General features: G+C 40.0%; 1 protein-coding gene across 3 annotated transcripts; it reads right to left on the bottom strand.

Moving 5' to 3' along the window:
- Positions 1–14,052: 14,052 nt before the first annotated feature.
- Atp2b1 (ATPase plasma membrane Ca2+ transporting 1) lies at positions 14,053–115,811 on the bottom strand. Of its 3 annotated transcripts, none has more exons than XM_041669416.1 (22): positions 115,381–115,811; positions 65,374–65,802; positions 55,489–55,686; positions 49,291–49,545; positions 49,074–49,199; positions 45,387–45,527; positions 42,824–42,862; positions 41,924–42,085; positions 40,514–40,728; positions 37,975–38,217; positions 36,471–36,712; positions 33,414–33,651; positions 27,604–27,783; positions 26,916–27,003; positions 26,434–26,540; positions 22,979–23,170; positions 22,546–22,759; positions 21,945–22,156; positions 20,617–20,724; positions 18,738–18,920; positions 18,274–18,360; positions 14,053–15,663 (listed from the first exon to the last, which is right to left on the bottom strand). In XM_041669416.1, exons 2-22 carry the CDS (start codon positions 65,579–65,581, stop codon positions 15,352–15,354), a joined length of 3,750 nt encoding a protein of 1,249 aa, XP_041525350.1. In that variant the 5' UTR covers positions 65,582–65,802; positions 115,381–115,811; the 3' UTR covers positions 14,053–15,351. The 3 variants fall into 3 exon arrangements, with proteins under 3 accessions (XP_041525350.1, XP_041525357.1, XP_041525360.1); XM_041669426.1 differs by having other exon boundaries at positions 15,505–15,663; positions 18,209–18,360; XM_041669423.1 differs by lacking the exon at positions 18,274–18,360.
- Positions 115,812–144,179: the final 28,368 nt, after the last annotated feature.

A 144,179-nucleotide genomic window follows, 5' to 3' on the forward strand; every position in this document is an offset into this window, starting at 1 on the left:
CATACACACACACACAGAGAGAGAGAGAGAGAGAGAGAGAGAGAGAGAGAGAGAGAGAGAGTCAAAAAAACAGACTTAAAGCATGTAGTTAAATGGAATCAAAAGGGCAAAAGGCTGAGTGTAGTGATCTAAATAGAAAATGTGAGGTAAGGAACTTGATATATTTGAGCTTCTTCTTTGAGGAACTGTTACAGAAGGAGTAAAAACGGTGTGATCATAAGTAGGGGGAATGAGTTCGAGGAAATATTGATGTGGGCTTGTCCAGGGAATAAGCCATTACGAGGGCTGGTGTCTTAGGAGAGCAGATAACTGATGGAATATCCTTGACTAGGTGACAGAGCTTGTGCTGTGTGTGGTAGTGGGAGCTTGTCTCATGCCTCCAACTCCATCAAGAAGGCAGGGTGTATGGATGTAGATGCTGCTGGCATGTTCAACTGAGGTGAGGACCAGCTGAAACTCCTTTTGACGGAGCCAGTTTGGTTTGGTGGAGTAGGAAGGATGGAAGGCCTTGGCGGGTCGTGAGAGGGCATAGTAGATGTTTAAGAACTGAGAAGGTATAAGAACCTTACTGAACATGAGAGCGGGCGACGCGTGGCATCATGAGGTTACCGAGGGTCCTTGCGAAGCAAGGTCAACGACTGACGATGGTTTCCCCATCTACCGTCAAGATCCGTGTCGGCGAGACAGATCTGTTTCACAGGGTACAGTGAACTGAGAAATATAAATATAAATAATATAAATATAGGAGCATGTAATAACTATTAAAGCTGAGCAGGGGGGGCCGTTGAGGGTACACCAGGGGTTGGTGGGGGGCAATGGAAAGCTGTGGTACTATAGAATTGAATGTTCTGGTGAATGTCCTACGCAAGGGTTAATTTTTTACGAACGAGAACAACCCTGCTCCCTCGGAAACAGCTTTAGGAACACGCCCATCAAATCCAGCCTCTGTTCCCTGGAGCTGGGAGATGGCCTAGTGAAGAGCTAAGTCTGAAGTGAGGAGAAAGAAAGTGATACTTCCCCCACCAATAACGGTCACCATTACTAGACAAGGTAGTAACTAAAGTCTTTGCAAATGCAATAATGAGATGCGTGGATTTGGGCTGTTGATAGAGCTCGGTTGTGGGATACTTGTCTGGCATGCCCAAAGCCCTGGGAACAATTCCCAGCATGACAGGGTCTCCAGTAATCTTTTTCATTTCTGGCATTGGAGAAAGCTTCCAGAATCATAACAAGGCACAATATTTAGTTTACTAGTGTCTTAATTTCGTCCCATGTAGGGTGTTACAGATTCCTTTTGCCCAACATTTGTTTAGAAGTTGATAAATGTTACCACACCCAACTAAGAGAATAAAGAGATGCAGTCTTCACTATTGAGGAACAATAGAGGAAGTATCCCAGCTAGGCTGAACGTGACCGAGTGGGCCAGGGCTAGAGTGTGTTAGAGCCAAAATGAGGTAGGCTTGTTTTCTGGAAGCAAGAGAGAGAATACACGTCTGTTCACACCAGCTTGGCCTGTGTAGGGTCAATAGGAGAAGGAGAAGGAATAGAGTTGGAACTGAAACTCTTAACGCTCAGGCAGAAAAACGTGGAATCAGCCCAAGTGAGATGATTCAGTGGGTAAAGGTGCTTGTTGTCAAACCTGACGATCCGAGTTTGATCCCCAGGAAGGAAAGAACTGACTCCCCAACTTGTCCTCTGACCCACCCCCGACACGCGCACTGAGATAGGCATGCCCCCTGCTCCCTCCCTCTTACACAAATAAAAGAGAAGACAATGGAATCAGTCTTTATTTAAATTATGCATGTGCTACAAATGTGTTGTATAACATGGTGATTAGAACTTTAAGCTTTGGAGTTCAGGCTGAAATGTAAATCCTGCATCCTTGACCTTGTGGTCCTTCTTCGTCATTTGTCCCCACGGAAAGTACCTAATGCTCCGTTCTGTGAGACCAGCCTGCAGGTGACAAGGGACCGGAACAGAGTTATTCTAAAACTGCCTCTTCTCCTCGTGGCTTTGATCACCTGCGTGGCTTTGAAACTCCCACTGGAGTGGAATTCAGCAACTGTGCACTGCCCCTGAAATGTGAAGTTTTGACTTCTATTGAATTTCAATTAATCCAGAAAGTATGGACAATCCAATACTTGGTTCGGTTGCAGGTAACCCATTTTTCAAAGCATGTTTAGAACAAGTTTTGTTCTGTATCTGCCTTTTCAACTGTTAATTTTATGATATTGAAATAACCAAGTAACATATTTTCAATGAAAGTTTAAAATCTGAATTGAGATCACCTGAAGTGTACAGTAAACACCATATTTTGAACACTTCATTTGTAAATAAGTGTACTTAAAATAATCTCACTGATAAAATTTCTGGAGTTTGATTTTTTTTTTATAACTTTTTTTTTATTGAGAAAAGGAGAAAAAAAAACAAGTTTCCACCTCCTCCCAGCCTCCCATTTCCCTCCCCCTCTTCCCACCCTTCTCCCCCTCCTCCCACCCTTCCCCCCTCCCCCCACTCCTCTCCCCCTCCCTCTCCAGTCCAAAGAGCAGTCAGGGTTCCCTGCCCTGTGGAAAGTCCTAGGTCCTCCCCCCTCCGTCCATTTCTAGGAAGGTGAACATCCAAACTGGCTAGGCTCCCACAAAGCCAGCACATTACGTAGGTTCAAAACCCCGTGCCATTGTCCTTGGCTTCTCATCAGCCCTCATTGTTCGCCATGCTCAGAGAGTCCAGTTTTATCTCATGCTTTTTCAGTCACAGTCCAGATTTTTAGCGGCGGTGGTAAGATGGTATTCTGTCACGCAGATTGGTCTTGAGCACACTATGCACCTGAAGATAACCTTGGATTCTTGACCCTCCTACACCCATCTCCCGAGACCTGAAATTCCAGGCGTGCCATGCTACCCAGCTTGGATTGCGTGCTATATATTTTCAAAATTCTGAGTCAAGACATACTATTCCAGTGAGTCTTGTGTTTTCAGTTTTAAAATGAGACTTCTCAGATGCTCCAGTGATGTGCCTGCCGTGTGTGTCACAATTCACAGATAACTTGGATCCAGACCACCCATCTCAGGCCTGGCTCTCACGCCAGCTGCCTTCTCCTGCCTGAATTCAGTGGCAGCTGGCTGGAAAGAGGAAGAGAGGCGATGGAAAGGGACAAACTTGCTTCTTCCCCCGGCAGGAAGCTGCGGCCCAGGCAGGCTGGACTTTCTGGAGAGGTTTAAAAGGGAGGCATAGCAGCAGCTCAGACAAACCGTTCAAAGACAGCCTCCGTGAGGGGATGTTTGATTTTCAAGACTTAAGGGTCGTGAGAAAGGGTCTGTTCATGTCACCCCGCCTCCTTGGTGACACGAAGCAGGGTGGGCACTAATCAAAACACCCTGATCTCCTTAACAAGTAGGGCCGTGTTGACTCCTGCTCCACCTGGCAGTTCCAAAGGAGGCCAAAGGTGTCACGAAGAACAGCTAAGAAGACATCTGTAAATCAGACACTAACCAAGACATTAGCAAAGATAAACACGCAGAAATAAAAGTTGGCTTCCCCACCTCACACATTGTGTTATAGTAATGCGCTCCCCCACAACTCTGATTGGAAAAAAAAAAAAAAAGAAAGAAAAGCAAGCCAGCCAAATATTTACATGCAGAATCAGCCCTGGCAGCAAATTCAAAGATGACCACTAAGGCCTGCAGAAGTTGCTTCTGTGTCGGAGGCTTTGAGACTCTGGGCCTCAGTTAACCTTTCCAAATGGGAGCCGACAGCCTCGGATGGAAAATATGGGGAGACTGAAATGTTTCTGAAGAATGTTTGCCTACAAAGCAAACAGTCCGAATAAAAATATTGAATCGGATGCGGCCTCCACGTTCCATGACGCTGACCACACAGCAAAACGCACTGTACAGTGGAAGGAGCTCGCAAAACAAGTTGCCTTTAACCAAATTACATGAAATGAGTTGTGTTGGACTAAGACAGGGAAACTCTTTTCCAGTGAGTTTAGGTCTTGATATGGTGTTCCCTAGCTGACATTAAAGGCATAACTTCACAGATAGTATCTGCATGCAAGCCTTCCTGTCATTTCTGGAGCCAAAGCCATGCCTGCGAAAATATTTACTAAATGTACTTTTCACTTTGAAGGGGGAACTCTCTTTTGGCAGCCACGCTATTTTCTTGTGGTGCAAAATAGTACATGACACATCCTTCAGATTCAATAATTCGTTACGATGGAGGCAGAAGGAAAAGTGACCTTAGGGAATTCATAGGCTCATTAAGAATTGTAGGAGGAGGCATCAGAACGCTACAAAACAACACCCACGAGTGTTAAATGTTGGAAGCACACAGCTACAAGGTAGCGTTTCATTGTCAGTTCCCAAAGCTTTTGTTAGCCAGCAAGGATTCTCGTCGGAATGCTGGTAGGTGTCTCTAAGAAGTTCAACGCTATGTCTCTGAGACTCTAGTCCATCAGAGAGGCCTTTCGCATCAGCTAGTTGACAACACTTTTTAAAAATAGTGACTCACACACTTAATCTCAGTACTCAGGAGGCAGAGACAGGCAGATCTCTGAGTTCGAGGCCAGCGACGCCTATGGAGTGAGTTCCCGGACAGCCAGGGCTACACAGAGCAACCCTGTCTCACAAAACCAAAAACCAAAGTGGCTTTATTTTTAGTTTTTACACAAGGATGTATGAACATATCTGTCCCCAACCCCACACCCTTCCTTTCCTCCCCCTCTCCCTCCTGTCCTTAGTTCACCTAGCAGTTTCATGTCTACCTCTCACTCTCTCTCTCTCTCTCTCTCTCTCTCTCTCTCTCTCTCTCACACACACACACGCATGCACACACACATGCATGCACACGTGCGCACACTCCATACACACAGTTTTTATGGGTTTATTTTTGTTGTTGTTTTGGGACGGGGTCTACTGATCCTCCTGCCTCCACCTCCCAACTCTGTAACGACAAGGCAAGCAACTTCTTCAAGCCCTGTAATTCACTCTAACGGATGTCCACCACACTGCAGCATTCTGTCTTCATAGGGAAATCTGAGACCCTTTGTGCCTCTGGTACAATTTATCATAGCCAAATAAGTGGCATAGTCTTTAAACAGGGCTGAAAGCCTTCTTAGAGCGCTATGAAGGAAGGCACTCAACGTAGCCACGTTCACCTTAGAGAGGTTTCAGCAGTTAGTGTTGAGCCAACAGCCAGGTCCTCAGTCACATCCTTGGGCTCCAGCTTTGGGCTGAAAGCAGGTGGGCCTGTTTGCCCATAGTCACTCCGGACCCCGTGCGATTGACCGGAGCAAGCTTCTTGGCTAGACATTCATGGACTGAAACTGATATGCTTGGGAAGTCCCTAGATCTACCTGTTCAGATACAAAGGGGCTCCTTGTCCTCCCTCAATTTTCTGCTTGCCACACAGTGGAATCCCATTTCTCCCAGACTCAAAATGCCTGTCAGGCTGCAGACACAGAACACACATTGGGGGAGTGAGAGCCAGGGAATGAAGAAACCTGGAAACGTAACCATTCAAGCAAGAACGATTTGACGGGGAGGGTGTGTTCATAGACACGCGGAGATGGCAGAACCACTTTGGCAAACTGGATCCGTGAGGGTGGGAACAAGGAAGTGAGGATGGAGTTTGGGACCTGGGGACGTGTGAAGCTGCTTTTGTCTATCTGAAAAGTGCCATGATGGACCAGCTGATGGGATTTTCTTAGGGCAGCAAGGTTGAGCAAGCTGAAGAGGCCTACCAGGCTGTAAGAAACGAGTGCGTATAGACTCCAGATGTTAGAAATGAGCAGACTGGAAGGACTCGCTGTGGGACCCAGAACAGAGAGAGCACAGTCAATGCTTGTAGCACACCATAGCTGCTTTGGAGACAAGCGAGGACCAGGTCCCCAGTGCAAGTGCTGCGGCTATTTCAGCTCCAAACTGAATGGACAGATGTAACCGAAAAAATTTTAAGACTAAAGTGCCTTTGAAACTGCCCTCAGAGGCAGAAAGAAAAATTCATTTTTTTTTTCTGGGCTGGAATAAATATTTTTAAAAACATATTTTAATTAAGTGTGTAGTTGTTATATTTTGATCCTATGTAGTGTTTACTAGCAATCATGAACTCTAATATTTACCTAGCAAGTGATAAACGCTATTGTGCTTTCAGTAATGGGAAATGATGTAGGAGCCAACTTCAGAAATGGTAGATCGCTTTAGACTACATCTTTAAGATTTATTGCTTACTATTTTAAATGTGTGTGTGTGTGTGTGTGTGTGCATGAGAGAGAGAGAGAGAGAGAGAGAGAGAGAGAGCGAGCGAGCACGCAGGGGTCCAAAAAGGCCAGAGGTGTTAGACCTCTCTGGAGCTGCAGTTACAGGTGGTCACGCTGTCTGAGTGCTAGAAATCAAAACCCGGGTCTCCTGGAAAAGCCTCACATGCTCAGAACTGCCGAGTCATCTCTTCAGCCCAAATGCAGCTTTAAACATGGACCTGGATTTTTAGAAGCAAGGAAGTGCTTTGGTTTTCATGTAATCAACCGATTTTAAAGTTACTTGTATTTGAGAGATTTTAAACTTGCTATTAGTATATTTCCATCCAAAACAGATTTTGGGTTAGTTTATAAGCTCTGTTAAGTGAAAACACCTAAGTTTCATAACCTATGTTTCTTCCTCTTCCTCTGTACATTTTTTAAAGAGCACTAGAGATGCTTCCATTTCTCCCCCCCCCCACTTCTTTTTAAAGACATCTTAAATGAGCAAACTGAATTTCTGGCACTAAACATCAATCTTGGGGGTAGGGAGGTTGAGTTCACCATTCTGGGCTCGTTCCTACATTCCGGGCTGCCATTCTCAGAGTCTCTGAGTTCTCAAACTTTTGCTGCACGTTTGAATCATTTGGGAATTTAAAACAAAGTTGCCAATGGTTGGGTCACACTGTTGACCATTGGAGGTGGAGTTAGTATCAACACTTAAATGCTCCTTCCAGTTATTCACTTATAACAAAGCTTAGGGATACTGACGTACTTTATCATCGTTATGAGAATAAAGACTCGACCAGGGACAAGGTAATTAAACAAAGGCAACTGACCTGACACATCAGAGCATCTAGGGGTACTCAGCTACGTGATAAATGCTAAGACCTGCTTGGGTCACTGCACATTCGTTGGATCTCCACTTGCCAGATATTGCAACAGGTAAGCTACTCCATTAAGAAAAAAAGATTTCTGTTGTTGACCGAGTACACACCTAAGGTGGAAATGGAAGCAAGTACTATTATTTCTCTGATGCATCTCCTTGGTAGTCTTCCTAAGACTGCATTTATGGCTTGGATGGCATTTGCAAATCCTTTGCATCTCAAACTCTTTAAATCCAGGGAGGCAGGAATAGCTTCATACAGGGCTCTGTTACTGCTGAACTCATAGACCACAGCACCATTCTGCACTCTCCGTAAAATCATTAGGGCATTGACAAGTCTCCGACTTCCTGTGACCTTCAAAGAGCAGGGGCTGGACGACTGTGTTCCAGCTGAGTAAACTGGGGACTCAAACCGCTGTCAGAGCGAGGAGAGTCAAGACCAGAAGCAGGTCTGTAGAGTTCCAGGTAAATGCTCTTCTCACATAATGCTGCCTCTTCCTACCCCTCGCATCCAGAGCCTCAGCATCTTTCCCCAGAAGGCTGATTCTCCCCCAATGATGCTTCTCCTTTGAGTGATGCTGGGGACTAAATCCATGGGGTTACAAAAGAGCTCGACTACTGGACACTTTCCCAGTCTTTGTTTTTCTGGAAGGGTCTTGTTATGTTTGTCAGGCTAGTTGAGAATTTATCAATCTCCTGTCTCAGACTCTCAGGCGAGTGCTAGCACACCTAGTGAAAACACTCCCTTGGGACCATTTGCCCTTTGCAGTTGTTGTATGAAGGACGGAGGCAGGGTGGTAGATGCACTGCAAAGAGATACGAAGTGCAAAAGGGCACAGTAAAGGATGGAGTTTAGAGAAGAGTTCAGGGGTGCCAGAACTCATGAACAACAAATTGTTCCCAGCAAAGAAAGGGCTAGGTAACAGCTGAGGGCTTGGAGGTAAGGGCAAGTCAAAGCTTCTTGGGCGATGGGAGTCGTCACTTAACTATTTCTTGAAAAGGGAATTTGGGAAAACTCATGATAATGGTAAATTTTGGGAGACAGGGTAGGACTTGAGATATAAGGGATAAGGACAATAACTGGAAATAGAGATATTAACAAAAAGGACTGGAAACTAATGAAGAGGTAAAAGAACCAGCAGCTGATAACATTTCAATTAATCATTATCTATTGGATTCAATGCATATAACATGATGGAATATTTAACAAGGTGGTCTTTAATTATTGGGTTAATCAGCAGCCTGGTATATAGGGTTTACAAAAAACCAGGCAAAGGTTTGTTTGCAGATCTTTCTTGCTTGTGCCTTTTAGTTTTCTCCAGAAAAGCAGTTGTTTCAGTAAAGTAGCAAATCTTAATGTGGTTTAATGCAGACAGATGTAAAATCTTGCTTTGGACTGAAGCCTAACAACACAGTAAGAATGAGCAGCAGATGCTGAAATGTGAAGACCACAGCCTGACAGCAAGATGCTACAGGCTTTCAGGGAATAACGCAGTGTGGAGTCAGCCAATGAGGGCTTGACTCTTGGTTGAAGGAATATAGAAAGATCTAGGATACCTGCAATGAGAAATGGACCTGAAAATAATAGAAGACAAAAGGTTGGCTCGAGCATCAGTCAGAAAACAAGCTGAGTTTATTTTCATTTCTATCGAGACCATGACTGTGCTGTAAAGAGGTACGAAGTTGAAGGTAGTTCAGGTATAGAAACCATAGTTATGGAAATCAAGAAGTCAATGACAGGACAGGATGAGGGAGCCAACTCAAATACATTGTAAAGACGAAGTCAACAATGTTTAGTAGGCAAAGGTGAGAGACACAGATGGCAGCCATGCCATAGCTAAATATGACCAGCAGGGGCAAAGGGGTTTCCTACCAAGCTAAACAAAGGGTGGGTTGGAGGACACACCACGACATTAGACTTGAGATCTGAGAATGACCATCTTCGTTACTATAATAAAAACCACTGACTATGATGGTCATCCATAGGGAAACATTCATTCAGGCTGAAGCAAATGAGGAAGAGGTGAGATGCTTGAAAAAAAAATATGGTACCAGTCTTGGGCAGGACAAATGTAAATTAGCCCAGATACAGACATATGCAGCTGTAAGGAGGTAGAGAGCACCAAACTGGAAGAGCAGATCTGTTACGGTAATCTTCTAACTAGTTTCTGAGCATCCAACGACATCCATCAACAGTCATGATCCTTCCAAATCCAGCATGCTTCTCCTCTGCCCAGTGCCTTCTGGTTTCTCTCAGACAGAGAGCCAAAGTTCTCAACAAGCTTGTTAATACTAAAGGCAAGTTAAGTGGTCCCCTACTACCTAAGTTTCAAAAACACTCTCCCACTGGCCCACCCGTTCCAGCTACACTGACCACATCATTTTGGTCCTCTAACTTGACAAGCACCAAGCTACTAGAGACTCTGGAAGGCTCTTCCTGCTAAATGTAGTAGGTGGCTCTCCCTTTTTGTCTTTGCTCCACTGTTACTCATCTGTGATGACCTCTGTGACCCCCTCCCCATATGATCTGATTTAGGTTAGAGACAAAAAGGTATGAATTCTTTCTCATGGGGGTTGTCAAATGCCTGGAGATCAGGAGATTATGGACAACAAAACATCAAGCAGATAGCTAATTTAACAGGAAGGCAGGCAGGGACTAATTCCCAGGCAGTGATCGGAGATGATGGCAGGATCGGACTCCTCAGAATTGGAGTGGTTGTGCTGTCTGAAGGCCCCTGCCCTCACAGGAGCGAAGTTGTATCCCCAAGGCGACAGCAGAAAGATGAAACATGAAAGACCCTCCGACACACTTTGAATTCACCTCGGAGCAGGCTTATGATGAAAAGGATCTTAACTTGAATTTTGAATGCCATATTCTCCAGATCTTAGTGCCCCCCCTTCAATGTCTTCACCCTCTAGCTATTCATTAAGATATGCCCAACGGCTGGTGATTTGAAAAGCAGTCTTATTTAAAACAAAACAACAAAAAAACCTCTTCACATACTTCATCTTCACGAAGGTATCTCGATGACCACGGACGCCAGCAAGCAGCTTCTCATTTTTATAAAGCAAAGGGATGGAGTACTGACAGACTGCATCAGCACAGATGGAACCAAGACGGCAGTCAAAAAGGACTGCCATTTACTTAAACTCGTATCGAAAGAATCTAATGTGCAACAGTGTCACTTCCCTTGGAGAAATATTGAAGCAGTAAGAATTTCAACAAGGAAAATACCATTGAAGCACACAATAACTCAGGGAGGATGAGGGGTGGATGGGATCAAATAGAGTTGGGAGATTTTCAGAGTACGTAAGACAGGGCAACAGAAGCGTGAACAGCGTGAAAGCAGAGCAGAGCCTTCTAGACTGTAGGTCTAGTTTCTCTGCCAACAAACCACCCCAAGTTTATGAACTTCAGAGAAAAGTGCGTTTATCTCATTAATGTGACAGATTTCACCCCACATTAGTGTGAGTGGTGGCCTGTGAAGGCTCTCTATGAAACTTATAGAACACCTACCTTAAAAATCCTAACCTGAGTATGGTGTGAACACCATTGTCTTGTCTTCCCTGACCCTTTAGCTAGGGACAGCCTGTGAGGAAAGTCTAGGTTACTTACATCCTAAGCAGTGACTCCCTGCCTCAGCCTTTGAGTCTTGTCTAGGGAGGGATCTTGGGAGCATCAGTGAAGGCAGCTGAAGACTGAAGCATAGTTTCCCTGATACTGATTCTGGCTGGGGTTCTCTAAAGTTGTCTCTAGTGTGAATCCTAGTTCTACCACATGATCCAAAGCACGAGATCGAAACTTCCCAAGCCTCAGTTTTTCTATGTGTACAATGAGAATTCACAGGGTTATCATTTCCATAACCCACACAAAATGCTTGGCATATTGGAATGCTGCATTTTTACTAACTTATGAGTCAATAACTATTGGTAATATGGAAGCATGACCTTTAAGCCTTGATGTCAACAAGCAGCTTTGTCCTAAGCTGACCCCAAACCCAGATGTGCACGTTAATGACTTAAGTAGTATTCACAGGGCAGTGCCGTAAAGGAAACTGTGCCAGGCACCGACACTGTGTAAACACACATTAGCTTTACGCCCCCATTCCGGAGCCATTAATGTTCTGTTCGATAATGACCATTTGAACTTAGAGAAAACAGATTAAACCAGCCTGCGTGCACAATATTTGATTATAAGTTTTTTATACAAATATGGAAAATGGAAAATAAGTAATTCTCATTGTAAAAGCATATAGTAAACAGACTGAGAGCTTACAGGGAAAAGCTGCTAATCTGTTGAAAAATAAATGATTTGGATGAAGGTAATTTCCTTGTTGACTCTGGATGGGTGCAGTCTACCTGCACAAACAGACTTATCCATGCGTAAGAATGGAAAGAGGCGAAGGTTGCTATGCAGTCGGGGCAGAAGAGCTCTAAAGCATCCCAGCTTGCAGAGACAAACAGCTATACGAAACTGAGTTCCTGCCGGCTGCTGGCAGAGGCAGGTGGATCTCGCCAGCCTGGTCTAAGGTGTGAGTTCCAGGACAGCTAGGACTACACAGAGAAAACCTGTCTTGAAAAAGAAAGAAAGAAATAGGAAGGAAGGAAGGAGGGAGGGAGGGAGGGAAGGAAGGGAAAGAAAGAAACCCGAGTTCTCTGAAGCTTTGGGGGAAAATACTAAGAAATGAAGGCTAAAGAAACTCCCCTTTCACTTTATAAATAGAACGTAATTAAATACTTAGTTCTGACGCTTCCCAATCTGAGAAGATGGAAAATATCTTTCATGTTGTGTATTACTTATATTTAATGATTTAATAATCTCTATCAAAATACAGCATCCATAATTACTTCACTAGTTCACCATTTGCCTGTGAACTTATGGTAATAACTTATATAAAAATCATTTCGTACAAATTTCACTGTTATGAATTTTTCATCACAGAGTTAAGGTAGCTTATTGAAAAGCCAGGACTGTTTAATGAGCTTTCTTAATAATACGGAACACAAATTTGTTCTAAACCAAAACAATGTCCTCCCTGGACTGCAGAGATGATGCTGCATTGAACGCTGACACTGTGGGCAGGAGTGAGGGCACTGTACACATTTTACTTCCAGAGGCGATACCACGTACACGAGAACACTGAGTCACTGCATCGGTCGTTAACATTCCAAGTATATTGTAGAATTTTCACTATGTAGATTAAAAAAAAATCTCAAGTAGAAAAAAAGGAGTGCCAAAATATGATGTTCAAATCATTCCATTATTCAAAAAGTTCAGTCCCCATTCAGAAACAGATAAACAGTATATTTATTAAATGAGTTAAGACAAATAAACTTTACAAATAGACAAATAATAAAAGGCTCAGTGGCTAAAAGAGATGGTAAGCATCATCAAAGGAAATCAACACCATCATGGTAGTATCTCAGTTGGCTTACACGTGGAAATGAAATTTTCAAAGAGCAATTTCACAGAAAGGAAGCCAGGTTTTTTTTTTCTTATAAACAAATCACCATTTCTCGGTTCAAAACTGATATCTGTTATGAAAATGACCATATCACATATTTTGTAAGATGACAAGGAGTAACTCGGCTTCAAAGTGCGGCAAGTCTATCTATTTACAACCACAAAAACGGCAATGATGAGGAGAAAAGGATTTTTAAAAAATATACAAAGATTAAAAACATTTGGGATGCAAAATTAAACAAGTTCTTTTTCTCTTCTGTTAGAGGATAAAAGATAAAATGTGAATTACAGATGTTGATTTTGCTATACACTCTATATAATGGGATCCAAGATCTTTAACAGCTTGCTTGTATTTCTTTTTCTTTACTTACATAATGTTCTGGAAATTTCTGGTAGAAATTACAGTGTCTCAATGTCTTGCTATTACTTCATGTATGCCCTAAGTAAGACCCGTTTATGGACTGGAGGTGGTGTAAAAAGCCATTGCCTTGAGTTGAAAAATGAAGACCGGAAAAGCTTGACACAAACCCTCCAAAGCACATGCATGTCTGGATCGTTTGGTAATTACATTCCTAGTTAAGCATAACCAAAATAAAAAAGAAAACTGAAAACATTTCCCTTTTCTCTATTCCCTATGCCTTGCAGGCTTCTTCAGTGGATAGGGTCAATTTTTAGAGTTGAAAGGGTTCTTCAAGAGGAGTCTAGTCCCCCACCCTCTTTCAGGGTGAGTAATTCCCCAAGATCATGCAGCACATTAATGGCAAAATCAAGACTAGGAGGCCATTCTGGACTCCTGGTCTAAATATGCTTCCCAGCATATATCATGCTACCTCTTTTTACAGTATGAATAACTACAACACCTGATGAATAAATGTACAATGATAAATGCGACAGAGCCAATGTTTCTAAGACTTGCAGAGGATTACTGCAGGCAACTGATGGAGAGAAAAGATTCCTCCCACCCACCAAAAAAAAAAAAAAAATCAAGCACCGTCAACCATGTTTCTCTGCTGGGTCAGCATTCTTGGATGTAGTAGTCCTCGTAAACTTTATCAGCCTGAGGATTGTTTATCTGGTGAAATCTGCGCCCTGAAACAATACCAGTTTCTAAAGGGTGAAGACAAGGGGCAAACAAAGGAAGAAGGTAGACAGGGAAGAAGCAGAGAGCCCAGAAATTCAGTTGATCAGGGATGGGCATTTCAACACATGGTTAATCATCAATCTACAACTATCATGTTTAGAAGCTTACCCCATGTTTTCATGTATTATCTCCTTTTATCTCATCTGTTATTTGGCCACTTAATAAACACAAATGTATCAGAGACAATGGTGGTCATTACTCTTTATAAAATGGTGATACTATTTTAGATAAAACTAAGTTCTATGAAGAATATGTTAGGTTGCAAACTGCGCTGTCTCACCCTGACTCGATGAGGTGACCAGTAAAGAATTCAAACAGAACTTCGTGGGGCTGTTGCCAGCTTGAAATTTATTCCAATTGTGGTGAAAGGGAACAGACCGGTGCATCACCTATGCAGAACTAAGGATAGGAGCTGAGCTGTCTTAAAACCATCGCTGTGTATTTAGTTAATAAAAGGGCATATTTGTTTATGTTTACAAACAAGTTTCAAAAACAAAAAGGAAAACATGTATGCTTCTACCTATTAACCTTTTTCAAAATGCCAACAGCCCTCTATGCTGTATGCAGGTCTCTAAGGAGTTATTAGAAAAATCAATATAGTTCACTCACAGTTCACCAAGACATCACTGAACTAACATATTTAGACAAAAATAAAAAGGACTAAAGGTTCTCTTGTAGTTTTATAGTTTAATTTGATTTGCCTGAAATAACAAAAGCATTTCAAGCATCTTTCATTGTGTATTTGATGTCCTGCAATAAACAATCTACTAAATTCTGAACAAAAGGTTATTAGCAAGTTTTCAAAAAATTTAAAAATTAAACAGTTCTTTCAAAACCATTAAGTAGTAAATGTATTTAAGAAACTAATTAGGACAGATGCCATAACTTCATTAGAACACCACTGCTCATGTTTTTTTTTGTTTTTTGTCTTGTTTTGTTTTCTTTTTTTGTTTTTTGTTTTTTAAACAAAGCATTAGTGTTATCTATTTGGCTATTAGTATTAGCAATTTATCTACAATATTTAACAAGATAAATTGTAGGCAAAAATTTAGTACAGTTTCAATAGAAACACCCCTTTTTTATTTCCTGAAAATACAGCAGTATTTGAAGGACTAATTTTTCTCTGCATTAGTTATAAGGAAGCTTCCCATCTATGAAGAACAAAAAAAGTATCTACAAACCTTGTAAACAGATCTGTATCATTTATAAACATAAATAATCCAAATTATTAACAGCCAACAGCAGAAATTAAAGTATTCATTCAATGATCCAGGGCTCTCTGTCTCGTCCAGCTTCACTCCTCCCTCTCTCCCATCAAGGACACTGAGATAAACCACAGCTCTGCTAATACACCGTCAGGACCATTCTGGGTACCAATGATGATCCACAGGTCACTTATGCCGTTGTTTATCTGTCAGTTCATTTCTCCCACCCCCCAAAAAGCACCCTCAGTCCGGCAGAAAGCTTTGCTTTTTTTTTTTAAAAAAATAAATCTACATTCGTACAAGTGTGTCTTCTGTTGAAGTCCAAAGACAAGACTACTATCTTGTCCGTCACAATATGTGAAAAGACTCAGTTTCAATTTGTTTCTTTACAATGCAGCTAGTGTGTTAACATTCAGCTTACAATCAGAGTGACGTTTCCAAACTATGTAGTGGGCTTCCTGGGGATGAAGAGGTAGCAGACTTGTTCATTTCTATTGTAAGGTGAATTCCGCTGTCAACAGCATTGTTATTTTTGTTAGGAGAGGGTGGAGGGCTGGAGTTGCGTTTTGTAGGAGCATCATCTTCAGCATCAGTGTCATCAATAAGGGGGATGTGAGGCTCTGAATCTTCTATCCTAAACTCAGGGTGTGTCATAAAGTTGTGGATTGAACTTCTTGATTCTGGCTTTTCTAACCCTTCATATAAAGAACTACGAAATGCATTCACCACTCGAATCTGTGAACAGCAGAAAACACAGAAAAGATGTCAGAACACCAGTGGCTTTACTACAGCAATGGTTCACTTATGAGTTTGAATCCACAAACAGCTAGGTATGAGTGAATCATATTTGCATGTAATGCAGTGGAACTTGCAATACACTGTAAAAAAATGAATATTTTAGTAGGACACTACAGAACAACAAAACCACATACTCTAAAAGGTATACATTCAAAGGAAAACTAACAAAATCTTAATTGTCACTGGCTAAAAATTTAATAGCCATTGTGTAGGATGTTTTTTCCCTAAGACGACAAAAACAAAAAAACAAAATGAGAACTTAGCCATACACAAGCTTAGTTGAAATATCTTTAAATCAAAAAGAACGTATTTCTCAAAACAACTCAAATAAGCTAAACAAAGTCAAGCACAAAGGGTTACTATTTATCATGCTAGGAATCAGGGTGTCACCAACTATGAAAAAGCCAAGCAAATATAAGCTGAATGCCACAATGAACTCACACCTGCCCCACTACTTCTTTAATTAAAAGTTAAGAAAAAAGACAAACCCACATATGTATCTATAAAATGCTACTATAAACAGCTATAAATATTCGAGTATATGCCATTTTTTTCTACATAAGTGTTAGTGGATTTCTGTATGAGAGATTATATCTTGATCACTAGAGTTTGCTAGAAAGAACAGATTACAAACACACACACACACACACACACACACACACACACACACACACTCCATCTCTGGGACTCTGAAAAATTCTCCAAGGGAGAGACATAAAGTTCCAAAGTTTTCTATTAACTATTTAGACTCATGAACTAGCAATTCACCTTTCTTTTTGGGTGTCTGCTGTATACAAGGAACTAGGTTAAAGGACATTGTAGTGCTGACAATTCGGTTCAACAAACAAGTGTCATTCAGAAATTTTTTTAGAGATAAAAATCTGTTCAGTTGAGCACTTATATTAGTTAAAATATATTTTGATTTTGATAACATAAAAATGTTCACTTTTGTGTCAATTCTAGTAATTTTAAGAATGAAGTTACCATTTACTAATAAAGTTAAAAGAAGTTAAGTGACACCAACATTCGAGAAGAAAACAGCCATCACTAAAATTATCTCAACAGTAAAATAATTATTAAGGCATATTATTGTATATTTTAAAAGTGTATGTTTAGGGTCATATGTTCCTTAAGTGACCCTATCCTTCCTCCTGTTTGTCTCTCCGGACTTAGTAACCCCATCTGTAAGCTGTGTTAGTAGTCTAAATGAGCAGTTCTCAACCTTTGGGCTGCAACATCTTTGGAGGTGGGGGGCAGTGTTGCATATAAGATACTCTGCATATCAGATATTTACATCACAATTCATAACAGTAGCAAAATTGCAGTTATAAAGTAGAAATAAAAAGTAATTTTATGGTTGGGGGATCACCACAATATGAGGAACTGTATTAAAGGGTAACAACATTAGGAAGGTTGAGAACCACTGATCTAAATTAACTTGGGCCTTTACACAGAAAATAAAGAGATAAAAATGAGTTTTAGTTTTCCACTGACTAGATGATGAGGAACTGTAATCAAATGGAATTCTCAACAGTGTGGTCCCTACACCTCACGGGGCTGTTGCGCTATTAGCATATACACTATCACCCAGGACGCGCAGACACTAACGTGCACAAACTGGGGATCCTGGGAAAAGACAGATCCCAGACAGTCTATGTTTCCAACAACTTTGAAGCCTGATGCTGAGAAGCCGGGCCATGCCAACACATGGAACCAAGTGTGTCCTGCCCATACCATCATGTGACTTTATTATGCTACTTTATAATTCTGCTTTATTCATGCACTTCTCTTTCAATTTGACAGGCCAAAATTTTGTTTGTAGCAGAAGAATAGTATCTATGATGCATTTTTCAGCTGAACTGATGTACATACAAACGGGAAAAGCCCAAGAAATCAATCAATATAAACAGCATAGCTTATTCAAGGGCCCCTTCTTATAAAAACACACAGAACAGGCAGACAAAGCTCAAGTCAGGAAAGCAAGCAACTGGCTGTTTACACGAACTTCATTTCATGCTACTAAGTTACCTTCTCAACAGAACAATATCAAAGCTGAAATGCCAAATTCATTCTTTAGCGTTATAAATGTAATTTTCCAGTTCTCTTAGCTCAGTCTCAAATCACATGCTTCTGGGAACCATGCAGTATGCATATACTTAAAGGCATATACTCAAAAATTTATAGTAGTTTCGTAAGTGCTTATCTACAATTTTTATTTCCCATCTGAATTATAAGTTAGCACAGAGACAAGCTCCCAGATTTCAGGTCTAATCTTTGGCTGTAATTGTTCCGCCTCTTATCCAACCCTCTAAGAAACCAAACAACAACAATGGCAACACTTGAGGTCTCAATCCACTTTACGAAAAGAAAGCTTTATGAAAAGCCTGAACAATGAATTTAAACATTAAGGAGAAAATGAGAAACGTTAGGTGTGTGAAGTAGGAAATGTTAATTTCATGCACTTAGGAACACACACTCACACCCCACAGTAGTAGAAGCAGTAGAAGAGGAAAACACTACATGTGTAGGGGTAGAAATATTTGTTACATCATGATGCTGGCTGGCGATGGAGGGTTGTCGCCTTAGAGCCCCCTGAATGGAAGTTCCACTCTGGAAAGCATTCACTACATCCATCTGCAAGGAATCAGAGATTGTGACAGCGTGCTCAGCAAGAGAGAGAGAACAAGAGAAAGGACCGTTCCATCTACCAACATTTAAAATGTAAAGAAAAAGGCACTTTTACAGAGCAGATAAATAGGCAAGAGTAGCATTTTGAGATGAAAGGGGAAAATAAAAGCTAGGGAAAAAAAGCTTGGGGCATATAAGAGACATTCTTTCATAATCAGTTAAAGTTTCGCTCAGTTCAGCCATCAGTAGTATTTTTCAAAAGAATAAATTGTGTAGGTTGGGAAGGCTAGAAAGGCAGTTACAAAGCACAGGTGGTCTGGACTGCTCCCCAGATAAAAATCATTACTCCCTTCTGCTTTCCTACCTCTCTACCAGACCCATACCTGTGTTTGGATTCTGTTCAGACCTCTAAACCACAAGATCTGGCCACGCCGTAATTCCCTTTCGGCATGATCAATCTCTTCAACATCCTCTGCTAATTCCTCCTCGGGTATTTCTTCCTTTTGTGTTCCATGACCAGCTTCTTTTAGGAATTTTAAACGGCTAGTTGGAATTGTTGAAATAAGCTATAACACAGGGGAAAGAACTCAAGGTATTAAAAACTGCAGGAGTATCCACTTTCTTTTTTTTTTTTTTTTAACCAATGAAGCAATGTCTTGCTGGTGACTTTCTCAGAACAAAAATTATTCAGTTATAAAAAAGGCAAGTTTACAAAACAAAATGTTTTCTGAATAGAAGTGAAGATGGTATTTCTCATATTTTAATGTAGACGTTCATGATGCTAAATTGTACAACCATGTTTTACTGTGTCTACATGTATACAGTCTCCACCTGAACGCATATTAATTACATTTACTTCAAATAAGATGACATGGCATGTGGTCTTACTGGGTACAAACCAAGCTTGTAATCCATTATTACTATAATAATTCACAAGTAAAAGAATATGAGAATTCAGAAAATCCTTAAGGTCATAAAAACAGTTAACTATTTTTATAAAATTTAGCTATCTAAATTGAGTCAACACTGATTGGTAACAGCAATACATAGCAATAAATGCCTCCAGAAACAAGAACACTATCAGAAACATCAACAGTACAGATTAGCATTTGAGTGTTAACAGGTAATACCTATGAAGTAGAGTTTACCAAGGGGAAAGCAAGCTGCCTTCAGACCAGAATAGCCCGGAGAACTTCTACTCCTGCCATCTACGTTCACAGGGGTAAAACAGGATCAGCTTTGTGAAGTGATTTGCACATGAAATGGTTAAGATTCCAGGTCTCTGAGGCACTAAGTCAGGGTTTATTTTATTTTTAGAATCACACACTTAAAATGAACAGACAAAATCAACGTAAGTCTGCTGCTGCTGGCTGTGTGTGTGCAGCACTGAGATTTTCTTCTTGAAATTAGGCAGATTTTTTAGGTTGTAGACTTGTGCTCTGCCTATCAGAGAACACTGAAATAATCAGAAAGAAATGTGGACCAACAAGGATCACCAAGAAAGAGTTTTAAGGTAACAAAAGCAACTTAGAACCCAGAAGAACACAACTAAGAAAAAAGATAAAACCTGAGTTTGGCTGGATCTGCAGAACGACAGTGAATGAGCTCACACACGTCATACACGGGAACACACCACCCTGTGTTCGCAGACATGCCAGCACTGACTCTCCAGCAGCTGGTCTGACACTAGTGACAACAGCCTGAAGGTGAGCATCACTCATCTTTAAGAGAAGAAGTGTGCAACTAACTGCAAGAAAAACGGCGATCAGTACAGTTGAGGTGGATCATGCTTTTCTGGCATCTTAATTTACAGACAACTGTTAAAGACGATTCCAAGGCCTTAAAAAAACCATTTTGTGGCTCTGTTTTTCAGACACCCGTGATTTTAAGAAACTGTTTACTATGTAAGACTTAAAATTTCTCTCAGGCTTTTAAAAATATTAAATTCTATACCAAAGTAATGAAGTATGTTTATTCTGAAAATACATAATCAGGTGGAAAAGACCCAGGCATTACCATCCTACCCAGTCATCTATGTGCCGTGTCTGCAACTGCCAACAACTTGCTCTAAAACATAGAAACGAGTGAAAGACCAATGAGCACAAGAACCACTTCAGAACAGCTACTGAGGAAAGGGACAAATCCCATGTAATTCACAATTCCCTTCTGTGACTCAAGTGGTAACTAGAATAAGTAATAGAAATAGCTGAAAGATTAAAAAAGAATTAATTTAGGTTTTAACAAAAACAGTGAGATTTTTACCTGGCCCCAGAGTAAGGTCCCCATTCCCAGGAATATTGACCACAGCCACTGTTCTATTGAAAGTTCTGAGCAGCTGAATGGTTTCCCACCAAACTGCACAATTATTATCTGGAGAAATAATCAAAAGTAAATTCATTTAAATGACAACTAAAACAAAATCTCTGCTCCCAAATTTAAATATATATATATATTATATTTATTAAAATCACATGACCAAAAGAATACCTGTATGTTCTTTCCTATAATCTCAAATAACTACATTTTTTGGTATGCTTTCATGAAAGGTAGTATGTTTTGTGGGAAGTACCACATGTCACAGTGACATATATGGACAGAATATGCCACCTTGTTTTTCTCTTCTACACAGCAGCCACTCCTCGTTGACATCTGGATGTTAAGACAACTATGTATGTATGCTCTGTAATAGAAGAAAAGCAACCTGGCAAGGCTATGAAGTGTGCACTATCTCTCTGGTCTGTTCAACAGGGAGAGGGAAGTCCAATGGCATCCGTACATAAAGTTCACACTACGGTGCTCGCAATCCCTTCCTGACCTGCAGTGTCCTACAACAGTACACCTGGGAGTAGTGCGTCAACAAAACATTCACTTTTGTCTGAGTCTGACAACTCTCTCTGATATAAGGGAAGTAGCTGTGAAATACTGAAATTAAAAGAAATTTTGGTGCGTAATAGTTGTTACATTTTTATACTTTAAGAAGCATTATAAATTTCATGCTTTGCATTTATTTGTTAATTTCGTTGCTTTTTAATGTCAAGAATGTTTGTCTATTTTTCCAGATAGAGTCATCACTGATTTGCTAGGATGCTAGCATTATAACTGATATTATATATATTGGTTATATCATAAACCATATTGGAGCTATTTCATAATCAGGTCTGGATTTTCATAAAGAAATGAACTGAAATAGTTTTTCTTTTGTAAACCAAGAAAACAGGGAATAGAAAAATGTTCAATGTTTCTAGCTTTGTTTTTTTTTAATTGAAAGACTTTTTTGGTGTAATGAGGTGTGAAAGGAAGGCATTAAAAGTACTAGGGAAAACCAATAATTATGTGACTGGCTGATTTGGTCTCATTAAAAGTAATTCTTTACTTTATATTCGAAAGTAATGAAGGTGTCTGTGAAGGCAGCTGTGGGAGTGACTTCTGAGAAGGTTGGGTCAAGCTGCCATAGTCTCCAGACCATACACTAAATCAACATGAAGCTGGGCAGACATCAGTCATTACATGGAAGCTCCCTCCCAGCTTGGGCTATCTGCTAAGTAGGGATATGTCTCATATAGCCTAAACTATCTTTTCTACTTACTCACCTGTACCACAAAGGTGCCTAAAACAATCGTGCAGAAGATGGCGTTATTAAAGATTCCTTCAAACACATTTCTTTCACCATGAATTTTCCGTGCATTTATTTCATTGAAAAGCTGCATCAGCACAAAGGTATTGAACACAATAGTGTAATGTTCCGAGGGGGGAGCGTGCAGAGGGGCATTCCTTCCACTGTCAATATCAAAAAACTTCTCTCCTGAAATGAAACGTCACCATTTTGTAATTATCACTGAAATAACACAATGTGTTTCATGAAGTGCATGATAACAAAGCTTGGCCAGCCTTGGTCTGGACTGGATTATCTGGTGCTGTTTTTGTTCTACAGATAAGGAAAGGGAAACCCCCGGCACCATGGAGACATGTCAAGATCACACATCTAAGAGTGGTGGAGCCTGGATAAAAGTCAAGACTCTCTACTTCCCCACCAACCTCATCAACCTCCCCAGACGGAGTGGGCACCAAGAAAAGCAAGTAAAAACTTAACATAAAATCAGGAATAGAATTGATGTTTGTGAAAATTCTGCCACACTAAGGCATGCTGAGTGATAGTAATATGCAACAGAAACAGCTGAACTGAACTCTTACCAGCAAATAAGAGTGTAAAAACCACCACGAGCTGATAAAATGCATGACCCAAAATATTCTTCATCATTGTCCGTGAGATGAGAGGCTTATTTCTGCCATAAGGCTTCCGGAGCAGGAGTGACTCAGTGGGTGGTTCCGTTGCCAGGGCCAGGGAAGCCAGTGTGTCCATGATGAGGTTGACCCACAGCATCTGCACCGCCTTAAGAGGTGAGTCCTAGAAAAGACAGGCTTCCTAATAGACATTCACAACTGTTGAGGAAGGCAGCGACTTTCAGGAAGCCTTTAGGATTACAAAGACTTAAGGAACAAAACAGATTACATTTTATGTTAATTAACCTACAATATAAAGCTTCATCTTATTTAAATACTTAAAGACTTTAAAAGGGTAGATCATATAATTTTTGCGTTAAAATAAATATTAACAGTCACCTACTTGAGTAATACAAGCGCCCGTGAAAGCAACAATCACTGCTACTACATTAACAGTAAGCTGGAACTGAAGGAATTTTGAGATGCTGTCATAGACATTTCGTCCCCACATAACTGCTTTAACAATGCTTGTAAAGTTGTCATCTGTGAGAATAATATCAGATGCTTCTTTAGCCACATCAGTTCCAGCAATGCCCTGTTAAAAAAGTCTGTGAATTAGACTAAATGTTTAAAATATAATTTGTACATATGCAAATGTGCACCATTATACTTAATAAAAAATAATTACATTTATGCTAAAAGACGATAATACTGTAATCTTAGGATGCCACTGACAAAGACATCCGGGCTTAGTCGACACCATACATAAAGAATGAAGCATGAAAAGCAAAATGCAAGTAGTGTTGCAAACAAAGGGACGTCTCTTCCCAAGTCATACAGAAGGTGTATTAAACACACTAACAGAAAAGACAGGACTTGAACTTGGGAGGGAGGCATGCTGGAGGAATTAGAGAAGCAGGAAGGGTGGATATGATTATACACCGTACATATGTATCAATTCTCAAATTTAAAACATTAAAAAATTTTTGAGAATATTAAAAGTGATTAAACGTGAAAGAAAGAACTGTTTGAAAGAAAACTATAGGAACTGGAAGTAGATGATGAATGGCGAACAGCTCAGGAGACTGAGGAATTTGCTTAAGCCAGCAGCAGGGAGCAAGGAAAGCAGGGAAGACTTTTCTCCCCATTATAAAGTTCCTATGAGGCTCAGGCCCTGTAGCTTCAGGGAACATTTAGAAACAGACATGAAATGAGAGGCGCTCTTGAAGACCTGAAGACACTGAAGAAGCAATGAGAAGCCTCAGACTAGCAACACTGTCAGCAGTAGAATGGGCAGATGAACAGACTGTGGGTTAATAAAAACAAGTTAATTGTACCTACAAACATCATAGATAATCTTCGGAACAAAAGATGGACGCAATACATGTGATTTTGTATAAAGTTTAAAACAGGCAGAAGCAATGAGCTCCAGGAGTCACAGGTAATATCTATCTCTTGTACTGTCCAGGACAAGGTAAGCAGATCCTCAGAGCTCTCTCAAATTCATACATCCAGGCAAGCTGTCACTTCCACTCCAATGCCAGGTTACAGCAGGTCAAGAGGTGGGGCAGAGGGATTGCTATGGTAAAACTGACCACCAACTGACTCTGAGTCACTGCAAAGGGACTCTGGGAATGAGTGTGTGCCAAGTATGTTAAAACATGGAAAACATTAAGTGAATAACAAAAAAGGAGTTCATGTGGCTCAGGATGGACCAGCACTGACAGTCACAACAAAGACTGGGCTAATCTAAGTGATGACGGGGTACTACGGAGGAGTGGTGGGCAGGGGGAACGTGAATGCACATGGAGCAAATGCGGTGCTGTGCCTGTGCACCTGCTGTCTGCTAAGTGTGGAGCCCTCACCTTCCTTGAGGAAAAGCCAGGAGTCAATGCTTTGTATGCTGACTAAGTTCCGGAATCAAATGGTTCATATATGTGGGGGAAAAGAGCTAAAATAGTCGTTTCCTTTTGGAGTCAGAAACTAAGGTGAAAGAAATGGCACATGGTAGGAGCATTTGATACCAAACTTTTTTAAAAAGGGGAAATGGAGCTGTACTCAAAATATTCAATTATAAGCAAGTATGATTTAAATTTTTAGTCCCCGAACTAAACTCCAGCCATTCTTAGAGGCTGCAAATGCAAATCTCTTTCTTTGTTTAAATTCTTAGGAACTTAAGAGACAGCTTAAAAGGGAAGTGGGTATTCAAAGAAAACTTAATTCTACAGACAAATACGTTTGGGAACTTGGGATCAAAATAGACATCAGCTTTTAGTGAGTTCCTCAGTGTGACTACCTGCACACACGTATCTAAACTGACTCGTACTTTATCAGATATCAAGTTTTAGCAAAAATGGTTACATGACCAAATCATCCAAGGACTTACTCCTTCTCTTTACTTTTGAAGCAAATTTAAGTTGTGTAAACCCCACTACCAACATATCCTGTGTACTGTATTTTTTTCGTATTGGTTAAGTTTTGCTAACTTGAACACCTGTCTTATACCCAGGTTTTGAGGAAAAAGATCATATGTTCTATGAAACTAGTTTTGCCATCCTAGTTAGCTGTCAGGGTCACAGTAGGTACAACAACTGGTGATCGTAACGCTCCTGAATTGGAATGATGCTGTGTGCTTAAGAGCACAAGGCAGAGTCCGTAAGCACTGCTTAGCCCACAACTGGAACTTATCACAAGTTTTCAACATTTCATGTCAATCCATCTGTCTAGATATAGGGTAGGGTGAGAGTCCTTGTAACCTTTGCAATCTTTGCTTTTACTTGAGGGCAAATTTATATATTTCTTCTTACTATCTCTTTTAATTAGACCCTACCATGACCCTTCTTGTAAATCTCTATTTTAGCAACAGAATACTGGAGAACAATTACACCAGCACACACCAGTGCACAGAAACATCTTCATACCATGAATCCTTAGTGTCAGGCTTTATGTCAGAATTCAATGTCTCTTGTACTTTAGATAAGGAGGCAAATTTAGCACCTCTTAAGAAAATTAGCATTTCTACAATGGCCATGGACAGTCACATTAAGGCTAACAATTAGCTCTCCAGAAGAGATTTTTTTGTAGCCCAATGTACAACTTTCCAGCCCAATGCAAAAAATAAAGACTGGGCTGTATATTAAACAAAAATATTCAGATACTTAGTTTTTCTTGTTAAATTCTGTTTTTGACAATTAGGAAGGATTATGGACTATTAATTTCTAAAAATAAGACGAAGAGTAAAGAAAACACTTCAGTTAAAGAACAAGCAACTCCCCACCCCCCCAAGCAACTCTCTTGTATGTGAAATTTAGATTGAAAAAAAAATATGTAAAGGCATCAAAATACGAGGGCAAACTGTGGAGGGTAAAGGACTAGCAAGAGGGGGAGGAGAAAGTAAGAGGGCAACGGTTATGTGTGAATATGAGCAAAGCGCGTTATATGCACGTGTGAGCATGTCATAATGAAACACGTTATTTTGTACACACAGGAGACTGTATGACTATATAAAATGATGGCATCCAAATGTTCTTTAAAAGCTGTGAGGTCACCACTGCTACAAGTTTGCTTAAGAAGGTGGCTGTAGATGAGCTGATGAATGTTTAAATATTCCTCAGTGCACAAAGCAAATGTATATTGTTAACAGTTGTCCAAAGAAATCATCTTCTAGCTAGTCTTCACAGTATCTCATAAAGCTAGCATAGAAAACCATTGTGTTTATAAACTCACTTAGGCTTATCCTATATCTCTTAAACTAATTTTGAGGAACATGGTTTAAAATCAGCAGTAATTTTGGCAGCAAACAAGCAGACAACCCAGCTAGCAAACTGTATACAAGTATTTGAGTAAGTAGGCACCTACCATGGCAAATCCAACATCTGCTTTCTTTAGTGCAGGGCCATCATTTGTACCATCGCCAGTTACAGCTACGACTTGGCGTTGCTCTGAGACAGTGCTGTCAATTATACCTTAAAGAGAAGCAAATATCAGTGCTCTAAAACCCTTTCAGCGAATAGGTGATTCTGTGGAATAGCCTCACTAGTCCATTTCAGAGACTCAAAGCTAAAAATACATTTAAACAAACATAAAAATATACACTGCTTAGCTATGAAGCAAAGATCAATTCTAGAAGCTAAGGCTATATTAGGAGTACTAATTACTGAAGGTGAGTACTAATCATTGAAGGCGAACATAACTTTCCCAAGATATCAGAAGAAAATATATCAACATTTTACTACAAAATGCTATTTGCGATTCAACTTAATAATCAGGGTTTGTTTTAGCTTAAGAAAGCAGAACACGTTTCTGTGCTGAGAACCGTGAGAGTCACACAATTTACTCACCTTTAACCAGTGTGTGTTTGTCGGTGGGAGATGATCTTGCGAGTACTCGAAGCTTTGGCCAAATCTTGTCTATCCTTTCTTGTTCAATCTATAAATTTTTATCAAGGTTAAAATGTGCCAAAACTCGTCTTATAATTCTCAATTAGCTAGCTGCCATGTTACCAGTGGTTCTTTACTCATGGTCCAAAGAGGAATAGAAACTCCTTGGAACGTCTCAGAATTGCAATTCTTGGGCAGGGCCTTAGGTCAAACAAATACTATTCTTGATTGGGGCGTCAAAAAAAAAATCTGTTTTAACAGGCTGACTTGGTGGCTCTGGTTCATGTACAAGAAGTTGAGGCCAAATCTTGAAAAATTCCCCCACTACCTATGAAAAGGCATGAGAATTCTGAGGAAGACGGCCTCCTAACTTCCACTTCACGTCCGCTCTGGCTGCCCACCTTGCTACTCTCGGCAGTCCTGTGTGTACCAAGTAGTCTACACCTAACTCCTTTCATAAAGCATTCCTGCCACATGTAAGCCATTTCAGAACCACTGCTCCTGTCTCCTAGACTGCAAGACGGCTTTGCTTCTGAACAGCATTACTGATGTAGAGAGCCTAACAAAGAATGTAGATTCAGTATGTACTGGTTGAAGAAATTACTAAATACACTAAACATATCAATTTAAAACTTGGAAAAATTCTTACCTCTCCTTTTTCATTTCGTATTCTTCGGTTAAAATCTTTACCTTCTAAGCAAAGGAAATCTTCCCCTGGGTGTAAAATACCACATTTGGTAGCAATAGCCCGAGCAGTATTAATATTGTCACCAGTGACCATGCGCACAGTAATTCCAGCTCTCTGACATTTCTTTATTGCCTCAGGTACCTGGATGACACAAGAAAAAAATTATTAGGACAGAAAATTATTATTTCCAAAGAAAAGCATTGAACAAATATGATCTCACAAACTCACAACTGACAACTTTATCTCAAGATGCCCAAACTTTCTTCACTCCCTGTCAATAATGTCTTCTCTTCTATTACTGCCAGCCATTTTCAGCTGCCAACCTCACTCTGTATACTAACTTCTCAATGCTATTAAAAGCTTCTTTCCTGGAAACCATCAGGCGATTCTTATGTGGTAGTTTTTCAATGACTCAGGCTTACTGTCTAGTGGATACCTGAGTAGGACATTTAGTTACAGATGGCTCACTTATTTTCCTTTCTTCTAATCCAGTGAGTCTCAACCTGAGGGTCAATATCAGATATCCTGCCTATCAGATATTTGTATTACAATTCACAGTAGTAGCAAAGTTGAAGTTATGAAGCAGCAACAAAAATAATTCTATGGTTGGGGTTGTATAATATTTCCTACATCAGGTTGAAAGCCACTGTTCTAGTTCTCTTTTTTTAAAAATATTTATTTATTTATTACGTATACAATATTCTGTCTGTGTGTATGCCTGCAGGCCAGAAGAGGGCATTACAGAAGAGACCCCATTACAGATGGTTGTGAGCCACCATGTGATTGCTGGGAATTGAACTCAGGACCTTTGGAAGAGCAGGCAATGCTCTTAACCTCTGAGCCATCTCTCCAGCCCTGTTCTAGTTCTTTTATCTACTTCCCAACCATTTCTGAGCTAATGACTTTAAAATCCACACCCTTCTTCACACTCTGAGAGCTTTATCCCAGGTTCTGTCTACAAAGTGGGCATCACAATTTGGTGTATAGTATGCTTTCTAAACTAACCTGGGAGTCGACTCTAATTCTCTTTTCATTTCCTCCCGATGCTTCCATTAAGGACCAACACGTCATTACAGATTCTCTCTCAAACTTCTCCTGAGTCAGGTAGATCCCTAGGGCTTACTGAAACAGCTTTAACTGCAGTCCCTATCTCTCTGTTACTTCTTTAAAAGTCTTGTCGACTGTATGGTAGAATTCTTTTTACCATAGCAACACATGTTAAAAATACGCACGACTCCTCAGCGGTTACACACAAAGCACAGGGCTCTCGGTACTGAAGAGAACAGATGGCCTCAGGAGAGGTTTTCTAGATTTACTAAAACTTTCCTCTACTACATACAGACCGACGCGGCAGCGTGTGCTTCTGCTACTGTAGTTGCTTAAAAAATTCTTTTCTGTCTTCTAGTCAGAAAATCCACACAGATCCTACTAGAGCAGAGGCTGTGAATTTAAATGGCTTCGGGGCCACGCAGCCAGCAGCGATGAGGAAAATATGCCAATAATGACACACCCAAGAACAAAAGCTTAATCAAAGTGTTACTCAGAGCTTGTCTGGTTTGTTTTTTATGGAAGAATGAAGAGAGTCGAATGCTGACAATTCAAGAGAAAGGAGAAACTCTTTTGTGTGTATAATCTCTCAATGTATACCACCTCACATACATACACATGCAGAGGAGGGAGCTGCCTACCTGTGACTACTCCAAGTCCAGTTTAGACATCCCTTTGTTGCAGCTACCTACCTAAACAAACTTGGCCTTCATCTTACCATTAAATATCGCTATTAGTGGCTACCCCATCATATTACAGATACTTGTTTTTTCATGTCCTCAGCAAGTCTGTTTCTAAGGCAGGACCTTTACTTTATCTTAAAATCACCAAAGCAATTTCTTTCATTAATTTACACATTTAAGTACCTGGTAAATAAACAGAGCTTAGTATTTACCGTGCTTCTGAATTAAATGCTTCTGGAGAAACAGTTATCACAGGGATGCTTTTCAAGGGTGGCACAAATAGCACGGTATCTGATAGTCTTGGAACACATAAATAATTATGAACAGCTTAAATATGTATCTAAGTTTACAGGTTTATATTGTTATTTTTTTTTTTGTCATGCTGCCAACTCTTAGTTATCTGCATCACTGGAGGGGAGTCATTTCCACACTCACTGTAGCTAATGTTTACTGGGTGCCAGGTACCATATGAGGTCCAGTGATGCTTAGGTTATCGATTTTTTGTCAAGACCTGATCTATAAAATTCTGATCAATTGTCTATATAATGTACCTCTTGATATCTCATACAAGCTCAAGACACATTTTAGCTCAAACATCTAAGCAAAATCTCTGACTGGAAACTCATCTACGATCATTTAGACAGTACAGAGATTGGGACTGATTTAAAACTGTGTAGGAGTATTATTTATGAAGGGCAGATTGGATGTTGGTTACCATGGCTTAGTTTAAAAGGTAGGGGAATTGCAAGGAGTAGACCAGTCAGTATTTAATTACAATGAGCTAAGAAGAATAGCTTTTCTAAAGTTCTAGGTACGTAAATGTAGGCACAAACAGCAGGCAAATGTTGGTCTGGCACCACAGGCTGCGAGGTGGGCATAATGGGGGATGAGTAGCAGTGACTATGGAGCTATCATGACTGACTGCCATGACATCTGCATAACTCTCGGTAAGCAAAGGAAGAACCATTAGACCACACTTTAAATTGGGATGATTCAGGAATTATATCTTAAGTAGGTTGATTAATAATGATAAATTCGTATTTGTTTTCTGCCTATTACACAGAAAGCATTTCTAACTTGCACCTTAAAAACTGCCTCCATTTTTACAAGCTGGGTATTAAAGCAAGGTGACATGTCTTGTACAAGTTCCCAGGCAGCTACAGGAAACCTGATTTGTTCTGTAGCTTCCATCAGGACTCATGATTCAGAACTGCACCAGTCAGACATCAGGGAAGCTGGTTCAAACTTCCTCACTGCATCTGCTCCACACACCCATCTTATTTCATGAAGAAAGGCCAATTAGTATATTTTAAAGAAAGCTCTCCCCCAGCTAAAATGCCAGAATATAAAGGACTTAAGAAAACTTGAGTTTCTCTAATAGACAGTAGTTACAGCTATCCTAAGTATTCCATTAGATAAGATTTAAGCTGCAAGTCAACGCACAGAACTCTGAATGATTTTCCTATCAGCAAAGATTGACAATCATCATTGACCTGGATGCCAGATAAGCCTGTGAAACTGCAAAACTGCAAAACCCCAAACTGAGATCTCTCAAGCTACTGTGTTGTTTTACTCTATGACATGGAAATATCCTCTATCATTCATCAAGTTAAGCAAGGTAGAGACTGGCTCCTCCTGCTTTGTAAGGTTTCTATTGGCTCTCAGCTTCTACCAGTTTCTATGATTGTATTTTCCCCAGGATCTCTTTTTGTCTCATAAACAATTTCTCCAGCCTATTTTCTCCAGTACTATTTTGTGGCTTATAGGTCCAAATGCCTACTTGACACACACAGGACATCTCATACACTTCCACAGGGTCAAAACCCAGAATACGCAAACCTAACATACCCATTCATCCTTACTAGTCTACCTAATCAAGCCATCTTTCATTTTACATTCCCTGTCAAAACTGCAGTTCAAATATTGCTGGAGACTGGTGTAAAAATTTCACTGGGTGTTCTGCTTCTATTTCTCTCTTTCTAGTCTTAAAAATCGTATTTTAGCATACAAAGAATGATACAATACTGGCATTGTAGAAAATCTCAGAGGCCTTACGGTCTAGTTAAGCCACGGATAATCTCATCTCCTGCTTCTTTATATTCATCAGCACACTGGCTTCCTTTCCATTTTCATACAGCTCAATACAGTTTTCTCCCCTGCAGCCCCCTGCACTGTTTGCTGTCTGTCTGTGTAATGGCAGTTCTTGGTTATTGATCTGACTACCTCTGAATGAACTAAAGCCCAAGCAGCTGGGTCACAGTGAGGGATATTTTCTTAACTGAATCATTCAAAGTGGGAAAACCCTCTTTTCAGGTGAGGAGATCTACCTCTAATCGGCCACACCTTCTGCTGGTAGTCTACCTAAAGAACACAGAAGAAGGAAGCTTGTTCCCATTGCTGCTTGCTCCCCCTCTTACCAGCAAGTCCATTCCTTCACTGGCATTAGAGCCTACTTCAGGATGCTGGTGCGTACTGACTCCTAGCCCCGTGAACTGAACAACTACTACTATACCATTCTACTGGTAGACAGCCATTGTTGGACTAGCTGGACCACAGCCTGCGTGTAAGCAGTCTAATGAATGTCCTTTCTATATACATATAGATTCATTCTGTAAGTTTTGTTCCCCTAGAGAACCCTGACTAATACAGCCTGGAAAGCTCTTGTGGCTATTTATATGCCTGGCTCCTAGTGACCCACCATATTTCATTTCAGCTCGAATTCTTAATATAGTCTTCCTCAATTACCTTATTTTATTACCCCATGCAGATCCTTTACAACCCTGATGCTCTCACAAGAGGTCTATTTAATGTTAAACTTCCATTTTCATCCTCATAGCTGTCCCCCATGTAAAATATAAGGGTTATGAGAGCAGGGACCATCAGTATTCTCCACAAAGCCTTTCCTCTCCAGTGGCATACTGTCCAGGTATCCATCCTTGTACTACTGGGGTATTTTCTTCCAGAATATACATTATCTCATGATTTTGCTCACTGAAGTCAGTATTTCCTGTTTTCAGAAGGTTGTCCAGTATTAACGGTTGGATAAATGACTTGATAATGTATTGAACCAAAGTATTTTTTGCTTTGCTCCTTCTTTGCTTAGATGTACTATGTTCCCAAGGCTCCCTGCCCTAACTTCTTTAGCTCATATCCCCTGAGACTCAAGACAATTAATCAACCTTTAAGTTTTATTTAAACCCTGTAGTGGGAAATACAGTTTAATGATCTTTTAAACTTTTGTTTTAGAGTTAGAGCTGGGATTTGAATATACTGTCTATTGTTCATAGACCATATATCTCAATATTTTCCTCTGTCAAATCAGAGTAATTAATAATATAACCACCTGGTAAGCACTAAATGAAGTTATATGTGAACTTCGCAGAAAAAAACAATAAAAAAGATGCTACTGCTTTAGATTAGGCTGATAACCCCTTGGTCTCCAATTATACAATATGCTGGCAACGTACTAACATCAAATACTATATCCACTATTACCCAAAATACTGACTTCTTTGAAGCCAGGGATCAGATATCTAAACTCTTTCTGACGTTAGTATATAGAACAGTGTCTGGAATACACTTCAAAACCAAAAGTCAGTAAGCACACAAAAATTTCAATTAATTTAAATGGCAAAATCTAGTGTTTCCTACTATCAGACGTGGCAGATATTTAAATTTAAATAAAGTCAAAAATCCTGTTTTCCAGTTGTACTTGTCACACCTCAAGAACACAATAGATACACACAGCCAGTATCACAGGCATTTCTGCCTTCACCAAGAGGTCCCAGTCCACAGAATAAAACCTAACTGTGCTAGGTTATTGTGCTATAACCATACAGGATACCGCGGCAGCTGTTTCACTGATAGCAGCAGGGTACTGTATGCTATTTTATTATTGCTACATTATGGTTCCACTCATCTTCGGTTCACAGAATAAAGATCACGGAACATCAGGAGTGGTACTGGAAGACTGGTTATGGCTAATGTCTAGATCTACTATAGCACAGGATCCCACACATGTAGAAGAGGAGAGTTCACCACCTCAGGCCTCACGGGATCTTCAATCCCCACAACAGCAATGCAAGTAAGGCCAGTGACGACATCATTCTCATTATCCCATTCTGGTTCTGGTTCTCCAGCTGGAAAATCTCTGAACGCAAGGCATATGGTTCTCAGGCCTTCTGATGCCATTGGCTCAATCACAGTTTTTACAATATCATCACGGTCCCTGGGCCGGAATACTTTTGCCTCACCATTAGCACTCAAGATTTTGAAACACCTACAAGGGAACAATGGATGCAAATATCAATAATTAACAAAAGTAAGAGGTGATATCATTTAAGAGAACTGCAAGGGCAAGGGAGCTCATGGGATCTGACATCAGGAAATGAGGGAATCTTACACGGTGCATTTTACAGACTAGTTTACTCTCCCCTTGACTAAATAGTTCTCACCTGTATGGCTCTTATTTATGGTTCTTAACCAGTTACCATGGACAGTCTCTAGGTTTTCTTTTTTGGGAAATGCTGTTTTAAAAACGTTTTCACAAAGATTCTCAAGTGGTTACATAAAATATTTTCTCCTTTTAAATAAACAGGGTAAGTTCAAATTAACCCCTTACCTGTGAGATTATTTCATCACCTATATTGTTTTAACCACAAAAGAAAAAAAGAATCTTTTTGTTAAAATATCAAAATAGGCATTTTATGAGAGAAAGATTACATCACATAGTTTAATTTTTAGTGAAACTAACTCCAAGACTCCCCCTAGTACGTAGTGAAGTCACATCTTCTATATTCCTCTTTTTGTGATGTCCTTCTATATGTTTCCATGGAAGTGTCTTGGTTCTCTCTCTCTCTCTTTCTTTTGAGACAAAATTTCTCTGTGTTTGTATAGCTGTCCTGGAACTCGCTCTGCAGACCAGGTGACCTTGAACTCAGAGATCCGCCTGCCTCCGCCTCCCTGAGTGCTAGGATTAAATGTGTGCACCACCACTGTCCAGCCACGGAAGTGTCTTTTAAATCTCCACCGTTCTGTTTTCTAAGGCTTTCGTCAGTGCTGAAGTGTCTTAACCTTGGTGCGCAAGACTGAATGCTGCCTGCTCACTGCCTGTGTAGTTGGCATTAACATTACCCCAACTGTTTTAGGTAACTTGAAAATTTCACGTGAACACTGGCTTCTTCATCCCCAAAGCATTGTCACCTCCTAATTGCCACGTTTCTTTTCTCTCTGTGGTACTGAGGAATGAGTGTTCATTCCTTTGTATCCACGTCCCTTCTTTCCCGTGGCTCTCATCTCCCAGTCTGAGCTCCTATGTGACAGCAACAGCCGTTTCATCCATCCCCGGCACCAGTCGCTCCTTTCATCCTGACCTCGAATCAGTTCCTGATTCAGGAATGGCTTCCAGTCACAGCCTTCTTGTTTCTGTCTTTTAAACGAGGTTTCATTATGTAGTCCATGACTTTCAAATGCTAGGGGATACACATCTAGACACATGCACCACCACATCTAGCGTTTAGACACAGCGCTTTGATGACAAATGCTCTAATGGTATTACCTGGTTTCTCAATTCTCACCTAATCATTCTAACACTCAAGTCTTTAAGCAGAATATAAACATAACTGAGTTACTGTGCACTTACTACACAACAAGCTCTATGGGAGGAATTTGCTGGCTTGGCATTGCTTAGCTGCTGGTTGCCAGTCCCTTTTCTAATGGAGAATGGAAAGTAAGGAGAAAAAAATTCTGACTCAGATTTCAAAGCTAATTAGTTGCAAGGAAAGAGTCAATGTTTGATTGACTTTGATTAAAAAAAAAAAAAAAACCTCTCCTTTGCCAATACCGTATCTGTTACCAAGTAAACCAGGTCTACAACAGGTTCCTACCCTGTCACACTGAATGAAATTACATAACTGTGCTAGAGATGAAAGATGATTGTAATCTAGGTCTCACAACACCTTCTCACTTCCTGCTTAGCTATACAAGAAGATGTTTTCCAGCACACTGCATCCTGTCCCCTTGAAGTTCTCAATTCATACCCACACCCATTTTAAATGCAATCTCTCCTCTAAAAGCTCAAAGAAGCCTAGGTTAGATCCAAGAAGGAATTGTGGCAAATGCCTATAGTCCCAGCATTTGGGAGATGGGGGTACAGGGGTATAGCCTGAGCTACATGAAATTCTTTATTAAAACAAAAACTAAAACAAAACAGTAAAATAACTTCTATCAGCTTACCAAAAGCTGCTTTTAAAAATTTACTTAACCTCTTAAGGCTATTAAGACTATAATGTGTCAAGCGTACATTAAAATACATTAAATTATAAACCATATACAAGTAAATCAACAATAGAAACATTCAAAATGCTTTAATAGTAACTCCAATTTTCCAAAATTGCTTTTACGTTTTTTGATAGTTCTCTATTAGAATAAAAAATAATTTTAATAGCTGTAATAACATAGCTAATAGGAAATTATGTTTCTATATGGAATGTTAACTTTGAAACTAGGGAACTATAAAGGACAGTAAGAAACAAAGATTACATATAAAATAGAAATATAAATTTCCCTTGGATACAAATGGGGACTTTCTATTTATATCAATAGAAAATTGGGCAGTAGTGGTGCATTCCTTTAAACCTAGCACACAGGAGGCAGAGGCAGGAGGATCTCTGAGTTCAAGGCCAATCTAGTCTACAAAGCTAGTTTCAAGGCAGCCAGGACTACACAGAGAAACCCTGTCTCAAAAAACAAATAAATAAATCCCAAGCCAACCAAATAAAAAACAAAAGATTTTTCAAGATTATATAAAATATTGGAATCAATATCTATTAAAAAAAACTCAAAGCAATGAAGCTGACCTTATTTAAACTACCACACTAAATGTAATAAGCTTATTTTCCCTAGAGCAAAATGCTGAGAAATTAGAAGCTACAGAGTTGAGAGGCAAAACACAGCAGGCAGATCTCTGGACACCAGAAAGTATGCAATAGTTGTGATGTTATCAAATGTACGATGCTCACAAAGGAAAGAAACAACCTCACAGTGGGATTTCATGCCCAATAGTCAGTCAGATTATTCATCTAAGCACTTCACACTTACTTTTTCAGCATTATCTCAGAAGCACCCTTGCTGAAGATCCGGAAACTTCCATCTGAATTTTTCAGGACTGTACTCATGGACTTCCTAACAGAATTGAAGGTATAGACTTTGTACAGGGCTTCTTCTGGTATTTCATTTCTAACATCTTGATAATCCCGCTTTAAATCCAGGAGAAATCCCAACAAGGCACATTCTGTTTTATTACCCACATGACGAGGTAATCCACCCTCTTTCTCTGGTGGCTGTAAAAGAGTAAGGGTTAGAAGCTATCATTACTTTGCTTCCCTATTAAACATTTAACTTAAAATGTAAAACAGAATATAGCTTCTGAAACAAAATGATGTAGAAAATATCTTCTGAGAATTTCAAAGAAGGACAGATGTAAGGTAGAAAGGAGTCTGGGGAAGGGTACAGTACAGCCAGTTGCTAATCAAGTGAACTTCTGTCAAGCTTTCCAGCTACAATGGCTGTGGCTTTAGTAGCTATATAAACAGGAGACTTATGACTTATAATTAAATGACATAAGATGTATCTATCTTATAGTTAATTCTTCACACACAATAGGACTTAATTTTAACTCCTTTTCTCTTTTTGTTTTCATTGAGTATCTATATATTAAGTAATTCAAAACCAAACCCTTATTTGTAAGTATAGAAAGTAAAAACTCAGGCATTTTGCTAGTAAATGGCAAGATCCAGACTCTCCTAACTTCCTCGTAGACCCATTCATGTTCTCATTAAGCAACTTGCAATATAATTTCTGCCCAAAGATTTAAGAAATTGCTACACAATAAAAAGTGAAACACACGTTATACTTTCTGTTTAAATTTTGAAGCTTGCAAAGTTGAGAATACCTTAAGAAAGTTCTCACAGAATCTATGATTACTTTATGAGCCTTTAAAAGGTCTAAAGACAACTTTATGGGTAGGAACTACTGAGAAATAAAACAGTGGAACAAGCTTATATGAAGGACGCTACTGACAGTAGGTTCAAGGATTTCTTTAAATTGACACTGGGTGCTCTATTATGAGAAAGGCAAGCAGGTCCTTTACAAAACGAACGTAGTAACAGTAATTTAGTATTATGAATTTAGTATTAGTGTGTGGGCTGGGAATAAAATGGGGGCAGGACACTGACTTAACAGACACAGGTCCTTTGTTCTATACCTGCCACTGCAAATTAACAATAAACATGAGACTGTAGCCTGGTGTTCTGACTGTAAAGCATCAAAGTTTCTGAATACCAGAAATTAAAGATAAAAAGATATACAAGTGTGGGCTAGCAGATGGCTTAGGGGTCATGACACTTGTACACGCCCAGAAACATAAGTTTGACTCCTGGAACACAAGTAAACTTAGAAGGAGAGACCACTTCCACCTCTGACCTCCACAGGTGCCCACACAATACCAGGCACACAGACACAGTAATAATAAAGAAGTAACAGATCATATATTAATCATATCATAAACAATAATCCTCATGCATATAAATTAAAGAAATCTTACCAATATCTTTGACGTATAAGCACAATTCACAGAAATTCCTGTTACTAAATAGGACAAAATATTTGGTGGAATGGCTTCTGGCTCAGGAACCTTTTTATAATGCTTTTCATTTATATAAGCTTGGACGACTGTCATTCTGTTCATTGTCAATGTCCCCGTTTTATCTGAACAAATAGCTGTCGCGTTCCCCATGGTTTCACAAGCATCCAGATGCCTCACTAGGTTATTATCCTTCATCATTTTCTATAGTGACAAAAACCAAACCAAAACAAAACCAACAATGTAAAACAGTTAAACTACACAGAAAGACAATCACTTCATTACATTACAATGATAAAATCAATTAATACAAACACAGCTTAAAAATATCAGCTTAACACTGGAAGGATTTTACATATTTGACCTACTCAAATAAGCCAAAGAGAACACTACCAGCATTTAATGGTTTCAACCATGGTACTGATGCATTACATAATCCAAAAGCGATCTCAGCATCTATATTTAGGTGCTACATGCTTGAGATACGCTAGTGAAATGTCTTACTTTCACAACCGTCACCTGTAGGTATAGTAGTAATTAAAGTAAAGCAAGACAAAGGACCAAGTCTCATTAAGTACAAGATAAAGACTCCTCAGCAATTTCCAACAACAACATAGCTTTAGTCAGAGAAAATGAAAACTTTGTGATGGTGGTTGCTTCCTCCCCCTTTACAGGCTGAGTTAACATTCAAAGACATGACCGAGTCATTTGCATCCAATCCAAATGCTAGAAATTTTCATCCTTAGAATCAAAGTGCATGTCACTGCTTTCATTTGTAACCAAGGGGGACAGTTTCAAAGATGCCAAGACTTTTCACAATAGCTGAAAAAGATATTTGAATTAAAGTCACACACACACACACACACACACACACACGATTACAAGAATTCATTTCCAATGCTTCTCCACCCATAACTAAAATCAAAGGAGAATATACAAAACCCCAGTTTTTGAGTAAGCATAGAAAAGAGAAATGTATACTTCCAAAGTTACTTATTATCTGGATACAAGAAACTGAAAGTATAAAATCTGCAGTAGAGGAAATAGGTTGAATTTTAGGAAACTGACAAGATATAGAAAGACCACAGCACCGTGAAAAAACAGAAGGTGATCATATTAGGCCCAAACAGACATTTAACACAAGCTGAAAGGACTTTAGGCAAAATGGTCTCACTCTTCTATTGAAGGAACACAAATCAGCTTACCTGTATCTTTCTGATGAACTGAAAAATTAACATCATTAATGACTATACAAAATGAACTAATGACAATACTGGTAAAGTGGGTGGTTTGTCAAATCAGTATTTATTCTAATTGTTTTAAAGCACCAGAAAAGTACAAATAGATGGTTAAACTGTGTTCTGTAAATATCTTATCATATTATAATTTTTTAACTATATAAATTGTGTTAAATGCCTGAAAGGAAAATAAAGAGTGGGGACCCGCAAGGTGGCTTAGTGGGCGAAAGCTGCTTATAGCCAGGCAGTGGTGGCGCACGACTTTAATCCCAGCATTCGGAAAGCAGAGGTAGGCAGATCTCTGAGTCTGAGGACAGCCTGGTCTACAAGAGCTAGTTCCAGGACAAGCTCAAAGCTACAGAGAAACCCTGTCTTGAAAAACAAACCTCCAACCAAACAAAAAAAGCGGCTTGTTATCGAGCCTAGTGACCTAAGTTGGATCTCAGGGTCCCACAAGGCAGAAGGAAAGAATCCACTCCAGCCAGCTGTACTCTGACTTCTACATGCACACAAATGCACAGACACAGTAAATTAAGAAAAAATTCAAACAGTAAGCAAGACACATTCTTATGACTGGCCATTTGTAAAACATTTGGAATACTGAAGGAAAAATGTAAGCACAGAAGTTGACTGGTTAGATTTTTCCCCATCAGAAATGTTATTAGCCAAATAACTTCATGAATTACAAGAGCAGCATTCTTGTGTTAAGTGTAACCCGTAAAGCTGAAATGGAAGAAAAGAGGTAGAAGGAATACTCAGAAACCAGCAGGGTAGACTGGAGCAGAGGGAGAGTGAGGCAGATGAGCACTGACAGGGACAAGAGCGAGGGCCAGAACGAGCAGGACTTTGCAGCTACAGGAAGGGAGTCAGAGGGTTTACACGTACATCTATGTGAACTGTTCTTGGAAATAAAACCCTGCCCACAAGTGGGAAGACTACGCTGTAGGAACAGAAAAGTAGAAACATGTGGCCTCAGGAACTGGTCTCAAGTAAAATGCCCTCGCTCTTGTGCAGTATTCTAACCTGCACATATCCTGGCCTTGATTTTACGGATGGGAAGGTGGGGAGGGTAAGACCCCACCAAGCTGCTGCTCTTCACGAAGTGAGCAGGTTGCTGTACACAGAAATAGTGAAATCACTACCTGCACTTTTATGGATATGGAAACCCTCCACTTTCCAGACCAGAAAAGGATTTACCGGGTATGCATTTTCTAAACCAGCCAAGGCTTTAAACATCATGTCTACCAACTATTCCCACGAACCTTGACTGAATAAGCCAGTGAGATTGTGACTGCCAGTGGAAGGCCTTCGGGCACAGCAACTACTAGAACGGTAACTCCAATAATGAAGAACTTCACAAAGTACTGTATGTAGATTGGTGTGCACTCAGCAAGCCACGGTCTCTTCTGGACCCAGAAGGTATCGATCACAAAATATAATACTAGGATGATAACTGTGATGGCAGACATCAGCAGACCTTTAAAGACAGAAAAGTGGCAATTGTTTAAAAAGTGCAGACACTACCCACTGCCAACTGTATTAGCACTGTAAGGCTATTTTATAACTCGGTAAGTTATGTCTATTTTAATTTTTCTGGGAAACTGTTATCTCCAATTTGTACTTCATTTATCATATCTGACCCCTGTCAGATTTAAGTTTTGCTTCTAGGTATAATCCTGACTCCAGAGACTAAGAGAGGAGCTTCTGTGGTTCTTTGACAACTGTGTCTTGTCTTCGAAAGGCCCAGGTAAAGCAAGAAGCAAATACAAGAGAATACCAACAGATCAGCGTAGGCTAGCACTTGCAATGCTCAACATTCTGAAAGATACATGAAGGCCGGTCAACTTAAGAGTCTCAAAATTAAGTTAACTACGTTTAAAAGTATACACATAAAAGTATACTACCTGGATCATTTCCTAATTTACTTTTAATCTATCTTCACTGATGCATTAACTCAGAAAAATAAACTTTTTTTTTTTTTGAGACAGGGTTTCTCTGTGGCTTTGGAGCCTGTCCTGGAACTCGCTCTGTAGACCAGGCTGGTCTCGAACTCACAGAGATCCGCCTGCCTCTGCCTCCCGAGTATTGGGATTAAAGGCGTGCGCCACCATCGCCCAGCCAGAAAAATAAACTTTAACTATATACTACAAAACATTTGCCCTTCTGTTATTTAGCCTCTTAAAAATGAATATTAAAACATAAAGCAGGTCTAAATATCTGGGTCTAATACCCTAGTAGTAAATGTTTACAAAAATATATTTTTTTTCATAGCCAATCAACAGAAGGCTGAGCACAATGTGTGCCAAGAAACTGTTAAAGTTTGATAATTTGTACAAAATCACTTCCCTGATAGTCCCTTTTCATTACTGACCCTAAAAGTTTAAAGACGATTACAAGGCCTTGTAAATTAAGCAAATTCAGGCACTAATTTTAACTTAATCACTGACTGACCAGGTCACTGACAGAAGGGGTAATGGCCCATATGCCATAATCACATTATGAGTGTCTATGGTAATCAAAAAGCCCCATACAAAAATAAAAAAAAAATATTCTAACTCCAACATCCTTTACACTTGCCAAGTGCCATTTCCAGTCCTCGCTGTGTTGAGAGACCCTCTCAGGTAGGAAAGCACAGATGCACTCCAGAACCAACACCCATTCTCGGGTCATACCTGCTTTGCCAATCTGAACAGCCAGTTTTGTAAGTTTCCCTTGTAAAACGGACTTTTCTTTTTTTGGCAAATTTGCTTTCTTTTTGTCTTTTTCATCGCCATCTCCTCCCTCTTCACTCTTTAAAGGCTGCATTTCCATGGCTGCACCATCCTGGGCTTTTGCTAGGTTCAGAAAAAACACAATTTTGCTGCATTTAAAGGCATGATTAACTTTTTTTTTTTTTTTTTTTTTTTACAAAGTTTGTTACAGGAAAAAGGCTGAACCATAAACATCCAGTGCTCTGTGCGTATGTGTAATGGGAGTACCTACACCGACAGAATAAGACAACAGTGACATTAACCTGTGGTACTGTTCCAGATTTCAGAATGCCACATTCAGTGATAGGAATGAGCTATACACAGTCCTTAAATAAAGAACTAAGAATACTAATTTCTTTTCATGCGATGTTAGGGATTAGGCCATATCCAAAGACTACAGATCCCTCTGATTAACTTACGATCAATACAGAATATTAGATATGATTTCATATATAAAAATATACATATTTATAAACTTTTAAATATAATTTACACTCTACAGATTCTTAGGCATTTTTGCTACCAACTATATACAATTATATTTTCTACCAACTACATAGTAACATTTCAAGTATGTCAGAACACTTGAAACCCTTATGTGGAAAGCTACCTAAGCATAGTAGCAGAAGTCATAATTAACACCCTCTTAAGACCGTAGAAACAGCATGACTACGGCACTGGCAACAGAGGGCAACCCAAGCTAACATTGCTGATGTTCCCTGCCACATGTACCCTAATTTTGGATAAATATAGTACACAGCAGACCTATTTTTGGGGATAACGAAAACAAGCTAACTGTACTTTTTCTTTTCCTCAATTTACCTTTGTTGCGATTCTCAATAGCTCCATCTTGTTTCTTATCTGTAGGAACAAAATGGGAATTAAAGCTTTCCAAAAGAAATGAATACGGCCATGCTAAATTATGCAGAGGTAGTTCACATTTCTATAAGGGAATTGTTACACAATGGTGTACAAGTATACAAAAAGAAAACACCAGTTTGTTGACTTGCGTCAATCACTTCCTACATCTTACCACGGGAGAATATTCCAAAATAATTTAGGGCATGCATACTGTATTTCTGCACAAGACTTTATTCTTTTATAAGTTATAAGCCCGAATATGGTACAAGAGATTGACAAGCTAAATACAGACCTAACCCTGAGAAAGCAGAAAAGGAGAGGATAGAGAGGGAGGGAGGAAGGGAGGGATGCTATAAAAAGAAAACAGGCATACAGGGGAGCTATAGTGGGAATGAGAATGAGAAGATGTAAAAGACAGGGAGGCAAGTTAGTAAAAGCAAATATTAATATGCCAGGATGATTACCAGTCAAAGAAACCCCCTAAATTAGCTTAGAATCACAGAACACAGAGACGTCACGCGTCTGAGGCAATAATCAAGAAGGGAACGGGCAGGTCTACTGTTTGGAACAAGCAAACCAGCCTGTTTCCTTCCAACTTCACTATCAAGAAGAGCATCTTCAAGCTGGGAAACCTGGAACATACGTCAGGAAAGAACAGAAGCTTGGGCTAGATGAAGCGATAGTAAGAGAACACCTAGCTACCGTCAGTGAGCTCAGGCCTGGACAGGAGAAAGCTACATTCTATGCTGGCAAGCAAATGGACAGGGCATGGAGACAGATTAGCCTGGGCTGTGTCTGATTAGACGACTAAGTAGTCAAGAGAATAGGAGAGTTGGAGGGAAGGAGGAGAGAGAAGCAAAAAGTAAAACAAGCTAAACAATGGTTTTGATGTTAATTCCTAGGGCTATTCCAGGCTGGACTAATAAAAGCACTTGGAAAAGACACTGGGGGACAGGGCTTATCAGAAACGTTTCTGTAAGGTCAGAAAGATCAGTCATTAACACACTTCTTTTTTATAGGATCCAATGATGTTCGACTCCTGTGTATCAGGAGAGGAAAGAGCAAAAGGAGTTTGATCACACACTTGCTACCTGATCAAGTTACACAACCCTCCATGAGGTCAGTTTCCTAGCAGTAAGAGTAAGACAGATGAAGATGGAGTGTGCAAACCACTCAGTAACCACTGCTACCAGATTTCAAGAAGCCTGTGGTGGCTCATCAAGGGCTGCCTGCAGTACTGAAGTGGAGAAATCTAGAACAAGGGGCTAGCCACCCTCAACCTGAGGCACAACATTTCACCTGTCCCACCCCTGGTGTTGGGAAATGAACACATGCCATGACGTTCTCTAACACTGAGCTACACTCTCAATCTAAAGAAATTTTCTAATACATTTTACTTAAAATAAGAACTTCACATGAAAATACAATGCAAAAAAACCAAACAACCCATGAAACTATTAGGGGCTCTGAGGCAAACCAGGTGCCATGGCTCCTGTCTGTAATACCAGTACTTTCAAGCAGGATGACTGCCTCAAGTTCAAGTCAACCTGGGCTACCCACTGAATTCTAAACTAGCCCAAGGCAGAATATGAAACCCTGGCTTAAAAATAGTTCATGCAAACATGCACCTCTACTGTGGGTCTGATTCTGGGTTCTAGGCTCAGCATGATAAACCACGGCAACAAACTCCCAAAAAACAACAGATTAAAAACTATGATAGAGTACGGCAAGCCAGAATTTTAGCCAGGCAATTTTTTTTAGATCTTAAAAGACCCAAGAAACCAAAATATAGGCTTACATCCTAATGAAAATTAAATAAATCCAAATGATTACAGGACACTAACTGCTGCCAAGACAAAGGAGAGGAGTCCCTGAAAGGTCCCTCTGAGTGAGATGAACAGTGCAGAGGATACCAGGAAATGGTACAGGAGGGCATTCTAAAGAGGCATACCCTGAACTTACATTCTGAGATGTCTGTGTGTTTGTTTATCCGTTTGTTCTAAGAGCTCTGTGGATAAACCATATGCTATCAAAGTCTGCTGACAGATCTCCTGGAGAGACAGCAGAAACAGTCAAAATGAAAGATCTTGACATTGAATGATGGGTCAGTATGTCAAGACAAGCAGAAAGTGTCAAAGTGCAACCCTAGTCTGCGTGCAAACATTTACCATGTATGTATAGAATGGACACCAGAAAGGCAAAAATCTGAAGATTAAAGACCAAGCGAGAGCAGGAAGGGAGAGTTGAATTCATAGTGATGATCAAATGAGCAGAGAAGAAACAGGATGAAGCCCAAACTGAAGTACTACTAAGTGTATGCTGACTCTGTCTCTTCCTGTGGTAGAGGGGCCTGGCGCACTAATGAAAACCATTTTTGCTCTTGAGAGTGCATCAGATAATTAACATTACATTACATTTTCATATTACAGTCTCATGAAAGAGCTCTATTTCAGGACCAGTTTTGAAGATTCCCAGTCACTGTTAATTCCAAATACCAATTCTTACAGCCAACTACTACACCTACTCTTCTTTTCTTTTTTCTTCTCATCTTTCTTTTCTTCTTCTTCACCTCCAGCTCCAAGTAAGGTAAAGATAATTCCAGTTTGAGAATTCACACCTACAGCTGTAACCACCATTCTTCCAGAGCCTTCCATTACATGAGTACCTATAACAACAGAGAACTTTGTAAAAAATTATAATAGCTTTCCCTCCAACAATTTCAAATTTCAGCCATACTGTTTTTAATAAACAAGATTTAATAAAGCACACTAATATATTAAAAAGCACACTAATATATTGAATCTTAAACTCTTGTGCTTAAAGCAATTTGCAGTCATGAGGTTAAACTTTTATTACCAAGTGACAAAAGGAAAATAACACATCAAATCCTTGTGTAAAATACCAGATTATAGTACCTATATTTCTTAAGATGTAATACAACTCATATTTCTCAAAAAAGCCTATAAGGGAAAAATTAGCACATTGCTTGGAATGTGTGAGTATTCAATGAAGTCAGTATTAGCTATAACATAAGAATGTAAGGGCAGGGGGGTTAGCATCTAAAAAATATATCTTTCAAACAGAAATATGCTTATGGCCAGAATTCCACAGCACAAACATGTTCTCATACTCAACCCTAAACCTCTAACCCAGGCTTTCAACTCAGCTTGCCAACGTTACTGACAGCTCCCTAACTTGTTTCTCTGCCTCTCTAGTTTATCCCCGTGTTTTAGTATTCCTACAGTGTAATTTAACATCCTTCTTAGGATTCAGTAATCTCTGACTCTAAACACTGCCTACTGGATCAAGCCCTGAATCTTCATTTGACACTAACCAACCTTCTCAATTTTCTTGACTACAACTCTAACATAAAATTCCAATCCAGGCAGCTAGGAACATAGATAGGAACAATGATTTCAGATCATGTCCTTCACAACGATCTTTCAAGTTGACAAACATTATTATAATTTTCTAGAAATTGGCCTAAGTTATACAATTATCAAGAACAAGGCAAATATCCAATTTAGTACTGTCAGAAGATAATAGATACTTATGGCCACCAATTTCCTTAATACTCTCCAGTTTCCCCCACCGTCTTATATATCAAGTCGGGGTGGGTTATCTGTTAAATAAGACTGTAAAGTCCATGTATGCACTCCAGTCAGTCACTAGGATTCACATTTGGCTACAAATTATTGGGTAAATCATCCAAAGTGAACTTTCGAGGCCTTTGGTTTGTTATTGCTAAGAAACCAAACAAGAAAACACATCCTACATTCTTAGTGTTTTACTAATTACTGCATTTGTTGTCAGTGAAAATAAAAGGTAAGCATAGAAAATTCAGCAGGATAATATTTATAAACATGTATAAAAGACAATTTCTTTGAACAATTCTGGGTTTCTTCAGATTTGTTTTTGTGCTCTGTTTTTCCTTAGTCCAAATCTGCTCAAATGTTAGCAGTGACCATGGTCAAGAAAAGTAAACAGTTTTTCTTCAGGTCCTATCCCACCACTAACCGAACACTGCTTTTAAAAATCTAAATTTAAGAAGCCAAGAACAGCAGTGAGAGATGGCATCATGAGAGTAAATTTAAAAATAAATGCATGTCATGGTTTTGGTACATTTTTAGAACAGGGAAATAAATGCAGAGAAACTTTCCCACCCGTACTGTGATAAGGGATTGTACAAAGTTATTTCAGTCTTTTCTTGAACATGGAAATTTTGAGTTCTCTTGGTATCTTGGCATGTATATGTAACGTTTGTCAGTCATCTTTGTCAGAAGACCGGAGCTCAGTTAAAGGGACCAGGTTGAAAGAGCTAAGCACTTGGTAAATGAACTACACATACAAAGCAGTCCATAAAGGCAGCACAAGGCTATCTCTGTTGACCCAACATAATAGCCAAGGAGTCTTCAGTGATAAGACTGGGACTCTCTTGTCCCCTTTGGAAGATTATGGGTCTTACCTTGTTAACACTGATTTTAGCTTCTTAGAAACATGGCAGAGTAGTAGTAAAATGAGTACACGTTACTTACAGATATTATTCTTATACTAGTGATGATATGCATCCACTGTATGAATTGTAAGGACATCAAACACTCAGATAGGATTAACACTCTAAGTGGCTAGGATACTGACAAGCAGCATACAAACCTTGAGGGTTTTTTGTTTGTTTGTTTTTCCTGAGACAGCTTTGAAGTCTGTCTTGGAACTAGCTCTTGTAGACCAGGCTGGCCTCAAACTCACAGAAATCTACCTGCCTCTGCTTCCCAAGGGCTGGGATTAAAGGTATGTGCCATCATTGTCTGACCCCAAATCTTGATTTTTTTTTTTTTTGGATAAGACATTCCAATGTAATAATTGACACCTTTTCAAAAATGAATGTATAGTTACTCTTGATTATGATTACTATTTTTTATTTTTGCAGTAAGCTTTTATCACAATTACAAATTTTAAAAAGATAATGGTTAATTTTAGGTTCTGCTCTGAAGCTATGATTACAACTTAACTTCTGAAGGTATTATATGTATGTTTGACTTTGGTTCAATAAAGTCATGTTCAATCTAGTAAAATATAAAGCTAACAAAGGCCCGAAAAAAATACAAATACAGCTGCTAAGCTATTAAAGTTATTAACTATCAAACCAGCAGAAATCTTCGATTTATAGACATTAGCATTCTATGAACATTTGAAGACAAATAGGTTAACGTTTGGCCCAAGTCCAATATTAAAAGTTAATCTAACACTATAGCTCTGACAAGTACTTTCATAAATGATTTAAAGATATTTTAAGATTAAAAGTAGGGAATCTCAGAAATTTAAATTAGAAAAACTGAGCATCCTTTTAGACACAATCTGAGGCATTCTGGTATCTTTTCATTTAGTGTTTTAGTAGCAGCTTGCAATTGTTTTCATCGTCCTTTCAATTTCAATACCAAATAACCTTCGTTGATGTTATTACTCTTACGAATGACCACAAGTGTCCTGAGTAGTAGACATGAACACCTTCCTTTCCAACAGTACCCGCACCTATGCTGATCCTTCTTCTCCGTTCCTATAACGTGTAAATTCAAACTTATTTCTGACTGTACATGTGACTGTCAGTCCAGTATTCCTACTGTCAATTACTCATATAACCTGACATAAACAGTTTACATTTCAGACAAATTATCTAACAGTTCAGTGAGGTAGTTGCTTACATAAACTTCAGATATTTTTTGTTTTATTTTGTTTTGTTTCATTTTTCAAGACAGGGTTTCTCTGTGTAGCTTTGGAGCCTTGTCCTGGAATTCACTCTGTAGTTCTGGCCTTGAACTCATAGAGATCTGTTAAAGGTATATGCCAGCACCTCCTGGCTATAAACTTTAGGTTTTATTTAAAACAAAAACTAACTAGTTTTTTTTTTTTTGCAAATCATCAGAGTGCATTTTTGTTTTAAACCTATAGTCATTCTTTAATATGACTTTAATAGTAGACAAGAATAAATGTGATATAGAAAAAGTTTAATAGAGATCATTAGACTTATATTGGAGTTTTATCATTAACACCATCTTTCAAATTTCTTTACCTTTTGGATTCTATTCCCATTTATGAAATATACTATGTATTCCAAGATCTGCAATATACCTGTTACTGCTTAAAAATCTTCATAGATTCTAAAGTTAATGTTTTCTTGGCTTTTAGTAAAACACTCAAGTTTTTAAATTCATACCCGAAAGAAGTAAGGGATCCTTATCTAGAGACTTCTTCACATGATCAGATTCACCAGTCAATGAACTCTCATCGATTTTCAGGTCATTGCCTTGAATCAGTATGCCGTCGGCTGGAAGAAGATCACCTGAAACAGAAGGCAGTGATATGCTGAGCCGTCCACAAATTCAGCACAGCTCTGCATCTCACAGGTGGATGCGGTGCCCTGCACGGCTTACCATACTTCACTTGGGCAATGTCTCCGACAGTAATGTCAGCTACCGGTATCTGGATGACTTGACTGCCCCGGATGACGGTGAACTTCTGCTCCTGCTCGATTCGACTTTGCAAACCTCGGAACTGTTTCTCCTTACTCCAGTCATTGAAAGCCGTCACTAACACCACACACACCACCGACAGGAGGATTGCAGCTCCTTCAATCCACCCGGTTTCACCCTCACCTTCTTCTTCGCCCACAGAGACTTCTCCACAAACTATTTGCAAAGAAACAAAGTGGCAATTTCAAAAACCCAGTGACTACTTTCAGGTTTTTTACTTCATCAGTTTTACTCAGAGCTTTGAGCACCACTGAACGCAACCCCTCTACAAAGGTTCCTAATGAACCTTTCAGAGGGTGCCAGGAAGGAGGAAGCATGCAGAGAAGACCAAACTCCAGCCTCCAGGAAGTTCCGGGCATGCTTCTGCAATATGTAAGGCTTCATTTCAGGTAGACCCAACGAAGTCAACATTTCAACTTCCACAATTTCAGCTTTCTATTGCCTGTCAGCCATGTCCACACTAAAGTCTATGAAGTGTGCAGCTGTGTGAAGTCTAAAGTGTGCACACCATAATTACACAGAGCTTTGTGGCTGAGACTGCCAAGGACCATCCGAGTCTTCAGCAACACCTACGGCTGTGGGGCTGTGAGGGCTGCTGTGACAGCTAGACTCATCAGGATAGTGGGGGCTGAAGAAAGACAGGATGACCAATACCTTTTATTTGACTACCCTTTATTTGACTTTAAAAGGCAGGGTCTCTGTGTGTAGCTCTGGCTGACCTGGAACTGACTATGCAGACCAGGCTGAGCCAAACTCAGACTTCCGGCTTTCACTTCTGCCTTTCTGGTACTGGTATTAAAGGTTGTATTTAGGAATATATGTATATGCATATATGCATGTGACAATTAATGAAAAAAAGAAGACAAGGAGGGGTATGAAAGGGCCTAGAGGGAAGAAAAGGAAAGGAGGAAAGGACGTTAAATAGTTATAATCTTCCAGAATAAAATCAAACCAAGGATGAGGCTTGCCATTTTGTAAGGGTTTCCTGGAGCATTTAAGGCTGTCTGGTACCATTTTATCAACAGAAGAGTCACTTTCAAAGCTGAAATCAAGCCTCTCATACTTGATCACTAGATATACACAGTATCTAAATCCACAAGCCAATTCCACCTCAAGATGCCATTTTCTTTGCTCATCTGTAAGCAGCAACCGAGTCACATCTTCAGGCTAGTAGTCCTAAGTTAGTGCAGTCTACCCTGTTACTTCCTCTCCCGTGGTTAAGGACCCCTCGGAGTTATCCATGATGCTAGAATCAACGTCTTCCAAGTCTCTGCTACTGCTGACACTTTCCTCCATGAACCATGATGTCCTTTATGACATCTTGGCTGATGAATTCTTTCCTTAGATTTTCAGTTTTCTTTTCCTTTGTCAAATTACCCAGGAAACGTGTTTCTTAAATAAAGATACCCCAAAATTACTTCCTGAGTCCATAGGCTGTAGAACAGATGATGAACAAGCAGATGTAGAAACATTCGTTTTACCATACACCTTCACTGGAACTCTTGAGTGAACAGGTGCATTGTTACTGAGCAATAGAATATATATAACACAATACATTAATATATAATTATATATAATTTAAGTATATGGTATTTTAAGTATTATAGTCCAAAAATGGATATATCCTATTTATTAGTAAATTTATTGCTACAAACTGTCAATGATCATCTGAGTGTTCAATAGCTCCTTTTATTGTGGTGGTTGTTGAGATGTGGAAAGCTGACTTTCATGCATGTATAGATCCATAATTACAGGGAATCTCAACAGTGGGCTTGTTGGAATAGATGCACCATGAGCCAGGCTTTGCTATTCCATTTACAGAGCACAGGCAGAGTAGGCAGAATGAGCCTGCCCTTGGAAGCCGAGCACTAAAATCTTCTTTAACTACCAACCCTCTGGTATTTTCTTCCCAGACAAGGCTGTTCCATTCACACTGAGACAGTCTTGTAGAGCCATGCTCCTCAATACCACCAGCTCCATCTTCTGCCAACGCAGTTCAGCTTCTGCATCGGCACCTGACCCTCAGGCTGGGATTAACCGAGAAGGGCCCTTTATTTAAGCCTCATGAACCAACCTCAGCGAGCTTCCAAGTTTTCTTTTGCAGCTTCCTTTCTTTTCTTAGTCCTCAAAGAATTAAAAATCAGGGCCTTGCTCTGGATTACATGTTGGCTGACAGGAATGCTGTGGCTGGCTTCATCTTCTTCCCAGAACATTAAACTTTTTCTATATCGGCACTAAAGCTGTTTTCCTTGGTTACCATTCGTGTTCACTAGAGTAACACCATGCAGTTTCCCATAAGAAATCTCCCTTTGCACTTAAAATGTGGCTGTTTAGCGTGAGAGGCTATCTGCTATTATTACAGAGGGCAGACAAGATATAAGTAAAAAGCTAAAGGTGATGTACACCCGGCAAATCATTCTCAGTTTGACTACAGTGTGGTCACAGCTTGGCTTCTGTAGCATGCAGTTAAGCCGGCTGAATCTTGTCTGTTCCACCACATGAACCTACTGTGGCAGACACTACTTTAGGAAACCAAGGTAGCTAGGGAGCGAAGAAATACCGAGTTTCAGGTAAGGCGTCAATAATTAAGCATTCATAAGTTCATGGCAAAAACATAACATGGTTGTATATTGCAAAATAAAGTGAGGCTGAATGAGCAGAGAAAGTTGGTCTAAGATGCCCACAACAAGTCAAATGGTCATCAGGGACCACCAGCATAGAGATGGAAGGAAAGAGAATTCCAGGGGGAGACTGAAGTCAGTAGGAATTGTTGAAAAGCAGAAAGGTAAAGGACCTGGCCCTTGTTCGTTGGGGCTATCATCTAATCTAGTCTAAGACTGAGTCAGTGGTCCATGGCGATCCTCTGAAAAATAAAGAAGGGATACACACGCAGGGAGTCTAGTTTGCTTTTCTTTGTGTTTCAGCTCCACAGCCCATGCAGGCTTCAAGCTCTCCATCTTCCGGCTCAGTCTCCCACACACTGGGTTACAGGTGTGTGCTACCATGCTGCCGCTGACAACACCCTTTCCTGAAACTCAGCTTTGGGCGCTTACAAATTCACCAGAAGAGATCTATTCTTTGGAATACTACATGAGATTATGCTCTCTGAGCTGAACCGAAACGTCTGAAGCTACTGGTTGGACAAGGTGAGAAGAAAACTGAAACTAAAAATGAGAAAATAAGCAACTGCAGAAACGATTCCGCGTATTCCAGAAGTGTGCAGAGACCGAAGAAAGAACCTGGCATGTGAGGCTACAGGGCAATTATCAGTCTTGGAGAGGAACATGTGGAACGCTTGAGGAAGAAAGGATAAGCGTAAGATACACTTGGGATGAAGTTAATAATCACACACACACACACAAAATATTTTGGAAGCTACCAGAACTCAGCTTTCAGTGGGCACAAAGCATTCAGTTATCTGAATTTGTATTTTAATTATTTTCAGGCTAAAGAAATGACCATGTCACTGAGTACAATAACCAATTCAGGATTTAGATATGTAAAGAGACCCCATACACATTAGAGACTAAATCTAAATTAGATCACGTCTGGATTCAAAAACACATAAAAGCTATGATAATTAGAATGTAATGGCCTCCATAAACTCATAAGGAGTGGCGCTATTAGGAGGTGTGGCCTTACTAGAAGAAGTATGTCACGCAGAGGTGGGATTTGAGGTCTCATAAATGCCCAAGCCAAATCCAGTGTCTCAGTTCACTTCTTGCTGCCTTTGGACCAAGATGTAGAACTCTTAGCATCTTTTCTAGCACCATGTCTGACTGCATGCCATCATGTCCCACCATGATGAGATAATGGACTGAACCTATCTTGTCTTTTAACAGTGTGTGCCTGATTTTTATATGTACTTTCTCAATTGAGCCATCTCCTTTGCCCTAATGTAAGAATTTGACTCATATATACCCTGAGAATAATTACCACAATCAAGTTAATTAATAGTTTTAAACATTTCCACTTTAATTTAGCACATAGGAATATCTATACCCTAACTCACATAACCAAAAGTTCTTTGAGTCAGTCCTTAAGAGCAAGAGTAAAGGGTCCGCTTGAGACCAAAAAGTCTGAGAATCACTGACATCAGATACTACTGACTCAAGAATTATCTATATGGCACATACTGTATTTCATTGCCAAACAATATTAGTTAGAAATGCTGTTAATGTAGATTTCTTTAAAGTGAAAAAGTATCGGGATGACAGCATACGGGTAGTACACATACAACTCTTAAAAATAAAACAAAGTGCAACTACCAAATAAATTCCTACCATGGGACAAAAGCCTAGGTTTCATCGACTAGTTCTACTGGGTTCTGAAAAGGCTTTAGGATAACTAGATTGTCATCTCAGATGTATTAAGCAGAACTTCTAAGACATCTGAGGAGACACTTGACCTAGACTTTGCTCATAATAAACCTCACACCACTAAAAATAAAAATTTCCTTATAGTCTTGGAAAAAACTGCTAGTAAATTTTTTGTATTAATTTTTAACTAAAATCTAGAATATCAATTTTCAATATTCTATAATAAAGGTTGGGTAATGGAAAACTGAAAAATTCAGTTGTATGTTTTAAGACATGCAAAAAGCATGCACACACACACAAATAGATGACTACACACAGGCAAATATGGACATTTTAGAATCTGGAAGGGTTCTGAGGTATTTTACAGTAAATTATTATTTCCTTCTGATAAACTTGTCTTCAATTTTTTTTTCACAAACAAAACAAACCACACACCATTGCTTAAATAAAATTTTATTTGGTTTTTGCATAAATACTGACAAATATATTATCAAAATATCTTCTTACCTGCACCAGTGATTCTGATGCAGGGACAATTTTATGTCCCTATGAAACAGATTACAAAACCTGGATATATTTTTGGTGCCTTAACTGAAAGGATGGTCCAGAATAGTAAGAACTGGTTTTGATCAAATTTTAACAGTACTGTTGCTCAGAATTTCGGCCCTACACTGTTTAAGATATATGGATACTCTGTGACCGACTTCCTTAAAAATTAGTAAGACACATACATGTGTTCACACAAGTCCTAAGCACAGCTTTGTGAAATTTCTTTTGTATTTTACCTAGCCAACTTCTAGAGCTAGTAATTTTTAAAATTAAACTGATCATAGTACAGAAAGTGCAAGAAAGAAGCTTTCACAAACAAAACATTCTGAAATCAGTCCTCTGATGTCAAATACTGTGGGATGACTTGAATGTAGTATCCAAAATCCAGGCTAGATTCTCTAGGGTACAGCATACAGTAATGATAATACCCATTATAAATAATAAAGCCTTTTAGAAGGCAAACAAGAAATTGAAAGATCACTTGAGAAGCACAAAAAGAGCTGGATAGACACAGAAGCTGATCTGCATCTCCTATGCTAGACCTCCTCATGGGTCACAATGTCCCCCACAGACACAACCTTCAAGAATCCAAAACACTCAACTATCTGGAACTTTTTGAGCACAGACACAATGCTGCAGTGGAAAACTCTAGCCAGGAAATTGTGCAGATAATTATTTAAAATATTGTATAAAATATCTTCAGGCATGTATGTCTGAATCATAAATACATGTGGCATTTAGAGAGGTCCTTTCTTCAAGAATTTCATTATGTATTTTGCAAATACTCCCCAATTCAAAGACATGAAGTCTAACACCTTGATCTCATACATTTGAGTATAAGGGAAAAATAATACCTTCTTCTCAAGTACTGCACTAAACCTGTGTGGAAGCATTTCTATATGAAACAGAACCAAAATGTAAAAACCCGAACCCTCAATATCAGGCTGTAGCATACACGTGTAGTGCCCAGATGTCTAACTGTGTTTACACACGACATATGCATGGAAGAACAATTAAACTGTGATTCCCTGTATGACACAGGCAACACTGAAACTCGTGAGTTCCTGTGAAAATCATTTGGGATAACATATTAGAAGTGCTTAGAACAGAGCCTAGCACACAGCAGTCAATAAGTATTCCCTGGCTTTATTATTATTATTATTACTTATTACATATTATGCAAATTCAGTGAACTAGCATCACATAAAACATCCCCCCCCCATTTACTTACGTGCATTATCCCCTTCCGGAGGTTGATAAAAAGAAAGGCCCAATGATACTATGGCTGCAATTTCTAGTATAATTAAAGTTACATCTTGTAATGCTTCCCATACTAATTGGAGAAAGGTTTTTGGCTTCTTAGGAGGTATAAAGTTCTTTCCAAACACTGTTTCTCTTCTTTCTAAATCTGCAGGGTTTCCACTTAAACCTGATAAAAAAGAAACAAATTTGGGTGAAGTCTGACAACTCTAAAGTGAAGATATCCACTCTTTCCAAGCATATTAATTTGTTACACTTTAGACTGATTCCCAGGCCCATAGCAGAACGCTTCCTTGTGCTCTTTAGTCTAAACACACAGGTAAGTCAATGAGAAACACACAGAGCTTTCCCTGAAGCATACATTTTAAGTAGCTAACCTAAGAGTGGATCACATGGGCTGGGATGAAGCTCAGTGGTAGAATGCCTGCAGCATGTGGAAGGGCTTGATCTCAGCACTGCAAAAACACCTTTTTAAAATAGCTTTAAAACTCCACTTTCACTTTCTTAGCTGCTTATTTTGACCATTCTTCTTATAGACACCAAGATACCAGAACCTTTTATGACAATATGATAAGTTTTTTTATGTTAAAAAAAAATATATATATATATATATATCTCACACACATACACACACACAGCAGATTTCCTTTAGGTACTGAATGGTGGCTAGCTAATTAGTAAAACACCTTTTCTACACTTATTTACTTTTTGAACTTTTTTTAAGCTTATTTATGAAAGGCAGCAACAAAGCAAACAGGAAAGACCCACATTACTAGAAGGTTTGTGTCTTCAGTGTCTCAGTTCATCTCAATGCCCAGGTAAGCAGAAAGCTGAAGAGATATCAGACTGCACCGCTAGAACAAGAGACGAACATACAAATCCAGTATCACGATTGACTTTACTGAATGTACCAAAAGAAGATTTGAGAATGTTCTTGCCAGATGTTAAAGATGGAGTCACCAGAACAAAAGCAGAGAAGACTACAGTAATAAAGATGACACTGGAAGTCTGGGTAATGGATTAGTCGCATCAGTTACCTCATGTTGAGGAGGAAGGAGGATGAGTTCTAGTCTGCCCTGTGCTGGTCTCCACTATCTAAGAAATGTGTATAAATATATTTTTTAAAACTCATACTGAATGGAAATTATCACTGATCATAAAATTAACATCTGATTACTTTAAATATTACCATTATAACTATAAAACATTAGGTCAAATCTATCTTTTAATAGCTACAGATAATGTTTTATGTTAACATTGAAAAGTCACAAAGTTAAAGAAAGCAAAATGAAAAGGAGGCAGCTCTAAGGATTTCTGATTTTTCTGAACATCATACATGGTTAGGTGGGCTATGGTGGGTCACGCCTTTAATCCAGGCACCTGGGAGACAGAGGCCGTGGAGCTCTGGGAGTTCCAGGACAGTCAGAGCTGTCACTCCCACAAAATCCATCATATATGGTTAAGCATATGCTTACAACCCTCAACAATGAGGTTGCTGGGGAATCAGAAGACCTAAGATACATGTCCCATACTGAAATCTTGTGTCACTTTGCCTCTCGGGGGCTGCAGGAGTGGGGGATGGGGGTAGGGGAAGCAGTACTCTTTGTTGGAATAACTTACAAGGTTGTTTTAAAGACAAGGAGAGGGCATTAAGTTTGCAAATCATAAATTACAGGGTAAAGTTTATTATGTAGAGGGAAGACAGGTTACAAATTTGAGTACTACTAAGTTTCAAGCCCATATGGAATAAAATCTTTAATTTTATAGATTTAATAATCTTAATATCATGAAGTGAAGTTTTGTGAATTGCCCAAATATGCTATTTACTAATCATTAACTACTTACAGACACTGTTCCACATGCTGGGGGGCCAGTTCTACACTCAGCAAGTGTAAATTACATTGGAGAGAGAGACAAACACAAAGTTAAAATTAAGAAATTTAAGATACCTATAATTCAGTAAAAATGGTTTTTAAACGGCCACCAGAATTCTCTCAGTGGACACTAGCCTTTCTAACAAACCACCATCTAAATGAGTCTGAATGATAAAGAGTCAACCATGAAAAGACCAGAACAAAGCATTTCCAGTAGCATAAATGCAAAGGCCAGACAGAGATCAAAGCAAGGTTTAGTTAGGAACCAGAAAGCAAACCATTGGGCTAAGGTTCAGTGATCAAGGAGGAAAGAAAGAATGGGTCAAAAAGAAAGAAAGGAAAAAAAAAAAAAAGACCCAGAGCCCAGATCACGGGGGAGTTCACGGAAGACCATTTATTACTCACTTTAACTGGGATGGAAACTACCTGAAGGTTTTAAGGCAGGGAAGTGATAACTAGTTTACAATTAGAAAGGTCATTTACACTGCCAGGTTGGAGTGCTCCAGGGAAAAGACCAGTGAGGCTGTGGTACAAAGAGACAAAAGTGCTTGATTCTGGGTTTTGGATGCAGAGGCTGAGAGGAGTAACTGGATCTGCCAGGTACTTGGACAGAGATCAGACAAGATGAGGAATGATTGGATGTGGGATGAAAGGGAGAATAACGAATGGTATCTAGAACTAACTTTTAACATTTCTTTTTTTCTTTTTGCAAATGAACTTGAATGGGGGTGGTTTAATGGAATGTTTGAAGCTAGTGGGTTTAACTGAAAAGCACAGCTAATGTGTGTGTGTGAATGTGAGTGGGTGGTGGTTATTTACCAAGTAGGGCAGGCCTGGGGAACTGCTGGGCTAGTTAAAGGGGAAGGAGGAATTAATAGTTCTGTTTTGTAGATGTGAGCAATCAAGTTGCTTTATCTAGTAAGCAGACTGCTAGTCCCAATCAGAATTTCTGTGCAAAGTTTGAAACAGAGGGTTAGCAACACACAAGGATTCTGGAGACACTGGCTCCATGAGAGCTTCCTGAAAGACAGAATAAGCAGGCAGGAAGGATAAAATGAAGTGTGCAGGGGAAGGATGCACACCAAGACATACCCCAGGGCAGAAGGAAGCTTGTCTGAGCAGTACTAAAGGTTTCCATAAGACAAAGGTTTAAAAGATGACGCTGATGTGATATGAGAAGGCACAGTAAGAAAAAGGCAGAAAACTATTTTCTTTCATCAGACAAAAGACAATGACCTTGATTAAGAACCTTCCTGTAGCAAAGTGTGGAAAACAGTTTGATTAGAAGGAATTGAACAGACAATAATAACGAGCAAGTAGAAACAGCAATATCCATTGCCCCCCCAATTATGATACAATGGAAAGAAATATACTGGAAAAATGACTTAAAGTGTGTATTATTTGTATTTTGTGTTTTCAAGAATGGGTGGTGATATTAAAGCAAGGTATCTACCAAAGAAAATGAGAAAAATTGAGTAGATGACAGAAATGACATAGGAAATCATGATTATTATTAAAGTAAGACCTGTGATGAGGAAAGAAGGGATGGAATTCAGGCTCAGGGTATCAGTCTGACAGAGATCAGGAAGATGTTGCCACTTCAAGAACAGTACAGTGGGTGATGAAACTTCTTGGCCTTAGTTTTTAAACTACAGAAGTAACAAAATATTAAAAATAACATCAATAAATACAATAAAAACTCTACTGAGTTTCATGAGCTTGGCTGATTAGAGCACAGTGGCAACCAGGTCAAGGTCAAGCACAGGATTGATCTTCTAATAGCACAGTTAGCTTCATAAAGAAAAAATACAACCACAACTCATACAAAGCAGCATCAAAATTATACACTTTACATGTCTGTATCCATCAAGGTAGGGAGTAAAAATAGCCTAAAATTGATCCTATGAACAGACAATATAGATCATCAGTACTATCTACCTGACACTTCAATGGAGAAACAGAACAAAATTCAATTATATTAAGCCACTTATATCAAGAGAATACGGCATCTCAACAGCTGATTCCACGTTTTGAAAGGGGGAAGTTTGTTGCAGTGTTTGAAGCAGGTGGGTTTAGCTGAAAATCAGGGCTAATACATTCCACATACAACCAGAAACTGTGACTATGGATGTATATATGTGTACATATACACATATGGGATTGTGGGACGGCTATAGGTGACTACCCTATGTGGGAGGAAGGATGTAGACTAAAAAGTATGTGGAAATGTGTTCCTTGTTTCAGCATTGAAAGAGGAGGTGATCCCTCACCTGCCCTCAAACTACAGATCCACCCATCTAAAGTCAGATTTAGTATTCTTTCCCATATGGTACATGCGCTAGGTATTATGGAAAGGTACTGAATATACAAGTTAAGTGTCAGGCAGGATGCCTTTCCTGGCTCTTGACCTTAACAAACTCAGTATGGTAGGAGTGACTAACAAGCAACCACCCAGACACACCCTGTATATGACATATTAGATGGCACTGGAGGACATACTACGGGAATCCATGTGGGGAAATGAATCCAAACAACATTTGCTGTTTCCAACATGAAGAATCAGAAACAGGAAAGGGGGATCAATTTAGCAAGGTCAGGTAGAGCAGATCACGAGGAGAGCTGCAGGTCTCCCCCCGAGAAGTCTAAGGGTCACTACAAAAGCAATGAGAAACTATTCGGCTTTACGAGAAAAAATGACAGTGTATGGAAGAGGCACCAATTATGACTCTAGCTGAATTTTCATATGACAAGACAGTGAATCCCACCCACAGGGTAAACTGACCACAACAGGGAAGGAGACCCTGTTTGTAAAGAGAAAGTTAGGAGTTATTATTTTCAAGACTTAAGACCACTTGAGAATGGGGGGAAATTTTCACATCAAAGTAGCAACATGGGTAACAGTTTCAGTAAAAAGGTTTTAAGAGTTTCAGTAAATTGAGATGTGGGGAAAGGATGAGGAATTGGGGCTTCCTGGGTTGGAACGGCTAACATGGGAACTACCAGCACCCAGGTGATGGCTCGTGAAGTCAAAGGTAACAGCAACGGATGGCTTTGTCCAAAGCATCAATCACCAGAAACCTGCAGAACAGTAACAGCCTAGGAAAGCACAGGAGGGGAGCAACAACGTCTAATAGCAAGAAGAACTCCAGGAATATGTTGGGGAGACGGAGAGGGAGTATTTGAAAGGAATTCAATCTACTGTTACCTAAAACTTAAACTTGGAAGCACAACAGACAACCAAGGACATTCTACTTCAGGCTCACGTTATGACTTTTAAAATTATATCCATGCTACTAGATGGAGAACTAGTGAAAACAACCTTTAAAAAAATCTAAGAAACAAAAACAAGTGACCAGCGCAGGCACTAAAATAACATGTAATTCTCTACTACAGTGTCAATACATTTCTAGGACAAGGTCATGCAGGATCACAGAACTCACAAGCATAAAACCATACATGCTAGCACACCGTGACCATACAAACACTAGCTGAACGTCTGTACTAATCTGTAAAGTCAAGCACAAACCATGGGACATCAGAGCATTTTTGTACTAGCCTGTTAAGTCAATAGTGATTTATCCCTAGGGGAAGGTCAGTTTTCTCAAAGAGTTAAAATATATCACAACACGGAGACACGGTCAAAGTCCGGCAGTACAAGCGACTTACTTCTAGGGAGTGCAAACATGAACTGTCACTTAAAACATGGAAACTAGGCAACCAGCGACAATGGCTATTGATCCTATCCTGCTTCCCAACGTATCCTCGTTTGTTGCTCTCTGTAGTCTTCTTTTGCCTCCTTTGTTGTTGTTGTTTTTTTTTTTTTAGCCCTTCTTTTACCTAATCTCGACAATCATTATTTAAAGAGTTCAGTTTTACTTGACTTCTCCCCTTTGTGGTGCAAGAAGCTATGCTTATTAACTCAGCATGTCTTTAATTTTGATGACTTCACTGTTCTACTACTGCGTTTAGTGTGGTATTACTGCATGACAAATACGACACTGGAGCTAGAGGCCTGCATTCCTGAATCTACAGCAGTCTACTCTGCCATCCAATGTAGAGCACAAGGCAGATAGCACAGGGTTAAAGAAGAGAAAACAGGGAAGCAACTGTGAAAACTAAAGGTCTGGGAAACGGGATTTAGAGTATGCACGAGAGAGTCAATACAGGAAAATACAATACAAGAGAAAAATACTTTAAAATAATCTTATGCGTTAGGATGTTAGATTGTTCTGACATAAAACTACACTCTGAGATACATGCTTGCTCTAAAAGAGGTAAAAGATATACAAATATGACATTTCAAGTCTCAACTTCATTTTACCCTGAACTTTTAATTTCAATCCCCTCAAGAATTATGATGGTTAATCAAAAAAGATGGAAAAAAACTCAGTAAGCTCAAACACGTTCTACTGGTCAACACATTAGTCATATTCTTGAGAACAGGTTCAAACAGTCCATTTTTAGAGGACACGTGGTAAGTTAGTGGGACAAATGAGGAAGTAACACAGCTGCCTGGATAGGAAGGACATCTTTTTAAAGGATGTAGTACTGAAACCACAGCCTGGATCACGAACACTTCCCTGAGGCCGTTCCCTCACCTCCCCACCACCAAGTACCAAGTGAAAGAGTACCTCTGCCATGAACTCTTGCTAATCATTGCTGCTTCCTTATACCTCAAAGCCAACAGGCCAAGGAATCCTGGTAAGAACCCTGAAAACTCAAGCCAAAATGAACCTTTCTTCCTTTCAGTGTTGACTACCTGAAATATTTTGTCATTGACAGCAAGTTGACACATGAAACCGTTTATCACGTAACTCCGAAAATAAGTTTGTTTTTCCACTGGGGGGAAAATCTACTAGGAAGAGAACAAAGGCTTCTCTTTCTCAGTAGCTCAGCTCTAGTATAAGTTATACGAACTGAACTCTGATAGAAAGCAGTACACTGTGTCAGCTAAAGCATCTATTCAGAATGAGACCACAGCTAAAGTGACCTTGGGCTTTTGACCTTTTTTGGGTGAGGGGTGGCATTCTTGCCTATAACCTAGGATAAAGGAGTTTTAAGGATAAAATTAATATTTATAAGAAAGCACAAATAACCAACTTAGCACAAAAATGTTACCTAATATAAGTACTATAGTTTCTGCTGTTGCTATTCTTAAGAAATGTCTTGAGTTGCTCCTGCAGACATTACACAATCTAACACAGGTATCTCCAGCACAACTGATTCTCTTTCCCATTCACGGCTCTCACGCTGAATGCAATAGCACTGTAAATTTAATTTAGTCACTATACATCTAACTTGGTCGATTGTCTCCCTTTTCTGAAAACAAAGTGCAGATCTTTGCTTTATTCATGCATATAAGCCCAGGGCCTAGAAAAGTACCTGCTACATAGCAGACACTTTCTAATACTATACTCATGCAAATTTATATTTCAGTAAAACTTCTGAGTGCTAGATGTAACTTGATTTTACACTTAGAATTTTCTTCTAACAACTGCCAATGCCTTTCCGTTTTAGGAAAATATACGGAATTTATGAACACATGAGGACACCAGGTCTGATCAAAGGCTGAGCCAGGAATGAGTCATAAACAAAGGGGCTGAAGGGACAGGGAGTATCTGTAGTTTTAGCAATACAACCCACGTCCTTTGAAGAAACATTTCAGTTCTCATTTTTCCTGAATACGAATTCTTCTAACAACAAGGTATTTATTTACTGTCTAGACACACCCTTGGCTACATAAGCCCCAGCTGCTTACTTTTAATCCTGACTCATTATGATTTGGCTGGTTCATCAGTGACACAATGTTAGACTTTGGAGTGAAATATTTCTAATAAGTGAAAGCTATGAAAAGTCCTTTGGCAATATTTCTATGAAGTTTGTGCCATTTTGGTTCTATTTCAGTAACTATAAACACAAATATAATGCTTACATTGAACTATTTTGTAATTTTTAAAAGGAACATTTCAAAATGACAAATTAATTTATATAGGATCATAAAGACCAGTTTGTACAAATTTTAGCAAACATTCATTCACAGTAGTATGAAGAACGTGATCAAGAACTCTGTAAAACTAGAAGAGGGAAAAAATGCGTAACTTCATTTAATGCCCCAAGGCACAAACAATAAAGATAAAATGTTAAGTGTTAATTCAGTTCCCTAGAGACCATTCATGGCTTCTATCATGATGTCAAGAGTAAATAATCTCTTCTTCCCAGAATTTAAGAGATGCAAAATTTCCAATTAATTCATTAACTAAATCAAAATCAATGTAAAATACTACTCAAAATTGATCAAAGAGAAATCCTCATGAAAATGATATGGCATAGGAGAGGAATATTCAGTAATTAGGAAATAAAGACTCTAATAAACAAAATACAAAAATATAGTTGGGGGAAGGGCAATCATGTATATTTGAAACTGAAGCTCAATATACAGCTTTTGCAGTGCTGGACATCCTACCTGAGGGTTTTGTGTACTAGGTAAGGGCTCTGCTACAGAGCTATATCCCTGCTCACTCAATATGCCTTTTATGAACAAATGCATGGGATGAAAGATCTTTAATATTTCTTATTAATTTGCTGATCATGAAGTATTCATCAGTTGGATTTTAGATGAAACATAGTACGTACATACAGGCAAAGAAAATTAATAAACCTACCAATGGTGAACAGCATATAAAAGTATAATCTAGTATGTCAAAACTTTAAGTCATCTCAAATCATGTTCGCATAATGAAAAGCTTCAAGTTTTATCATATTACAAAGGTATAACAGGAACTCTACAATTTATGACTTGAAAAGATAGAGAAAAATCTTGAGATAGCTTACAGAAAAAGACCTCAAGCAGTGAGATGACGTCTTCGGACAAGGGTGAGGATGGACAGAGGTCCGCAACACTATGGTACATCATGGAATTCAAAGAGCCTCCTTATCACAATTGGTAGTGAGCAATTCACATACAACTACACAAATATTTTCAAATATGGTATGATTTAAATTCTTGAATAATTTTGAAAATTACCTTCTGTTATTGCCATCAACACTAGTGCTATAAAAATGTTGGGAAAAACAGCCTTCATAATTTCTCTATTACTGCCTTGGGAATATATATCGATATTAATATTTTAAAATAAAAATTTCCAATCTTACTAAAATAAATTGTATTTATTTACTGAACATTTATCCTCATGTCTAGAGCTGCTCTTCAGGATGTCACATAATCACATACAGGCACCCCCAATACTTCTGCCTCCCCTTTCCATTAGCTTTTCTCTTAAGCATATGGTATCATCACACTACATATTTAATACTTGTTCACTTTCTTTTCTGAAATCTGGGAATGCTCTCTTCAAACTCTGTATCCATCATTTTATGAACAATAATATCAATATATAAAAACCCAACTTTGTCAGTTCATTTCAAATGACACAGTATAGCAAAGTCCATACTGTAAAACAAAGAACTCATGAAACTAAAGCCGTTTTAAACATAGGGAAATTCAACATAATTCGACCACATAAATGTTTACAAAGTGAAAAACTTAGAGTCACCTAATTTAAAACTGTGTGTTCAGGCCTCATCAACTGATTATTAAAAGTTTAGATTAAGTCCCATGAGCGAAAACAACTTTGACGGCTACTGGAAATGAGAACTATTTTAAGCTTCGGCAAAATGAAGGCTAGTGAGCAGTTTATTTCCACTGGATCCCCTGGGGGTACCACTTTCAGCTCCATCCTCTACATCTCCAGTGGAAGGGCAATCTTGTTATTGTAAACTGGAGCACTAATGCAGACAAAAGCACAAACTACTTCAGCTTGCCATTCTGCAACACGGAAGTTTAACATACTGTAGCAATCTGAGAACTCGTTACTAAAATCATGCAATGGCCAAGACGATATAAACAGTATGCTTCCATCTGAACTGAATAAACAGTATGCTTTAAACCAGTGAGTGACTAGTCAACACACAATAAAACCTACCTTCATTGGGAGATGTTTTCAACTTGGTGCAGATTCCATAGACATCTCCATAGCTTTCCTGTATTTTTCGTAATGCATCTGTGGACCTGAGCTCCATGAGAGCCCGCAGCTCTGGCAGCGTAATTCCAAAGTCTCCATCATGATTAGCTTCTTTCAAAGAGTTTTTCACACCACTATATGCAACTGAGTTGTTTGCCATGTCGCCCATTACAAGTATAATTTATTAGGAGGAAAATGTTTCCCAAAAGAATGAAATTTTCACTTGGTATATTTCCAAGATGAAAATCTTTTAAATATGAAAATCTTCCTTAAACCAAACACTCATTGTATGACTCTGTGAAGCAGTATCAGCAGCAACAATTCCCAGAGAAGTATCTTGACCACTGGCCCATGACTTGTTTCTTCCTCTCAATCCTGAGATGCACACATCTGTAAGAAGAAAATATTTAGGTGTTAATGGTTCATCCTCAAGTGTATTATGCATGTACATAAGCATATTTCTTGAATGCCACCAGGTAGCTAAGCAAAGTACAGCAGTTATAAATATTTGTGAACTGTGCCTTCGGATCACAGTGTAACTACTAGATTAAAAAGGGTGCATCTAGTCATTAGAACTCACAATTAAATGTAACGGCACAGCATGCCTGAATTCCGTGTCTGTGTATTACTATTATTAAGTTACTGTTGAAGTGCTTAGCGCCAAGTGGTTAGTTCCAACTTTGCTAGCTGCTTTAAATTCTTCCTTTCACTTAACTATTAAAACTAAATACTATCATTTCTTACTCTATCCAGAACAGTAAGGCTAGACAAATTGAGTTTTCAGCTAACTCAATGGCTGAAGTATCTTAAGTTGAATGGTTTCAAAGCCAGAGTTCCTTCTTACCCATGAGCTCAACCTAGCTTGCTAAGCCTTTTCACATGGAACAGCCTGTGACAGCACAAAAAGCCTAATAAACTGAATGTGTACAGTTTCCTGCGCTGCTCTTTACCACTCTGCCGCTCCATTGTCCCGTGCCTTTCTAAAGCTGTCTTCCACACGGTTCCCATCAGGTTACCACCTCAGGACTTCTGTCTACACCTTAATCCTTCTCGCTACTTCATTTTCTTACTTCTTTATCTACATGTTACTCTACTCTCAAGAGTCAAGAATTATGCCAGATCATGACAGATAATAAAAGAATGAGCATAATAATAAAACACAGAAAGGTTAAAAAATGAGATAGCTAATAAAAGCTAGAGAAACTATTTTCATTTCTTCACTGTACTTTCATCTTTTTAACTGACCTAAAAATGACCTGTCAATTCTTCATCTAAGATGCTAAAGATGGGATTTATAATATTGTACGGTAACTATACCATTTCATGATCACCATTATCCTAATTGCCTGGGTTTAAACTCTTATCTTTGAATCCATCCTTAATGTTTCATCCAGTGACTGAGTCTGGCTGAGCCTTCCTATGATGACATCTCCTTTATCCAAGCCCTTGGACATTTCCCCACCACATTGTTTTAAAGGCATCCACGGTCAAACTTCAGTTAACTTAATCAACTTTTCTGCCTCTGAAGCAACTAGCCCTCTAACTACTTAATAAAATGTCTGGCAGCTGGAAAAGACACTGGCTAGTACAGTTACTTTTCATCTATAAGACCGACAGATGGATGGATGTATACCATGGTTTGTGGTCCACATACTTCAGCCATCATCAAAGTCAACTGAAGGGCTGTTTATAACAACAAACGCTGGGACCTACACCTCAGGAGTGTTGTTAGGTGTAGCAGAAGTAAGCACGTACGCCACAGTTTCCAGACAATACAGGTGCTATCTACTCAGGGAGCATCCTGAGAACTACGGGAATGGAAGCTGCTTGAAAAAGGTAACCACGTCTACCAGTGAGCTGAGAAAAGCTTGTCTGCCTTGGGTTAAATCTGCAAGAACGCACAGTGGTGGATTCTGGAAGGCACTGCTATGGATTTTTGTTGTCATCTCGACAGCCTTTTCCAGAGAAAACCATTCCCCCATGCTCTCTCTGCTTCAGAAATATGAATGAGATCAAACAGACTAGCAATGAAACTTCCAGGATGCCTCTGTGTTCCCAGCTTGGATCTTCCTACTGAACTTAACTCTGAGAGAAACACAAAGAGTTGCTATGATCATCACCTAGTACTCCATGATCTGATAGGGAAGGCATGTAAGGCTGGATGATGGGCAGATGCATGCATGGATGGACGTGTGCTTTCAGTCCTGGTTTACACAAAGAGTTATGTCTGTCCTGTCCTTGGTTTTTTCAAAAATTTATCAAGAAACTGATTTTAGAAGTTGAGTTTTCTATTATCTTATAACCACACAGCTTTGGCTGAGTATATGATTGATGTTCAGTTCCACTATACTAAATAACAAGAACATCCTTCTGAAATGTTCTGAGAAAAGATGTTCAGAAGAAACACCAAAAAATGCAAGAGCCACTGTCCAAATTACATATCAGGCTGTTTTCTACTTCTAGGTTATCTATTACCCCCTTCTCTTTGCTTTTTTCCTTTATTCACTCATTCATCTATCTAACTAATCTATTTTTTAACCTCAAAGTAACAGCCATGTAAGAGACAAACTATTTTGGATTCAAATACAACAGAAACCAGATCACCTATTCTGATGCTCTTTGTTGTTCAGAGAATTTTCACCTTCCATTTTAAAGGTTTAAGGGGAAAAAAGTGAAGTGGAAGCTGAGACCTCAGAAAGGCGATGTCTTAAAGAAAGCACACAACTCGATGTAGAACACTCAGCCTATAAACTTTACGCCAGAGTAAACGGCATTTCTGATTAAGTCACTCTTGGCAGTCTGAGGTTTTCTAGAAAAAGACGGCTGTAGCCTGGCACAGGACAAAAGAGCTACAACCATCAAGTGGCGGGGCAGGGGGTAGGTACAAAAGGCGGCTGTGAAGTCCACCTGCTAAGCGAGGTTCAGGGACAGCACTGCCAGTGTACAACTTCAGTTCTTTTCAGACGTAAAGAACATGGGGAAAGTTGTATGAAAGTTATCTAACGTCAGCACAGGTAACCAGGTTTTAAAAATCATTTACACAAGCTAAAAAAAAAAATGTAGAAGAGGTAAGTAACTGATGGAATGAAATACGGAGTCATAGAAAACACTCCATGATGATTTTAATATATGCCAACAAAAGATTCCTGTAATAAAACAGGAAAAACATTTGCTGATACAACTAATAGTATTAGCAGCAAGACTTCCTTTTAATTGGGGTTCCCAAATCTTTAATGTTTCTAAATGTATGCTAGTGAGCTGAAGATGTGGAAATTGTGCTTATTCAATATATAAAAATTTAAAGCAGAATAATCAGCAAATGTTAAGTAACAGGATCAGGATCCAAGCAGACAGATGGGAATGAGGCTAAATTTAATTGGCACACATGTATGATCATCCTATATTTAATTCCAAAATGTAACTGTATAAATATGATGTATATGAATGTATCAGTATTTATGAAAGACAATGGCCCAGTTTATCAAAAGCTAAACGTGCTAAACTTGATATTAATCAGCATTATCATGTATAATAGGCATCAACCTTAATCACATAATCAGGGTATACTTCCTAACAATGTGCTAATATTAAGAAGGTCTACCTGCCATCCAGCGAAATGACTGTGCTCTAAACTTAGCCATTAGATAGGTCAAAGAACTCAAAAACAATTTGGAATTACAGCTTACCAAAGAACTCCATTTTCTCAGTCTCCTTTCCCTCTCAGCATATGTGGATATATGTATGTAAGGGTATCAGAATAAAATTAATTTTATTTCCTTTGTACCTTGACTGGCAGTTAGCAGAAGGGTCACCCACTTCTGTAACTGCCTTTTACCGTGGCTAGCATTTTATTGAGAGCTGCTTTGCAAACTAGAGAACCAACCTGCCACACCCAGTTTTCTTCAATTATATTCAAGTCAGAATGGACAATCTGAACCTAGTACTCTTAGACCAATGGTTCTCAACCTTCCTAAGGCTGCGACCCTTTACTACAGTTCCTCACACTGTGGTGACCCCCAACCATAAAATTACTCATAACTGTCATTTTGCTGTTATGAATCATAATGTAAATATCTGATATGCAGGATATCTGATATGTGACCCCCAAAGGGGTGACGATCCACAAGTTGAGAACCACTGACTTAGAGGGTCCCTGGAGAGGGTGGGTAGGTAAATACTCCACATTAGACTGGATCGACTGCCCACTCCACTGAGAACCTACCAAAGGGAAAGACATATACTAGGCTACCGTGTCTCAGAAAGACACTGTACTCCTCTACACTACTTCAGAGCTACTTCTGTAGAAGTGCAAAAGACACCTTTCACTGGATTCCTACCCTGAAATCCTGAACCCTTTCAGTAACTGAAATAGTCTTTTAAGAAGTGGTAATGACTTACTGTCAACTCTCAGGCATTACTGTAACAGTGGAAAGAGTATGCGGTCTGATACTATAGTTTCGGAGAGCACATATTTTAAAATCACGAGTGGGAGCTTCTTTTACAAATAACAGTGGGCCGGAGAGATGGCTCAGGTGTTAAAGTCTAGGCTCACAACCAAAAGTTACAGTGTATTCAAATTATCTCATTAAATCAATTAGGAAACCCAAGGGAGACTCAAATTTAATTTTACTCAGAACTCCTGTTTTATACGTTCCAAAGGACTTAAAGAAACATACTCACAACCTAGTCAGATGAGTTAATTCCTATTAATGTACACACACACACACACACACACTCACCAAGGATGATCTCATTTATACAGAACTGATACAGCAGAAAGCAATCACTGTTCACAATGACTGATCTATAAACCTCAAAAAGATTTGTGAATACTATTTTTACTCTTCTCAGTAACTTTTTCTCTTCTAGAAGACTACTCCAGGCAGAGACTGAGTACTGTAAAAGTAGCTGCAGCTGTGCCAAGCTGCAAGCCCCAGCATGAAGGCTTCAGCAAATGTCTTAGGGTGGGGGTAGATTATTAGAAGACAGGAGGACCTAGCGTGTCACTTGTCACAGCTGTTTACACACAGCTGTAGCAATCTGAGTTCTCTCTAGTCTTTCCCACTGAACTGTGTGTGACCTCAGGATAGAATCTGTCCTACTGATTTTTAACTCTCATCTGTATCTGTGATATACTGAAGGTTCAATGTTTATTGACTAGAAACGCTCTCAGTTTATGAAATGAGCTATAACCTATGAAAAAGCAGCTCTGCAACAAAGTAATGACAATTCAAATAAAACAAAACAGAACCTAACAACATGTTTAAAATACACGCTAAGTGCATTATGATTTCTGAGAAAGCACTTGAGTTTTCAAACCATCTTGGTATTAAAGATGTACCATTTTTATTTCCTTTTGAATCTTTTTAGACAACAGAAATTACAAAGTACTCAAGTCTGTGTAGGGTGACACATGCCTCTAATCACTGCAACAGAGAAGCAGAAGCACTAGGGTCTGAATTCAAGACAGCCTGGTCTACACAATGAGTGGCCAACTAAGGCCACACAGTGAGACCATGTTTCACAAACATACATGTACACATATATACATTGTGGAGAGTCTCAAATGTATTATACACTGCTACTGCCAATGACTTTGAATGATGGCCCTAGATCTTTGAGAGGAGGCCAGGCAACAATTTTGAGCTTTAGTATGTCATAAAGCTTGGAGGATAAGCGTGTTCACTTGAGGAATAAACTGTTAAAAAATACTCATGTCAAATAAAAACATATTAAATCAGCATAGGAATTAACTAAGCCAGTGTTCCTAAGAAAAAGGGATACTAAACTGTCATCTACAAAAGACCATTTACTTTCCCCTCCACAATAAACTTATTCCACTCTAGCGTCTCCTGTGCCCAAAAAAAACACTGTCTGGGCGGCCAGTAATTCCCACGTTCCTGAACCTGACGAGCACAGTCTTTCCTATTTGATGTCCTGGCGACCTCTGCTACCCCTTTGCCACTCTCCCGACTTGAAGCTTCTGTTTCTGTAATCCCGCCACTGCTGGATTCTTGTTCCCACCACACGGCCATCTCTGGTTGCATGTTTTCACTGTCCAGAGCTTCTGGTCTTTTTGAACTGTCAAGGAAATCAGTGGGAGGGTCAGGTGATACGGTAACTGTTTTCATCTGGTTTTTAGTCACAAAAAATGAGATTGGCTTTTTGATAATAAAAATTGATTTGCAAGTGCATCTGCAAGACTTCTGTTTGTTTTTCTATTATTTCAGAATTTCACAATTCAATTAAAATACACTATAGCAGTCTGGCTCACAGAAGGTGTGGGGGGAAAATCAGTTTCCTTATCTTCCCTACAATACCACTCTCATTCCCATTAACTTTTCATCTATAACAATGTATGCCAGCCTAAAACAAAGCAGGGGTATAGACTAGCCACTCAACCACATCTCTAAAGCTGTAGGTAACTGCCATTTCCAGCACCGACTACTTGTCGGACGGTAACATTTTGAATGTCAATGATCGAAGGCACAGATACCTGGATGACAACTAGAGAACCGTTTGCCTTATGGTCAAGTAAGTTGGTAGACTCTGATCCACCAACATGTCTGAGAAGATTGGCATAATCTTGCAAGGACGTACCTACAGAATCAACAAACCATAACTTCTGAATTTAATAAACCATGATAAATTCTCAAGTTAATTACACATATAGCAGATCTGTTTCTCAACTGCAGTGTTTATCAGTAACTCTTGCAGGGCTCTTGGGCCCCACCTTGGAAATCTCTTCAGTTGACACAGTGCAATGTGAAAAATTCTCATTCTCTCTCTCTCTCTCTCTCTCTCTCTCTCTCTCTCTCTCGATGTTACAATTTTTCTTTGTTTTTTATTGAGTTATACATTTTTCTCCTCTCCCCCCCCCCATGACACCCAGGAGATTCAGGAGATTTTGTTTTTTTTCTCTTTCCTATGGAAAGCTAAATTTCTAAAGACTTGTGGGATGCTGACCCTGCTGTTGCTCTGGTAAGCCACTATCCAGACAACTGTGACCCAAGCTCTGACTCAAGAACTAACTGTTGGGTATCCATCGTGATCCAAAAGTTTATGGACAAAATAGGCAAATTACTCAGCATTCTGCATCGTGCCAGTGTTCACTTTTAAGAATAACTTAAAGCAGACAACCTTCTAAAAAATATTTTGTGAGCTGGTATGTAGAACTGTTTTGGATTTTAATACCAGGTACATTGATATGTTTCTTCTTAAGTGTCATATTACACAAATACTGTGAATAATTCTTTCAAACTAAAAATGTTTAACCTTCAAGTATCAAGTTTTAACAAAATGCTCTAATTTTACCTATTCACACCTCTAAGATAAACTATACTTTGTTTTTTCCTATCCTATTATTCTACATAGGCATCTTAAACCTTTCATTTTTACAGTAAGATTCCTGGCTGGGGGGGGGGAGAGACTTTTGAAGAGCTCTAAAATAAATTAATTTTATATAATCCTGTGCAATTTACCAAATATAAGAACATACTATATCTCCGGTTAAATATGAGAACCAAATGTTCTATCATTTTCTAGTCTCTCTGGTGTTGAAATTTTCGGCTATAGTCAAGGAAGAGATTTCTAAATTAAAACAGTGTTTTTTCCTTCTGTTCAGGGGCTAAGAGGCAACATGAACACTTGAATGTCACACCAGCTGCTCCACCGGCCTACTCAGTTGTTAAGAACCTCTATTCTGTCAATTCACAAGAACCTACACTTAAATGCTTAAGGAAACAGGATGCTCATTATGTCACCGAACAGACTCACAAAAATAAAGCTGGCAATACCGAGGGAGGCTAACTCTCTTCTGCAAATTAACATGAGTTTTCTGTTTTATTAATTGAAAATTCTAGATTTCAAAGATTTGGACCAGCACTTCAAAACTGAACACAAAGCTAAGAGGAAGAGACACTTTCCCAGGCCTTCATTTCTATTTTATATATGTAGTTTGATTGTGGATGGTCCTTTTGCAATTTCCAGCTATAGATACTGAAGAGGAGCTTGGAAAAAAAAATCAATACTCAGTTTCATGCTATTTCAAGCAACTTGGCTGAAAAATAAGCTATATTTTAGAGGATATTAAGCAACGTTTGATTGATGGTTAACTCAATAAAGTGCACACAGACTGGGCATTAGGAATGTCTTCAACTGTAATTTACTCCATCACATCTCCGATGAGCCTCTAAGCTGCTCACATATTCCCAATCTTTCTCCTTTAAATTGTTTCCCCACACGTATTCTTGACCTCATTTTGGTTTGTTTTCTGACTGCTATTGAAGGCCAGTGCCACCCATTGAAACCATGGCCTAGAATTGTTCTAGTTTCAGATTTTCTCTCTGTGAATCTTGTCACACGTTCTGACTGGTCCTAAAGTCACCAGACTCCTTGGCCATACTAGCTTCCCTTGAAAAGCTAGCTTCTAAGTGTCTTTATGTGTGACTTGCTCTGGTTCTCCTCCTGTGTCTATCTCGTTAGTTAGTGACCCCTAGAAGAGACAAACCATCTGCTTAAGCAATACTGAAAAAAAAATACATATTTAACTAATGGGGTGTGTGCCTGTGTGAGTGTGTGTACGTGTCAGACAAGGTCTCAGTGTGTTATCTCTGGGTGGCTTGAGTTTGATGAATCCTCTTGTTTCTGCCTTCACTTGCTTGAGCCACCATGCCCACTGAAAAACAACTTTAAAAGTTTTATCTATTGTTTTTGAGGACTTTTGAAAAACTGATTGTTTAAGAATGTCATACAACACCCTTCAATCACACTCATTTCCCATTCCTCTCAGGTCCACAGAGCGGCATACGCCTTTAATCCCAGCACTCAGGAGGCAGTGGAGGGAAGCAGAGGTAGGCTGATTGCTGTTTGAGTTCAAGGCCCATCTGGTCTATACAACAAATTCTAGACCAGTCAGGGATGGATGCATGAGATCCTGTCTCAATAAAACAAAAACAAACCAGGTTCTAGTTCATTAATAACTTACATGACTTAGTAATATATAACCAACTGACACATCTCATTTTCCCAGAATATTTTGATTTTGATTTCAAGGCTTCCATTGCTTGAACTCCTGCTTCTTAAATTGCCACTGCAAGCCTGTATCTCAATGCCTTTTCTGTTAGGTCTCTTACTTGGCCTTGCCATACAGTCTACTCCATAAAAGACCGTCTCTTTCTTGTCCTCTAAAACGTCTGCCTCTCTTGGGATTTTCTTAACCCATCAAGCTATTTGTTTCATCTCCTTCTACCACACCTCCAAAAAACGTCTTTCCTCAATACAACTTCATCCCCGATTCTCATCTTGAGGTTGGCAACTGGACCCAGGCTTGAGTCCACACACTCCTGAGACGACGGTACAGTGATTAGTTGTTGCTTTTCACCCCCGCCTTTCTCTATGCCATGGTCTCATTGTAAGGTATTCTTCTAGTCACTCTATCACTTAGTTCAAATTCAGTAGCCTTTTAAATCTTTACAACATCCTAAATGAGGGCTTCACCCGGATCTACTTGCAGGATTCTCTTGGCAACTCGTATAAGATCATGGCCTACATCTACTAGAGTATTACTCTCTTGCTACTGGTTACATTACAGCTGTCGACCCACATTATCACTGAAGTATTCTGCAGTACTTCAGGTGAAATCACTAATGTTAAACTTAACACTGTCTCATATAAACTGTTTTCTCTGAAGTTTCTATCAGTACCAAAGACATCTGAATAAATCCATGTCCAAGGCTCTGTGCTCAAGGAGTTGAGTCTCTATAAAGGAGAAAGACAAGTGTGTAAGCAAACATTACACAAGGACCCACAAAGGAAATGGTGAGCAGGCAAAGAGTACTAAATGAGTGCATGACTTTGAAAATACTGCAGACCTCAGTGTCTAGAACACGCCTCATCTGGACCAGCAGCGCAGGGGTGGTAAGGAGATGAGAACAGGTGTGGGGGTATGATGTCACCAAGTACAGGAGAATAAGGAGGTAGCTCAAGAAATAGCTGGTTTTGTGATAAAGGCACTATTTCTATCTCCAAAGTTAGTTTCACAGAAATTAATCTTCGCTCCTAAAATACAACCTAAGCTTCCATAACAGAATGCTAAAATAACAGCAGCACTCATGTAAAAAAGGCAGTGCAGGCTTGGGAGACAGCTCAGCCATTAGAAGCTCTTGCTGTTCTTCCAGAGGACTAGAGTTCAGTTCCCAGGATACACATGAGCCACTTACAGCTGCCTGTGACTCTATTTCCAGGGGCTCTTAGATCTTCTGTTATCCATAGGCACCCCACCCAACATGTGGACATGTGCATGCACATATGGACACACACATTTACTTTAAATAACTGAAACTGAAGGTTATTATAAAACCAATGCATAAATATTTAAATTTGCTGACTCTGTGATTCTTTCTGCTATTAATAAAGACAAGTGAAAGACTAAAGATATTTGTGCCAACTTTTGAGAAGACCAAAAACAAGTTTAATTTCCTTTCTTAGCATTGTAGAAAGTAAACTTAATGAACCAGGACGATAAGGATTACTTTCAGCCAGTGATGGAAACTGGGAAGCATCTAGCTCATGAGACCTTAACCGCCAGAGATCTTAACAGACCTATAAACAAACAGAAGACCTTGACTGCTGCGCGCGCCCTTCTGAACGCTAACCTCTTCTTTTTTACTGGCTTCTTCCAAGGGATGCTTCCAATGCTTCCCCACTCTGAGCTAAAAGCAGAGAAACAGTCCATGTATGTGTTTCTATGGTCTTTCAGAGCCTCTGTAATACATCCATCATGTACTGCAACCTTTTGTGCAGATCGCATTCTTCCTTGCTAAACCGCAAGTGAGATCTGAAGGCTGGATGGACATTCACATCTGTATCTCCTAGTGACCATTTGAGCAATGACATTTTGTCCCTAGAAACAGTTCAACACAGGGTAATTAATCTGCACTGGAGCACACGGGACAACACCATTCAAGATAACATGGTCTTTCATGAAAGAAGCCTCATTCAGATGCCAGAAAGCCGAACTGAGTTTCTTTCACAGAAACCAAGATTCTTTCAGCACTTACAGGGACACACGACCCACGAGTTAATCAGAAGAGGAATGATGGTCAGTCCATAGCTTCTTGGATTCCACGTCACACTTTCTTGAACTAGCAGTGCGACCTTGACAAACACTGCTTCACCTTCAGAATTTTTAAAATGTGAGCAAACTGGTAACTTCAACTCTCTGGACTCAGCTTGCTCCTAGCGCCTGCTCTGCTTCTTAATATTAAGCACTCAGTGAACTATAACTATCGTGATGCTTTTCATTAGCAAAATATTTTAATTAGTTTCCTGTCACACTTATGTCTAAATTAACTCTGTACTGTGGAGGGTTATTATGTATATTTATAATACATGTATTACATATATTAATATATAATAAATGCATTACATATATTTACCAAATAGACAGATATATTTTGGGGGTATTTGAAAATGATATCCTTTTATACAGTAACTCTAAATAAAACTCAAGAATTTCAAAGCGCTGAAGAATTGTAATCTCCATACTAGATTGGTCCATATTTGAAAGAATAGTATTATGGTCACCCAAACGGAGAAAAGTTTTCCTCCTATGATTAAAATCAGACATTAAAATTATTAGATAAGAGTCTTGGAGACAAAGTAACCATTAAAAAAAAACTAAGACACAAACCTGGAAAACTCTTTGCTGCGTAATATTGCGGGGGCGGGAGGGGGAACAGAAATTTGTAAGTAGAGGATTCTCTCCCACCCACCAGTTCTCAAATGAGGCTTAATATTAATCACAAACTGTTTAGCCAATGGCTCAGGTTTCTTAGTGGCTAGCTCTACATATAAAATAACCCGTTTCTATCAGTCTATTTTTATCACAAGGCTTGTTACCTCACATCTTATTCCCCAAAAGCTACTGAGTCTCTCTGACTCTGCCTTCCTTCTCCCTGTCCTCTGTTTGGATTTCCCACTCAGCTATATTCTGCCCTGCCATAGGCCAAAGCAGCTTCTTTATTAACCAATGGTAATAAAACATACTCACAGCATACAGAGGGGCATCTCACACCATACATTCCAACATGACACATGTTCTTGAGAGACTTCTTACTCTTTTGTCTGTGTAGCCTGTCTATAGCAAAAACAACAGGCAGGATTGGAGAGTTTCTAATAATAGGCTTTAAAGGCCGGGCGATGGTGGCGCACGCCTTTAATCCCAGCACTCGGGAGGCAGAGGCAGGTGGATCTCTGTGAGTTCGAGACCAGCCTGGTCTACAGAGCTAGTTCCAGGACAGGCTCCAAAGCCACAGAGAAACCCTGTCTCGAAAAACCAAAAAAAAAAAAAAAAAAAAAAAATAGGCTTTAAAAAAATCATCGACTGAGATGATTGAGGGACTGAGAAATGGCCCAGTGGGTAGTGTGCTCGTTGTGAAACCATGAGGACCTGAGTTCAGATGCCCTGATACTCAGCACCCAGTGAAAGCCAGGGGGAGGCACTATTTGTAAACCCTCCCCCTCTAACTGCCTACCATGCCCTCGGGGACTGAGAGACTCAGAGGCTTGAGCTATTCAGTCTAGAAGACTTGCTAAGTTCCTGGTTTAGTGAGAGACCCTGTCTCAGAAATGGGGTGGAGATTGACTGACAGAGGAAATCAAAAACCTCTGTACATGTACACTCACACCACACACACAGACAAATGGAACTTAGAAATGCTAACTAGTAATCCAGCATTCTGGTTTTTACTCACGCTCACCAATTGTGAGTATGAATTTGCGTGAAGACATCCAGAATGGAGTTACCCTGAGCTTTGTCTGTAGGTTTTACTCGTTACAAGGTAAACCCACTAGAGGATATAATAATTCCAGCCTGTGGATTGCCCTCAGGCACAGCCAGTCCTCTCCCAAGATGAGACACTTTCACACCGTCATCTGCTATCTCCTCCTTTCTCAAGTCAAAGCACAAAAAGGTACAGGGCTATCCTGCTCCTTAATCCTAGCAAATCACTGTCTCTCTTGGCCTCGTCTGCAAATAAGCCACACCGTCCTTCACTCCTTACATCGACACTTATGGCTCCCAATCTACCGCATGCATTACCCTCTTACACTCTGTGTACAACTCCTAGTTCTCCGCCACCCCTTTGGTTTTTCAATACAGGGTTTCTCTGTGTAACAGCTCTAGCTGCCCTGGAACTAATCCTGTAGACCAGGCTGGCCTCGAACTCAGAGATCTACCTGCCTCTGCCTTCAGAGTGCTGGAATTAAAGGTGTGTGCCACCACTGCCTGACACCACTCCTACTTCTTACACTGCCATTTTCCTTCTCTTGTGTCTTGACTGGCTTTCCTGACCACTGCCTGTCTCTGCAATCTCTTCTCTCTACACCCATCTCAGAAGAGTCCAAGGTTCTGTACTCAGTCCCTTTAGCACCCAGTTATGACGTTAGATTCCAACCCCACTTTACACGTAACTCTGGAATATAGTCTCATATATTTCTGTATGTTCAAGGTATTAAAGACTGGAGCATACCTGAAAGCCCACACACAATTTAATAGTGCTAGGGTCAGCTTGCAATTGCACACTGACACTTTCCTTCCAAAGTTCTGTCTCTTGCTTTCCCCTGCTTGATTCTAAAGCTTCAAACTCCTAAAAACCCTCTCAAGTTCTCTATAGCAGACTTTCAAACTGGTGTCCTAAAGAGCTACTAACTCACAGTACACTAACAGAGGTAGTGGCTGTCATCCCAGCTCTTCAGTTTTTTCATGGCCTTGCACACGTCACTCAAAGGGGGAAATGGTACATGTTGCATTTTTTGAGCTTATTTTTAACTACTCTCTCTTTTTTTTCCATGAATAACTATTAATATACTCTGGAGCCAGTGTTTCACAGAATACATTAAGAAATGCTGCTCCAGTCTTTCCTAGTTCAAGGTACCTACTACTGACATGAAAAAGCAACTCTGATCTCCTGCCAATATTCAGTCAGTCCCTCTCTCACAGTGCTTCTCAACCTATGAGTTGTGACACCTTTGGGGGACACACACCCGATATCCTGCATATCAGCTATTTACATTACGATTCGTAACAGTCGCAAAGTTACAGTTGTGAAGTAGCAATAAAATAACTATGGATGAGGGCACCACATGAGGGACTGTATTTGAGGCAGAGTATCTTACTGAACCTAAGGTTCTTAATTGGCTGGAGACTGCTTGGCCAGCGAGCCCTGGTGATTCTCCTAACTGCCTCCTAGTGCTGGGACTAGAGGTGTGTGCCACCCAACCTATCATCTTACACAGGTTCTGAAGATCTGAATTTACTGAACCATTTCCTCAGTCCATCAAATTCCCTTTCTTCCTATTTTCTCAATCCATCCTTTATATATTCCCTCTTAAATCACTGAATTTCAGATCATGTCCTATGTAAGAGTCCTCTAAAAAAAATAATAAAAAAACCCAATATTGCAATCAATATTTCAGGACTGCTGTAAGGATTAAATTTATCATCTTTTCTCTGTGATGCAGTTGAAATCTTTCTTGTTACGGCAAATACGGATCAGAGTACTAGGATTTCTATTTCTTCTATACAGGCAGCGCTGACACTGGGAATATTAGCTAAGACTGGGACTTTACATAAGGCAAATAAGAAGTGTGCATGAAATATAATCAGGTACAAAGAAGTACTCACCACCAGTTTTTTTTTATTATTTCAAAATTTAATGCTGAATTTTCCTAATACTTTATTACTATAAATTGCATCTTTCAACTAGTCTATAAATTTCTCAAGACTGTCATGTCCATTTAATCTGTGAACATATATTAACATGAAAAGAGCACAAATATTTAAATATTATCTCCTCAGTCCCAGGTATTATGGACAGAGAGGAAGACAGACCCCCCTCCCAGAGTTATTCAAAACATCTGGCTCCTACTGTAGGTACAGGAAGTGTACAATGTTTGTACTGTTCCTTTTGTGATAGTCTCACTAAGCACCCAAGCTGGCCAGGAACCCATGATCCTCCTGACTCAGAACAGCATAACTCCAAGAACTGCACATACTGATGCAGGTTGATATTCTGATTTCTTGATTTTACCCCTCTCTTCCTCCCTCCAGCCCCCCACTGACTTCCTTTCTCTTTGATTATTTACAGTTTCATAAAATTGAGAAGGGAAAAAGGGATGGTAGTGGTAATTCCAGTTTTCTGATTAGAGTCTTTTGGTATTGGCAAAAATCGCAGGGAATTTGAATGAAGAAGTGATAGGTAGGCTGTGGCCCTAAGGCTATTAGAAGCAAATTCTTTAAAATTGCCTCTGTGATAGCAAACATATCTCAAACTAGTAATGCTTTGGCTTACTGAGGGAAGGGACCCTCTCAGTTTATTAGCGTATGACCACAGCAATGATGCCAACAATAAACAGCTAACATGCACACAGTGTTTATTTTGGCCTAAGGAGGTTGTTACCACAGGGTGAACATATAATGCAAAGATCAGAAAGGTTCTTAAGTCTGAATATGTTGAGGGCGTTAGATTCTAAAGAATTTATGATTTTGAGTTCTGGATGTTCTGTCAGTAGTCTGTCTACACAAATACTGAAAAAAATATATATTAAAAACAACAACAACAACAACAACAACAACAACAACAACCCTCCCCAAACTGAAAACAATTCTGTCCCTAAGCATTCCACATAAAGGATAATCAATCAGCACCAGGCTATGTTTTATGGAAACTAAAGATAGGCAGGTCAATCAATTCTCCCAAGGTCACACAGCTGTTAAGGGGCAGCGCTAGGATTCACACCCCAGTCCTGTGGCTCATACATCTACAGCTCCACGTTCTTTGCATGCATTTACAGGGGGCAGGATATCTGACCTCTCTATGACGATGATCTATTTGGAAAGATAGCAATTCACTAAAATAAAAATAGCCTACCATTAAATGTGAAATATTGCCCCACATTACTGGAAACGCCATTACAAAAAGTACACTTACTTGAATCAGATATCTGAGCACTTAAAAAATGGTCACATGCTATAATAACCTCAAATCTGCAGTGCTCTTACAAGTATTACAGAAACTCCAGGTACACAGAGGGAGGAGTGTTATTTATTAAAAAGCAGATACTGAAATTCTTGGAGCTGCAATCTCAAAGCATCCTCCATTTTAAAAATCAAGGACTTTGTTATCATCAATATTTACACTGAAACTCATTAGGTAAAAGGTGTCATATTACACTAAGCAAGAAGAGGCAGAGGGTAAAAGTCCTATTAAGTTTACAATCGAATAACAATCATTCATTAAAAATGGATTAGGAAATGTCAATTTGTTCTAGCAATAAGCCTATATTCATGCTTGTCATAAAACATGTATTCAACAGTATGCATCAAATAATTATATAAATAGCAATTTATGCCTTTTAGTGCTAAAACATCTATGCAAGGCTAACTCACCTATTCTGAAGGATGACCACTTTATTCTGAAGGCAGCACTATTTTAAAATTGTGATTCTAAACCACGAGAACGTTTCTGCTGTTGTTTTATTAGCGTTAATCCTAAGAAGCCTATCTTTTACCCCTGGAGAGTGTGGTATGGCACAGGACTGACACACATTTGCCAAATGAATCAATAGACCCACAGTGCTGAAAAAAAATACACAAATATAGAATCTGCAACCTCACCAGTGTATGGCTATTACATAATTTACAGCTGAAGCAATGAAGAAAATGACAAGTGGCCTCTCCAACTCAAGTCTATCAAAATAGTTCACACGCTTCAAACACTACGGTAAACAGGCTAGAAAAGAGTCCTTTCTAGTGCCCTAGTCACCATGGGAATTTCAGTTTGGGAAGGATACTGCTTTATTTGAAAGTTATGACAATCCAGGGTTAAATTTTAGGTGTCACTATTTCCAAAAATCAAATGACAAAAGTTTCTGGAAACAACGCTGAAGAATATGTTGGCTCATTTGCATGCAGGAGGCTATGGCTAAGGAAAACTTGCCCTATGTTCAAAAAGACTGGGTTAAATAAATAATGAGTTCTAGGCCTGTCTGGCTAACAGAAAACTCTCGTTTTTGTTTTTGTTTTTTTTTTTAAATGATGGCGTTGTTTTATAAAGAATACTTAATATATAAATTCATTTAAGCAGAAGAATGTCTTAATAATCTCAGAGATGAATATTGTTGCTTATCAAATATTCTTTCATCGAGAACAGGCAACTAGCTATCTAAAACACAAAATCCAGCCAGGCTAGATTCCGGTTTAATTTTTTTTTTTTTTGTTTGCTTGTTTGTTTTTCGAGACAGGGTTTCTCTGCAGCTTTGGATTCTGTCCTGGAACTAGCTCTTGTAGACCAGGCTGTCCTTGAACTCATAGATCTGCCTCTGCATCCTGAGTGCTGGGATTAAAGGTCTGCGCCACCACTGCCAGGCCACATTTACGTATTAGAATCATTAGGTGCAGCGGCTAGGGAAAGAAGTGCAGCGCCAGAGAGCGTCCTAGTCTCCTCCCATCACAGCAAGTATGACGTCAGAGGCAGAGGTTTCAGTATAGCCTCAATAATTATCGCCGTAGAGCCCATCTTGGATACATAGAACCACATAAGGCAGTGATTCTCAACCCTTCGGGGTCTGAAGGACTCTTTCACAGGGGCAACCTAAGACCACTGGAAAACAGGTATTTAATTATGATTCATAATAGTAGCAAACATAATTATGAGGTAGCAAAGAAAATCATTTTAATGGCTGGGGGTCACTACCACATGAGGAATTGTATTAAGGAGTTGCAGCATTAATTAGGAAGGTTGAGAACCACTGACCCAAGGCATTACAAAAGAAATCAAGGCAAGTTTATACAGCCGATGGGTGTGGAGCTTCAGGTGACACTGTCTTAAGTCAGCTACAACTGCGCTAGAGCACCCACTAAAAACGACAGGCTCCTAGATAAGGTCTACGATATAAACATTCTACTTCCACCTTAGACAAGAGTGATCCGACCACGGGTAATTATGTTCGTATTATTGGCATTACAGGATAAAGTCTGGGGAGGCTTGTGTGATACAGATATCCTGGATGAGGATATCCTTTACTTAATCAGAGGTATAAAATTGCAAATAGAAACAGCTCATTCATTTGACAGCTGTTCCCATATTCACACAAACCTTCCAGATCCCTACATTTGTACAAGATAATTATCCTTCTAAATTGCCGATTTTGAAACAATTCTAATTCCCAACTCCCAGATTTATAAAGCAACATTTAAAACTGTTATTATAACAAGATACAAAAAAGGTAGCACGCCCCCCCCAAAGGCAAATCATCCTCTCTTTAGATAAAATTCTATATTACTACTATCCATACGGATTTTTAAAAATTTCAAGTCATTCTCAAAAAAAAAAAAAAAAGACAATTATAGTGCTACCTACCCTGAAAGGCATTTCAGGTATTTAAATATTAACAGCCTCACGCATCCAGTAGTTCCAGGAAGGTCTATGAGGGCTGCTAGGAGCTTCCTTAATCACTGCCAAACGATACCAAATACAGACTCCGTAGGACATTAAACACCTTGTATTTTACATGGCGCTTGGGCCTAACTTCTGAGGCACTCCTTTGCAGAGCCCAGCTGTTTTGAGTGATTTATCCACAGGAGTTTAATTTCAATTGTGTGTGGGGAAGTGGGAGGCAGTGATTATACCTTCCCCAAATCTTTCCAGGACATTAATGAATATTTTAAAGAACAGTCTCCAACTGAGATTAATTTGTCTCAAAAATATTCTCCTCTTAATTCTCCAATGGCAATCTCTGATCCACTATGCTTTAAATGGAAGAACACAAGACCAGGCTTACAATGGAACTTAGGCATTAGGCATTCTCTGTCTTCAAAAGAAAACTGCGGTGAAGTAAAGCTACTTACTTCCTTAAAGGCATGGGCCAAGCAAGTCCTTCAACTGTTTTGCTTGCTATCTCCTGGTTCCAAACCTCAAATTAGTATTCATTGCTTCTCTATAAGTATCAAACCTCAAGTGTGCTATTCAGAATTTCACCGATGGTAAGATATCATATATATACATGTATGTATTCTCCCTCTAATTAAAAAAAAGCTATAAAAGACAGCATATGAATAATGCAAAGCGATCGCATATGCCAGATGGTAGATTACATATTCAAAGACTTCAAAAAAAAAAAGGAATGGGATGAAATTTAAAAATATTAATCTCTGTGTTTAAGCTCCTTAGAAAGTTGGAGGTAGATATGTAAGTATAAAATGGAGACATGTTAACAAGATAAAGGGTTGGTAGTTCACTACCAACTCAAACCTAAGCTTGACTGTGTAATCTATGTTAAGTACAGAACGTGGCAGAGGTCCCAGTGTTCAGGGGAGGGGGGAAGTTAATTAATTACGGAAAATTAATTAAAAAGCACTCTATTTGAATATGCCTCTGATACCAGGAAAACCTGGTCAACCTTGGAGGTTGAGTACAATACTTGAAAGCACCAAAAAAAGCTCCGTTTCTGCACGGGTCAATGCTTGAGGTGGGGGGGTCATTTCTATAGAAACGGACACCGTGAGGGCCTCATGGGGAATCACACAGTACACCATTCTGCTTAAAAACAAAGAAGACCTTGAATTTCCCGTCATTCAAACTAAAGTATGGGTATGTGCAGTCTCTTAAGTCACAGAACTGAACATCGACTGCTTAAGGTAACTGACTACACCTTCCTGGTTATAAGAAAGAGCTATAGCTACCTACTATGTGTTTCTCTTAAGGCTAAAACTTTTTGAATGAAGTCTTATTTCTGAAGCTTACAGATCAATAATAAAGCACATTAAGAGATATCACCAGATACAATTCCAAGCTGAGATCAACTACTTCCATGGAGGTAGGTGGGATGGCTCTGGGGAACCTCACTATTGTTCACATTTTATCAGCAGCAAATGGGATAACCAATGCTAAAAAAAATACAGAGGTCCAAAAGCACAGAACTGAGTGGTTAACATGGTGGCTATGTCCCTGGCTTAAAGAAACCTTAAACTTCTATTAATTTTTCTGTCTTCCCCCTTCCCCCTCCCCCCAATTACAAAGAACACAAATACTTATACAAAGCATAGTATGCCAGGGGTTCTCAATGAAAACAAAGAAGAATATGAGATGTTTAACCTTTGACAAGGAAGCAGCCTCAAGAAGACATGGGTTTAATGTATTCTTAGCAGAAAAAGAACAAGATCCCAAAGACAGGAACAAGGCTACAACATCCACAAGTATAGAAGGATCAACTTGGCTAGCGCATCAAGTAAAAGCCAGCTGTAAGTGGCTCGTGAATTAGTAATGCCCAGATATCGAGGAGATTAAAAACACTGCAAGGAGTTTGATGGTTGTTTTATGATGCACAGTTCATGTGCTGCATGACTATTGTGACTTCTGTGAAAAAAGGGAGGGTGGACGTGTTCCACAGAAATAAAGTTTAACTTTCAAAAAATGATTTATTTATATATGTGCATGAAAAGGTGAGCATGACAGGTATGAGCAGGTGTGCATGAGGGTAGAGACTAGAACGGGGTGTTTGCTCCCTTAGAGTTGGAGTTACAGGTATTTTGCAGGACATCTGGTTTGTGTGGATTTGTGATCTGTACTCTGGTCCTGACGATTCAACAGTAAGCACTCTTAGCAGGTTAGCTATCTCTCCAGCCTGGAAACTTATAAACTTTCTAAGACAATAGAAAGAGCTACCAGACACTGTAACAAACATTACTAACTTTAACCCACTGCCTTCTACTCCCTGTGCAAGCCAGTCGGCAACAGACCTTCAAACACTGACCACACCAGTGAATCATGAAAAACAGGATGACTTGTGACCAAAAATAGAGGTGACTAACAAACACAATGGGGGTGAAAACAAAACACCTTCAAACCATAGTGATTTCACAATGGAAATCCATCCCTTCATGAAATACAGAAGGATTAAATTATACTGAAGAGTGACCAGTTGGCCTCCACCTCCCTCTGTGTTTTCTTCTAGTGGGAACAGAAAGAACCTGTGGGTGAAGGACTTAGTGAATCTGTTACCTGAGCCTTATTTGTTCCTATCTCTCCATTGTTATTCATGCTGTTTACTCTCTCACAATAACCTCTTCTATGCTATAATCCTCAAGGGAATGTTACAGCACCTCTGACGCTGGGGAAATCAGAAGTGGGAGGGTGGCCTGCACAAGGCAAGACCTCCTTCTCTAATCCACTCAGACCACTCAGTTCAGCTTTTAGATGAACACACGCCCTTGGCCACAGGAGAGAGGAAGCTGTTTCCCTCATCAGTATGTCTTACTAAGGCAAATTAAGAGGTGCTGCAAGAAACCTGCACGCTGTCAGAAAAGCTCAGTTTCAGCCATACAAAGGTCAAAACCATTTTGGTATATATCCTTAAACTTGGAATAAAAAAGTCTGTAAGAAGATTCTCAAAGTATCCTCTAAGAAATCTGTCTCTTCCATGTTTACAAGGATAACAGATGTTCAGCACTGTGCTGGTCACTACTCAAGGCATCCATTTAAAGTGCGGTCTGTCAAATAAGTCGTTTTCTAGGAATCCTTGGCTGCATACCCAACTAGCCAAGACCACTTGCATTTACCTTGGTGTTCTGGCTTGTTCTTACTGATTTGTACACAGAGTAGGTCTAGAAACATGATTTTAACCATCAGAAGAAGTAAATATAACAGTCAAGCCAAACTATATAAACAAAACTTTTGAAAATAGTGTATGTTGGAAGTTGGCCCAAATCACACGTTACTTTTTCTTTAGGTTAATTGCTTTTCTATTTTTAAAGGGAGGTGAAAGAATAGTAGAAAAAAGGGGGGGCAGGGAGGACAGAACATTCCACAAAGATTACCTGGTGTCAAGAAACTTCAAGGTTTAACAAATGATCCTTTACAGAAGAGCATGTTTAGCTCTGGTCTAAGGTCAGCAGTTCCGCACACCAGCTGTGTGTCAGGGCACTGAAAGAATGTCTACACCTGTATGCATATATATGCCTTTGCAAAGGAAAAACTCAGCCACAGAGCTTTACACCAGGAGAGCATATATCCTGGACTAGCATCCATAAACCTCTTAATTTTGAAAAGTTCCTTTACAACTTCTGGCCCAGAAAGGTAACTGCAGAAGCCTGAATCCCAATCTCTCTCCTCTCAGAGCACAACAACTTCAGTGTCACAAGAATACTACAGACTGTCATAACAAAGCCCACATTCCAGCAGGGCCCCACCCCCTGTGAGTTTGTGGCTGCCCATCACAGGAGGGAAGAGGCTCAAGAGACCTTGTAAAAAGGAGACCAAACACAGGCAATCCAGAAGAAGTCACTCACAGAGAAAAATAAATGAATACCAAATGATGAATATTTAAATATGGACGTTCCTAATACCCAATTACAGAGGAGCTTGAAGGCAAATGGTACACTCAGACAGAAAGTGCTTCTTGAGAAGCAGAAGGCAAGCCTAGGAAGGAAATGAAGGATGCTGTACAAACCAAAGACACAAACGCCTCTGTACTTCACTACCACCACATTGTCCATGTTTTAAAGGATAACTATTTTAACAAGGCATTCTTAAATCATAAACTCAGCTGAAGAATTACCTAGGAATTTGGGGGTGGCGTGCAGATATGACACCAATCTCACCCTACCCTAAAGAACTCAGATTTGAGCTGGTAAGAACTCTCCCCACCAACCAACCTTAGTCAGACATACACCATCAATTAGAAGAGCATTATGAAGCAAAGCCTTTCACATTGGGTAAAAACAGTGACAAAAATCACGTAGAAACAGATGACTGATCGATCCCAAGGAAGGGCTTCATTTTTTTTCCCTCAGAAATTGAGAACAAATTGAGAAGGCCCAGTGCAGAACACATCTGGGAAGAAACAGTGAGAGAAGGAAAGTAGGCTAAAATGAGAGACGGGTTAAAGGGGTCCTAATAAAAGCAGGGGCTGGAACAGAAGACATGGGAGAAGTTCAATGCCTTTAGAAAATAATAGAACAGAAATAATGTTTTAACTATAATTAAAGAAAAAAAAAGACAATGGCAATGAATGTCTGAAGATCTACCCAATCTACTTCAAGACACATATTAACCACACTACTAGAATTTAAACAAACCAGAAAAATCTGCATGAGCAAAAAACAGAAAATGATTTGAAAAGACAAGAACGTGAGACTTTTAAGGCAATAGTGAGTCAGTGTTAGTGAGAAAGTCAGCAATACCCTAGAGCAAAGACGTTCACCAAGAGCAAAGTCAACAGAGAAAGGTTATTTGTGGTGTTGGGGATTGAACCTAAGGTTTCCCACATTCTAAGTATATGACAAACACATGCTTGTGCCCAGCTACACCTCCAGCCCAGAAAAAAGTTTTAACTGATGAATTCTTGGGAATGTTGCATACATGGCCCCATGAGGGGTTTACACAATAATGAACTCCAATTGAGTTTCACCTGGTATGGGATTTGACAATAGCTAAGAAAGCAGTGATTTGCCCATCACCCCAGCTATTTCAGTTTTAGAAATGTACTCTGAAGACCCGCCAAAGCAGTATGAAGTACACACGCAGAAGTACGCATGCACTGTGGCATCACCTGAACTTCAGAATAGTGGGAGCCTCCTCAACTCCAAACGTTAAGAGAGTGAATACTTACGAATGACACCGAGATCAGAACACAGCACACCTGTGCCAAGGACGCTGTCTACCAGCCAATACATCAAGTACAGGGGAAAGTGCCAGCCTTTGTGAAAAAAAGTAAGGCACCTTATAAAAGTCTCTTTATTTGGGGGAGAGAACAGAAAGAATACAGTAGAAGAAAGGTTACTCGTAAAAGGAAGCGTGTGACAGAGCAGAGCAGGAAAGGATTGGGAATCCTGAGTGTAAGGATGCTCTGAGAAGCCCAATCTGTAGACACACACATTCAACTGCGACAGGGAAGGAACATGAGAAGCAGCAAAGGGACTGCGAGGGGAACATCTTACCAAAGTACTGAATATCAGGGGAAGTAAGATTGTTAATAAAATTAGAACTTATTTTCCAGAGGATATAAGTGATTGAACTTCCAATCAAATCTCTCTTGATGTCAATAAATTGGGAATAAATATAACTTGGTAAGCTAACCCAAGGAAAATCTTCTGAACATTCCCACTGAACTTCTGTTTCCGACTATAGCCCTTTCTCACACCTCTCAAGTGTAACACACCCTCATCCTATACCCGGAATCCAAAAACCACCCTCCAAGTACAGCCCCTAGAGCATCAGGTTGGAGCTTGACAGACTTTCCAGCATGAGACAGACTCGGGAACTCTGAAGGCAAGCCTTCTAGGTGCCCGTGGGTCTCCTTGCTTTCTCAGTTATGGACTGAACTATATCCCCCTAAAACTCCTGTGCCTTATATTCCGAATGACTCTGGTGGTTGTAACCTCAATGAAGTAATTAAATTTTAGGTGAGGTAGAAGGGTGGGGTCCTAACCCAACAGAGCGGGTACGGTCAGAAGTAACCCAGTCTGTGGTGTCTTCTTACCTCAGCACCATCAGACTAACATAGTCCCTTTTACTTAAAAAAAAAAAAAAAAAAAAAAATTGTTTCTATGCCCTATCTCTTGCTGTATGAACTGAAGGTGCCACCAGCCACTGTTAGAATTATTTCTGAAATTATCTCCAGGTCTGTTCATCAAATCAAATTTTCAGTTTAGATGGCAAAGGATTATTCTGTTCCTGACCTCCTGGAGAAGACAAATCCCATCTAACTCAGCAAAGCTGTAACAAACCTGCAGCCTCTGATGCCTATAATCCCTTTGACTCATTCCTCTTGAAGACTATAGCCCTTTCTCAAACATCTGTCTCTAGGACAAACATGCCAGATGGCAAGTATATTTATGAATACATACTCTATATTTTACTCTATTTTATGGTTAGAATAATGCAGAATAAAACTATAGACATGCTCTTTAGTGTAATCAGTAGAACAAACAGATCGTCAAATCTTCCAAATTATTTCCTACTCCTAGGAAGTTTTTAGCAAAATAGCACTATACTGAGTATGCCCTTTATTAGGAAATACTGATCAATTATGAATGCTAGCCAATTAATCAAATACACAAACCATAAATCACACATTAACTAATAGACATAATAGTACTCTCGGCAGAGGCTTCTGTGCATCCACTACGTTTAAAACATCAAGACATGGCACAATGATGTACATTCTCAACACAAAACCACTGGATCTGGGAAAGGTCTCGTTTCATGTGTGTGGTGTATACATGTACAGATACATCTAAATTTACATTAAGAGACGAGTGAGTGCTTCTACAGAGACAGGTACGCAAACAGTACAGCAAGTGTGTTACTTGGAAAAATATAATCCTGCCCCTTCCAAAGTTAAACTTTATTTTAAAAGATTTAAATGTTAATTAAAATGTAATTAAATCATTCCCCAATCCCTCTCTCGGCCCAAGTGTTCTTTCCCCCAATGCCTCCCTTTTTCTGTCAGTCCCTTTGACATCCAGGGCTGTTTTTTCTTGACTGTTGTTACACATACACACAGAGTAAACTACGACCTGCCCGGTCTGTTTAGTATTGCTATGAGCATATGACTTCAGAGCTGACAGCTTGGTATTGGATAACCAATTGTGTTGTGTGTCACCTAGAATATAAATTCTCCCACTCCCAGCAGTCCTGAGTTGTCTGTAGCTCTAAGGGTAGGCTCCTTGAGATTTCTCCCTTCCATGCTTGTGTGTTTATTAGTGTTGTCACTGTTTGAGCCTTGCACAGGCAGCCATACTGCTGTGCTGAGGTACTGTGGATGAAGAGTCCCTGCCATTTTCCGAAGACACAATTCACAGCAGACTCTCTGGTTGTCTCCTCTTTTGCAATGTTCCTTGAGGTTTAGGTATAGAACTTACATTGTAGTTTTATCAATCTATGGGGCCTGGAGACTCCATGATGGGCTGTTCTCTGCATTCTGACCAGCTGTAGCTTTCTGTGACGGTCTCTTTCTATTCAAGAGAAGCTTCTTTGGTGAGGGGTGAGAGCAGCACGTACCAGCAAAGATGGCTGGGACACCTCTATATTAATTTCATATAATACCCTTTAGAGGATATTTGTATTTTTCACAAATACAAATGATTTAAAACAAATGATTAGAATTTTTTAATTTATTATGCACTAAGATTAAAGAAATGAACATGCTAATTACCCAGTCCCTTTCTAATTCAAATTTCAACAAAATTATTTTCCCATAAAGATGGTAACACAAAATGTTCTTTTTAAATGATATTAAACTTTAATTAGAACTTAGGTTGAATATTTAATTAGAAAATTTGTTTCGACTTAAAGAGACAGTCAAACTTATAAATAAGTTGTTTTAAGTTTTATTACATTTTACTCATTTTTCAGGGACTTGTGTGGGGAAGCATGCATGCCACAGTGGGCATGTGGCGGTCAGAAGATACCGTGCAGGAGTTGGTCTGTCTGCTATGTGGGGTCCTGCGGATGAAACTCAAGTCATCAGGCTTAGCAGCAGGCATGACTACCCACAGAGCCATCTTCCCAGCCTATTAAAAGTGTTTAATTAAAGCCTCATTGAAGTAGTCTTATAAAAGTGGTAATTTGGTTCAGTGTTCTTTTTTAATCCGTTCTCTACTTTTTTTTCAGCTGTGGTATATATACATGTGTAGAGGTGTGATACACACACGTGTGGACAGGTGCACAGGTGAGTGCTTGTGGAGGCCCGAAAGTCGATGTCTGAAACCATCCTCCACCGTTCATCCAGAGCTCACATTATGATGGCATCTACAAACCAGTTTGCGCTGGGCATTCCTTGTCTCTGCCTTCTGACACTACAAGTGGCTACCTGTCCCCTTGGCATTTACGGAGGTCTCTGGGCATCCCAACTCCAGTTCTCATGCTGGCACAGCAAGCATTTTAACCACCTTCATAGTCCCCATTCATTTTCTTAATGAAGACCAACTGATAAAAGAATTGACAGTGATAATCACAAAAATGGGGGGTCCTAACAAGAAAAACATCATTTTTTGTTCTATATACTTTATTTGCTAAGGGAGAAAAACATTAATATTTTGAGATTAATAAGTTTCACCATGGTATTGAAAAAAATCTTACACAGAAATTCTAACAGTCAGGTCTTACGGTAACATTTGCACTTATGATGTTAACGCAGTTTCATACATGCTTGTGATGTTCCCTTTCCTACCGATTTACTCTATACTAAGTCAAACGGTCCCTAAACAAATAAATAAATGCAGGCACTGCTGCACGTGACAGGAAAATCAGGCCTATCCTGTTAATTACTCCATGGCTTCCTGGGCTTTCTTAAAGTTTAGAAACTCATCAAGGCTGCTGGTAGAAGTCTAAGTCAAGGAGAAGATGGGACATTAGTTAAGGTCAGAATTTTGTCTGTTCATTATCTCAGGCAATGATATGATGTGCTAACACTTTCTTCTGCACAACCATTCAGGTCTCTTTGATATTAACAATCACTACTGTGGGTGACCATGCCAATTACAAATAAAGCAGCAGCTCAGGATTAAAGGTGCACAAGTGTTTTAGGTTACAAAATATCCAGAGACTTGCATGAAAATCTTGTACAACTAAACTGTAGAATGGAGAATAAGTTCCAAGCATAAAAAGTAAGGCTTGGACCTTGGGACTAATGATTTTATGTCATCTTTTCCATTTAGCTACCAATTATTTATGATAAATGGAGACACAATACATTTCCATATATACAGGACCAAAGTGGCTTTAACCACTGTCTTCTTCAGTATCCAACACACTACCTGAAGCTATAGCTGTGCCACTCAAATATTACCTTGGATGAATCTACTACCGTGAATGTTTAGGACATCTGACTTTTACCCACCTGTGCAATCCTGAGCAAAGTGGAGACCACTGGATCTCATCTACAAAGCAGATAGTTGCACCAGGTCCTCAGAACCTTTCTAGCTTTACCTGCTGCCCCCAAATGTTTTTTTTTTAATATTTATTTATTTATTATGTATACAATAGTCTGTTTGTGTGTATGTCTGCAGGCCAGAAGGGGGCACCAGACCTCATTACAGATGGTTGTGAGCCACCATGTGGCTGCCGGAAATTGAACTCAGGACCTTCGGAAGAGCAGGCAATGCTCTTAACCACTGAGCCATCTCTCCAGCCCCCCCCCCCCCCCAAATGTTTTAAATCCTTGACATCTCCAGGCACAGAAACATCTGAGCCCCATTTAGTGGACATAGGCGCACTTCTTGTATACAGTCTCCTTTACAATAAAATGACTGTAAGATGACCCAAAGAGTCACAGCATAGACTCATTACTGATTTTATGTTAGTGGCTCAAAACCCTCATTCAATGTATTAAATTTAGTCCCTAAATGTAAAAACCTCTTGATGGCTCTAATTAATAAAAACCTGTAGCCTTTTAAATTGGGTTTTGAATACTGGTACATTCTTTAAGACATATAGTCCGCATTCCTATTTACCAGTACAAACCAAAAAAATCTACTCTGTTACTGTCTGTCTTGTCAGGTCCTAAAAGGGCTATGAAACCAAGTACTGGACTTCTCATTAAATTTAAACTTTAGGTAATTAACAAATATTTTTAGTCCATGTATGTCCCATCCAATATTTAGGGCACATAAAAATATTCATTGGCAAATGGGTCTTTGTTTTATATGATTATAAAGCCCAGTTTCCAAGGAAACAATTTTAAAAGTGGATTAAGCATCAGATGTAATTTAGTTTTTCTTTGATTCTGAAGGAAACTGGGTCTTCCAGCAGCTGAGCACCACCTCCCTCTAGTCTCCCAGCACACACTTACAAATACTGGAAATGAGTTGTGAGGTAACAGACTGTCCATCTGGCCTGAACTCTTGGCCCTAATGACCATTATGCTTCAGAGTAAGCTTAAAGACATCAAATGCCCAGTTAGCAATTGGAGAGGAGGACCCTCTAACCCACATTCTGCCCAAGCTCAGCATAATTTTTTCACCATTATACTATCCGCTCGTTTGCTGTATTAGTATCTATGCTTTTATTTTTGTCTTTCACATACAGTTTGGGAGATAGATTTTACTGACCTCATATCCACCGTTCTCACGCACACAGCACACCATGCAAATATAGTGTTTTGCTTCTATTACTCTGCTCTTTATTCATTTATCTTGAGACAGGATCTCACGTGTCAAACTCCTGATCCTCTACCTCCCAAGAGATGGAACTATGGGAGTGCACCACCATGACCAGCTAACAATTTTTTCCTAAACATCAAAAGGTTGTAGATCATCATACACAGAAGGTGGGATAATGCTTCTGAACCACTGATCCTTCAATAAACCTGGAGTTCCCTCTCTCTCTCTCTCTCTCTCTCTCTCTCTCTCTTAAAATCATATTGGCTGTTTTGTCTCTAGTTTAAATATGAAATGTATAGAAGCCCCAAATTCCTTACTTTTTAGAAGCTTAGATTCTTTCAGTTAAGATTTCACTAGACATTTGATACAATTTCTAGACTTTTTGTTGTAGATAACATTATTGCTGTGCAATATGGCTATAAAGAAATTACAAAAATTTTAAATATACCAGAATATATGCATATTAGTAAATGCCTGCTTTTTACCAAGAAATAATTATCTTAAGTCATTCTGATGGGGCTTGATGGCTTCAATCATCTGCAAATTTTACTCTGGGTGCTTTTTAAAGAAAATGTCACAGAGATAGAAAATTGTGTTTTAAAACGATCTATATAAAAGTCTCACTAATAAGGTTGATGGCCCATCCCTTTGTAAGGATATTGGCAAAGCTGTATCACAGAAACTGTCAGAGGCAAGTCCTGACATAAAGTAGTGTTTCGCAACACAAATCTCCTAAATCAATCAGATCATCATCAAGCTCCTGAGCCCAAATTCAACAGAATTGTTTTTAAACTTTAAGCACGTTTCAGCATCTATTATTTACTACTTGTTGGTTGACACATTTTTTTTTCCTGTTTTCCCTTTTCCCTGGGATCATCAGAAATTCCACAGTTCATTAACAATGACTACTTTCCCCTACCCTCAACCATGTTTTTGGCAGTGTATATACATTCCCTGTGTAAGATGAGAATAACACCACCAAATATAGTGGCGCACACCTGAAAACCTAGCACTTGGGAAGTCAGAAGATCAAGTCCATCTGAGCTGCATGAGACCCTATCTCAAAGAAAAAAAATCATCAGGATAACATCAAATACTCACTTCTTGTTTGCTACTTTAAATGAGTGGCACAACCCAAACAAAATGAGACTTCAACAGGTCCTTTGGAAACAAACATTTAGTCAATAAATTAAATGCTGAACATTTTTGGAACAATAAATTGGTGGAATGGGCAAGCATTTCAAGAGTCATGCAAGAAAATTTTAATATCAAGAATTTATACAGACACACACAGAGAGAGAGAGAGAGAGAGAGAGAGAGAGGGAGCGCGCGAGTGAGCGAGCACTCAGACGTTACTTCAAGTGTACACAGGCACATCAGAGGCACAATTAAGGACAGTGGAAAGGACAGTTATCCAGAGCTAGAGAACTGGCCTTTAGGCCTCTGGGCACTTGGGCAGGTAGACTCACGAAGAAAGGAACTTTTACCTTATTAGGAATCTGCCATGAAGATCAAGGCACACCAGCTGTTGCTGCAATGTGGTTCTCACACAGTCACCTAACTGTGTAGGAAAATCAGACTTTCTAACCTCATGACTACAAAAATTAGAGCCAATGAGCCAAACCCATTCTCTCATACTCAAGGCAAAGTGTGAAATCCACGACTAAAGCGTGTCTAGAGAACTTACCAGGAAAAACTTGTGCTATGAGATACGAGGCATGTGGTGGTCTGAGTGTAAATGGCCCCCATCCTCCCACAGAAAGTGGCACTATTATAAGTTTGGCCTTGTTGCAGTAGGTGTGGCTTTGTTAGAGGAAGCGTGTCACTGGGGGCACATTTTGAGGTCTCAGATCCTCAAGCCAGGTCCAGTGTTTCACCCACTCTTTCTGCTGTATCAGATCTAGACACAGAACTCTCAGCTACCTCTCCAGTACTATGTCTACTTATGGGACATCATGCTTCCCACCATGATGACAATGGACCAACCCTCTGAGCCTGTACGCCAGGCCTGATTAAACATTTTCCTCTGTAAGAGTTGCAGAGGTAATGTTGTCTCTTTACAGCAATAAAATCCTAACCAAGACATGACACAATGAAAATTCACAAAGATAGAAACTAAATATTTTGCAAAAAAATCTTTTGCCAACACATCACAAGTTATCTTAGATAATTTTAAAGAGCCAAGCACAATGAAGCCAGCAGGTGAAATTTATTTCTGTACAGCCTTGGACCTGCAATATCCCAGATCTCTGCTAGGTCTAGGTCACCAGCTCCTAAAAACTTCCCTCTATCCAAAGATGACAGACCTGTAAACAGTCAAATTTAAGATAACAAATAATATTTTAGAAAAACTCAATACTGGCTGACAGGTCAAAATGTTTGCTGTGCAAGCCTGAGGATTTAAGTTTGGATTCTAAGCACACACTAAAACTACAGGTGTGGCAGGTAAAATCCCAGCAGGCAGAGCCCTGGGGCTTGCTGGACTTGCAGGCCAGGCAGTTAATAATTAGTGAGCATGAGGTTCAGGGAGAGCCCTGTTTCAAAAATGGAAGAAACCTGATGCGCGCTCGCTCACTCTCTCTTCTCTCTCTCTTGCTCGCTTGCTCGCTCAAATAGTCGTCATTCTTTCCAGCTTCTCAGCACTATTAACTTCCCAAATAGGAAATTCCATTCTTCTGTCATTGTTGAGTCCATGGGAATCTGAATCCCTCATTTCTGTTTAAAGTATCTTTCAGAAGTCTGTAATTAAGAAACAACACTGAAACCAAAAATCTAGTTTGCACAGATTGCCTGTCACACGTCAGACAGGCAATTATAGGGACCGGGATTGGCCTGTTCTCAGAAGAGGAATTTTCGAATTAAGGAAGGGCAGTGTTTCCTTTTTATGCATTAGCCCAGTGGATCATTATTACATTAACGACAGAAATAAAAATAAGAAAACCACAGACAATTATAAAACGTGAAATTTGGGCCGATGAGAAGAGTTCAATGGATAAAAGTGTTAGCTGCTGGAGCCTGACTACCTGGGGTCAGCCCCCAGCACCCATGTACGAAGCAGGTGCTGTGGTACATCAGTAATCCTAGCTTTCCTGAGATGAGGTGAGAGGCAGGACAGGACAACAGGCTCTCAGGTCGGCTAGCTTGGGTGCACTGTGCAGAGACGCTGTAGAGGAGGTTAACAGTAAAGAACACAGGTTATAGAAAGTAACATGCTGCCGTGATGCCTTTCTCAATCCAAGACCAGCATGGCTCAGTTGACTTGAACTGAAAAAGGCTTGAACTTGGATTTCTATATATTAAAAAAAAATATTAAAAGAATAGATAGCCCCGTATCAATCCAATTTTTATGTCTTTAGTTGAAGGATAAATTCTATTACATGTAACAACAGAGACAAGAACTGTCGCTAGTCATCAGTACAGGCATTCCGTGAGCACACTTTCCCCTCCCCCACAACTGTTAGACTATTCTCATCCTTTACTTCCTACCTGATATTTCACAGTCAAGGAAGCATTAACAACATAAATGATTGCAACACAGACATGGGGATGCATCTGTGCAGGAAGCTGGAGGAGCGGCTCAAAGCTTGGCCTTTAAAGCGGGCCTTGAACAGGAGCACTGTTTTGTAATATGAGGGATTTAGTGCACAGGGTGTGACAGACAAAGGCAGGGAACATCTGTGCACATCTGGAATCAGCAAGGTCTCCCAGGACGATTGGGGAGATGATGTGTCAGCAGAGCTGGGACCACAACTAGATGACCACTCATTTGTGAGATACCGAGTTAGAGACTCCTAATCTTTGAGAGGTGTAGGGGGTTCGTGAATGAGTTTTGGGGTCCTAAACGAGGTTAATTCCAAGTGAAGGTTTTCCAGATATGGAGAACAGCAAAGGGCAATTGTTTCGCAACCAGCTGTCCACAACTGTTAAATCTGATCAATTAAAAAATGTTATCTTATGTCATCACGATGTCAAATTTCGATTTTTAAGCAAGATCCTTGTGCTTGCTTCCAAACAATAGTTTCTCAAACCTGTTCTGTCATTGGCAATATATTAGGAAACTGATTGTAAAATTTACAGGAATGAATATAAAATATGAATGAACATTCCCAGTAATCACCTAACCTGAAAAGTAGCTTTTGGAGTTTTGACAGGAGGAATCTGGCTTCTTCAAATGTTTTTCTGCCAATTTCCTGGTTTTCTTCTTTGTTTTACACGATTCAGGAAATTTGATGAACAACAGCCCCAGGCTAGCCCAGAAAACACCTGACAGTGCTGGATCTTTCCTCTAGCTCTGCTGCTGCTTCATTCTTTCCCACTGCAGGAAGCCATCAGTCCATGACTGGAACTCCTCAAGACTGTGAGATCCGGTCTCCCTGTGTAGTCCTTCCTGGCGGCCTGGAACTTGCTCTGTAGGCCAGGCTGGGCTACAACTCACAAAGATCTAACCGTCTCTGCCTCCTGAGTGATGAGATTCAAAGTGTGTGCCACCATGACCAGCAAAGACTGGGATTTATTGACTTCAACATAAAAAGCACATGATAGTACCCTTATAACAATAATTTTTAAGTGATATTCCAAAGGGGGAACAACCCTTCTTGTTCTGAACTCCCAAGTATACATATATAAGCAACTATCGATGTTACAACCAACTACGTAATCTGTTCTTCTCTCTCTCTCCCCACCACATCCCACTTCTGTAGCTTGTCAACTTAATCCAAAAGCCCACAATTCCTGCATTATCTGTGTCTTTCAATGATGACCTCCAGCCTCCTGTATGTATACAGTTTCAGCTAAATAAACATTTTTCAAGAACCCTAAGAGCAATAAAATAGCCTCGGTTCTGGGGGTTTACTTTATGAGGTTAGCAGCTGACAGCAAATACAGGTAGGAGTGTGGCCAAAGAACCTTGTCAACGGTTTTCACTCAGTTCAGGACGGCGGTCATCACCAGACAGTGTCTCTCTGGGGGAACCATGCAATGTGAATTAACCATGCTACATGAATTAATGTATCAAGAAAGGGGTGAGAGGAAAAGTCTGACATTATATCAGTGAGTGGAGAGCCTAACTCACCAGCCCTTGGCTCTCTGTGGAAATACAAGGAAAACTGTCAGCAGCAACTTTTAAGAACAGAAATGATGGCGGCAAAACTGCTGAGATCTGAAAGTGCTTCCCAGAATGCCCCTCTGATTTGTAGGAAAATACAGAAACAGCTAGAAGTGACAGACACCTTTCATATGGGGAACAAGCAAGGAAAAGGACAGGTGTACCTACACTACTGGTTCTTGGAAGCCAGCAGCACCTGATGAGAGCCCTCACAGGAAAGGAAATACCTGACGGCCCAGCAGCATCTGTCTGTTTCACGCATGCGTGCTCGCTCTCTTCTCTCTCTCTCTCTCTCTCTCTCTCTCTCACACACACACACACACACAGACACACACGCACACACGCACACACACACACAGACACACACAGACACACACACCATCTCCCTGTCCCCCTCTTTTCTTTAGGATGGTGTCATGTACTCCACTCTGCTTTTGAACTCCTGATCTTGTCTCCATTTAAAAATAAATATATAATAAAAACTTTGTCTTCCACTCAAAATCTGGTTTGGAAAAAAAATCAGAAAATATCATTATGAAAATCTACTAAAATACCTTGAAACACCTCCACAATTTTATTTTACAACATGTAGCATTATGTTATTAGTTTCACACAGACTTCTCCATAAAAGTTTAGATGCTAAAACAGCTATAGCTTTCTGCTCTAAAAAACAAAGGCAAGCCACACTATTCTGCTCTGGGGCATGAATCTCTGGCACTCTGAGCTCACAGTTGTTTAGGTATCTGTAAGTTTTTTCTTCCTAGTCTTTGCTCCTTAGATCAGCCCACTTTTCTATTTACAAAGGTAGTCAATTCTCCTTGCAGAAAGGGCTAAATTTCTAAAGCATATAGTAGCTGTAACAAGATCTTTTGTGTCATTGACTAACACATCCGTCAACTCCAAGTTAAATAAGAAAACAGGAGCTGTTGGTAGACTCTCAGTCCAAGCACACTACTGCTTCTAGGAGATGGAACAAGTGTTTTGTTTTTATTTTATATACACTAGCGCCTGCATATATGTCTGTGCACCACAAGTGTGCATGGTACCCGAAGAGCCCTGAGAGGAAATCAGATCCCCTGGAACTGGAGTTGCTGATATTTGTGAGTAACTATGTGGATCCTTGGGATCAAACCCGGGTCCTCTGGAAGAGAGGTCAGTGCTCTTAACAGTGGAACAGAGACAAATATAGGATCAGAAGCCAGTGGATATAAGCTCACCACTAGATACAAGATGCTCATTCAAAGTCATGTAGAATCTTACAGGTATAAACAGGCACCATGCCAAGAGCAAGTGATAGAAAAATTAACATTCTCTACTCGAGGGCCGAACAGCTCCTGGAAGTGTCAAACAGGTACACAGTTTTAAAAAGTGCTCTGGGAGTTTGAGAAAGCAGTGGAAAGGCTTGTAGACCATTAGAAACATTATATACAGAACAAGAAAAGACCATTCCAAAACCCCTGACTCTGGGAAGCTGGAAGGAAATTCTAATAGGTCACAACCACATTTCTTTAAATTTAATAATTATAAAGGGCACGGTCCTAAGTAGAGGTAAACATCTACAATTAAAGATTCACACTGAGGAATTATTTAACAGACAGGAAAACCAACACACTACATATATGAGACTAGCCGTAGGCTGGATCATACTAATTTACATCACGTTAAGGAGAAAACTTAGAGGGGAAATCATGTCAAGCTTCTCTTTAAACAATTCAATCACACTTTATTATTTCAAGGGTATTAAAATATACACAGTTTAAACACCAAAATAATTACATTTTAAAGCTAGTTGTTTATCAGACATAGAGTGAGTGATTTTCTTTAATTTTTTTAAAATCTTACATGTATTGGTGGTTTTGTCTCCATGCAGTCTCGGCACCACCAACGCATGTGCCTAGTGGCTGTGGAGGGCAGAAGAGGGCGTCAGATCCCCTGGAACTAGAGTAATTGGAGGCTCTGAGCCACCATGTAGGTGTCTTGGAGAGCAGTTACTGCTCTTAACCACTAAGCCATCTCTCCAGCCTGATTTTCTTTTACTTTTACATTACTCTGTATCGTCCAAGCATTATATAATTAATGCTGCTTTACTTTTAGGTAGTAAAAAGTTAATAACTCACTGTATTTGCAGATAAATGTGTATGATGTATGTTCACTTTCATATGTGCAGTGCATATGGAAGCCGGATGATGGAGTCGAGGTACCTTTTTCCTCTCTATTTATGACGGCAGGGTCTCTCACTGAACCCACAGGTCACTGGCTCAGCTTCTAGCTATCTTTCTCCCTGTGCCCAACTCTCCAGGTTGGACCAGAAATGAGCCTCCATGCCCACCTGGCACTTAGTGGGTGCTAGAGATCTGAACCCCTGTCCTTGTATGTCAAACACTTGACTCATTCATCTCCCCCACACTGAGAATAACCTTTGCAGACAATAAACCTTTTCTTTTCTGTAGACTACCTTGCCCGCAAACTCCACAGAACTCACTCACTTGACTGTCTTAGGACAGTGGGTTACAGGAAAAACTGGTATATGGTGATTCATTTTACTCATCTTAAATTTCCTTTTTCTGGTCAGAGTAACTGGAATTACTTGGGTGCCATGAAAAGATAGCTCTAAAACATTACAATATTAAGAATGGCAATCCACTGTTCCTCATAACAAAGGATTTAGAAATTTGAACTTGAAGTAAGATAAACTTAAGGGGAAATCAAGAAAGGGGGAAAATAAACGTATAAGCTGTACAGAGAATATCTTTGCAAAAGAAATGTTCAGTCATATTTGCGTTACTCCTTTATGCTTCCACTAAAGCGAGTTAATTCATCCAAACTAGCATGATTTGTGTATCTAAGTCACTCGAGATTGCAAACAGACATGGGGACTTACAGGTGACATATCTGGGGTTTCTACACACTTAAATGTGTTCATCTGTAGTTTTGACAAAACTCTACCACATAAGTTTGTTTAGAGCAAAGATCTACAATGATCTTTTACTTTTAAATATCAATAATTCCCTTAGTTGTCCTACATCATTTTCTAGTCAGAGGCAACTACAAACTATGCTTTTTAATCTATTAACTATTCATTTTAGTACTCATGATGCTTTCAGATATTAAGTACTTATGATGTACTTCAGATATTTAGTACTTATGATGCTTTCAGATAGTAAGTCCCGCTCCTCTAGCATCATGATGCTACTGTGAGGCAGTGGACATACTGAAAGGAAGCTGGGTCACTGAGGGTGTGCCTGCCCATGCCCTGCTTCTGGGTTTATCTAGTCCTCTATCTACCACATGCTTCTGCCAGAGCATGCCCAGACCAACCGGCAAGGCAATGGTGAACCCAAATCTCTGAAACCATGAGTCCAAATCAGCTTCTCCTCCTTCAAGCTGACTTATTTGGGGTATATCACCACAATGATGACAAGGTGATTAACAGTACCTACCTCCATTTTTACAAATAATCCTGAAGCACAGTCTCCCTGTTTTAGTTAGAGGTGTCATATATTCCTTTCACTAACACTCTTCCACCTCCCAGCACAAACACAGACGATTCCTAAAGTTCTCTGGTCTAAATGATAAAGAGCAATATAACTCAATAATAACAAACTATGATTTACTGGAACCAGGATATCCGCTAATAGAATTAACAAATTGTGTTACAGCTATATAATGATGTCCTCATCAGCAATAAAAAGAAACAAACTATGAATAGATAAAACGTGGATGGATTTCAAAATAATTCGGCTGAGTGAAAGACAGACCACAAAAGAGCATATACTGTATGATTCTATGTACTTATAGTTGTAGAAATTTCAAATTAATCTATGGGGACAGATCAGTGGTTACCTGAGGAAAGAAGAAGGGAAATGGAGGAGTGTGGTATAAAGAGAAAGAAAAACATCTTTGCGGGAGATGACTACACTTAGTGACTGTGGTGATTTTCCTGAGATAGCCATACATCAAAATGCTCCACTGTCACTTTAAACAGCATGATGCTTACTGCCCAGTAGTATATCTTCACAAAAAAATAAATAAATAAATAAGAAAGATTTTACATTTGACTTTTTAAGAAGCAAGACAATAACAGTAAAGCTGGTAAAGCTGGGCAGTGGTGGTGCACACCTTTAATCCCAGCACTCAGGAGGCAGAGGCAGGTGGATCTCTGTGAGTTCGAGGTCAGCCTGGTCTACAAGAGCTAGTTCCAGGACAGGCTCCAAAGCTACAGAGAAACCTGGTCTGGGGCGGGAGGGGGGGGGGAGACAACCAGGGTCAATCAAAGGTATAGACATGAGTGTGTGGCTTTCTAACTATGGATTTCACAGCAGAAGACCTGACCCAGACTTCCTTTTAAATGTTTGAACACACAAAGCAGAATCTTCGAGTGTTTCCCCCTGAGCCAGAGCACTCTCCTGTGCTAGATGGCAGGCACATAGAGCTAAATGAGGGGTGGCTAACCCGCACGTACCCACTAAGGAGTGTATCTTGGTTTTCAGTTGCATGCCTCAGTGTACAGCTTCCCAGAAAACAGGCTTCTATAACCTGGATGGATGAGGAAGATGGGCAGAGCTACACCTGAGAGCCTTTGGGGAATTCTGAAATGCAAACTGAGTAGATATTAGGCTTTACTATCACTGGCTTAGAACTCAGAGAGTACACTAAGGGCCACCTCTCATTTAACAGTTAGTGTGCCTGCTGTCTAGCACAGAAGAGCTCTTTGGCTCGAGGAGAAAGTCTTGAAGATTCCGATTTATGTGTATTCAAAAGAAAAAAAGGAAAAAAAAAGAGAGAAGGGGGAGGTACCTGTCAGATCGTCTACAGTGAAATCCAGAGTTAGAAAGCTGCACACTGATGGCTACACCTTTGATTTAGTGTGTTTCTCTTACTTTTTTTTATAAAATCATAACGTAAAATGTTTTATGCTGAAGGTATAACACTGTTCAGTAAACATGTTGTTGAAAGTGGCAGTCTTGAGTTCTGATGTAAGGCTATTGTAGCTCTTTCCAACATTTTGGTATGAATTTTTTTTCCTCTGAATTTAAAAGGAACTCACTATTCGTGTTTTCGGTGTACACCTGACAGGAAGCCGATGAAGTTAGACAACTTAGGTTTTCAATGACTATATTTATTTCTCTTCACTAACCAAACAGTGCTTGTCACAGCTGAAAAATCAAATAATAAAACAAAGTTAGAAGATAGAGTTACCAAAATTTGAAAATTAAAGGTTGGGGAAAAACAGTGGCTCTAAGTTTAATAAAGGTTTCTGAAAGCTAAACTAAAAAGAAAATTAATTTAAAAAATACTTGCCTTTTTACACTTTTCTGGGAGGTAACAACACAAGCGTTTCAATCACTCAAAGTTCCTAGGATTTTCAGTGGGAAAGACAAGAAGAACTTAAACTTGGAAGTCCATGACATACCACAGAGGGAAAAGCAAAGTGAACGTCTTAGCTGCGGCCACACACAGGAATATGACAACAACACACTGAAACCGCTTCAGCAAGAGGAACAAGGAGACCGAGAAATTAGCTGGGTCCCAGTGCTCTACATGCAAAAAACTGGGGTTCACACTCAAAGGCAACACAACCATCCTCGACCCCAAATCTACTGTGCGTAGAGGGGAGGGACTGATCTCGTGTTTCTAACACCTGTCCTGGAATGAGCACGCCCACCATCTTTGTTGTTTAACTACCTGGCCATCCTTGCTTGGTGTCTTCTCTGTATGCACTGGTGCCCTTCCCCTCAGTATTTCTCTGTCATGATATTAGTTGTTTTGAGTATATAAACTACCCGGAGTTCACGAGTCACATGAACAAAAAAAGAGTAGTGACAGCATGACTTAGCAGGCATTTGGCATGAATTGAGAAGAAAAAGACAGACCCACAGCAAAGGAATGGGTGATCTCACACAACTCTAGGCATCAGCAGGCAGTATAATGTATATGCCACTAACACCTTACTGCTTTCACTCATCCATTTTTACTTTTGCTGATATTACGGTTGCCTTCAGATTCCTTTTATTTTCCACTAACGAAACCACTCCCATGCATCACTTTCAGCTGTATTACCATTACAACTGCAAAACTAAAGCAGGATCAAGCGCCAATAGTTTCTATGACACCTTATCAAAATCTGTCTGTCTACATGGTCAGGCAACACATCAATGGTCTCATTTAGCTGTAGACCATGTGCCACAATACTGACCAGCCGAGCAAGATATGCCCACTGCTGCAATAGTGGCACAACTATCTGGGGATAACCAACTGCTTTGTGATTGGACTGGAGGCCTGTTCCACAGGACGGAATACCTCATACTATAAAACTGTTGAGAAGCCTAAGGAGGTCATCACCCCACGAAGGGACCCTACTACCAGTGCTTCCCTAAATGAACATGTTGTCAAACTGCCTTCTAAGTTTTTATTTTTATACCTGTGAACCTGCCACAGAAAGGTTCCCTGATGTAAAGGGTGATGCAGACTTCTATTTGGTCAAATGCTGAGAATGAGTAACTGCTAAATGCTGAGCCCTGAAAAGGGGGTCGGTGTCTCTCTGTCTCTCTGTCTCTCTCTCTCTCTCTCTCTCTCACACACACACACACACACACACACACACACACACACACACGATGGGGAGGAATTCTATAAAACATTGTCATCCAGACACAATATTGCAATCATGAAAACAAAGCACAAGACTTGGCCCCTCCAGTCTATCAGGAATGGAAGAGGTATCCAATAGGCACTACCCCTTCCTGAGAAGCTGCTGACTGGCAATAGTTGCTGAAGGTTTTCTCCACTGGCAGACTAGCTGGAAGGAAGAGAATCTGAAGGAAAGGAAGAGGGTAACAGAGGGTAAAGGGGGTGGTATAAATATAATCACAATTGGGCCGACATGGGATAATGGCCAAAAGTAAGATTTAAAGAAAATAAGCACTTAAAATATAAGCCCTTAAAATCTTTTCAAAATTTGCATGCATAAAATTTAATTACTGAAAATGGGTCATTTCTAGAGTTCCCCCCAAGTATTCTAAAAATGATGATTTACATGGTAAATTTATATAATTACTTGATGCTTGAAATTAATATCGTGTGTATAAAATGAGCATTCTGAAGAACTGATAGATGTGGTCTTTCTTGACCTAAAGGCAGGTGGAAGAAAAACCACATTACCGTACTTATAAACTCTAACAGACTGTATCCTTATACTTCTTCCTGATGCCTACAGTGACTGAATATTAGGTCATGGACTAACAGTTCACTTGCAGTTCAAAACCCTTTTCCAAAACAGTGGAACCCGTAACCCATCGCAGTTCCACAAGCAGTCCTATCCATAACAGAAACCGTAAGAACACAATGTTTAAATTATAAGCCACAATATATGTTTCAACGTATGGCCTTTTATACTATGCAGTATACCAATGGATTATATATAGAACCAGAAAGCACATCTCAACACTAATCCAAACGAAAAAGAGACAGCTCATGCCAAAAATGAAATTAGTTATTTAAAAATATATTCTTCCCAATGACTTGCTCTTTTTTATTTTTATTAATTCTTTGAAAGTTGTGTTACACACACGTTTTAATTAAAAATAGAAATATTAACTGTAACCACTTTTTAGAATCGGAATAAAGTTTAATAAGAATAGATATACCATGTTGTTTACAAATGAAAAATAGTTCCTTATAGAAGCTAAATTCTACTGTCCTGGTAATCATCAATGAAAAAGAGTCACTCTACCAGTAGTAAAACAGACCGTCCTTTTAAGCAAAAGCAGGGTTAAAAAGTCAAAGATAAAATAGGCTTTAGAAATTCTCAATTTCCTGCAAGCTTCTCTGTTACGTATATCTTAGCAAAAGATACACACTCAATATGCAGAAAACATTGATTAAACAAACATCTGTTGTCTTCAAGTCTATACATCTTCATGAACATATTTCTCAACTTTTCCATATTATCTCCAAATGAAAACTCTTACAGAAAGGGGATCTATAACATAAGAAGTGTCTAACTTTCGCTGGAGAGATGGCTCAGTAGTTAGGAGTACCTAGGTTCTGTTCCCAGCACCCACACCAGATGGTTCACAACAGGTCAATGGGATCCAACTGCTCCCTGGCCATCATGGGCACCTGCACACATATGGGGCACATAAACCTACACAGGCACACACAAATACATATTAGTAAAAAGAGAAATAAATCTTTAAAACAAAACCACTAAGTGTATAGCCAAAATTAAAACTTAGAGGAATTCAGACCGGCAGATTAATGAAGAATGACTAGGAAGAGCGGACAGGCGCTGAGCTTTGAATACTAGGCACACTTAGCCTAGAAGACCCAGAGCTGTCTCAGGTCAGAAGAAAAGAAAGACATGTATGAAGTCACTGCAAAGGGAACAGGGAAGCAGCCAGACTATTCAGCTGTCTCCAACGGACAGTCAACAGTGCTGTGTGTACGGCATGACTCTCGACTCCAGAAAACAGAATTCATTTGATGTTACATTTATGAATCACTCCAATTGCAAGTGTACGAAGTAGCGACCCTGGCTAGAAGCATATTAAGGCTGACAGATGAGACAGGTGCTCCACTAAGGTGATCTATGAAATAGAAGCAAACAATGACATCTCACATTTAAAAAGGAAAGAAATCCCAAATGGAAAAACTGCATAAACAGTACATCCTAGAATTCAGCTCTACTCCTTCCTCAAGCCCTTAATATTCCTAAGAACCAGATTAAACACATTTTAGAAAACACTGGCTTACTTATTTGATCCAAGACCTCCAAAATAAGTTTATGTGACTTAAACAAAGCTACTAAACGTTTTAGTGAAGAAATTATGTCAGATGAGGTATTTTCTAAGAAAGCCGACAACAAATTTCAGCACGAATATGAAAGGTAAAGCAAGAGAAATGAGAAACTCTGCGAACAAGATTATTAGTCCTTGTGGCAGGAGAATGTTCTCGGTCAATGAACTGAACAGATCTGCACTGCTAACAATACAATTATTGTAAGAACTCCTTTTAAGTTAAATAGTCAAATCCTTTCTTAGGTCTACATTTTCTTCTTAAATTCATCAGGTCTCTCTCGTAGTCACACCAGTTCTCAGTGAAGAGTATAATCTCAGATTTCACAGTGTAAGCAAGCAGTGGTCCATTCAAAATTACGCTCCTTGTCTCTAGAGGCCCGGGTGACAGTAACAATACAAAACCCGAACCCCAGAAGGTTAGAAACCACAGTATTAGAAGTTGCTATTCTTACAAGTAGCAAATAATTTTCTTACCAAAGAAATAATTCAAAACATCATATATTCTTTAGTTTACATTGTTTATGGAAAAATTCAATAGACAACAGCTTTAAGAGACTATAGGGAGAAGTCTTCCCACTCTGCCAAAAATACTAATTTAGATTTCCATAATCATTAGTGAACTAGACCCCATGATTTCTTACCGTTCCCTAAGGCTCAACCAATAAGCTAAGTTTTAGAACTAAAGACAAGTTCAGTATTCTTGAGATGGGTTTTGAAACTACTTTCATTTTAATGAATGTACTATTTATTACGTGGATATACATAAAGCAAAACAATAACCACATTTAAAGACTGATTTTAAACAGGAAACTTATTCAAGGCAGTTACTCCATATATAGTATGTAACAGTATGCAGTAATTAAAGCAGTCTTAATACTCAGATGAAATGGACCTAACCTAGCTACACAAACTAACATGTAAGTGAAACAACACTAACTTTTGTCCTGGTGTATAGTTGGTAAGATATCAATCCAGTATAATTAATATTCTTGAAAGATTATCAGCACCAACATGCTATGAGACACCTGTTTGCTAAATGCTAAACCTGCTCGTTTATGCCCAGCTGTTAGAAGGACGTTCCCTGTAGCAATAAAACAAGACGTAGACTGATGCCTAGAGATGCAAAACTATGAAGACACAACATGAATCACTTTTTAAGAAACCTGTGTTCAAATCCTTTGAAGACAGCAGACATTTAGACATGAATAAGGAAGAACACTGAGAGTTTACAGTGCTTAGTAAGTAGCCACAGACAGCTGAAAGATGACTGCGCACACAGATAAGAGAGGATTTTCCATCTGTTTTTTTTTCAATTGTCACAGAAACTACCCAGGCCAACAAATCACACTCTTCTACAACAGTCAAAACTATTTCTAAACATAAATTCGACTATGTCCAAATAGATCAATGGCTTTCTCCTGTATCATAAAGGATTTTTAATAATGTTACAATTTCACATAACATAAAATCAGTTTTATTCTTTTTCAGAATTCACAATGATAGCCCTCCCCCCCAAAATCTGCTGAATCAGAACTGCAGGGGTGATGCCAAGGAACTGCACTTTGAGTGACTGCCCCGGGGAAGCACACTAACTGTTGAGACCCATTACCTTTTCTTGTGTGAGAGAGAGTTGTAACCAGGTTTTGGATTTCATGAACTAAAATCTCCTCACTAGGGACCTATTTAAACTTCTAAATTCCACTGCTCAACAAATTAATATTCTAAAAAAATTTAGGTAACATACCTGTGGCTGAAAAACAAGCACATAAAACATTACAGGATTTGAAAGAAGGAACGTTTCTATTTTTAACTAAATTATTGAGAAACAAAACAAGGTTACTGAAAACAAGGTTTTTTTTTAAAAATAATATATAAATTTAATATTTTACAGATGTTCATATTCATTAACTCAGTGTTAAGCAAATCAGGGTATGTACGGATCATTTATATTACTCTAAGCGTAAGCAATAATTAAACTAAAAAGCTAAGCCTAAGCAAATTTATTTTTATTATATTATTAAATTTATGCCGATCAGTAGCTGCCCTTTCATAGATCATGAATATGAATATCCATACGCTCGTACACACACACACACACACACACACACAGTGAGTGAGTAGAGCAGTGAGCAGAGCTAGAAGAGAGAGCCTCAGAGAATCTCAAGCCCAGGTCTGGCTGATTTATCTGTCAGCTATGTGACACTGAACCTAGATAAATCACCTTGACTACCAGAGGGGGAAAGGTACAACTCTCTACGTAACTCATTTGGAAAAATTACTCGTCATGAGAATCATGTAGCACAGTATGATAAAAAACAAAAAACCACATTAAATTGCTATGAGCGTTCCTTAGTCACTGTTATAGAGCACCAACAAGCGTGAACCCCGAAAAGCTACTATCAGGAACCTGCTACACACCAGAGTATCAGCAGAAAAATAAAAAGTCCAGGCCACACATACAAAGAAGGCTACAGAGTCAACTTTTCAGATACTGTTGAATATTGAGTAGTACTGAGGATCTCCAATGCTACAAATATTAAACGGAAGAATTCAATTTAACATTCAAGAGTTGGAAGCAGGTGGCACTCTAGGAGTTCAGGGCTAGCCTGGTCTATATAGTGAGTTCCAGCACAGCCAGGGCTACATAACAAGAATCTGATATTTAAAAATATTCCATCTATTTACCTAATGTGCCCATTCATAACAGACTTATTTCTAGTACAGTGATATTGACAGTGGATTGGCTATGGGTTGTCAAAATGGTGATTTAACTTTGTTATTGTTTTCTGTAACAAAAAATTTAATAAAGCAGTATATTTGGTGTGTGTTTTTAAGCACCGTTTCTAAAAGTTAAGAAACTGTCACTTCTTTTAAAAAATGTTTCTTGTATATATCATTTCCCTTGTAATGTTGCCTCACAGTCTGTAAATCCCCAAATAAGCTACCAATAGCACCTTTTTATAAGACATTTACCAGAAAATCATTTTCCCTTCAACTAATCAAGTAACTACTTTCACACGAGATGCAGGAACTTTAGTCTCTGCTTCCTGATCCTTACTCTTCCTATGTTTTCATATTAATTACAAATTCCATAAGACATGAAATGCTAGTTTAAACCTTATATGTATAAAACATAGGAAAAATTGTCAAATGTTTTTGATGTTCATTATTACAATAGTTTTACTATTTTTATTAGTATTTATAGTTTTACTGAGTGACAAGTCCTCGTAAATCTCTTCACATAAGAGATTGTTTCATTCAAAATGAAGTTAACATGTTTGTCCATGGAAATTAGTCAACTGAATGCCCAAATAAAAAATTTAATCAAAATACATTTAACAATGTATTAATTATTCTGCATGCATCACCTTAATCATTTTAAATATCCTAGGTTACTAGGGCCATATTCTATGGCTTTAAGGAGGCCTTGGAGCAGTGAAGGCATAAGTAATCTATCATCTCAAACGGATTTTTTGTTTAATTACAGCTTCATACTTATCTACAGCTCAACATCTAACATTTGACAGCAGTCAGAAGAACTCACAAACATTGAATTAAAATTTAAAGGCAGATAAAACAGTAATAATAGCTTGTGGTCTGTAATTAAAATCCGTATTAGGTAATATCCATGTTAATTTACCCATTATTTAAAGGCTACATCCTTTTCTCTTGTGTTCTACGGTATACAATAAAAAATTATCATCTGTCTAAAGAGATAGTGTACCTTGAACTTTGGATCTGAGAAGAGAGAGAGCCATGCAGAGCGAAAAGGGAAATCTCATCAGCTCAGCTGTCGCTACAGCATCTCTTTCCCCTAAGCCTGAAAAAGTCCATTTATTTTCATATGAGATGCATCTGAGAGGAGCTGTACACAGAATCCACTTTTTCCAACATGGTCTTGATTAAACTTTGAATGTAAGTACTTAAAGCAAGTAATTATAAGCACCCAGTAAAACCATGAAAGGCAGGTAAAACAAGATAACGAAGGAAAAAGAATTAATATATCATATTCAGGCCAGAAAAATAATTTTACCACATTTTTGGTCTTTATTTTAGAACCTGTTTATAGCTCAGCAGTTTAAAAAAAAAAAGTAGTAAAAGCACTACCATGCTGGTAGGTACTGGAATTTGCTGGAATGTCCAAACACAGTGGAAAACACTGCTGCATTACCTCCTCCCCTCAGTCGGTCCAGATCATCAATATCCTCTTATTCTATTATCGACATGAGTCAAAACCAGTTCCTCACCTCATCTTAGAAGGCTATGTAAGGTCTCAAGCTTCATCTAAAAACAAAACACCGTAGTTTCCCCACACAGTTGCTGAAATGCCTCTCAAGATCTAGAAACTAGAGGATACAGAGAAATGAAGACAAGTCCCCCTTCCCTCTAAATGGGTGCAGCAAAGACAACTGCAGTAAGCAGGCATACTCTTCATTTTCACCGTTTGATGGGAGTGGGGGGCACGACAAAATTTTAAATCAAAGGTGGCGCTCTGTCCTCATCTCACCCGAATGTGACTCACTTTTGCAGACTATATGGTAGAAAATAACAGTTACTTTTCAAAGATCTTTGCAGTTACACCCAAGCCAAAATCAGGGCAGAGATCCACCCTTAATGACAGCAATTTAACTGTCTTATCCAAAGCAAGGTAAAAACTAAAACAGCTCCCTGAAAACATGGCTTAAAAGGCCCTTTTCATACACTAAAAAAAAAAAAAACCTCCCAATAAGAAAAAAAAAATTTCTATTTACTTCAAATTTTGAACTCACCAGGATGGGAAAAAAGAGGGGTAGGGATGGTGGTGCCAAATGAAGCACCCAAGTACAAAAGGCAGATTCTCCTCCTCCAATCCTTTAATTCCCCCAATCCATCCCTGCCACACACAAGGACAGGGAGTCTCCCTAGGGAAGGTTGGTGGCAGAGCAAGTCAGGGCTCTCCATTCACTCTCATGGGCCACCATCCAAAGGGATGCCCTAAGAGCGCTTTACACAAACCAGGCCCTTACAAGTACTTATTATTATAAAATACACCTACGCTTAGCAAGAACCTTATTTTAAAGTAACGACTGTCCTCAGGTGGGGGAGGTGAAACACAACAAAGCCTTCCATGTTGAAAGGCAGACAGTCCAGGACGTGCATATACCTACACACGTATGAAAAAAATCCATATAACTAATTTATCAGGAACAGCAATCGATACCAACAGGAGCCATTAGATTATTAATAAACCCAGAAAAGTAGCATGCATAGCAGCCAAAGGTGGCTGTCTGCAGCGCTCCAGCCCACAGGAAGGGAGAAAAAAAAAATCAGCCCACCGAGGAGGATCGCGTCCTTGGCGATCCTGCAGACCCCTCTACCCACGCAGGGCAGTCCCAGTTCTCCTTTGGGTCCTCCTTCGGGGGTCCTCTCACCTCAATAGCAAAAGCACTCCCTCCCAATGCTAGAGTCCCGCAGTAAACTGGTGAACGAAATGCGCACAGAGACCAACCCAGGCAGAGACCGAAGCGCAGACCCAGGGGTCGCTAACTAGCTAAGCCACTAAATTCTCTTGCAAGATGGAACAGAGAGGAACCCCCCGCCCTCTCCGCTTCCCCCCCCCCCCCGGCAATTGGAATGTCACCCTCCTTCTTACTGACCCTTTCCGGGGACCCGAGGACAGCGCAGATATTTTTTTCTTTTAAACTAAGTACATAAACATGAATCGGAAGCAAGCTTGAACATCCTGGGGGGGCCAGACGCAAGACCTGAACAGAGAGTTGGGGCGGCTCTCCAACTCCCCGAGAGTCACCGTCCTGTCTGACACGCGTCTATCACAGCACCCCCTCCGGGAGGCCGACGCACGAACCCTCACCTTGAGCCGGCAGCACCTCTCGGGGGCCCAAGGCAGGGATTAAATGGGTGACCCTCCCGGGGCGCGGGGAGAGGGAGTGCCGGGCTAGGCTGCCCTCAAGGTCACCACCCACACGCCGGGGTGGGGGCGACCGGTGTTCGGATGGGCTGTGGCGGCAGCAGAGGCAGCCCCGCCAAGTAGGAGAGGCGCGGGTGTAGCCGAGGAGCCACCGACCGGGACGGCGACTCCGAGCTGGAGCCAGCGCTGGGGCGCGCGGGGAGGAAGCCTTCTCACCTTTACGGTCCCCCTAGCAAGAGAGCGAACCCCGGCGGCTCCGCCAACTTCGCGGGGACCCTTCGCACTCCACCCCGAGCCCAGCTGTCAGGACCCCCGCCGCGCCCTGCGCGCTCCGCCCGGCCTCCCCCGCAGGTGGCCGCCCCCGCCGCGGGCGGCCACCGGCCGCCACTCACCTCGCCCGCAGCGGGAACCATTTTTCCGAGGGAAGAATCAAGGAAGGCTAGGCGGGAGGGGTTGGGGGGAACCGGGGATGGCGGCGTGGGGGTCTCGGGACGTGCCCGCAAGCTGGCTCGCTGGGCGCGGGGCGCCACGCGGAGGTGCGGCTGCACCTCGGGGGACAAGGCGGCCGCCGCGGAGCCCAGAGCCTCGGCGGCGTCCACCAGCCCGGGCTCCCTACTCACGCTGCACCGCGAGGAGGCGGCGGCGGTGGCGGAGGAGGAGGAGGAGGCGCCCGGCCGGCCCCCGCCCAGAGCCCGGCGGTCGCCGAGTGGCCGCTCGCGTCCCCGCAGGACCCGCCTCCTCGGCTCCGCAAAGCCGCGCTCAGGGCGCGCCGCGCTCGGCAAGGCACCTCTGCCGGCCCCGCGCCGTCGTCCGCTGCAGCAGCGGGCGGGGTGCAGCCCGGGGCGGGGTCCGGGGTTGCGGGGGGAACACACCGGGAAGCGGACCGCCGAGCACGAGGGGGCTGCAATCAGCTCCGGGGCGAGGGGCCCGTGTGCACCGGGGAGGACCCGCGGGGGACCCGTCCGAGTAGGCAGAGGGGGTGGAGGGCGCTCACCCGTTCCGGTCCGACGCTCCCTTCTTCTCCACACCTCCACGCCTCCCGCTCCACGCAGGCGGCGCAGCTGCCTCCCGCTGCCTCTGCCACCGCCGCCGATGCTCGCGCGGCCGCCGATGCCGCCTTGGCTGGGCGCGGTCACGTGACGCGGCCCGCGGGGAGCCTGAGGGCGGGCGGACGGGCGCGCGCGCACGAGCAGAGGTTAGCGCGGCTCGGGCCGCCCGGGACTGGGCGCTTCACCGTGAGGGCGTTTAAGGGGAGGATCCGGCGAGCGCGTCCCCGGGCTGGCGGAGCGCGCGCCCGGAGACCAGAACTTGGCAGCGCGCGGGGCCGAAAGGGTGGCCGGAGTGCAGGGCGGGCGACTCGCGCCTCCGCGGCGCCCCTCCCTCGCTCCCTCTTCCTTTTCCCAGTGCGGGCCGGGGCTGGCGGCTGTCCCCGCCCTCTCCTGCGCTCCCCTTCCCTCCTGCGGCGGCCTCTGATTGGCCGGCGGCCTCTGACGTCTGTGTTTCCATGACGTGTCGGCCCGGGGGAGGGGCGCCGGGAGGGGGCGGCGGGGGAGGAGGGGGCGGTCACTCCGTCAGTCACCGGCGCTTCCTAGGCGCGCGGCCGGGCGGCACCCGCAACGTGTGGAGACCGGAGAGTGATGACTGTCGCTGCAGCGGGACGACCTTCCCCGCTCGAGCCGCCTGCACCCCCCCCACACACACACCGAGGTGGGAGGCGAAGCCTGGTCAGCGGACCGAAGAGCGGCCCCGCGCGGCTCGGCCCCCACTCCCTTAGCGGACCTGTCGCCCGTCCCGGACAGTGACGCACTCGCGCGACAGCCCCGAGTGCCTCACCCTTAGGGACCGGAGCCCACTGTCCCCGCGGGCGCGCTGGCCCGGCTGGCCGGCGGACACCGGGGATACCCGCTGCAGCGCTCAAACGCTGTCCGCGGGCCGGTGCAAACAGGCCTCGCACCGTCCGCGCTTCGAGTCCTCTCGTTTCGCTCTTAGGTTTGCTTTTTTAAAAAAATCTTGTTCTACCTGTGGCAAGCTCGTGGGTCTTTAGTTCCTAGGATTTCAACCCTTCCCTCTTCTTCCCCGAGGAGAAAGAAACGGAAAAAAAAAAAAAAACAACTCAGACCGAGTCATGTTCAGTATTGCGAAGGTAAAAGGTAGCCAACTCTGGCCCAATCTTTCCAACATGTTGCAGTGAAAAAGAAAACCTCTGGTTAGTGCATCTACTTTTAGAAAAGGGTTTTCTTGACTGTATCCACATATTTAAAGGTGTGTATTCTGCCCCATCCCTGTCTAATCGCCTTTAACTAAAGGTCCCCCATCGTTCAGACCTTATCAGTGTTATTTTCAGTATCACTTAGCCAGGGGGAAAAAAGTTCTGTAGTGTTTTTTGTTCAACCCCTGAAATGGAAGAGTTAATGGCTGCAGTCTTCTCAAAAGCACGGGGTAAAGACAAATACTGCATTATGGATGTTCATTCTCTGATAGCCTTGTTTCAAAATATGTAAAGACTTGAAAACAAAATGCTTGAGTTTAAAAGAATTTCCACGCTAAAACTGTTGAAAAAATGCATTTTTCCATTTATATCTTTCACCAGGCTAGACATTACCAGTGTGCCCTCGACATGTAAAACTGGCACTGGGCATTTTTTTCCTCTCTGTTTCATCACAGAGAATTGGTTGGTGTGGTACAATAAATAGCCCTTCCTGATACTATTTCAAATTTACAAATAGAAAAGCAAATTAATTAAATTTCACTTAGGTAATTTCCAGTAGTCTCTCGCCCCGAAATATCTTTCAGAAAAGCTCAGACACATTTATGAACCCTTGGCTGTTTCCCAACTTTCCTCCAAGGAAGTCCCCATAGAAAATTAAATTAGGCATTCTACTTTAATCAAGAACTTGACATTAAAGTAATAAATGAATCATTGTATGCTACACTAGCAAAACTGATAATAGGTTAAACTAGAATCTGTTCACTTTTTGGATTTGTTGAAGTTCTAAATCATAAAACGCATATTTTTAAAGTATATGTTCATGACAAATCACTGAGCATCCTTATTATTGAACATTATTGCAATGAAATTTTTATTTGAGTGTACAGATGTGCCCACAAGTGAAAACATATATGTCCCAGAACATAATTGTACATACTTCAGTAAACATGAATTGCGTACATCATAAATTGACTCTCATACAGTCAGTGTAATTGTAGTGTATATTTGATTTGTATGTTTCATTCCCTCAGATAAAAAAATTAAAGCTAAAAGTAATATGGAAGCAACTGCACAGTAAGAAATCCAATTTTTTTCCTCCCACGGAGCTTCATCCTGAAATCTCCCAGATGACATACTTTTCAATGTAAAAAAAAATGCTGAATTGCTTAATTAGGGTTTTTTGTTTTTCTTCTGGTTAAAGAGCTAGAACCAGGACCTCATGGACAAGCAAGTACTTTGGCCCTTCAGAATTATTTCTTAGAAGGCATTGGGCCACCTGAAATCAGCAATGCTCTTATGTATTATATGAGCATTTCATCTTCATCTTAGAACTAATTTATTTCGTGAATTTAATTGATCTGGAGGTGTATTAGTATATAATAGGAACAATGCAACACAATTCTCTACTTAATAACATTACAGTTTTCCAAATATGCTTTTTTACTAGCAAATATATAAGCTCCAGAAAAGTTACTGTTTTGGACGCCATATTGAAAATTAGGCAGTTTTAGTAGGTGCATTCCTTTCATTCCTTTAATGGTATAATTACATTAACATCTTTACTGGTAAATTGATTGTTTCAATCTTTATAACACATGCGGAAGCTCCTCGATGTAACCAAATGTGAAGAGAAACATTAGGATCTTTATTCTCTTACGGAATTCCAGCCTAGCACTCAGGAGGATGGAGAATTTGAGGCCAGCCTGTCCAACATTGTAAGGTCTAGGCCAGTATTGTAATACATAACAAGACCCTGTCCTTAAATAAAAGGCATCGTATGTGTTAAGTGATAGAGCAAAGTTAAGACACCAACAGTAGTATATTTTTAAAACAAGATACATTCCTTAAATGGACTTTTATATGTGAATATGCCAGTCCTGATCATAACAGAACTGGCAGGTGGAGAGAGGGAGTAGGGTGGGGGGATATCAAACACTTCATAAAATATAATTATGTATGTTCTCAAATTTCCATTAATTTGGAGATAGAGACAGTCTTTAGCTGAAAACCCACATGAAACTTATTTATTAGTAACAAATTAATTGTATTTTGCTGAGTTAAATGGAGTACAATTACAAGTAAGCCTAAAATAAGAATTCTCAAGTCACAGCATAGAACATTTTTATATATTAAAAAATGCAAAACAGTTCGAAGACATTTGCTGGGACTTATTTAGTGCCTACATACTTTGTACCTTTTGGGAGTAAGGTGTTTGTCCCACTCCAAATACTGTATAATTTAGGCATATGGTGGTGACCCCCAAATACACATTCCAGCAACTAGAGAGGTCATACCTAAATGCTAGGAAGGTTTCTCATGGAAGACTTAAATCTGTCTTATACCATAGGAGACACCCATAATTTAATAGAAAATAATATGTATGGTAAAAATGCTAGGGACGGTACCTGGGAAGGGACAAGTTTACCAAAACTGCTTTCCTTGCCCTTCGTTCTTCAAGAATATCCTGATGGTCATTGAGAGCCCCCCCCCTTAATTAGAATTCATTGCTTTCCTATTACTAACGCTGAATTGTGATAGATCACAATGCTGTTATAAAGTTTGGGTGAAATACCTACATAAAGTTTCAGCCCAGTTTTTGCTTCTTTTCTCTGGTTTTGTTTGTCCTTTTTTCCTTCTTTCCTTCCTCCCCCCTCCCTCCCTTCCTTCTTTCATTCCTTCCTTTAAGACGGGTTCTCATTCTTTAACCCAGGCTGGTCTGGAACTTATAGGTAGCCCAGACTTGCTTTGAATTTCTGCTTTTCTTCCTTCTGCCTTCTCAATCTCAGGTGTGTATCACTGTTTATTTATTTTTTTGTTTCATTTGTTTTTGCTTGTTTGTTTTCCCCTGGCAATGCTGAAGCATGCATGGGCAGCCCATAGATGGTGGTTCTGTTGAACTTGTCCATGTTGGGTTTCATGGTCTAAGTTGATGAGGACAACTGACCGAGTTTCTTCCTCTAGAGGGCACCAGATCTCATTAGAGATGGTTGTGAGCCACTAAGTGGTTGCTGAGAATTGAACTCTGGACCTTTGGAAGAGCAGGCAGTGCTTTTAACCGTTGAGCCATTGTGTACCACTGTATTCATCCAAAATAGAGTATCCAGTATATAAAAATGCTCAATAAGGGTCATTGCTCAGAAATACTCCTTTTTTCTTATTACAAGGTAAATGTATTACGAAAATGCACATTTAATTTGTTTAGTCAGATAGATTATAACCATAGAACAGAATGACTTGCTTGTGAAAAAGACTCTATTTGTGGTCCTCTTTAAATCACAGCACATTTAACTGCATCACTGCTTCATGCTTCATTTCACTGCTACGGTCTAAGCCTTCTCCAGAAAAAAAAAAAAGGCCCTTAAATCATGAGACATGCCTTTGGCTACATTTAACCAAAAAGTGGACCAATAGTGGCTTTTATAAATACAGGCTATGTTAACTTACATTTCTATAGAAAATACTAAGGAGAGAACACATAGGAAAAGCTATTTTACCCAGTGTTTCAGCCCGTAGTCAATCGTCTCCCTTGCTTTATTAGTGGATCTCAAGTATCCTGATGTTGTGACTCTTTAATACAGTTCCTCGTGTTATAGTGACCCCGCCCCCACCATAAAATTATTTGGTTGCTACTTCACAATTGTAATGTTGCTACTGTTATAAGTCATAATGTAAATGTCTGATACATAGGATGTATGATATGCAGCCCCAATGGGGTCATGACCCATAGGCTGGGAACCATTGTTATAAGCTGCCTTGACACCAAGCATCCTACTCGGAAGTCTGTGCTGGAGCCAAGCTGCTTGCTTCTTGGTGGCTGGAACAGAAGTAGAGTAGAGTGGAAGGAAGGGAAGGGAGAGTAGGGAGGGAGGCCAGGAACCAAGATAGAGCCTTCAGGGATATGCTGCTCACCCAGCGACCTACTCCAGGGAGGCCCTATAATCCAGTCAACTACAGATTCATTGATGAATTCATTCACTGGTGATTCTAGAGAACTCATAATTCAGGCATCCTTGAACTCTGTTTTAGGACCAAGCCTTCAGCATGTGTACCTTCGGAAGCATTGGCTATCCCCGCCACAACAGATGCCAGTCCCGCTTCGGAAGCTCAGAACATGTAGGTGGTGGTGTGGAGTCAGCTGCTGAGCATGGCCATCCAGGATGCAGGTTCACAGCTTTCTGTCCTACTGTTTTAGAAACTGTCACTAGAACAACCAGCAGGGTTTTTCCCATGTTGATACCAAATTCTAGTTGTTTTTGTCTGTTAGCTTATTTTCTATGTAGTTTTTTTTTTTTTGATTTTGTTGTTCCTGTTTTGCTTTGTTGGAACATCTCCTTTCAAGAACCACAGTGAAGAATTACCTTGGTAAGCAATGCAGATTTGTGGGCCAGAACTTTTGAATGAGTCTCTAAAGTCGACAGTCCCTTTAGCTGGTTCTTGTGTGGAATGTTCTTTTCTTCCTCTGCCATTACATTATTTTATCATGTGTGTGTATGTGTGTGTGTGTGCGTGTGTGTGTGCATGTGTGTGCTTTGGAGCTGGGGATGGACTCAGATTCTTATGTTTGCATGCTAAGCACTTTATTCAGTGAGGTATTTCCAGTCCCTCTGTGTTTTTTTTTTTCAATTATTCTTTTTATGAGGAATAGGTAGGGTGAATAAAATAGACTCTTACTCTTCAGCATTTTTCTATTTTGATAGTATGCTTGTTTTTGTGACTTCAGCTCCTTGATGACAGGGGTACTGCTGTTTTATTTAGTAAGTATTTATTGAGCCTGACAAATGTCCTCTGAGGTCACTGAGGTAGGAACACGAGAAAGATTCTATTTAGGAGACATTAGTATCAGGGTGATAATAGTTCGTCTAGTCATTGCACAAAGGAACTTTTATTAAGCACTTACTCCATGGCAGGCCTAGGAGAATTTGGCACCAAGTAAATGTCAGTTCATTGAGATCAAATAAATGAACAAAGAAATGAAGTACCATTTCTCTGATGATGAAGTCGAAGTTTACGAACATAACCTGATTTTATTCTTAGCCTGCATGGGAACCTTGACGGTCAGCTTTTCTTCTTCCACATAGAAATGATAGCAAGAAAGGAATCAGCCAGCCACCAAAAACAAGGCACCGAAAGCTGCTTAGTTGATCCGTGTGTCTCGGTGTCCGTGGAACAGGGGACCTGAGAAGAATGTTGATAAATGTGGGGATGTAAGTGGGGTAGAGGAATGTGGAATCTAGGAAATAGAGAACAAGAAGGAAGAATTAAAAAGGGATGTACAGAGGGAAGATGATGCAGGCAAACAAATACCGATCTTGCTGTTAAGGCCCTCAGCCTGGAGGAAGTAAAACTAAAGACTGAGATGGAGTAACTGAAAGAATTAAAATATGGTTAGAGAATAAGTAAACGGTATATTTTCCAGGGCTAGGTAAGTTTAGAATAGTTTTACAGCAACATGAATTTGCATAACATTTTGTCAGAACTCAGAATTGGGCTTTTTTTTTTTTTTAAATCTATTTGGCTTCACCATGTAGAGTCAAGGGTCTTCCTAGCAAGAATGGATATATGCTAAGGAATATTACTTTCAGGTGTGTGACTTTTGTTTACTCTGTTTAACTCTGAAGCTGTGTTACTGTGCCTGTTTGAAACACCTGAGGGTCCTCATAAAGAGATGAATGGCCAATAATGAGGCAGGAGAAAGGATGCGGGGAGGGGGGAGCTGGCAGGTAGAATGAATAGAAGGGGCAATCTGAGAGGAGGAGGACATCAGGGGCCAGCCACTCAGCCAGTCATGGAGTAAGAAGGAAAAAAAAAAAAGATATACAGAAATAGAGAAAGATTAAAGCCCCGTGGCAAAAGGTAGTTGGGATAATTTAAGGAAAGCAAGAAGCAAGTGTACCTCCATGCCTTTTCATCACGCTGCTTTCGTTGGTAAAAGTGAGTGTGCAGAGAATCTCTCTCCCCCTTGTGAGTACACTGTTCCTCTTGGGTTAAGCACCCACCATTACAATCTCACTTCACTTTAATTCCTTGTCTAAAGGCCTCTTTCTTCTTCGTACAAGCCCATTGAGCATTAGAATTCCAACATATAAATGTTCAGGAACTCAGCTCAGTAGATAATGTAGATTCATTTTTGGTAAGAAGTTTTTCAAGTTCACATATGAAGCCTCCTCAGATCTGCTGCGTTATGTAACTCTGCTCCTCAAAAATGATTGTGGGCGGTGCATATAAATGGTACTGAGAGTGCAGGAAACAATACTGATAGGAAACTGTAAAGACACAAGGAATTAGTAAGTCTGGAAATGGGCGAACTCAGTGGTAGAGGAAGAGGCAACCATAAGGAGCAGTTAGTTCAGGGAATTATTTAACCTGGAGATGCTCCAGATACAATCCCAGAATTGTACTGATAATTTCTGCCAGGGTCTGACTGAAGCAGCAAGGTGGGTGCAAGTAGTCTGTCTGCATGCTGTGCCCCCATAAAATCCATGCCGAAATTCTAGTCCTCTAAACTGATCAAGTAGTGATAATCCTTAAGAACCTTCATTAGTAGAACTATTTTGCTCATAAAATAGACCCCAAGTTTTACTCTGTTCCCTACCATCTCGGGACACAGAAGATACTGTTTATCAGCTAGTTTATGAAACTGGGCCTCACCGGATGCCAAGCCCCTTCTACCTTAATTTTGGACCCCCTAGACTCCAGAGCTACATAAATAAGCACAAGTTGTTTACAAAATATTGAGTCTATGCTGTTATGGTAGCATTCTCCATGGGCTACAATGCCATGTAAAGTTAGAATCCTGTACCCCTGTGTCTTATAATCGAGTGCTGGTACTAGTTCCTCCCAATTCACTTATGCCAGGTAAAAGCATCAGGGAGGCAGAATTGTTAAAAAAAAAAAAAAGTACCAGTGCTGTAACACATTAAAGAAAACCACCTTACACATAGCACTAAGAAACCACATGACACAAAAGAGAGAGGGACCTCATAGCAGCAACTACAGATGGAAAGAAAAACCAAAACAATTACCTGATGGCTAACTTTGTTTTAACAACAACACGGGTGGAAAGAAAAGGATGTTTACTTCATAGTCCTTGAGGAAATAACTCTCCTAAATGTCCATGTTTAGGTAAAATGCTGTAATGCTGCTGCTCTCCTGAGAGAACCACTCGTACTCAAACACTGGAGGCTTCTGCGTAGTCAACACGTCAGGAATAACGAGAAGTGGAGAAGGATGCCAGCGTGAGAGAGACGTCACTAGAGAGTTGACGAAAAGCCCGTGATGTGGCTCGGCAGAGATGCCAGTTTCTCTGCTGGACAACTTAGAGTGTCCTTATCAGAAGATTGCAAGGAGCTGGGCCTGGAGGAACAAGGGGTTGGTAGGAAGCTTATCACTCACGATAAGAAACAACAGTCTGCCCCTGCCCTCCCCAAAACTCCCACACTCACCTTTCTGAGTGCTTGGATGTCTGCCACTCTGAAGGCATCCACAGCCAGCCAGAAGGGATGACAAACGGAGCCTAGCCAAGAAAAGAGACTTGGTGCTTCCCCTTCATCTGCTCTTGTCCCCAGCGCTGGCAGAGAAATGAAAGAGAAGGAGAATGGATGTAGAAAGATTGAACAAGCTCTTCTCCAGTACACCGGATAGTGATGGGCAGAGAAAAACCTTTGGTTCCAATGATCTTACAGTTTCCTTGCTGAAAACACACAGAAGGTAAAAGACTCACTTTCAGATGTTAATGAACAGGCAGGGGAGGCTCCCTCGGCCTCTGGCTAAATTGTTGAAATTGTTCTTTCAGTTGCGCTTGAGGCACATGCGTTTAGAATAAGAATACAGGAGTAGACTGGATGAGATCTACCAACTGCAAATCAGGTTCATGAGAACAGCTTGGGTAGCTTCATCAGCACACACAGAGAGCTGGACTGACAAGGAGTCACACAAGAAAAGAACACCTCCGTTAAAACTGTGTGGATAAAATCCTGAACACTTATCACCGTGAAAACCCGGCAGCAGCAGGGTCCAGTCAGATGTGTGTTCCTGTCTCCTTGGGAGACCCAGAAATGCTGAGTTCTTTAGAAATCTTCCTTTCAGTAATGGTGAGACCGCTGGATACAGCATCTCACACACCCATTGCTTCCCACCTCTCCAGCCCTGACTATTGTGACTTGGTGGGTTCTAGACCATTCGAGGACTGCTGGACTTATGCTTTTTCCCCCCCTTTGGGATCTGGAGTCCTCCGGGTTTGCGCTGTGTGCCTTGAACTCCAGCAGCTGTGTCCTTTCCATCTTCTTGCTATGCCGTTTCTGATGCAGAGATTTCATTCTCACATGTGTTTCTGCTCATATCCTGTGTACTTGCCGCTTAGCCTGGGATCTCTCTGGCCCATTGGAAACTTGAATTATACCTGCCTCTGGAAGGTGCTCGAATGGCTGACTACTGGCCTGCCAAGATTCTGGACTCTTTTGTACATTTTTAGCTTTCCCAGTTCCAAATTCTAGACGCTTTTTCATGCTTTGCTGCCATTAATCGCAGTGTGTTGTTACTCCTAAAAGCCATGGGTCATTATGCAGAAATCCAAGTGCCAAGTTTTAGAGAGCTCCTTTTGAGTTGCTAGTTAGAAACAGTACAAACTCTTGCAACCCTGCTTAGTTTTCCATCAGAAATAATCGATAAGACTGTATGACTTTGTTGCAAAATACAGTGAAACCCAGCTGGAAGTGGACTACCAGTTTCCTTCTTGTTGGTTGGTTTCCATAGTGCTACATGGTGCTTAGCAAACTGCTAGAGGAGAAAAGATGGCCCCTATATTACCCAGTGTGAGCCGTATGAACTATAACAACCTACCAGAGAAAAGGAACTCACTGGTATGGCTGCTTTGGGGGTAACCAGCCACTCTCTGCTTGGATTTGACACTCTCTTTGCATAAGGGAATTCATGCCTGACACTGCAGATTCACTTTTGAAGTGGTCACTGGGGTATTGCTGTGACAGACCTGACTATGTTGTTTGGGGGAGAATTATGGAAGGACTTTGGAATTTTGGGTTAGAAAATTCATTGAGTGTTGAGAACTTAGTGGGCTGTTTTGTAGAAGCTTAGAAGATGGGAGTGTTGAGGGCAATACAGAAGATGGAGGCCTGGCTTCTGAAGATTCAGAGGGAAGTTTAAAGACTCTATCAGAGTCATTTGTTACTTTGAATTAATATTCTGTGGCTCTGCTTAGTTGGGGCTGAAGAATCAATCAGCTGTGAGCTACAAGATACTACAACTACTAACGTGAAATCTTTGCTTTGCTGAGATACTCGAAGCTGGTTGGCTAGAGCTGAGAAATTAATAGTGATTAAAAAGAGACCAGTGTCGTTGAGGTGAAATCTTCTGGGAAGTGTTTCCCGAGAGCATGTAGGAACTGTGTTCCACAGACAGCCAAGATTATACTTCAAGCTGGCAGCTGAACTTGGTAGTGTAAGAGTGACTCAGGTGGTACTGGTTTTGAAGGTCATGGAGAACAGCTCAGGCTTGGCACTGTGAGGGGCCAAGAGAGGACCATTGTTGAAGATGCAGCTCAGTGGCCATTGAAGGCATAGAATTGAAGGGATCATAGAGAAATTGAGGCTTCGCACCATGAAAAGAACTCATGAGAGGCTAGTGGTGAAAGTGTGGCCCAGTTTCAGCAGAGGTCCCCAGCATGTAGGACATGCTAGTTCCATAGGATGACCACCAAGAACAGTAGCAGTGGTGGAACGGAGCCAGCCAGGGCCTAGAAGACAGTGTGCACTGCAGAGGCTTGAGCTGAAGAAGCGAGCCAAGCCTCTTGAAGGAACCCAGGAGATGGTGAGTAAATTCCAGGTGTTAGACACTGAGTTATTTACACTTTTGGAGTTTGGTTTTGTTTTGCTTTGATCGTGACTCTGCCCTGGTTCTTCCCTCTTGAAGTAAGAAAGTATTTCATGTATTTTTTGATTTTATAGGACCCCACAGTTGAGAGACTTGGAATTTTAAAAGAGTTTGGATTTAAAAAAAGATTGGCTATTTTAAAGAGACTGAACTTTTAGTGTGTTTGAATTTGTAAAGACTGTGAGACTTTAAAAGTTATTTATATATTTAATGTAGACTCTTGGGAATGAATGAGAAAGAAGAGACTGTGGCTTAATGGTGATGATGTGCTCGGTGTCAAGTTGATGGGGGTCAGTTGTACTGAATAGTTTTATGTCAACTTGACACAAGCTAAAGTCATCTGGGAGGAGGGAACCTCAATGAAGAAAATGCCTCCATAAGAAGGGGCTGTAGGCAGGGCTTTAAGGCATTTTCTCAATTAGTGATTGATGGAAGAGGTTCAGCCTATTGTGGGTGGTGCCATTTCTGGGCTCTAGAAGAAAGCAGGCTAAGTAAGCTATGAGGGGCAAGCCAGTAAGCAGTAAGCTCTTCCACGGCTTCTGCATTGGCTCCTGCCTCCAGATTCCTGCAGTTCCTATCTGACTTCCTTCGATGATGGATTGTAATGTGGAAGTGTAAGCCAAATAAACCTTTTCCTCCCCAGCTTTCTTTTGGTCATAGCATTTCATCATAGCAATATAAAACATATATGTACATACATATATATGTATATTCAGTGCATATATATAATTTTTTATTAGTATTTTCCAAATTAGACATTTAGCAGTAGATTTTTATATAACACATATATGTTATATATATATAACTTTTTTCTTAATATTTTTCAAATTAGACATTTAACATTAGATTTTTAATAATATAACATCCAAAAAGCCAGTTATGATGCCACATGCCTATAATCCCAACACACGGGAAATGGAGACAGGAGAATCAAAAGTTCGGGACCATCCTTGGCTCAGGACCTGCCTCAAAAAATAGATGTAGATAGTTACCTGCATATATTTATATCTTTTGCTAGTTCAAATAATATAGATACATGACATGTGAGAGAAAGACTTCTTCTTTCCTTCCCTTCCTTCCTTTTTTCCTTCTTTCTTTCTTTTTTTCTTTTTGTTCTGTGTAACAACTATAGCTGTTGTGGAACTAGCTCTGGAGACCAGGCTGGCCTCCAGTTCACAGAGATCAGCCTGCCTAGGCCTCCCAAGTGCTGGGATTAAAGGCATGCACCACCATAGCCCGTCGAGAGAAAGATTTCTATAGTTACCTTCTGCCTAACCAGACTGGGAAGCTGTTATAATTAATGCAGAGTAGTTAATATGCTATAGGGTATGGAGTCTGGACTTAAATCACTGCACACTCCTAGAAGCAATGGTAATTGACAAAATCATAAGAAAGAGAATTTCGAAGAAATATATGGCTTGTATGACAGAGTAATGTATCCTGTATAAACTTCTGCTAGGGCAATTTCAGTGAACTGAAATATTAAACTTGCCTTGAAGGAAGATTCAAAATGGCATCTAGAAAGAGCCTAAGGTTAGGTACTAGGCAACCTGGACTCGAACACCAGTTCTAAGATTTACTACCACATGATCTTATTCAACCAGATCCATATCATCTCTGGTCTTCCTCTATGTAAAACCACAACTTTCTAGGGTTCTTTTGAGAATGAAGTTATACAGTGCAGTTTTCATAGCAGGTATTCAATGTCCAGGTCTTTGTTGTTGTTGTTTGAGACAGGGTTTCTCTGTGTAGCCCTGGCTGTCCCGGAACTTTCTTTGTAGACCAAGATTGACTTGAACTCACAGAGATCCTCCTGCCTCTGCTTTCTGAGTGATGGCATTAAAGGTTCAAGCCAATGCACCTGACCAATGACTAGGTCTTTAACTACTGTCCTACATAATCTGCCATATTTTAGAGTAAGTCTTAAAACTCACTAGACCAGTGGTTTTCAACCTTCCTAATAGTGCAACACTTTATACAGTTCTTCATTATATGATATTATTATAGTTGTAGTCGTCTCCAACTATAAAATTATTTTTATTGCTACTTCATAATTTTGTTACTGTTATGAATTGTAATGTAAATATTTTGCCAAGAGGATCACGACCCATGTTGAGAACCACTGTGCCTAGTATCTATAAAAGTGATATAATTAATGGAAAATGAATGAAATGTATGAATTTATACAGCTTCAAAGGAAGTTTTTAAACTTTATAAACCATGTTCATCATTGTAAGGGAGATTTTGGAAGTTTAAGGAATTTGAAATAGTTAAGTCATTGAGATTAGGTTCTATTTGTATGACATATTAATCTTCTAGCTCAGATTATTTTTTGATCAGATAAGAAATTCCTTTCTATTTTAGAAGATCATTACAATTCTTGTTAAGGTCAGCTATGTAGCTACATAGGCATGAGCAAAAAATTAGCAAGATGTCTCTGAGTAGTTATTGAATAAGAGAGAATATAGTCTCTCCTGAAAAATAAAGAAAAAAACCATTTGTATTGGTGACTTTTTTGTTGCTATGTTAAAACACCAAGACCAAAAGCAGGTTATGGTAGAAAGAGTTTGTTTTGGCTTAGGGCTCCAGTGGGCTGAGAGTCCATCATGATGGGGAGATACATTGGGAGGAGCAGGATTTGGGGAGAGCATGTCTTAACTGTAATCACGAAGCAGAGAGCGTGAACAGGAAGTGGGGTGAGACTATCAACTCCCAAAGCCTGTGCCCAGCAAGGCTGGACCACCCCCCACCCCCCAAACGCTCCAACAGTTGGGAATTAAGTGTTTATACGCCTGAGCCTATGGAGGGCATTTTTAATTCAAACCACCACACCATTCTTCAAGAAAGCTTAAGATGACCGCTGAATTCAGAACCAGAGTCCAAACAGCGAGCACCAAGCTATCTCAACAAGTCATGCTACCCTTATACCGCATCCCACACCATTCTTCAAGAAAGCTTAAGATGACCGCTGAATTCAGAACCAGAGTCCAAACAGCGAGCACCAAGCTATCTCAACAAGTCATGCTACCCTTATACCGATCCCAGCACTGCAGCTGGGAGCTAATTAAATAGCCCAGGTGTCGTGCTGAACTTTAGTACTGATTTACAGAATGACTTCAGAGGACATGCTGTTAAAGTCTGGGGTTTATCAGAAGAAGGCAGCATTTTTTTAAAGGCAGCCCTTAAAATTAACATACTGGATAAGCTGCTTATTATAGACACTGCCTATGAGATCCTTCATATAGATCCAGAAGTTAAGCAGTGAATTTCTAAGCCAACTAATGAGACTGTTGCACTGAGACTCAAATCTAAAAATAGCGTTTTAGATAACCCAAGAGAATTCTGAGAAGCAAATTTATACTCTATATGGTCATTTCTAAAATGCAAAAAGCCACACTGATAGCCACTAATACGCTGGAATCTCTCTGGGCTGAAATGAGGAATAATTCTGTACTTAATTAACTTAGAAATATACCAGTGATAATGGTAGCGTGTGAGAAGAGAATATTTTAAATGAATGGGAATTATACTTCTGCCTTTAATTAATCTTAATAGTTAGGCTTTAAAATTTGTATCAAAATATCTGAACAATAAATAAAATTTTACTTCATAAGGCAGTGCTGACAGCTATCACTATTTAAGTTGTACACAGTAAGCAGAGAGGTAAGTTATGGAACCACTTAGCGACTGAACTCTTTGGAGACCGTAGAAGATAGCTACTATTTCAGGCATCTGATGCAGTGGATACTCGAGAAGATGCAGAGAAAGTTGGTGAGACCTCTACAGTTCTACTCATTTATCTCTAAAATGGGAGGAGCAGCACCGAGCTTACATTTCTTTCGGTGTTATAAGGAAGTAAGCTAACAGTCTTTGAACAGTTCCCTATCCCTGAACCCTGTTACAGGCAAAAGCCATTGTGTCCAACAAGACCCTTCATCTAGACAAGGAAGTTCCGTGACCTGGGGTGGCTTGTACTCCTATGTGTACGTCACTGATGCAAAAGGAAGAGAACTGAGCTGTGGGGGTAATGTCTATGACCTTAAAATAGTCTTCTTATTGAGTTATGGAGCAGTGAGGCCTACAGATAAGTTTAGGATCCATCTGCAGGATTACAATGGTGTATGAACTGGAGGGGGTAGACAGTCTGATAGTAAAGTTTAACAAAGGGACCTCTGTTGGCTTACCAATTTTTTAAAATTGTGCATGCATGTGTGTGTGTATACACTAGAAAATCACATTTTCTTTCCATATGGAAAATCAAGTTCTTCTTCAGTGTAGGAGAATGCCACACTGTCTTCAGCGACTATGTCCTTGTCTAAAGGCTCCAAATACCATCTTGAATAATTTGAAGTAGGCCTTAAGGTGTTTCATCAAGACTGGTTTTTTAAAACTCTTGACATAAAAGCAAAGTGAGTATGTGTTATCATTATCATAGTAGATTTTTTCTCCCCGGAAGGTTTTACAGTTTGAAACAAAACATGGAGTTTTACAAATATCTTCTCTAGCCGATCTAAGCCAGACCCTCCATTGATAAGATTCCACAGTACACGCTTGCCTTTGTCCACCAGTCACAGCTGCAGCTGATCAATCGGGTTGTCTTCTCATACGCAGGGTGCAAAGCTTGGAAGAAGACCCTAAGGCAAAAAAAAAAAAATAGTATGACTTGATAAAATGAGATAACAGGAAGGAAATGGGTTTTTGAGTGTGAAATGATTGAGAAAATGAAGTCTACTACTGCTGGCAGGAAACGAGCTGGGTAAAATTTAGATGGTATGCTAAGGACAGAAAGCTTGATGGGTTTGGAGGAAATCTAGTCAAAGGATCTTTAAGTCACCAAGGCAAAGATAATCAGGATGCTGAATCAGTGTAGGTATTGTGAGCATAGGAAGAGAGACTTAACAGCTGTCTTCAAATATCAGGGATATTAGCTGGAGAAGATAGTTTATCTGCTCATAGGCAATTGTTTCTTGTTTATTCAACAGTAAGTAACTGGCTATGTTTTGAGCTCCATAATAATATGGTAGGTATGACAGACATAAAGATCTTAGTCTGGTAGGAAAAACAACAACAAAAGAAATTCTAGTTTAATGTGGTATGCGCCAGGTATCCATGTGTGTTTGTGAGCTTAACCGAGGAGATGATGCCCGTTTTGAAGTTTGAATTTTGAAAGATTAGCTTGGGCATGAGTGGTAGAAGAAACAACATATGCAAAAAAAAAAAAACCCTAAGGAAGTTGAAATAGTAGCTTTCCCACTAATTACAGGCTAGTGATAATGTCTAGAACATAGAATGTACTGGAAGCTGACTATAGGAATGAAATTGGAGAGCTAGGCTGTCAGCAGCAACCCAAATATGATGGGAAGAAACTTCAACTTTCAAAACAGTTGTGCTGCTTAACACCTATAATCCGATTCCTTAGGAGACCAGGGAAGGAGAATTGTATGGGCATTGAGACCAGCTTGGGGTACTTCATCAGTTCTAAGACAGACTGAGCTACAGAGTGAGACACTGCCTCCAGACAAATGAAGGAACTAACAGCCATCATTTATATCAAAAACAAAATAGGAAAAGGTGCAATGGAGAGAGAGAGATGAGAAACATTAAAAGATTTTAATTCTATTAGATTCTGGTATCAGCTGATGGCTGTGCTTTCAAGGATCATTCCTCTTGTTTGTTACTGATACCAGTTGAAGCTTATAAATCAAATCAAATATCTTGGCATGTTAAAAATTAAATATATATGTATACATGGATGTATATATGCATATATCCCCACTAATAATCCTAGGTGGTGTGTTGGGAAGAATAAAAGGACAAAGGGAGATAGGATAGTAAGAGAATAAAAATAATGTACTTAAATAAGTAAGATTAATACAAATACATAATGTAGGCAAAAATGAGAAATGTAGTGATGAAGATAAAAGAATGGAACAGTGACCTCCCCTTTAGGACAAATTCTTGAACAATGTACATGCAATGTATACACACACATACTACTGAAAATTTTATACATATAAAACCTTCTATTATTTATGTGCATGGTTCCTGTAAACACTGTAACTGATTTAACTCTACAGATATGGGTAGAAAATACATTTTGGATTTGATATTGATATCCATTGAAGCTAAAATTGTCACATCCAATCAATTGCCTTTAATGACAATGAGAAAGTATTGATCTAGGAAAGATCCAAACAGCAAAATCATTTCCAAAAAACAAAAAAACAAAAAACCTTCAAAATAAATACACAAAATGCAACCCTGTAGGCCTCAAAAATAGCGGAGTCTCAAAATGGCCTATGCAATAAGATAAAATGACAGGAAACATCAGACTCTCTGGGCAAGTCCTTGGTTGATATTCAAGAGGTCTGTTTTTGGCGACTTCTATTGCTCCCTTGCAGCCCCGGTCACTTCTTCCTTCTGTTGCATTCAGCATCATTTCTGGAAAGACTCATGCTCGTCTTCTCATTTTGTACATTCAAGAGACAGATGACGGCATGAACTTTCAGGACCCAACTATTGCAGTGCATAGTTTTACTTAGCAAGCAGTCACTCTTTGTGGGTCTCAAATTAGAACATTTAGGAACTACCTCCGTTGAATTGTTTCATCCTTTCCTTCCAAAACAGCTTAATACTTAAGTTGCCCTCCAATTACTTTCCATTGTGCAAACATTTCTCTGCCTATTTGCTTCCTCACCCAAAAAGGGATGTGTAGCAATTACCCAGTTCACATTATTGTGGTGATGGTGACTCAGGACACTGAAAGGCATGTGACTCTCAGACTTTTCCCCATATCACTTCCACGATATTTCACATAGTGCACTTGCTCGTCGCAAGCATCCTGCGTAATAATTTGTCAAGTTTTCCATGACCGCAAAGATGTGCAGACTTTGAATACTCTACATGGAAAACGTCCGTTTTTTCCTCTGTTGTTGTTTCTTTGTTTGGCTGCCAAGCTTGCTGATAGCAACCTAATGAACAAAGAGTAAACTATTATCGCTTTAATTGGTCTCCACTGGCTAATTCATAGGAGGCTTTTAGAAACACATTTATTATATAATTAAGAGATTTGCGATTCCTTTTAAGTCATTGGCCATAAAAGGCTTTGTTTAATATAATAATTACAGCCACTCTCCTGTTGCTCTGGGTCAGCAGCTGACTCTCACCCTTGGAGATTGTTTTCTCAAAGTCAAAATTGTCTCTGGTTGTGCTCTCCCTGCGATCTGCTTCCTTCACAACCCGTGTTCCGTTGCTATTCTCATTTGTAAAGACCATAAGCTCATCGATTTCAAGAAGATTGAAGTCACCAATTTGTTTGTGCCTGTTTCTCCCTTTCTTCTCTAAATCTCACATCCAAGGCTCTAGAGGTGTTCTACTTTAAGACTCCAAACTGTAGCTTGGTGTAAAGCGTGTGCTAGAGATATGCTCTGATTCTTTTTTTTTTTTTTGGTTTTTTCGAGTCAGGGTTTCTCTGTGGTTTTGGAGCCTGTCCTGGAACTAGCTCTTGTAGACCAGGCTGGTCTCGAACTCACAGAGATCCGCCTGCCTCTGCCTCCCAAGTGCTGGGATTAAAGGCGTGCGCCACCACCGCCCGGCTTTATGCTCTGATTCTTAAACATGGAACTGACAATAGAATATTTTCAGAAGTCAAGAAAGTTTTCTTCTATTGTGTTTGTGAAATATTTGTCTAAGCCCTTGTTCTAAACCATCCTGCACTTGACTTCGGGCAATGTTATCTTTGTTTTTTGTTTGTTTGATTTTGTTCTTATTATTTTTTCTTTCTTTTCTGTTTTCTTGGGCATGTAAAGATTCTTCCTTGGTGGTTCTGCAAGCTGCTCTACTTCCCTTGTCAACAGGCACACTCACATTTTGAATTCTTGGATTGCCTGATCTTAGCTTTGTCTTGTATCTTTACTCAGACAGCACAGAACTTGAATATGCTAAAGGCAGTTGACATTCTTTGTTATTTGGTAGGGAATTAGCTAATGTTAGTGTAGGAGCTGGGTGCAGTGGCTCACACTTACAATCCCAGTATTCTGAGACAGAGGTAGGAGGTTGGTCTGGGATACACAGTGACGCCCTGCCTCAAAAGAACCATATCAACTCTTTGGACTGGAGAGGGAGGGGGAGGGAAATGGGAGGAGGTGGAAATAAAAAAAAATTAAAAAAGGAACCATATCAATCTGACTGCACACTATTGGTGATAAAATATTCATGTTAATAATGCTGGTAACATTTCGAGGGCTAGAAATGCCAGCATCATAGTGTTACCACGACCCCTCCCCCACTGACACTTAGTAGAACTTGAAATTAGACACTTGTTTGCTTTCTTTCTAATGTTATATTGTAGATCATTCTGATTTCAATTTTAAGTAAAATGAAAGTAAGTTATAAAGCTGTTTCTACAGCCAGTGAAAACTTGTGTTGACAGTTCCCTGTTACTAGTTTATTAGGGGTAGCCTAGCTTTTGTTCAAAGACTTTGTTCTATTGTTCGTACTGGGTTAGACAGCAAGTAAACTGGTAGGTAGGGAGACAGATAAATCTAAGTTTCTGGAGCACCTTTTTCTTTCGGTATAAATATTTAATTGTGTCACGAGAAATTCTTATGAAAGATTGTGACACACGATGGGATTGATTTTCCCTGTAAGTAGGGCACTAGTTACAGATCTGAAAAAAGAACTAAAACTTTCTAAGTCTTTCTAAGTGAGGACTCTATTCTAGGCACTTGAAATTATTCTCTTTAATCTCCATTGTACCTTACAAGCTAGGCGTTATCACCCATAATGTACAGATGAGTCATTAAGGCTAAATAGCTTGCCCACAGTTGCAGTTAGCACTAAGGAGAACCAGGATTACAACACAGGACTGCATCTGAAGCTCGTTTCCTTTTTCACATTCTTAAAATAGGTCCTTCCTGCTCATGCTGAGGGTGGAAATCAGCTCTGCAATAAATTATAATGCTTACGTCCAGAGCCCGCTGCTTGGTGGAAAAGAGCAAGGGTTCTGGAGTTGAAACTCCTGGACTCCTGACTCGGTTCTATCACTCACCCATTTTTGTAGTCAGTGTTACTGTTTTATAATCTGGAACATGGGTGGGAGGATAACAGTATCCACTCAATAGTATGGCTTATAAGGACACAGAGAATACATATAAAGCAGTCAATCAAGTGGTCAATAGTAGTGTTTTATAGATATTTTCAAGGGTTTTGATCTCCCTTTAAATGTCAGTATTTAAGACTGGGGTTTGCTTGAGGCCCTGGGTTTGATCCCTGGCCCTGAGGGAAAAAGTTCCCTGTATGCATAAGCTATAAATTTTCTTGCTGGCTACTTATGTCTGGCTCATTTGGCAATCACTGATCTATTTTAGATCCCTGCCCAATTTTATATGTTCATTTTTTTCTTTGATGTATGCAGAAGATTGAAAAATGCCTATAAATTCTCCTACTAATTCTCCCTTTGAGAGCGTTCTTCTCTTGAAAACAGACTACACTTAGTGACCCGCTTAATGAAACGGCCAAGACATAGAGTGAGAATCTGAAGGCTAAGTAATAGGAATGCAGCACATATCTCCGAGTGCTCACTCAGGGGACTCCCAGTCTGCAAAAAGCAAAAGCACTGAGACCTCTACTTTGGAGGCCTGTAGGTGACCTTGGCCGTCAGAGACACATAAGCCTGGCCTTCTAATCATTTTCGCCAAGTAAAAGTATCTTGAGTCTTCCAGACCAGGTCATCTGCCACCTCATTATCACTGAGTGTCCTCAGTGATCGGAATACTGAGCCCTACCACAGTTGTTGGTCTGCAAAATTATGAAATCTAATAAAATGTTTGCTGTTTTAAGCTATTACATATTAGAGTAATTTATTGCATAGCAATGAATAACTGAACAAAAGTATTATTTATTATTATTATAGTATTATTTCTACTTATTTATATTTGCTTATTAAAAATAAACTATTGTGCCAACAACTGTTCTAGTATGGGGGTAGATATATCTATGTGTGACCTAAATAAGATTATTGCTCTCAATATGGTTACTGTATTAGTCACGGTTCTCAGAGAATGAAACCAATAGGTATGTAAAGATACATACCAAAGGAGAGTCACTGTCGGACTCTGGAAACTCAGAAGTCCCAAAGGCTGTTGTCATTTACGTCTACAGAAGTGAGAAAACTTGCGGTAATAAGCCTGAGGCTGAAGACATTGAAGACTCAAGGGTGGGCTGATATCCAAGTTTCAAAACTTAAGAACCAGGAACTACAGAGTCAAGGGTAGGAGAAAATGTGTGTCTCAGCTTTAGTATTAAAAAAAAAAAAGGCAATTTCCCCTTTTTTCAGCCTTTTCATTCTATTTGACTCCTAGCATATTGAATGAATCCTAACCATCTTAGAAAGCATAACTCATGTTTCACTGTCTACCAACTCAGCTCTCTGAATGCCCTCTCAGATGCACTTGAACAGGATGCTCTCCCACCTATTAGAGTGTACTTAGTTCAGTTCAGATAAAAAACCAACTACATTAAAATTAACCCTCACAATCCTAGCCTACGAAAGGCACAGACAATAAAAATGGACAAATTCCCAAAATTCATAAATCCCACACAGCAAACAACCAATGTGAAAAGATACTGACAGTCGTAGGCCTGCAGGGTTAGTGGAAATTTGAAGGGAATTTAGAAATTACTCAGCTACTCAATCACTCCTCATTAATCCATCCACCAGTTAATCAAACAAATGTTTGGTAACTGCTTTGTGCTTAGTATTGCATAAGCTAATCATAATGTATCCTGAGGTAGACATACAACATAATAGCATTCTAGGAATATGCCATCAAGGAGATGCACACATAGAGCTATATTGCACAATAAAATGGAATTTAGCTCAGTTATGTAGACACTAGAACTTTCCTTTTCTCTTAAAATATGTGTTCTCTGAAAAGTTTGTATATGCACACAACCAAACATGGTGTGTACAACCCCCACGCTCCTATCATTCACCGATTTCTCAAAACGTATTCCCTTTCTACTTCGTGTTTTCTTTATTTTTAAATAAACCTGCTATGTCCAATTCATGCTGCACACATGTGTGGGATTTTTTTTACTGGAGACTGAGAAAATGACCAATGGCCACCCCTCCCCCAAAGAAGAATGACTCTCCCTCCCTTGGGAGCCACTGTTACATAGGGGTGGGGTCTGGCAAGCCTCCTCCCCATTCATGATGGATGCTTGTTGCTTTGATCTTGCCCCATCTTGCTCATGTGAGCACAGCTGCCTTGAGTTCATGAGCTCCCTGTTCCCGAAGACAAGACTTTGCAGCACTCTGCCCCATCCTCTGCGTCTTAAATTCGCTTTGCCTCTCTTTCTGGAAGTCTCCCAAGTCCTACGTAGAGGTTAAAGCGGATGATTCAGCAGCAGCTAAGCAGCCGTGATTACTTACATTTGGCATTTTGACCGGATATGAGTCTCTGCATAAACTTCTACCCACTGCGAAAAGAAGCTTCTCTGACCAAGATTGAGAGATACATAATGTGTGTTCATAAACATTTATTTAGAAGGCGGTATGACAACATGCCCATTTAACAAAATAACAATGCTAGGTACTGACCACTGCCTGCCACTGACCCTGCCTGCCAGCCTCAGGCTTTTGACGAGGTTTATAGTAGCAAGCATGAGTTTTGTTCTGTAGAACCCGCCTCAAATCCTATCAGAGAGCAGTTGGTTACCTCATAACAACCATGCCACTATTGCAACAGTGAGCACGTTTGTCCTGGTATGTTGGTACCGTTAGCATGCAGGCTCCAGCCTTGGGTAAGACCATCAATGTCTTTTCTCCCTCTGCAGCCCATGTAACACCTTCTGCCTTCAGGGAAGAAGTTTCCTGTTGCTTTCAGATTGATTTGAAAACTATTTAGCTATTGATACTATATTTATTCCACCATTGATACTGCTCTTGTCTCAAATCTTACTGATTCTACTTCTCAGATAATGAATTTCCCCTCACCTACACCTACACTCCAGTTCCCTTGACTCAGGAGTTTATGTCTTCCTGTGCCATCTCTCCTGCCTAGAATGCTCTTAACCACCTTGACTGCAAAGGGACAGATTCCTTAAAATGCACTTCAGGGTTTTTCCTTCTTTTATTCCTGGCATTGTATTCATAGCGAATTGTATTCTTCATGCTGTGCTTTTAATTCATATATGCATTACTTAGTGTAGTGCGTGGCATCTCATTCATATATTCACCCAATCATCTTATATTAAATATGAGGATAGACAGTCTACTTCAGTCCTTGATGGAAACAGACAAGGTTTCAGACCTTGTGGGGCATGCAATATAGCTAAGTCGCAGGATAATAAAAGAAATAATTGCTGGAAAAATCAAATGAACATAATGATAGGTGGGTCTCAGAAGGCCAGGGAAGTATGTAATTTACATTATGCAAAGCTGGAAAACCGTTTTCCCGAGGCGGTAACATTTAGCCTGAGACTTGGAAGATGGGTTAGAGCATCCAGATTCAGAGAAGGGAAGGTGGGACAAGGAGGAGGGAGCACGTTCCTTTCAGAGGAAATAGCTTGTGAAAAATCCCAGATGCCGCTGAGAAGGTGTTGAAGGGATTGAAAAATACTGTAAAGTCACCGGCAAATATTTACTGGATTAGTAAATCTGGGACCGTGAGTCTATCTGCAGGTTTTGAATGGTAAAACAAACTTTCAAAAACAGCTCGCGCTATTTCTTAAGCATGGAAATGCTAGTGACTGCCTTTCATTTGGAGTTGACAGTTCAAGCTAATAGACAGTAATGTCAGTAAGTGTTTCATTGCGGCAATCATTATTCATGTCTATATACATATGCGCCTCACATTGCTCTTCTGAATTAAAAATTATTTTAACATGCTTTGTGTTGAGCAATGACTTCGATTGTTCTAAAGTCATGATATCCAATATGGCAAACCACTAATCACATGTAGCTATTGAATGTATGAAATAAGGTGAGTCCAGACTGAAATGCTGTGTTAAATGTATGTTAGATTTCACAAATGAAGTACAAAAAGCAAAATACCACGTTGACAATTTTATATAGATTATACATTGAAATAATTATGTTTCGTTATATGGTTAAACATGTTAATATAATGAATTAGCCTGTTTCTTTTACTTTAAAATTATAGGTGTGGTAGGTATGTATAAAATATCATTGGAAAGTATCCTGGGCTAGGCTGTTCAAAACAATCCTGCTTTTTTCTTTCTTTTTCATCTTTCCCTAAAGTTAAGGATGCTATGTCACCCTGTTCTATTTAATATTACCTGAGCAGATGTCTGCTGGGGGATTTCTAGAAAAAATTTTATTTTCAAAAAATGTTTGAAAATTCCTGTTGAGAGAGTTTATGTGGCACTTTAACTTTGTAATTTTTTTACATTAAACTATGAATATGATGGCTTTATCTTATATAGTTCTTTCGTTGCTTCTGTTTTTCATTTAATGTTTTAAAAATTAAAATGTCATTTATCACTTTGCCCATTCTCTTTCTTCCCTCCAACTCCTCCCATGTATTTCTTTCTTGCTTTCAAATTCATGACCTCTTTGATTGTTGATACACACACACACACACACACACACACACACACACACACACACTCCTAAGTATATAAATGCCACATACTCAGTACATATGTCACTTAATTGCATATGAAATCGATGATTTCTGGGTCTACCATGTGCTATTGGATAACCAATACTTTAATATCATTTGTTCATGGCTCAATACTCATGGAAAAAATTCCATTAGGATCTTAGAGACGATTTTCTTTAAAACCATTGATTCATTGCTACTGCATCCCAGATGGCATCTACTTATTTAAAGTGATATTGCTCCTACATCCTGCTCCTTGTTGTCAGATAGATTATTAACTAATACACTTATATCCAAAGTCATCCTTGGGAAGAATTATAGTCAGCCATCATGTCTGCTGTGAATACTCTCAGTCTGCCATACTGATCTACATCGTGAAGATAAATTTAAAAGGTTTTTCTTTGGTGAATAGAAATGTCATATAGTTCAAATTCATTGATATGGTTGTCAAAGTTCTTCACTGCACTCATTTTATCCTTTAATTTCCAGTTGCTAAGAGAAAGGGATGCTGTGATTCGACTGTTTTTCCCCTTTTCCCTCCTTGTTTGTTTGGTTTTTCAGTCTGAGAATGATGCCCAGGGTCTTGCTCATGGGAGGCAAGTGTTCTACCTTTAAAGTACATCCAGAGACCCTGTTATTTTGACCTAGGGTCGTGCTACGTGGAACAGTTTGGCATTAAATTTGCAGCCCTCTTGCCTCTTTTCCTGAGTGCAAGGATTGCAGACTTGAATCACAGAATCCAACAGTTCCATGTATTTTAAAACTCTACAAGATACATAAAAGTTTGGGAGTTACCAAAATGCATGATGGGAGCTTCCACTGAAACTTCACGAACATCGGTCACCTCACTAGCCCCAAACTTCAATCTCTTTCTTCTTTATTAGAAAAAGACGGTAATGGAAGTGTGTTTTCCCATGCTTGGCTGAAAATGTACCCTCAGGGACCTTCACAGTAGCTCTTAGGATCGCAGCCATTCACACCGTTTGTTTATTTCATTCAAGTATTGCTTTGTCTATTTTATCCAGTTTTGTAATTGTATACGGCTGGAGCTAAGACAGTGCCTCCTGTTTCCATCATCATTGGAACTCCAGGTTTATACTGATCTTTTATAACAAAAGCCACACGTTCTCAGTCTTTGCTGTAATTTTCCTTCTAAGTGGAATGCCACCGTATTCAGATCAGAATTAAAACTATTTTCTGTGGCCCATAATAGCATGCCTGAGCTGGTCCCCTACTACCCGTCTCTCACCGTTCTGTTCTCCTTCTTACCTTGCTTACTGACCTGTTTGCTGTAACTTTTGTTTCCTTTGACTGTAAAGCTTTTTCTCAGATCCATTCATGATGTACTCACTCATCCCATTCATGCCTCAGCTCAGCGGCTTCTCAGCAAAGAAGCCTTCCCAGAACACTTCCTGGAATTCCTGCCTCTGTTTCACATTCTTGTCCTCTTGTCATGCTTTGTGTGTGTTCATAGCTCTTAGCACTTGCTGAGCTTGTATTCCTGTCTTAGGGTTTCTAATGCTATGAAGAGACACCATGACCACAGCAAGTCTTATAAAGAAAAACATTTAATGGGGCTGGTCTACAGTTTCAGAGATTTAGTCCATTGTCATTATGGTGAACATTGTGGTGTACAGGCAGACGTGTTCTGGAGAAGGAGCTGAGAATCCTACATCTTGATCCACAGGGAGCAGAAGAAAAAACTGAGTCACACAGGCCAGACTCCCGCTTATAGAACCTCAAAGGCTGCCTCTGTAGTGACACACTTCCTCCAACAAAGCCACACCTACTCCAACAAGGACATATCTAATAGTGCAAATCTCCATGGGCCAAGCATCCACACACATGAGACTATGGAGTCCATTCCTATTAAAACCACCACAGTTGTATATTGTAAAATGTTATTCTGATCCTGAACACACTATCCACATGGGCAGAAATCTCTTCATGGTATTATTTCTTTGTTGATAGTACCTACAATATTTTACACATAACACCTGCTTAACAAAAAGTTATTTTTTTCAACAACTACTTGATATCTAAAAACATAAGAGGAACTTAGGAATCACCTTTATTAGTAACTTTCAAAGTGTGTGTTGTGAAACTGATTTTTCTCTTAAGCTGAGAGCTAGTTGTTTCTTAGAGACTTGTTATTTAATAATTTGGGAAACATTGGCTTCAAAAATACTTAAGTGTTTTCTGAAACACTTAAGTGTTTTAGTCTATGTTGTGGATATTTAATGATAATTAAAGTTATATACCGTGTTTGGATTTTATTTACTGTGAAATTTTGTTTGTGACGGCATGTTGCCATCTTCTAAGGTAGCTCGTTCTTCACTAGAACTATATGGTAAATTTTTGATTACTGTGTTGAATGTTAAAGAAGTTTCCTCTTTAGCCCAAGAGTGAAATGCTATTAATCCCACAACTGTAGTTTGCATCTACATCCAGGTTTCCCCTCTTTGTTGTAGGTATTTCATCAGATTCAGATGTCTGTGTTTATCTCTGTAGCTTTCGATAGCCTTTTCCCCTCTCTGTTTTAATGAACCCCACTTTCTGACTTCTGTTATTCCCCCAAATATAATAGTAAGTAGGGTCTTATTGAGGATCTTGGGCCTTCTTTTCTGACTAAAGTACTTTACTTCAAGGGTATGAATGTTGAGGCACAAGTTATTGCCGGTTACTTCTGAGATCTTAGCTCGGCTTTAAACAGAGAAGTTGAGTGTACTCAGGCCCAGCTATGAGAGAGAAGAATACGAAGAAGGAGAATTAAAAAGGGAAGTGAAGGAAATCACCCAGTACCAGCACAATTTGTTTTACCTCCATTTCAAAGAGAAGTGGTTGCTAGTGAAAATCAAACACTGGACAGATTTCCTGATTCTATTGGAACAGAATGAGTTCTTGTGAAGAAATACAAGCCACTGAAAGCTCAGGAAGCCTGGTCATTAAAATACGTTTGAAAATGCTCACAAGTACGAGAAGTACCTGGCTTGTAACATCTCATGCTTATTCTTTATGACCTCTGCAGTGAGTCTTGATTCTGCCTTAAGTGTTTACATGGCTGAGTCAGATGCTTTACCTTGCCATTGTCTCTCCATCTGCAGTGAGAAGAGACTGACTAAATCAACCCTAATTCTGGGGACTGGATGGGAGAAATTATAGCTGTAGTCTGGATTGGTGGGGAGGTGTCAGTAAATTTTTCAGATTGGAGGCAAGGCAATAATGGCAAGTAGTATAGGTTTTTTGTTGTTGTTGTTTTGTTTTGTTTTTGTTTCTGTTTTTTTTTTTGTTGTTGTTGTTTTGTTTTTTGAGACAGGGTTTCTCTGTAGCTTTGGAGCCTGTCCTGGAACTAGCTCTTGTAGACCAGGCTGGCCTCAAATTTACAGAGATCTGCCTGCCTCTGCCTTCCGAGTGCTGGGATTAAAGGCGTGCACCACCACCGCCTGGCTAAGTAGTATAGGGTTTACAGGTCATGTGTTCTTCACCGCAGCTTCTCAATTTGTCCTTTGTCTCTTAAAGTAATCAAAGAAAATACAGTCCTTTCCCTTCACCTGTGTTGAATATGTTGAGACAAGTAGGGGATGTCCCAACCATGGCTAATAACAGATTACACAAACACACACACACACACACACACACACACACACACAGAGAGAGAGAGAGAGAGAGAGAGAGAGAGAGAGAATGACTTCATCATACTCTTGGTAAAGTTTAATTTATAAATTAGGCACAGTAAGACATAAAAAAACCCCAGTAACTCCTAGAGAAAGAAAAAACATTGAAAGGCAAACAATAACAACACTGTAACTCGTCTTCTGGCAACTGAGAGAACCAAGGGCATAAGTGCCAGGTAGCATATACTGCGTGGATACACTGGCCAAAGGGATGGTTTGTGTTCTGGGGAGGGTGGATATGGATGGTGTCAGATCTTGTGCTAATTAGAGTAGCAAGTTCTCTAAAACTTTATGAATTGCCCATTTCTGGGAGTTTCCATTTTTATTCAGACTCCAGTGGACAGTAGGTAACCATAATTGCAGAAAGCAAAACTGTTGGTAATAGGGAAACACTGTA

This window comes from Microtus oregoni, unplaced genomic scaffold (genome assembly GCF_018167655.1).
Source record: "Microtus oregoni isolate MIOR12 unplaced genomic scaffold, Mior012 000001F_ref0000356, whole genome shotgun sequence".
Classification (NCBI taxonomy): Eukaryota; Metazoa; Chordata; class Mammalia; order Rodentia; family Cricetidae; genus Microtus; species Microtus oregoni.

Bases quoted from the DNA above. Each gene is read 5' to 3' on its own strand.
- Atp2b1 (XM_041669416.1), bottom strand. From the start codon at position 65,581: ATGGGCGACATGGCAAACAACTCAGTTGCATATAGTGGTGTGAAAAAC. The intron at 45,528-49,073 runs GTATGAATTTAA...CTGTTGTTATAG, and splicing joins GGATCCCTTACTTCTTTCGG to GTACTCATGTAATGGAAGGC. The intron at 15,664-18,273 runs GTAACAAATATT...TGCTGTTCACAG, and splicing joins TCGCCAGCCAGCATCATGAT to ATTCGAGTGGTGAATGCATT.